Source organism: Capra hircus (genome assembly GCF_001704415.2).
Source record: "Capra hircus breed San Clemente chromosome X unlocalized genomic scaffold, ASM170441v1, whole genome shotgun sequence".
Lineage (NCBI taxonomy): Eukaryota > Metazoa > Chordata > Mammalia > Artiodactyla > Bovidae > Capra > Capra hircus.
The window spans coordinates 26274928-26419106 of NW_017189517.1; the positions used below are offsets into that span (position 1 = coordinate 26274928).

Consider the following 144179-nt stretch of genomic DNA (forward strand, 5'->3'; position numbering starts at 1 on the left):
TTAGAATCAGAGTAATTAATTAGCTAAGGTAAAAGTGTTAGTCACAGAACTGTCCAACTCTGCAACCCCATGGACTGTAGCTCCCCCGGGCTCCTCTGTCCATGGGATTCTCCAGGCAAGAATACTGGAGTGGGCAGCCATTCCCTTCTCCAGGGGATCTTCCCTTACCCAGGGATCAAACCTGGGTCTCCTGCATTGCAGGCAGATTCTTTACCATCTGGGCCACCAGGGAGAGAGCAGACTTAAAAGAGGAGTCCAAACAAGAGATCTCTGCTTTATAGGACCTGTGCAGGGCATGGTCTCAAAGAACAGCAAATCACCTCTACGCTAAGCTGCTTTCGGTTTTTCTTGCCTTCCCTTGATTCCTTGTCAAGTCCTCATCTTGGATTGGGTCCTTAAAACTTGGATTTTGCGTTTCTTTTGATTGACAAGGGTTCCTGATCTAGGTCAGTCCCAGTCCTTCTTTTGCTCTGTAAGTGAAAGGCTTTGGAGACCCACTTACATCCTACCTGCTATCTGACATTAGCCAGTACAGTATTGTTGTCTTCTCTTCACCAGGAAACTGACAGTTGGAAGGGACTCTACCCTGCTAAATAGCTTGAGTTAAGGCAAGGTCACTGGGATGCATCAATGTGTAGCATATTTGCAAAGCCACACTTAAAACTGAATCACATAGAAAGAAGACTATAATCCTCAAAATGTCACTTGGTAAGGTAACTTTAAAAGGACTTTGAACAAACCAAAATACTATGGCAAGTTGTTTTGTACCTGTGAGCCTCTGTTTTTAGTGAGTGAAGGGGATGGTCTATACTGTTCCTTCCAACACAAAAATTCTATGATTTTCATTATCTAGCTATTTTAGTTTGTAAATTTGATACTTCAGGAGACCCTGTATTAGACAAAATTAAAGAAAATGTCAGCCATATGCTATGAGTTTTGTTATTAACACATTTATTTTAGAATATATTTCATTTGTTTAAAACTACCTCCCTCGAACACATATTGATTTATATCACCCAGAATTCAGAGTTCATTAGGTAAGACAAGTTGGGCTATAATAGTGCATTTTCTGGAAAATTTGATAAATTAGGCCTCTGTCTATATCCTGCCTAGAGGGTAAACTGAAAATCTGTTATTTTGTATTTGTAATAACAACTGGTTTGACTAAGCTTTTCACTGAAATTATCCTATATTTTAATATCCCTTAGAATATAGCCTGAAAACATTCTTTGCTTATAGTCTTCATAGTCCTGAAATATCTATGTTACTAATCCTGGACATCATCTAAAATATTATTAAAGAGGAAGACAGAGTTACACTCTTTCTGTTTCCATTGGCATATATTTCTATTTCATGGATCCACTGACTTACTCTTCAAAGTTGACAGTGTCATTTAGTAGAAAGAAAGCACCATGTGTAAAACTATAGAAATAAATACATGCTACTATACACAGCTAACATTAGATTCTGCATAAGTATAATAAACATGCCTTTTTATCAATGAGATTTACCATTAGTGGACTAATCAATTTTCCGTGAAATTGATGATTTTAATCGGTTGAGCTCCTATGCTTTATTTCTTGGGACAAAGTATAGTGAACATTTCCTGTAAGATCTTATGGTTCGATTTACAGGCTGTAAATGTGAATGTATTCACACAGTGTAAGATGGAGTATCTATCTCATCCCCACCCCTACACCTCCCATCTTCTGCGTTACCAGCCAAATGATCTTGGGCAAACATTACTAAATTCCATAAGCCTTAGTTTTCTCATTCTAAAATGGGGATAATAACACTTCCATTCATGGAATAATCATTAGCCTTAGATGAGATAATACATATAAAGTTCTTAGTACAAGTTCTGCCACATAGAAGGAGCTCACTAAGGGATAGTTGTGCATGGGTGCTCAGTTACCCAGTCAAGTCTGACTCTCAGCTAGTTGTCATTTTTTCCCCTTGATGGAATTCTGCCATTGTGATGACATTCAAATTTGAAAGGTGACAAAGAAATGAGAGTAGAATACAGCTATCCATCAACTGCTTGGTATTAAAGATTGTGAACACCTAAGATTGTAATGTGCAAAGGGTGCTAATTTCTGTCTTAATCTATTTCATATCTTCAGTCACGAACCAATTCTAATGTAAATACATACACCCCTTTAAGAATACAACTCCATCTGGAAACCAAGTCCATACTGGGGCAAGCGCAGGAACCCAGACAGTCAGCAAACTAAGTTGTTTCAGGCCCAGCCTTGTTTTTATAAATAAAGCTTTATTGGCATATCACCAAGGCCATTTGTTTTTGGCCATTCTCTATGGCTGCTTCGAGTAGTTAATACAGAGACTATATGGCCTATATTCCAAAAATACTTACTATCTGGCCCTTTATAGAAAATGTTTTTGACTCCTAACCTAGAAAATTCCTAGGAGTCTGATCGCATTTCACATGATATCCTTTCCTGAAGACTCCCAAATATTTTTTTTTTTAATTTAAAGCTTAGTTTAGTTCTAGACCTACTCCATTACAGCACTAGATGAGATGTATCTTATAACAGTGCCAGTGTGTAAAAGGGAACCCTCTCTGAATGGACAGGTTTACACTCTACTTACACCTTTGTTAGGTGACCCTATGACACTGACAAACAAACCAGTGGATATATTCTTGGTCCTGAATTATCAAAAAGATGTTTGTTGGTTCAAATGAAACTTCTTTCTGTGACATTTTATAAGGAAACTCTTGGCTATTTAGACCAAATGTCAAATTATCTTTCTGATGGCAATTAGTTACAAAAACATTTGCATGATTTAATCCCTAAATCAAATATAGTCACAGGATTACTTTAACCTTTCTAAAAGTATCAGAGGAGAAATACATCATTTTTTCTTTTTTGATATCCAGGTTCTGTTTCTGGATTATTTGATTTTTGAAATGTTTCTGCAATGTTTAACTATCTTTTGTAGTAAATTAAAGCACTTTGTCCTTTGTCCTTCTTGCAATGACAGTGGCAGACAAGGGATCATTCTAAATAAGATGTAGATGACTTATCTTTCAAGGTCCTTTTGATTTCTGAGTTTAGTTTTGTCTCTTGCAACATAGATCTTTCCTATACTTGTATATATGTTATATCCTCACTAGTGTGGTTTTCATGTGCTTATTAAGTAGCCTAATTGTGTCAATCTCTTTTTTAATACCAGCTTTATTCAGCTATAACTCACAATACCATACAATTCACCTGCTTAAATGGTACAATTCAATGGTTTTTAGTGTACAGAATTGTGCAACCATCAATTTATTTTAGAACACTTTCAAAGCCCCAAAAGGGAACCCCATTAACAGTAACTCCCCATTTTCCTTCAAATCCGCTGATCCCCACCCCAGCCCCCGGCAACAGCTAATCTACTCTTGGCCTCTATGGATTTTCCCTTTTTGTACATTTCAGATAAATAGAATCATATAACATGTGGTTTTTTATAACTAGCTTCTTTCATTTAGCATCATATTAATATTTTCAAAGTTCACCTATGTTGTAACTCTGTCAATCTCTTTTTAAAGTCACATTTTGCATGTTTAGTAGACATAGACTCAAATATTTATAGCATCTAACCAATAACCTATGTGGTGAAAGCTCTTTTTTCAGTCTCTTCATCCACCCATCTGCCTGCAAATATTTATAGCATTTAAAAATACTATTATATTCTCTGTCTCATACACACACACAGATACACACACTCTAATGCACACAGAAACTTTTAATTTCACCAAAATCTGGCAAACCTATTGGAAAATCAAACAAACAAGAATAATAGGCTAGGGGCTTCCCTAATGGTCCAATAATTAAGATTCCACACTTCCATTGCAGGTGGTGAGGGTTCTAGCAAAGATCCTGCATGCCCTGTGGCATGGCAAAAAAAAAAAAAAAAAAGAATAGGCTAGACATTACTGCCTCTTTAGGAGCCTGATTAGTGTCATGGAAAATTATGGATAATCCCTATGAATTGGGAGATGTACAATTTATTCCAAGGAGTCTCTAGTATACTTTTGCCAGGCCCTTCTCATAGGAACCTCCAATATTTGAAATACACTCTGGCGAAGGTTTAGGTTGGGTATTTCATTCAAAAGAATGCCTTTATAACCCAGACATACAAAATGGTGAAATCAAGATATATACGTGAGCCAGTGCATTCACCTCTCTTGCCCTATAATTTCAGGCATGTTCATTTTCCCTCTAAAATCAAAATGTGATATATTCCAATTAGTTATGTAAACCTCATGGGGGATGAGATTAATATGGCTATGTCTAAAGTAACTGAGAACTGCTGTAACTAAAACCAAGACCTTCTGTAATTTGCAGTTTAATCATTATAAAACATGATTTGGAAGTCTGTTCAACCTCTAAGTATAACAAATATTTTATCTCTTAAATAGTTTAAATAGGTGAAATCTCAAGCAATATTCTTTCCGTTGAGGTTATCACTGGACCCTTAGGATAGGCAAATTTGAAGCTCTTGTGTTGCATATGAGGAAGCAGAAGCCCAATCCCAGAAATGCCCCAGAAGCCATCCCTTTTGTTTCTCTCCAGGAATGGAATGTCTGCCCTTTCCACTTAAACTTACCAAGTCTTATGCATCTTTTAAACACTAACTCAAGTCCTATTATACAAAAGATGCCTTCTCTGATTACTTTAGCCCAATCATTTTGATTCTTTTCAGCATTCCTACAGCATCCTTTATATATATTCTATCTTGAATTATTTTCTCATTATTTCACATGTTGCTTTTGCTATTGAATCATTATTAGGCTATTAATTCCATTTGTGTTGAGACCATACTTTTTCTATGTGGCTTGTAATGTTGGGTGGGCGAAAAGTTCATTTGGTTTTAAGTAAAAATTAAAGATATTTTTCATCTTTACCAAGAACTTTATTGAACAATATATTCCCCACACGAATAAACTTTTTGGTCAACCCAATATTTAATACAATGTTGAGAACATGATAGGCACTTAAAAGAATACTGTTGACTAATTATATATTTAGCAGACAGTCAAAGTTGGGGGGGCATTTTAATTTCGAGGATTTCCAGTGATGATAGTGATCTTCATTGGACCTATATAATAGGTTAATGTTGATCAAATATGTCTTAATCCTAGTAAAGAAGTCATTAGATTTTTGTCTTTTTTGTGTATGAGTTAGTTTCTTTTTAAAATTTATTTTTAACCCTTATGGCAGAAAGTGAAGAACAAAGAGCCTCTTCATGAAAGTGAAGAGGAGAGTGAAAAAGTTGGCTTAAAACTCAACATTTAAAAAACCAAGATCATGGCATCTGGTCCCATCACTTCATGGCAAATAGATGGGCAAGCAATAGGAACAGTGACAAACTGTTTATTTTCTTGGGCTCTAAAATCACTGCAGATGGTGACTGCAGCCACACTTACTCCTTGGAAGAAAAGCTATGACCAACCTAGACAGCATATTACAAAGCAGAGATATTACTTTACCAACAAAGGTCTGTCTAGTCAAAGCTATGGTTTTTCCAGTAGTCATGTATGGATGTGAGAGTTGGATTGTAAAGAAAGCTGAGCACCGAAGAATTGATGCTTTTGAACTGTGGTGTTGGAGAAGACTCTTGAGAGTCCCTTGGACTGCAAGGAGATCCAACCAGTCCATCCTAAAGGAAATCAGTCCTGAATATTCATTGGAAGGACTGATGTTGAAGCTGAAACTCCAATACTATGGCCACCTGATGTGAAGAGTTGACTCATTTGAAAAGACCCTGATGCTGGGAAAGATTGAAGGCAGGAGGAGAAGGGGATGACAGAGGATGAGATGGTTGGATGGCATCACTGCCTCAATGGACATGAGTTTGAGCAAGCTCTGGGAGTTGGTGATGGACAGGCAAGCCTGGCGTGCTGCAGTCCCTGGGGTCACAAAGAGTCAGACATGACTGAGCGACTGAACCAAACTGATAGTTGAATCACAATGTTGTGTTAATTACTGCTGTACAGCAAAATGATTCAGTTACACATATATATATTCATTTTCATATTCTTTTCCATTATGCTTTATCATAAGACATTGAATATGGTTCCCTGTGCTATATATTAGGACCTTGCTGTTTATTCTGATTTTTTTTGTCTTTTTTTTTAAACAAATGGAAATCTGAAAATACCCTTGGACATGTAACAATTATTTATGAAAACCTGCCTGTAATATGATTGGCATGTTTTAGGCGACATTCAGATTCATAGTAACCTTTGAAGTTTGAAAAATATTTGAAAGTACCTATTTAAGGAATTAACATATGCTTATATATGTGTACATTTTGAGTTGGAAACATGAAAACAACCCTCACTTAGTAAACAATGAAGACAACTGCTCAAATTTTTATATTCTATATCAAGAATTTTCCAGGTCTACCAAGATTTCCTCCATGTCTAATATTTTAACGGTAAAAAACCTTTTAAAATGCCACTTAATTTTTAAAAAATTCCATTTCACTCTATGCTGTGGACATGAAACTGCATTTTTAATAAGACATGACATGTTGAATAAAAGGAATAACTGATGATCCATCCAAGAACCTAAATATCATAACACTGTTAGATAGGAAGTTAGGTATGAGCAATGAGGGATGGCTTAGCAGAAAAGGATGTAAGCCAATCTCTAAACCCCATCCCAGACACATCTAGGAATCCTCACAGATATGGTACAAAAATAACCACAGAGAGTTTTCCAACTCCTGCTCATGCTCTAGGCACACAGTAGATACAAACTAACTTCTTAATGTATCAGTGCAATAGGACTGATACATTGATGACATGTGCAATAGAGCCTGTTTTTATGTAACTTGCACTTGTCAATCAACCTTGAGCCTAGCATATTTGCATTCCCTTTCCTGATTGGTGGTGGGTACAAGCCCTATTTTGCACAGGGCAGATCCAAGAGGAAGAGATGGGGAGTATAAAAAGAGAAGCCAAGAGGGATCATGGCCACTCCTTTGGGGTCAGCTCACTCCCATGTCTTGGAGGTGTAATATCTGCTGTCTGTTTAATAAAAGATCTATCTGCTTGAGCTGTAACTGAGCTGTAAGCAGCCTGTTGTTTTGAATCCTTGTTATGACAAGACAGGAGCTGAGAAATCCTGCCTGCTTGAGCGGTAATTAGTCCGTTATTCCAAATCTGTTATGACGAGACAAGAACTGAGGGAGATAAATAAACCAACCTGACAACACGGAAAACAATTATCATATAAACCATAAGATGAAAGAAAAATAGATTGGTTCCTGGAAATGAAATGATACATTAAGAATTAATTAATTAAAAAATAGATTGGTACACAATCATACATTTAGACACTGAGAAAACAGATGAATTCAAAGAAATTATTTAATATTGAATTGAACAAGAACCCTTATTTCTTACTTATACAATGGTTGTATAGTAAGGCCACATTTTAGTAGACCATAAAAGGAGGTTTTTTTATATATAAAAGAAGTGGATAAAAAGGAAAAAAATATAATTTACCCTAGAAAATTTCTGGAAAAAACTCAGACTATGTGCACATAATAAGTTGTTTACTGGGCAGAATGTTCATTGGAGCTATAGGAAAAAGAGCAAAGAAAGGATGTGCTGGTGGAAATGAGGAAAGAAAGGTAGACTGGATAAAGATAAAACCTATGGGGAAACTTGGATCCTCCTATGATATCAAAGGAATACAGGAAGAAGAAATAATTTTTAAAATTTTGTGATGTTGCTTTTAATCTATTACAAAGACATGAGGGGCTGACAATTGGAGATGGAAGCAAAGGGAAAACATTTACGCTATTAATTCAAAGGATCTGTGAGAGATCTAGGTATAGAGCCTTTTGTTTTTGTTTTTACAAGAATAGAAACATAAAGTATCCATTAGTTCAAAACCACTTACTGAACTCCTGTGTGCTAGGTGCTACGCATGGTACTGTTAAGGTGAGTTAGAACTCATAATATTATCTAAAAGATAAGAAACAACAAGTGTTGGAGAGGGTGTGGAAAAAAGGGCACTCCGTGCATTGTTGGTGGGAATGTAAATTGGTACAGCCACTATGGAAAATAATATAGAGGTGCCTCAAAACACTAAAAATAGAACTATCATCCAATCCAGCAATTCCACTTCTGGGTATTTATCCAAAGAAAACAAAAACACTAATTTGAAACACACATGCATTCATATGTTTATTGCAGCATTATTTCCAATAGCCACGATATGGGAAGGAACCCAGTGAAAGTCAAAGTCGTTCAGTCATGTCTGACTCTTTATGACCCCATGGACTGTAGCCTGCCAGGCTCCTCTGTCCATGGAAATCTCCAGGCCAGAGTACTGGTGAGGGAAACCATTCCCTTCTCCAGGGGAATCTTCTCAAACCAGGGATCAAACCCATGTCTCCTACATCTCCTGCACTGCAAGCAGATTCTTTATTGATGAGCCACCAGGGAAGCCCACAATGGAATATTACTCATCCATGAAAAAGAATGAAATCTTACCATTTGTGGCAACATGGATCAACCTGGAGGGTATTATGCTAAGAGAAATAAGACAGATAGAGAAAAACAAATACCATATAATTTCACTTATATGTGAAATCTAAAATAACAGAACAAATAAACAAAACAGAAATAGGCTTAGAAATACAGAGAACTAGTGGTTGCTAGAATGGAGGGGCATGGGGGAATGAGTGAAACAGGTGAAGAGGAATAAGAAGTACAAGCTTCCAGCTATAAAATAAATTTTATGGGGATATTATGTACATGTATGGAATATAGTCACTATTATAACAGCTTTTGATGGTAACTGGACTTGTGATCATCTCGTAATGTATAAAAGTATCAAATCAACATGTTGTACCCCTGAAACTACTATAATTTGTTTGTTAATTATAAATCAATTTTAAAATATGAATTAGAGTCAAAAACCTGCCTTTGAGCTTCTGAAAAAGACCCTGAAGATCATCTGTGCAAGATTCTTTTATATAGATAGAAAAAACTACCAACTGTGGGTTACTTTGTGAATGATTCTCTATGTCTTAAACTGATGGTTTGAAAGATCAGAATGAAATGTAGTTTTATTAGAGCTTTGAGTCCAAGGCCCCTTTCCTAGAGCAAAACACTAACCTCTGAAAAGGACTTTTAGATTTTGGGTAACACAAAAGTAGCTTAGTTACAGCAAAATGGCTATTTTAGGAATTTTCATTAAAATGGAGTTCTACTTGGATTTTATTGTTGAACTTGTTAAACAGGAATCTCAACCACCATCCAAATAGGGCATGTTTTATCTGTTGGAAACTACTGAGGCAGTAAGATGCAGTGCTACTGTCTGGGCACCCCATGGCTTTGAAATTATGGCCACTGGACTTCTATTAAAGTGACATTTCTTGACTACAATCTCTTGTTGAATTCTGACATCCTTAGTATTAGTAAGTAAATTAAAGCTTATGTAAAGCTCCTATGGAAGGAAATGGCAACCCACTCCAGTACTCTTGCCTGGAAAATCCCATGGATGGAGGAGCCCAGTAGGCTACAGTCCATGGGGTCGCAAAGAGTCGGACACGACTGAGCGACTTCACTTCACTTAAAGCTCCTATGTAAGTTTTTTTTTTAACAAAACAAAACAAAATAGGAAAGCCTAAATAGCATATCCTTAGGATTCTTAATATTTTGACTTATTCTAAACTCTAACACTTGAAAAATATACTAAAATAGAATACTAAGGTAAGTGATTGAGACAAATATACCTATTCTTGAAAATTTAGTTTGAGTCCCTTCATAAGATATTCTAAGTCTGTAAATTTAAGTTTTAAAGCTGCTGCTGCTGCTAAGTAGCTTTAGTCGTGTCCGACTCTGTGTGACCCCATAGATGGCAGCCCACCAGGCTCCCCCTTCCCTGGGATTCTCCAGGCAAGAACACTGAAGTGGGTTGCCATTTCCTTCTCCAATGCATGAAAGTGAAAAGTGAAAGTGAAGTCGCTCAGTCGTGTTGAACTCTTAGCTACCCCATGGACTGCAGCCTACCAGGCTTCTCCATCCATGGGATTTTCCAGGCAAGAGTACTGGAGTGGGGTGCCAGTGCCTTCTCCCAAGTTTTAAAACAGGTGGACTGTAAAGCTAGGGAACTCTACTCAGTGCCCTGTGGTGACCTAAATGGGAAGGAAACCCAAAAAAGAGGGGATATACATATACGCATAGCTGATTCACTTTGCTATACAGTAGAAACTAACACAACATTGTAAAGCAACCAAGCTCTAAAAAAAATTAATCGAGACTGGAAGCTCTTCAGGAGTGATTTACAGACAACATAAAATGTAGAAAACTAAAGTACTGTATCAGTGTATCTAGAAATTTTGTGTAAAGAATTCCAGAAACCATACCAAACCTTGGGCTAATTACTGAAAATTAGAAATCTCATTTTGGAGCCTCTTGTAAATGTGTGTGGCGATATAGTGCACAGTTCATACAACGTGAACATGTTAAAATCGGTACTTTTATGCTGACCCTAGCCTGACCCAAAATCTCTCACACCAGAAATTTAATGTTTCTGAAAGCCTGATGATTGCCCTCTCATTTATTTTTCACCTTTCTGTGCCTTTCATATGTTCTTCCAGCTGGTTAATCATTAATTAATATTTAACAAGGCTTTTTCACAATGCCAATTCCTTCTCTGCTAGTAGAGCCTTTAGGCAGTATATGAACTCCCCTTCTCTGCCCATTTAAGAAGCCAGGACACTCACTATAGATTAATTTCTCTCAAGAAATCCAGAACAGCAGATAAAGGGAGGTTTCCTTGACAAGACCATTCAATGTTTCAGGCCACTCTGAATTTAGTAGATTTTCCTAGTGCATATAAAATGAGATTGAGTTGAACCAACTTAAAATTCTTAAAAAAATTTTCCAAGCACACATTGCCTGAACAAAATGGTTGCGACTGAAACGGGAAAGCGTTTAGCCTTTCCGCTTCTTGTGCCACAAGCCAGTCTCTTGATTCCAAAGATTGGAATGCAGATAAGCAGGGAAAACCTCAGCGCATGTTAATGAAAGAGGTCAGCTATGACACAGAGGCCAAGAAGAAGGAAAGGTACTCTAGGAAGCAGGAGTATGTCTCCAAGTTTTCTCTGGTGAAAGGAGATTGATGAGAATTGACATGCGTTTACAGTCAACCAACTGGAACCACGTAACTTTCACGTCCCTCCCCACCTCCACCTCTCACTCCTTTCCGTATGGACAAACAGACCACACAGGTGACTTTGGCTAACAATTTACTTGGCATGAAACCCAAAACATGAGAGCCTCGTCCTGTCCATATATCTGTTCCAGAGAACTAGTTAGAAAGGGAAGATTGCTGAGGTTTTCCCTCTGCGTTGCTCCGCACCTGAGCTTATTGGAGCCGAAGAGACTACTGATGCGTACTACTAACTTCCCTTCCCACGTCCAGATTCTTTTTATGATTCTAGGTTGAAACTGTACTCTCCAGACTTAAATAGGGTCTTGGTAACATTCAAACTCTCGCTCCCACATTCTCATCTTTTCATTTATTCTACACGGTTTTTGAGAAAGTGGTACCCCAGCCAGGCTCTGAGGACTTCTAGTCTCTTCAGAGCTAGGGAAGGGGAGAAAGGGAGCAGAGGACCAATCTACGCTCCCAGCCGCAGTTACAGTCCCCATCCCTCCAGGGCGCCCATCCCTGTGCCTTTTGTCCCAAAACCCCACCCAGATGATGTGACAGGCTCGTGGCCCAATCCCTTTCCTGGTTCCCAGGCCGACTGCTAGCACCACCCGAGCCAATGGCGGCGGCCGAGGGGCGGAGGGCCTGGCAGAAGGGGCGGGAGCGCTGGCTTTAGAACCACAGCCGCAAAGATTCCGAGCGGCAGAAGTTGTCTGAGTGCGTCGGGCGGAGGCAGTTGGGCCAGATTCGGTGCTCTGCGACTTTCTGTAAGTGCTCTGCAGATACAGGAGGGCACGAGGGGGAGCAGGGTCCCTGAGCGTGGGCAGGAGTGGGTCCAGAGGAGAGCATCTCCAGGAACCTCGGCGGGAACATGCCTGGCACGGGGGGCGGGGGCCTGAGAGGGAGGCTGGAGAGATTTCTGTCCCAGCCTTGGGCGCCAAAGCGACCGTTCGCAGCAGGGATGGGTGGGAGTGACCGAGTGTTCCCCATGACCGCTACCCGCTTCAGACACGTTTTCTGACGTTCACTGGGGGAGATGGTGTTTTCTCAATCGTTGCTCTTAACTTGTTGCCAACCTTGGGCTGGAGTCCTTGACGCCAACCCTTGCCCTTCTCCCCTTTACCGGCGGCGGCCCCGAAGTAGAAACCCAGCGTCTAAACTTCCCTCGATCGTCCTTCTCCAGCTACTGCCACCCTCCTCCCCCCGCCTCCGCCGGCTCTGGACTCAGGAAATCCCGGAGCCCGCCGCCTGCTACGCCTCCAGCCCCGGCTCGCCCGCCTCCGGTGACCTCTCAGGCTCACCTCGGCCCCCGGCTCCTCGGGGTGCGGTGGCCCAGGGAGAGAACGAGGCTCTGGTTGCCTGCCTTCCGCCTGCTTCCCTGGCCAGTAGCGATCGCTTAGCGATCGCACCGCGTCTCCCTATGAGTAAGCACTTTTTTCCTTTCAGTAGCAGGACATCCCCATGCCGTTAGGACAGTACCTTTCCGTTCTTCACGCTCCCGATTCCTTGCCGCCCGGTCTGCTGCTTTCTCAGCTCCTCTGGCTCCGCACCCTCGAGCGCACACGGTCCCGGCGGCTTGGGAGACAGAGTCGAAAGGGACGGTGGGAGAGGGGCAACATCCCCCTTCTCCCACACAGCTGCACTTGCCAGTGTTTACTTTTCCGCACCCGCAGTACTTAGCGCCCTAATGAGAGGCGGGGGCGGGGGGGGGCGGGGGGGGGCGGGGAACGCCGACCACCCGCGCCCTGGCTTCTCGCCAGTCCCAAAGTTGCCGCCGCCGCCGTCGCCGCTGCTGCTCCTGGCTTTAATGTGCTGGCGGCTCCGACCGCCAGGCTTCTGGGCAGAAGATCCCAGCCTGGGAGGTGGAGTGGACTTAAGGCTTTATGACTCTTCCCGTACGCGACGCTTCTTGCTCCACACCCGATCTGCACGACATCCCGGTTGGTGCTCAAGGTTGAGTTTAGAATTAATTCGCCGTTTAGGATCAGATAGACAGGATGCTGGGGGTGCCCGACTTGTTACCGGGGATGAGGGTGGGGACTGGGAAGAGAGCCTGGCAGGCCGCACAGTAGGTACCTAGGTGAAGTGAAAAACTACTGAGAAATAAGCAGATAGTCCGCTTTATTAGATGTCACAGTGTATTTGGGCGCCTAAACTTGATCCTGAGGATGCAATTTAGAGCGAATTCCAACATACTGGCGGAAGCCCCACACATGCCAATTGGCATCACGTGCCCCAAGTCTCTGATGCCCCTGGGGTCATGGTCACATGACTTCTTTTGACTTTAAAACTGGAATGTAATGGCTGAAGTCCATTTTCCCAAAAATACTGGACCAAAAAGGGGAGAGGGTGTGAACTAGCCTCTACTCAAGGGAATTCTACTTGGATGTGGATGAGGGGAACAGAAAGGGAATTTGGTGCTCAGATTTTATCCAGAATAAAAACAGAAGCTGTTTTTAAAACAAGGGCTTGAAATATGTTTGTGCTGGGATATATGTCTCCCCTGTGGCTCTTCAATCTAGTTTTGGCTTTTCTAAATTTTAAAAATATCTTACTAATTATTTCCTGGGAAAATTGCCCTTTTATTCATGCCCTGTTTCATTCTGAAATGATTGATTTGAAGCCATATCCCATAAGATAGTGTTTTAAAAAATTAGGCTTTGTCCATGTACCTAGGTCTGGCCTATATTCCAGTTGAACTGTTCTCTATATTAGGCATCTGCTTGAAAGTGGTGGATAATCTTTTGGCTAAAATTAACCATCAGTTACTGTGGTTTGAAATTGGATCAGAAATAAGGCACAAAAACAGTGGACACTAAATTTGAGAAATAGAGCTGATTGGGTTTGTGCCTTTCAATACTTTAGCAGAATAATGAGATGCCACAGAAACAACTTCTGTAATGACCAATACCCACCCAAGTGACCCAAGTTAAGACAACTGTTGGAAAAACTTTACGGTTTTTGTGATTTAGATTATGTATTGCAGAGTACAGAAATGGGCAGCAGAACCTCTGAGGTCAAGAGTTTAAAAGCTTTACTTATTTACAAAAATGGATCCAGTTGACACATATTCAGTCTTGAAAACAACTAGGGCAGCTAAAAATGAAACTGGGAACAGTTAAGAGATTTTGGCTTTGTATGCTTTAGCCAGAAACCCTTTGTCTACGTACTGCAGCAACCTCTGAATGACTTGAGCACTCCATTTTTATGCTGTGCATGGGTTTCTGAGCCTAAAAACTAGAACAACTTTAAAGCACATAGCTCTGACTGCCAGGCTTAACCTGGCAGCGCAGATTAGCTGGAAGTGGACTCAAACTGCACCTGAGTTAATTGGGAGTTAAGGACGCACTGCTATATAGACCCCCCTAGTGGAAGTGAGGTGATAATATAATTTTAGATTGAACTAATAAATATTTAACCTTAAAAAAGGAAGGAGTACAACTATCCAACTAGGTTAAAGTGATAGGGAGTTAAGTTCTTTTTAAAATAATATTAACTCATGTCAAAACAGGATCCTCACTAGGCTCTCTGTCCACAGTCTTTTGTCTCAGAGGTGTCCACTTGTTTAAAACTACTGACTTCATTTTTCAGTGGTATGATCTAATGAACCCAGGCTTTCATCAAAATTAGAGGATTACGAGTCTAATACTTAATTTCTATTGTTAGATCTAGAAAGTGATCAAACTCTTTGTCTGGGGTGGGAGAGCCAAATAAATTATGCTTTGCCTCCATGGGGTCGCAAAAGAGTGAGACACTCACTACTTAGCGACTAAACAACAACTTGATTTTACACAGATAATCAACACTCAGGTCGAAGGAATCCAATCTGATGGCATTATTTAGGGTCAATTGCTAAAAATGTCTAGGCTTAATACATTTTGGGTAAAAGGATTAATTACAACTAGTGAGTAATATTTGGGTTGAGATTAAGTTTCTTCTACAAATGGTTACAAGTACATTAGACTTAACTGTGACTATTTATACTGGCAGAATATCAGTATCCAGGGCACTATCAGGAACTCCATGGACATTTTTGTTGTTCTTAAGTCATGTCCGACTCTTTGCGACCCCATGGACTGTGGCAAGTCAGGCTTCCCTGTCCTTCACTGTCTCCTGGAGTTTGCTCAAATTCATGTCCACTGAGTCGATGTCTCTCCAAGGTAAACAGTGTGACTGATACTGAAAAGAAGTGGGTAGTAGCTTCACCACGGTGTTTGAGGACTAAGGAGATTCTTTTTGGTGAAACTGACAGAGAAAAGGAAGGAAATCCACTTGCAATTTTTCCATATTCTGTTTTAGGTAGGCATTTCTGCTTGCCTATCCAAGAAATATACTGACATAATAATATTCTTGGCACATATGATAAATTTGTGAATTTGGTACTGTGTGACTAATGTTATTTCTTTAAAATATAGACCATTTCTGTCATTCCTTATCAGAATTTATCATAATCTAGGTGGAATGTATATGCCAAACTGTTTGTTTTTGCTGTTTAGTACAGATTCCAGAAGTAGCAGATATAAAATTGAAAACAAACATCTAACATCTATCAATACATGACGACTTGGGTATCTGTTTTTGGAATCACTTTGTAATTGCTCGTGCTGTTTTGGTGAAAAGTAATCTGGGGGGAAAGTTTGACGTGTGAAAATAATAAAACTCAGTTTAGAAGAAAACAGCTAGATCACATTTTGAGTCTGTATAATTATTCTAGGGAATGACATACCATATAATGTATGTTCAATGTGTTGGAGGTTTCAAAAGTTTTTTGGATACATTATACTGTTGGAAGGTCTTTTAGATACCAGTGGTCACGACTCGCTGTTTTTAGTTATGAGAGAGCTTTGGTTAAAATTATGGTCTAGAAATATTAAAAACAGTCTAATCATGAAATGTCAGTCTCAGGAAAAGATCTGATAATACTTGGGCCAACTGGTAGTTATGGAGGTGACAGTTTCCAAAATTTTAATAAGTTTAATAACATTGAATTTGCCTTATTCTTAGCACTTGAAAGACAAATATTGCTGAGTATAAACTGTTTTGGGGCTGAAAAAGCATTGCTGTTAAATGAAAATTACAATGGTAAGGGGGAAGTATGTTGGACTTCCTTCAGAAGAACTAGATTCTAGACATGGTTCTGCCACTGACTCATAATTTGACCTTGAGAAAGTCACTAAAGATTATTACATTATTATATAACATTGAGTACATACATGTGCCAGACACCACACATTTTCTCATTTATAAACAGAGGGCATGGCTCAAGGACTTTGTTGTGTCTTTTATATAGAAATAGTATTGCTTATTTCAATTTTACTTATCGGTTTATTTGTTTACCAATTGTAATGCGACTATATTGCATGCTAAGTCGCTTCAGTCATGTCCAACTCTTTGCTACCCTATGGACTATAGGGTGCCAGGTTCTTCTGTCCATGAGATTGTCCAGGCAAGAATACTGGAGTGGTTGCCATGTACTCCTCCAGGGGATCTTCCCGACCCAGGAATTGAACCCTAGTTTCTTATGTCTCTTGCATTGGCAGGTGGGTTCTTTACCACTAGCACCACCTGAGAAGCAACTGTATTTAAGCTAAATACCTTGTTGGAAAATTGGTGACTATACAGGAAGATGATCACTGGTGGCTTACGCAGTGACTAATGTTATTTCTTTAAAATATAGACCATTTCTGTTATTCCTTATCAGAGATTTTTGGCACATTAAACTTTCTGATTTTATATTATAAGAAAGCTTACTTTTTCTTAGCAGTCTAGAAATTGGTTTGATGATAAGGAGGTAGTATTGTTTACTGGAAAAAAATCCAGGGTCTTTTAATCCTCTACAGTTTGCACAGATAGGCCATCTTAAGTAAATTATGGAAGTTCTCTGTGTTCATATCTGGATTTTACTTCATTTGTAAACCATCTGTTTCTGATCTACGTATTTCACAGGGATGCTGAAAGGATAAATGAGCTATGTAAGCCTTGGCTCTTCAGCAGACAGGTGCTATATAAATTCAAAGCACTGTAGTAGTATATCATAGAAGCACCAAAGTTTTAACAAGAGTTTACAGAAATAGAGTTCTCATCACTTAAGTCTTGCCACATTTTACTTGTCTGTAATAGTCTCCAACCATCCACTTTTACAAGCTAAGGAGAAATAAAGCCAGACATAATATAATGAAAAATAAGAGAAATGGTTGATAACAAGAGCATTAAGCCCTATACATGTAATACTTTGTTATATTTTTTCCCCTCAAATATTGTGCCAAGTAGCCGTTAAAGCCATTAATGTGGTGTGGGTTTTTTTTCTTACTTTTCCCAAGCAACTATCGAGCAGTATTTTGGTGTTCATTGCTAAAGCTTACAAAGTACTTTGGCTTACCATACTTCTTTCTTAGTTTTGTGATTGCCTGTTATAGGAGGTTTTGTGTAAAATTGCGCATGAAAAATCAAATGTTTCTCTGTGTAATTGCACTCTAAATTGCATATGTGAAGTATGGAAAAGTGTATAATGAAGGAGATAATCTGTATGTTTAAGTGTCATGCCATCATTAACACAGAAAAGGTGAGAAGTGAATGTAGATTTTCTTTTGAAAAACAAACCTTGGGCTAGGTAACTTCTGAGGGGTCATTTTCAACCCCCACCCTCAAAATTGTTAACTTGGAATTAATTTTCAGTGTCTGTTGTCATCTTGCCAATTACATAATGGTTCTTTAACTCTGTCATTCTTTGCATTATCATATGTTTTATTTTATTAAAATTATGTTTGATAACATTTGTTAAAATATCATTTGTGAAGTAACAGTACCTAATGAAAATGAAATAAGCAGAAAGCCCTGAGTTAAAGAACTTTTGAAATTACTTGGTATCGTGTGGCTAGTTCTGAAGAAAAGGTTCTTTTTGCTAAAATAAATCGTTTTCTTTTGTAAAATCTGATCTCATTTCTACCATCTCTGGTTTAAAAAATAGCAAATCATTTTTTGTAACCTTGTAACCTAGTCATTGAAAATAAAATTTTGATTCTCTTAAGCTGTTTTTACTTCATATGTGTATATATATTTATATAAAATATAAATACTTTCTATAAAATAGAATTTGTGAGGACAGTAAAATAGCTTGGAATATTCATATTATTGCATTCTACCTTATATGCTATAATTACATAGTGTTGTGCTCAGATTGACATTCTGCTATTGACACTGAATTATAATACTAATACATTGTCCTTTATAGATTAATGTAATTTTTAAGCTTTTTTTCTGTATTTATTTACTTGCTTATATGTCCGTTTTTGCCATTTCTTAATGTCTTTTTGACATTTTGGAGCTTGTATTTCAGTGAGGGAGAATTTCCATTTCAGACTGCTTTCTCAGAGGTAAAAGTGACAAGAGATGATTCCTTCAGTATATCCTATTGCTATAATAGTCAATAGGTATATTTAGCTAATCTGCTGGAAAAGTGTCTTAAGTAGTGTGTACTTCAGATGTTTTTAATCACTTTGTGTTGGATTAAAAAATACAAGGCCATTGTAAAAGTATTAAAAGAAAGCAAAAATTTTTATAAAGAATGAAAGTAAAGATTACTCATAATCATGCCACTTGTTCATATTTTTTTAATCTGTTTCCTGTATAGAAAGTTAAATATTTTTAAAATTGGGATCATGTTGTATATGCAGTTTGTATCTCTTTTTTTTCACTTATTATACTGTGAAAATGTTTTCACATAAGATATTTTTGAAAATATTTAAAATTTCTGCATGAGATTTCATAATTTATTTCACTAATTCCAGGTTGTTGGAAATTTTTTTTCTTTCCATATGTTATAGATAATACTTCAGTGAACATCCTGGGGCAAAAAGCATTTTGTGACTCTGAATATTTCTTTGGGATAGGTATTTAGAAGAAAAATTGCGAAGATTTTTGTTTTTAAAGATGAATTCCTTTGACAATCTTTGAAGTTTAAACACTGGCTTACCCAAAAAGAGCCTTGATTTCAAAGAACAGCACTCAGGAAAACAACAAGCCATTCTTTATATAGTGTTTTGTATGTGACTAAACTGGAGCTGGTTTAGGTAAAGTATATGTCTTAGAAATATTGTGGTTTCCTCTGATCTAGTTAGCAGGTGCAAAGCAGGATGAAGTAGAATCCTGTGGGGTGCACAATCCTAGGAAGTTCTATTTTTTGAAATGGAACTGTTAATGGGGGAAGGGAGACAGGTTTGTATTTAATTAGCCTTTAGATTTCAGATTGCTGTAAAACTCTGTTCAAGTATGGAAACCTTATTTGTGACCAGAAACTTTCAGTATCCTAAAGAAACTTCATCGTGAAGTTGATTAAATGGCTGTGTTTGGAGGTTCTTTTGTTTTATTGATTTATTCTTACTGAAGTATAGTTGATTTACAATGTTGTTAGTTTCTGGTGTGTAGCAAAGTGATACAATTTTATACATATGTATTCTTTTTCAGTTTCTTTTCCACTACCTTATTACAAGATAGTGAGTGTAGTTCCCTGTGCTATATAGTAGTCCTTGTTTTATATTTTATGTATAGCAGTATGCATATGTTAATCTCAGACATATTCCCCCTTCCCCTTTAGTAACCATAAACTACCATATGATCCAGCAATCCCACTCCTAGGCATATATCTGGAAAAGATGAAAACTCTAATTTGGAAATATACACATACTCTGATGTTCATAGTAGCACTGTTTACAATAGCTGCTGCTGCTGCTGCTAAGCCGCTTCAGTCGTGTCCGACTCTGTGTGACCCCATAGACGGCAGCCCACCAGGCTCCGCCATCCCTGGGATTCTCCAGGCAAGAACACTGGAGTGGGTTGCCATTTCCTTCTCCAGTGCATGAAAGTGAAAAGTGAAAGTGAAGTCGCTCAGTCGTGTCCGACCCTCAGCGACCCCAGGGACTGCAGCCTACCAGGCTCCTCTGTCCATGGGATTTTCCAGGCAAGAGTACTGGATTGGGGTGCCATTGCCTTCTCCATTCCAATAGCTAAGAAATGGAAACAACCTAGATGTCCATTGACAGATGAATGAATATGTGCTGTGTATGTGTGTATATATGTGATGGAATATTACTCAACCATAAAAGGAATGAAATAATGTCATTTGCCACAACATGGATGGACCTAGAGACGATCATACTAAGTGAAGTAGTCAGACAGAGAAAGATGAATATCATCAAATATGTGATATCACTTATACGTGGAATCTAAAATATGATATAAATGAGCTTACTTACAAAACAGAAATAGACTCACAGACGTACAAATGGCTCTGTTTGTCAAAAGGCTTTTTTAAATCTCAGGTTGTGCAGTTGCAGCTCAGTGATACATCAGTTACATCCAGACTACCACCATAATGTGAGTCACACCAATTTTTTTGACTTCCTAGCACATATAAAAGTCATGTATACAATAGTGTAGTCTATTAAGTGTGCAATAGCATTACATCTTTAAAAAGTACATAATTAAAAATATTTTATTGTTTAAAAAATACCAGTTAATCATCTGAGGCTTCAGTGTATCCTAGTAACATTGAAGATCACTGATCACCAATCACTATAACAAGTATAATGATAATGACAAATTGTGAAATATGGTGAGAGTTCCCAAAATGTGACACAAAATGAGAAAATGCTATTGGGAAAAAGATGCCAATAGATTCCTCACTTGATGCAGGCTTGCCACAAACCTTCAATTTGTAAAAAGTGAAATATCTGGAAAGTGCAATAAAATGAGGTGTGCCTGTACTTTGACGCTACTCAATAAACTCAGTTATATATTTCATTCAGCTTGCTTAAATAGCTAAACTGAGATCAAATAGTGGTAAAATTTCTGGTGTCATCAGTTAATTTGTGCCTAGATTCCATGTGTAGTGAATCCCCCAATTACAACACTTAACAAATATTTTGTATATTTAAATGTCTCATTGTACACTGCATCTCTTTCTCTAAACTTATCCCATGCTGCTTCATAGACCCTTCCCGGATGTTTGTTTCCTTCCCCCAGTTCATCGGTGGCACTAAGGACCATGTTGTTCTGGACATCATCTGATGACCCAGAAGTGATGTGGAAAATGTCTGACTAGACAACTCGTTCTCATCACCTCTTTTTTTTTGTTCTCAGAGGTATAATGTACATGCTATATTTCATAGTCAGACTGGAGTTTAGTATAAAATGTGGGTTCCCATGGTTTTGCTGTTTTATATCTCTGTGATATTGAGGAAGTTCTGTAACTCCTCCAAACCTCAATTTTACTATCTATAAAATGGGGATGATATGACTTGTTTTAGTGTTGTCCTTAAAATTAAAGGAGAACATTTGTAAAGAAAATAGTGGGGACTTCCCTGGCGGTGCAATGGATAGGAATCCATGCTTTCACTGCTGAGAGCAGGGGTTGGATTCCTGGTCAGGGAATTAAGATCCCACAAGCCATGTGGCATGCCAATTTATAAGTCAATTAATGTTGCCTTAGGTGATCTTTATCAGGTGTCTGTAGCTACCTCTTCATTTTCCTCTGATTTACTCTCTTTTCCCTTAAGATAAATAAGATAGGTGTTTTTTTGTTTGTTTGTTTTATTTAATGGTATTGTGAAAATATGACTTCCTAATGCTTTGCATTACACATGTGGAGGATTTTAACAATGTTCCAGGTTGAAGAAGCCTCTTGACTTAGCTTAGAAACCCTTTTACCATTTACCTTTTTATGAGGATATGCCATCCAGCAGCCTAAATTCACCCTCAAATGAAAATTGGAAATGATACTCTTTTAATATATTACAGACACCACTATAAACTCATTGCTACTAACAAATTTAGCTTAGATCAGGATGGAAGGTAATAGGTAATGTTGATGCTTATTTTGGAGGATAGGAAAAAAAAGCTTCAAGTTCTTAAGTGTTTGTTTCTACAATAGTAGAAATAGTATAAACATGAGTGTTTAAAAGTTTGCTTTTGAAAAATAGGAGAAAAGAGAAATTAAATTAGTCAAAACTTAAAATGCTGGGGAAGGCAGAGAGTTATAAATTAAATCAGAATCTTAGTCATGGGTGAATCCAAAACATATTCATTTTAAATTTACGATGCCTATTATTTCCTCTAGTGGAAGTTTTCAAAAGCTAAAACCAGGAAATGATGAAGGACATTGACACATTCAACAAATATTTTGAGCAGTTTGTGGCTCTCCAGTTTAAAGCTACAGTTGAATAGCTTTTGTAAATGGTTATGAATAATTAAAAATTTATATTTTGTCTTATAATAATTAAAAACCAATATAGCCAAATTAATATTAAGTATAGATAACCAAAAAGTAATACTGATAGAATAACATGTATAAAGATATAAGCCAATCCATACATTTGGTATCTTTTCCTAAATCAAAGTTTTCTGGCATTAGTTGCCCCCCCCTCCTGAAATGAAAACAAACTAGAATATATTTATAGGAGCAAGCAGATCATGGCGAACTTCCCTACCTAGAGAGGGTTTGTGTAAAGATGAAGGGAATATTGCTATGTCAAGTACTTCGAAATGTGTAAGGATTATATAAAAGCAGGCCTATAAGGCATTTACAAAGAGATGTAAAACTCAGGGAAACTTTAAAATATGCCCAGAGTTCTAAGGTATATATTGCTGATGGTACAAACTACAGATGGAGTAAGAGTTAGCCAAATATAGTAACATGGACAATGCCTTAATTAGTCTATTTGTGGAATTCTTTCATCATTCAGCTGAAATAAGTTTAATGAAAGCTGCTAAGTGCTAGGGCTACAAAGATGGTAAGATACTCCTGCAGTCTAGAAGAAAAGACATAATACTGGATTTCATAAAACCTAAAAATATTCTTACATGTAGAAAAGGAACTTAAATATGGCCTTTTTTCTCAACATAAAATAATTTCTAAATTTAAACCTTGTGTGAACAAAGACATTCATGTATAACCCAATATAATCAAATCTAAACTAAGAACAAATCAAGTTTAAACATTGTTATTTCTTTGCAATAATTATTGCATCCTAGAAAAAGTGCCCACCATGAGTTAATTTTACTTAAATAGAACATTGCTCAGCCTATAAATGAAGGTCAGCAGACACCAGTGTCTTGGAATAAAATAGCCCTTTGGCAAGAAAGTGAGCCACTCCCCATTTAGTTTTTACAAAAATAAAATTCTTTCCAGCTTTACTAAATTGTAGATGTTGTGCACAGCATGTACTTCTGCAGTAGTTGGTTCTGCAGCTGTGGAAATATCCATGTATGCAGAAGCCTTAAAAAACATTGATTCACCATTACTTCCACATGTAGCTCTCATACTTTCTATGGTACCGCATTCTGTTAAGTTTTATCTGAGTCAAGGATAATAGCCAGTAATTACAAGTAGAATGGGGCTTCCTTGGTGTCCTAGCCGATAAAGAATCCACCTACAATGCTGGAGACCTGGGTTTGATCCTGGGTCGGGAAAAGGTGTAGCAGATGCTTACTCCCAAAGCAGAGACATTACTTTGCCAACAAAGGTCTGTCTAGTCAAGGCTATGGTTTTTCCAGTAGTCATGTATGCATGTGAGAGTTGGACTATGAAGAAGGCTGAGGGCCGAAGAATTGATGCTTTTGAACTGTGGTGTTGGAGAAGACTCTTGAGAGTCCCTTGGACTGCAAGGAGATCCAACCAGTCCATTCTAAAGGAGATCAGCCCTGGGCGTTCTTTGAAACTCCAGTATTTTGGCCACCTCATGCGAAGAGTTGACTCATTCGGAAAAGACTCTGATGCTGGGAGGGATTGGGGGCAGGAAGAAAAGGGGACGACAGAGGATGAGATGGCTGGATGGCATCACTGACTCAATGGATGTGAGTTTGAGTGAACTCCGGGAGTTGGTGATGGACAGGGAGGCCTGGCGTGCTGCAATTCATGGGGTCACAGTCGGACACGACTGAGCGACTGAACTGAACTGAATGGGCTACAGTGCATGGGGTCGGAAAGAGTCAACGCAACTGAGCAGAGCACATGTGCACAGGTATAAAATTGTTAGTGACTCAGTCATGTCTGACTTTTTGCGACACCATGGACTGTAGCCTGCCAGGCTCCTCGGTCCATGGAATTCTTCAGGCAAGAATACTGGAATGGGTAGCCATTTCCTTCTCTAGGGAATCTTCCCAGCCCAGGGATTGAACCTGGGTCTCCTGCATTTGCAGGCAGATTCTTTATCATCTGAGCCACCATGGAAGCCCTGTACACAGGTATAACTGACACCTTCATTTTCTGCCTTGAACTTCTTGATTGTCCCAGACTTTGAAATGACCCAGGATTCCAAATGTGGTCATTGTTCTGTTTGATGGGAGAGAATCAAATGGATGCAGTATATCTGGATGTACTATGTTCTGTGTATATGGTTTGCTTCAAAGATAGCACTAAATTCCTGCCATATACAATGGAAAACACTGTTCTTCTAGGGAGAAAGGAAAATAAACCCATTTTCCTGATTCTTTCACAGTACACCTGGCACATAGCAGGTCTCCATAAATACATTTGAAAGAGGACTTTGCTAATAAAGATTAAATTGTGAAAACCTAATCAGCAAATTGATAGCTTATGAATCATAATTGAATAAAATACATCATGATGTGAACCTATCAGAAGACTAAGCAAAGGGCTTCTTTGGTTTTCTTCCTCTCACTTGTTTTAATTGGTCAGGAATGAATGTTACAGATAGCGCTTTCATTATGAGAACTGCTTAACTTTAGGATCAAAAAGGAAATTGTGACATATTAATATTTTTCATTTTTAAAGCAGTTTTATTGAGATAGAATTCACATTCTCTACCACTCATGTAAACTGTATAGTTGAGTGGATTTTAGTATATACACAGATGTGTATGACCATCACCAGTTTTTGAATCTTCTCATCACCTCAGAAAGAAACCCCATACTTTTAAGCTATCCCTCTCCCCAGCCACCTATCTCTCCAACCCCAAGCAGTCATTAATCTACTTTCTGTTTCTACAGGTTTCCCAGTTCTGGACTTTCATATATAAATGGAACATGTAGTCTTTTTTGACTGACTTCTTTTACCTAGAATATTGTTTTCAAGGTTCATTGAAGTTGTAGCATATATCAACACTTCATTCCTTTTTATGACTGAATAATAGTCCATTGTATGGATATATGACATCTTGTTTATCTGTTCATCCATTGATAAGACATTTGGGTTGTTTCCACTGTTTGGCTGTTATAATGGGACATATTAATATTAAATGTCTAACTACAGGTCAGCTAATGGATTAGAAGTGGTACTGACAAGATAATATTTCATGTATCACTACTCTGCTGTTAATGCACATCCTTGCTTTCACTCTGAGCAGTACTGATTTCTATATCTAAGTGAAGCTATTTTTTCCTGTTTCCTGAAGCTTAGTAGCTTATTATCAACTTGTTCCCAATACTAACTTTTTCCTTAATATTTTTACTTGAATAATGGAAAATCTGTGAAAGTTGTATAGTCACATTTTAAAAAACTTTTTATATAATAGATTTGTCCAATATGCCTTGTTTAAACACATTTATTAAACACCTAATATAAGGATCAAAAGTAAGCAGTATTAAGTATTGCAGAAGTAAATGAAAAATGCTTTGAAATACAGTGGTTTTCAGTCAGCCTAAAGCATTATTGAGCATATATAATATATTTATTTTAAAAATTATTCTTTAAATATGAAATATAAACACAGAACAAAATTCAAATGCTATAAAGGGACATAAAAAAAATGTGCCTCTGACCTGATCCCCATTTCCCTTCGCAGGTGACCATTAGTACTAGTCTCTTGTGTATCTACCCAGAAATAATACTGAATACATTTGACACTTAACATTTTCAGAAGAGCTTGGTGTTTTACATTTAGAAAGTGCAGCATTACATTCGAAGGAGGCTTTACCTTTTGACTCTTTAGGGATGAACATGAGAATGAGGGATTATCATCCAAGGATGATGGAAAAGAATCACCTTCAGTTACAGAGTTTTTCTTGTAAGAACCCTTCTGGTCAAAATAGCTAATGATGCCTAGAACCAGTCTCAGCCATTATCTTCTATATTCAACCCACAGAGAATTTCCTGGGCCTAGTTTCCTTCTTCTTCTGGGCAGCTAGCACCTTGCAAACCCACTAGGAAAGGATAGGCCTCCCTGAGAGAGAAGGGCTGTAGTTCAGTCAAGAAAAGATATAATTTCCAGGAGACCCATTTAGAACTTCCTGTTGAACTTCCTATTTAATTGCTTGGGGCTTCCCACGTGGCACTAGTGGTAAAGAACCTGCCTGCCAATGCAGGAGATGTGAAGAGATGTGGGTCGCTCCCTGAGTCGGGAAGATCCCCTGGAGAAGGAAAGGGCAACCCATTCCAGTATTCTTGCCTGAATAATCCCATGGACAGAGGAGCCTGGCAGGCTACAGTCCATAGACTCGCAAAGAGTCAGACATGACTGAAGGGACTTAGCATGCACATATGCATTTCATTACTTAATTCATTTGTTTTGTGTTTAGCCACTCAGTTGTGTCTCATTCTTTGCAATCCTGTGGACTGCAGCCCACCAGGCTCCTTCATCCATGGGGGTTCTTCAGACAAGAATACTGGAGTGGGTTGCCATTTCCTACTCCATTACTTAATTCATTTAACAGGGCTTTATTAATGATCAACAGTGTGCTAGGCACTGTTATCACTAAGATAAATAAAATAATGTGCTGTTATTTGAAGAGCTCAGAGTCTAATCCAGCCACTGATTTTTGCAAATGAGGCAACAGAGAAATTGATTTTGACTTGCCACATCATGAAGTGGTAGAGCGGTGGTGGGGGACAGAGTCTCCTGATACCTAATCCGTCACGCTTCTCACCATAAATTTAGACATCACATCCAGAGTCCAACTTTGTTTACTAGGAATGCCTCTTCCTCTTCCTCCATGAATCAATTTATACTAACTGGAGTTTTCTTTCAGATGTTAACAAAATGAGGAATGCTGTGTCATTAAAAGTTGACATAATTCTCCGAAACTCACTTCACCTATGACTTAAGCAGCATTATTTCACTTGACCAACTCTTCCATAGCTAATGAGAATTCATTGGTTATAGCTTTAAAGTGGTAAATTATTTTCTAGGTTATATCTTCAACCAAGGCATTCTTATACTTACAAAGCTGCAGTCCTAATCACTGATCTTAAAGAGTTTCCTACATAGTATTGAATCCAGAGAATTTTGAAAACTCTAATGCAAATATATTGGATATACATTGAAGGATTTATCACTCATATTTCTTCCAAAATAGTTGTAGTTTTGTCTATAGTGTTTTGGAAAACTTTGTGGAAAAAATGTTTAAAATAAGATATGGAACTTTCTTCTTTTATCCCCATCAATTTAATGATACTATATTCTGTGTTTAATTCTGTTAGTTTTTTTAGCTGAACTTTTCACTTAGCAGAAATTGTAGACATGTACTTGTAAGAAATAACAGAGAGATCTGTACCATTTACCCAGTTTCCCCGAATAATAACCTTTTGCAGGACCTTGGTACAGTACTAAAGCCAATGTTGACATTGATATAGACCAGATGCATAACAGTTCTTTCACTGCTAGAAGCCCTTTTGTTACTCTTCTGTAATAGCACACACTTCTTCCTCCCTCCCCTGCACCTGCCCCATTTCTTTCTACCTCTGGAAACCGCTAATCTGTTCCCCTATTCTATAATTTTGTCATTTCAAAAATATATAAACAGAATCAGAATTATATGCAATCTTTTGGCTTTTTTTCATTCAGCATAATTGTCTAGAGTTCAGTCAAGTAGTGTGTAATGATTCTTTCTTTCTTTTTATTGCTGAGTAGTATTCCATGGTATAAATGTACCATAGTTTATTTAATCAATCACACATTGAACAACATATTAGCCATTTCTAGTTTGGACTGCTACAAATATTGATATTTGTGTACAGGTTTTTCTGTGACTGTAAATTTTCATTTCTCTGAGATTAATGCCCAGAGAATACAAATCTCTGGGTCATATAAGAGTACATATTTAAATTTATAAATCCTAAAATGTTTTCCCATAGTAAATGTACCATTTAATCTCTTACCATCAATATATGAATGGTCCAGTTTTTCCACATCCTTGATATCATTTGATTTTGTCACTTTTTTATTTAGTGTAGAGATAACTCAATTTTGTTTCATTTTGCATTTCCCTGTGGTTAATGATGCTGAGCATCTTTTTATGTGTTCATTTCCCATCTGTTTATCCTCCTTGGTGAAGTATCTTTTCATATCTTTTGCCTATTTTCTAATTGGGTTGTTTTTTTAATACTGAGTTTTGAGAGGTCATGAAATTAAAAGACACTAGCTCCTTGGAAGGAAAGTTATGACCAAACTAGATATCATATTGAAAAGCAGAGACATTACTTTACCAACGAAGGTCCATCTAGTGAAGGCTATGGTTTTTCCAGTGGTCATGTAGGATGTGAGAGCTGGATTGTGAAGAAAGCTGAGTGCTGAAGAATTGATGCTTTTGAACTGTGGTGTTGAGAGTCCCTTGGACTGCAAGGAGATCCAACCAGTCCATTCTAAAGATCAGCCCTGGGTGTTCTTTGGAAGGAATGATGCTAAAGCTGAAGCTTCAATACTTTGGCCACCTCATGCGAAGAGTTGACTCATTGGAAAAGACTCTCATGCTGGGAGGGATTGGGAGCAGGAGGAGAAGGGGACAACAGAGGATGAGATGGCTGGATGGCATCACTGACTCGATGGACATGAGCTTGGGTGAACTCTGGGAGTTGGTGATGGACAGGGAGGCCCGGCATGCTGCAGTTTATGGGGTCGCAAAGAGTCGGACACTACTGAGTGACTGAACTGAACTATATATTCTAGATAACAATCCTTTATCAGATAAGTGGTGTACAACTCTTTTCTCCTAGTCTGTAGCTAGTCTTTCTGTTCTCTGAACAAGGTCTTTCACAGAACAGAAGTCTTTATTTTGACAAGGCCCAAATTGATCTATGTTTCCTTTTATAGACTGTCTTTTTGGAGTCACATCTAAGGTCCCTTCACTAAACATGCTTCCTGATGAATTTTTCAATTTTTTTTCTAAAGTTTTATGGCGTTATGTCTCACATTTAAATCTATGGCTCATTTTGAGTTCATTTTTTGTGTAAATCTTTACACAAAATTATAAAAAATTAGGTCTAGGTCAAAGTTCTTATTTTTTTCTCTCTTATGGGTGTCCAGTTCCTGTAGCACCATTCCTCCACTGATGTGCTTTTGTACCCTTGTCAAAAATCAGTTGAGCATTATTTGTGTAGGCCTATTTCTGAGTCCTCTGATCTGTTGCATTGATCTGCATGTGTTACTCTGTAACCACATTATCCCGACTGCTGTAGCTGTAAGAAATGATTTAACACCAGGCAGAGAGAGCCCACCCATTTTAATTTTTAAATATCTTTTACCTGTTCTAAGACCTCTTCCTTTCCACAAAACATTTTTAGAATAAGCTGGACTGTGACCACAAAAAAACTCTGCTGTTGATAGAAATTGCATTGATAATGAATAAATTAGAATTTTGAGATTGCATATGTAATATTAATTTAGTTAAAACTGGTAATGGCATTCTTAAAGAAGACAATTTAATTTCTTTTGTAGCCTCATTCTAGGTCTTATTTTCTAAAGTGATGGCCATGTTTATGATTTTTAAATCACTGAACAAATATTAATTGGTCATTTTTCTTCAGATATAACTTGGACATCTTTTTTTTCATTGCCAAAATTGAAACTTCTTTTCCATAGGAATAACACATTCTTGATTTTGGTGTATAACTTTCAAGTTCTAAATCATTGTTATGGTTTTGAATTTTAAAATTATTTGAAGAGTTCTTTGTAGAATTTTAAAAGACCCTCCCCCATTAGATTTCTCTTTACAAGACTCCTAAACTTACTGCCTTAAGGAAAATATGGTTTACCTCTTCTGTCGTTTTAAACAAATACCTTTCCCCAAAGAGCAAAATAGAACATGCCTCCAAATCTTTGGGGTTTAGGTTATTGGAGCTCAGGATGTGTTTGTTAGTCATAAATAGCAAAGCAAAAGTTTTTAAATGAGAACTTTTGTGCATTCTCATGCTTTGATCTTTGATTCTGAAAACTAAAATCTTAAAAATTACAAAAAGAATCTGGTAAACCTCTTAATTTTAAAAAAAGCACTTGAAAACTTACTATTAGGGATTTTAGAAAAAGAGAAGAGGACTGTTAAACTGATGAGAGGAAGAGAAAATGTCACCTTGTTGCTTTTGGGTGTGGGAAAAGGGAATGAGATCATGCTTTCATTTCTGTCTTGCTTTCTCAAGATAAGCTTTTCCACCCTTCTTTCTGCTTCATGTTTCAGGGTGGAAGCACCAAAAAAAAAAAAAATGCAACCTGGCTCTCTTTCCCATCCTGTTTATATTCTAAATTGGCTTTTATTGTTTTAATAAATATATCACTGGCAGCCTATAAACATAAGTGGTTACACTCAGAAAGCAGGAATTTGAAAATCACAGTCCAGTTATACTACCTTAAACACAATTAACACAATTACTTCTCAATAAGGAAAACTTATCTATATCATAGAAATGTAGCTCATAGTTTTAATATAATTATTGCAGTGAAATTTACTACTACTAAGTATTGTCTTCAGAGTTCTGAAAGGATAAAAGTGTGATCCAAGAGTAGTAAGCCAAGACATCATTTAAAAATAAAGGTATTAGGCAGTTCCTGAAAATATAAAAGAACTAATAGAAAAGAGAAATACTTGAAAGTGAAATTCAGCCAATTGAAAAACAGGGCAATATTAAGATTTTAAGAACTGAGAAGTCTTGGTAAAAGGATGTGTGATGATCATTCAAACTATTTAAATACAGAATTAATACTGAAAAAATTAGTACTACTAATATCAGTGATTTTTTTCTTTCTCGCCTACTCCTTTGTTTAGGTAATAGTCACACTATAGCAAAAACTATTCTCTGATGGAAAGAAAGTGTAATTTAAGGAAAAATGCAGTATAATGGTACTACTCACCATAAACAGATACTCCAACTTCTTTCTTCACATATAGCTTATCAACATTTTTAAAATTTTGTCTAATAAGAGACTGTTTAATGCTCGTTCTCTAAAGCCAAGAACTCTCAGAGCCAGTGAGCCTACTATAGTCTACCCCATCAAAAGAACCCTGCTAATGGCTTTAGCCAATTTCTGAGGTAACAGTACCTAGGAGGGGGATAAACTGGGAGAAGTAAGAAGTTACTTTGTATGGACGACTTTTTGCTAACAATGAGTTTTAACAGGCAAGGACCACAAAAGCCATTTGATTTATGGCAGAATTAATTAGAATGAGACTTTTTAGCTGGACCAGGGTTACCAGACTGCCAAATAAAATACTGAGCAAGCAAGACTGGTCAGTTACAATTCAGTCTCTAGAAATCTGAGCCAGCAGTAGTGTTATGTTTATGGATTCAGCTTCATCTTTGAAATACAGTTGGGGTATCTCAGCAAAAATAAAAGTTACGGGCTATCTCCCAGACATTTGAATAGCAAGGGCATATAACACTGTGTAAGACCGTGGTTATTTTTGCAGCCAATCTTAAGGATAAATCTACATTGTATTCAGGATGCTGTGTTGAGCCAAACTTAACAATGGCTATTATGTGTAGAAAATAGCAACCATTGTTGTTGTCCTAAGCTTTCTCTGGAGATTAAAAAACATTTTTAATTAACCTAATAAAACCCTATGGAACAACAGACTGGTTCCAAATAGGAAAAGGAGTATGTCAAGGCTGTATATTGTCACCCTGCTTATTTAACTTACATGCAGAGTGCATCATGAGAAACGCTGGACTGGAAGAACCACAAGCTGGAATCAAGATTGCCAGGAGAAATATCAATAACCTCAGATATGCAGATGACACCACCCTTATGGCAGAAAGTGAAGAGGAGCTAAAAATCCTCTTGATGAAAGTGAAAGAGGAGAGTGAAAAAGCTAGCTTAAAGCTCAACATTCAGAAAACGAAGATCATGGCATCTGGTCCCATCACTTCATGGGAAATAGATGGGGAAACAGTGGAAACAGTGTCAGACTTTATTTTTTGGGGGCTCCAAAATCACTGCAGATGGTGATTGCAGCCATGAAATTAAAAGACGTTTACTCCTTGGAAGGAAAGTTGTGACCAACCTAGATAGCATATTCAAAAGCAGAGACATTATTTTGCCAACAAAGGTCTGTCCAGTCAAGGCTATGGTTTTCCCAGTGGTCATGTATGGATGTGAGAGTTGGACTGTGAAGAAGGCTGAGCGCCGAAGAATTGATGCTTTTGAACTGTGGAGTTGGAGTAGACTCTTAAGAGTCCCTTGGACTGCAAGGAGATCCAATCAGTCCATCCTAAAGGAGATCAGTCCTGGGTGTTCATTGGAAGGACTGATGCTAAAACTGAAACTCCAATACTTTGGCCACCTCATGCGAAGAGTTGACTCATTGGAAAAGACTCTGATACCGGGAAGGTTGGGGGCAGGAGGAGAAGGGGACGACAGAGGATGAGATGGCTGGATGGCATCACTGACTCGATGGATGTGAATTTGGGTGAACTCCGGGAGTTGGTGATGGACAGGAAGGCCTGGCGTGCTGCATTTCATGGGGTCGCAGGGTCGGACACAACTGAGTGACTGAACTGAACTGAACTGAATAAAACCCTAATAGCAACATAACCAAAGAAATTAACATAACCAGAGAAGAGTGGATAGAAGCAGAAAACCTAATGCAATTGTTGAGTTATCCTGGCAAAGAAACCCTAAAGTATGTGAAGCCAGTGACTGTTTCCTTATCTAAAAAGGCGATTTCAAAACTATAAACACACACACACGTTTGGATTTTTCTGATAGATCTTTAAGGTGGCTGTTTCATGACAAGCTACCAAAGAAATGGAATTTATCTGTGGTGTGTTTTGAAAGTGTATATGTATGTGTTTGCAAGAATTAAGGAAAGAATTAGACTGACAGAGTGCCTAGTGGTCGTTGAAGTGACCATTAGCTACTTTAAAGACTTTTGTTAGACAACAAGGCAACAATTTTCCTCTGGAAACATGTCTCCACAGTAATAGCAGAAGTCAGAAAGTATTCCACATGCAAATATGTCTGAACCTCTTTGTGAATGTATTTAACACTTTGAAGTGATAGCTTCATCGGGTAACAAGTATAAACCAGCATCTTATAAACTCTGGCTTCACATTACCACTTATCTGAATTAGTCATTTAAGGGGGTTTTATAAGTCTTCCTAAGAACTGGCAAGGTTAATCTTGGGCTAGGGCAGGCAGGCAGGAAATGCTGAAGCAGCTCTTCCCTTTGAAGGTTTTGTGATTGCTTGTGAGGTCAAAAAGTAGTTGTTTTAAAGTTAAAGCTAAAGCAAATGAGACTTTTTTTTCTTTGTATGGCAACTTTGAAGAAAAACTTGATAAAATTCAGAGTTCTTTATACATTCTAGTCCACTTTTCTCTGAAATGCCTTTATCTTCTGAAGTGGAGAATTAAAAAATCATTTCAGCTGCCAAATATGATAATGGATTCAGTGCCACTAGAAAGATGTAACGTACCATTTCTTTGGCTGGATTAGCTCTAAAGAATCATTCTATTTTGTAGTTTACCCAATGGGAGGAGATGTCTTTTATGTTTATTTATATGATTTGCATTAAAAGTGCTACACGTTTGTTCTTGATTATGCAAAACCACACAGCCAATGACAGTGAATTTAATTCCTTTAGGATGCAATGTTACTATCACATATAATTTAACATAATTTTCTTTCATTTGAAAGTAAATATTTATTCCTGAATTTTTTCTTCCATTTTGTTGAGACATAATTAACATACAGCATTGTTTAAGTTGAAGGTGTATAGCATAATGATTTGGCTTACATACCTCATGAAATGATGATCACAGTATGTTTAGTGAACATCCATTATCTCATATAGATAAATATAAAAGAGAAGGAAAAAAATTTTTTTGTTGTGAAGAGGACTCTTATGATTTGTTCTCTTAACAACTTTCGTATATAACACACAGCAGTGTTTATTTCTCATATTGTACATTACATCCCTAGTACTTATTTATTTTAGAGCTGGAAGTTTGTACCTTTTGATTACTTTCATCCAATCTTTCCTCCCCCACCCTCCTTAACAGACACTTATTGAGTGCCTACTGTGTGTCAGGCACTGTACTCAATACCAGAGATAGATTGGTGAAAAGACAAATCACTGCCCTCATAGAGCTTAATAAATATTAAACATGAAATAGAGAATTTTTAAATCCTTTAATCTGTCACTCAGATTTTGAAGACATACATTGAATGAGTTTTGAGAACTCTTGCACATTTTGCCTGAAGTTTGAACAGGGAAAATTTGACCATTTGCTGGAATATACGGCAATAAGCTGGAAGATGATAATTAAAGCAAATTATTTTTTTGATTCTTGCTTTTATTTTTTATTTATCAGTGTTACAATTAGACTCCTTGAGTAACTGAGGAATGTTACTGATTTAACTTGTGAATTTCTTCTTTAGGATGGTCTTAATTTATACAAGGGGATGTGAATAAACATAGTAATCTTGAAAATTAAAATACAGCATTTATAAACACCATCTTCACTCATTGGAAGAATTATAGAATACTTAATATATTTAATGTTCACCATGGAAAGTGGATGTATTACTCAGTTATTTTTGCCTATGTGAGTAGTACAAGAGCTGACTCAAAGGAGATGACATGATGGTTCCTGTCCTGAAGTGAAATAAGATGATGGGGTTGTGGTGGAAAAATGATGTGGTCATGCCCATATTTGCTCACATCTCTTGTTCATTTCCTTTTATAGAGGAAAACCAAAGAGAGTCTCATTTCTTATTTTTTTAAGTTTCCTTTTTGTATTTTCTTTTCATGCCATTTCCCTTTTTTTCCCCTTAAAATTGCATTATCATAATTTGCAATTCATTGGGTCAAGTTGTGCTTTGAAATACTGTAAGCACCCCTTAGAATGGTCACAGTAGAGACATTATACCCACTTTAGGCAATCGATTACATATATGGACATAGACATCCTGAGCTCCTTGGGTGTAAAATGCAGGTTTCATAAATCTTTCTATTTCCTGATGCCAAATAGTACAGTGCCTTTTATGGAGTGGATGTTCATTCAGTGTTTGTGCAATGAATGAATATGAGCCAGGAATTTTAGTTTTGTTTTCCAAAATACCAAATACTTTATTAGCTCAAGGAATTTTTAAACTACTTATTATTATGGAAAATTTTAAACATACAAAATAAAATAGCATAAGGAACCCCCTGTTTTAACAGTTTATCAATATCTGATGTCTTATATTTCATCCTTTCTCTCCCCTTCTTTTACTTAGTGATTTTAAAAAATATTTATTTTCTTTATTTGACTGCATCAGGTCTTAGCTGTGGCATGTGGGATCTTAGATCTTCACTGTGGCATGTGGGAACGTTTAGTTGCAGCATGCAGAATCTAGTTGCGGCATTTGGAATCTTTAGTTGAGACATGAGTACACTTAGATGTCACATGAGGGATCTAATTACCTGACCAGGGATCGAGCCCAGGTCCCCTCCTTTGGGAGCCTGGACTCCTAGCCACTGGACCTCCAGGGAAGTCCCTCCCCTTTGTCTTTATTGTTGTTGTGGGATTTGCTTTAAAATAACCTACTTATTACTTCACACATAAATACTATAGTGTTCTTCATTTTTTAATATTTTAAAGTAGTAATAATTTCTGCATTTCATACAGAGTTTAACTTTCAAACCCTTTCTTTTCTAGTGTATGTGCCAGAGAAGGAGACTCCTATTGATTATAAGAAGAAAAATCCATTTGCTACATACAAGCTGGATATTTTTAAGTAGTTTTGTAACAAATATATTGCCTTTCTTAATCTTTTAAAAAACATATTAAAAGTTTGTAAAAACTACATTATTGTGATAAGCCCCTGTCTCAGGGACATGAACCTGGTTCTGCAAAATGTTCAGAATTGATATTAATGAATTAGTTTTTCTTTTAACAATTAAACAGCACAGAACACATGTTAAAACTTATTCTGGCAATTGCATTCTCAGTTTTGAAAAGTCTTGTTAAAAACCTATCGATTTTATGTTTTATTGTTTCTCTAAAATTGGATGACTCCATCATAAATATTAGTAAACAAAGCACTAGTTATCAATAAAGAAGTATGCCACAGAGTCCCTAGGAGATCTAACTTACTTGTTTAGTAACACTAAGATGTTCTTTGCTTTTGCAGTGTACTGACAGAAGCAATAGTGGGTAAAACTGCTGGTGCCTTAGCATTCAAGGCAGTGGCCCCACACTGTATTAGTAGTCTTTGTATTCAACACCATACCCATCCTGTTAGAAAAAGACAGACACCATGTAGTTCATTAATGAATGTTCTTGATTAAGAAGGAAAATTGATTTTATTAAATCTCAACTCTTGGGTATACATCTTTTCAATAGTGTGTTTGATGAAATGGGAATACATAAAAAAATTTCTGCTGCATGTGGATGTACAGTGATTGCCCCGAGGAAAAGCACTTGTGCAGTTGTTTGAATTGCAAGCTAAACTAGCCGCGTTTTTTAAAAAAACAGAAAACGAATTTTACTTAAAAGAGTGGATGACGCATTAACTGATTATTCAGAGCTGAATATTTGGCAGATATATTATAAAAAATGAATCGTGTGCTAGTCACTGAAAGGGAGACGACTGAGAGTATTTGTTGCCAATGATAAACATTTCAAACAAAAATTTAAATTCTTGAAAACTTGCATCAGCCATCATGCATCAATACTTTGACTTTTCTAATGAGGTTGGGGGTATTTTTAATGAAAGTGACTTGTTAGATATTATAAAATGAAGTGTGACAACATTTGGATGATCTGTATTAGTTCCATATGATCCGTGCATGATGTGAAATCAAGCATTTAAAATCAATCAATCAAGTAAAAGGTCCATTTAAACTACAAGACAAACCAATGGGTTTTAGTGTAACAGTACGAAAAAGTCATTGATTTGGTATCAGATTCCACACTGCAACTAACATTTAAGAAACTATAGCTGCCCCAGTTTTGGCGTGATATTAAGAAGGATATCTATAGTTATCCGGAAAGGCTCCTAAAACACTTCTTTTTTCCAAACAATATATCTGTAGGAGGCCACATTTTCTTCCTGTACTTGAATCAAAACAACATTGCAACAGGTGAATGCAGAAGCAGATACGAAAATCCAGCCTAAATTAAACAAAAATGTAAACAATATCCTCTTCTCACTTTTTTTTTTCTGCAAAATCTTTATTTCTTTTTGGTTCAGGGCTTGGGTGAGGTCCCCAGGGTGGTTAAAAAAAACTGCCTAGTGGCTGCAGGGAGTGGTTCAGGCAGCAGCCCTGACTTCAGGGCTCTAGAGACTCCAGTTGTATTTGAGGGTGCGTCCTTGGAAGAACTACTGGTTCAGCTTCACATCCCCCCAACCCCGCCCCAGTCTATGGGGGTTGGGGATGGGGCTGATCAGGTGGTTGTAATCTACTTGATGAGTTTCGTTTACTCCTCCAGGAAACAGCTCTCTAGGAAGTCACAGGGATTGTGGTCTGTGCAGCCAGAACCCAGAGCATGCAGGTCCACAGGGTCTGGCTCAGGTTCTTCTCCAGGGCCGTGGCAGTTTCCTTATTGTCCAGAGTTTTATTCCACTCATCTTGAGGACTGCTTCTGCACGTCCTAGAAGAGAGCATGGGATACTGTGCTGGTTTTGCATTTTCAAGAGACGCTGTGCACCCTTGCCCTTTGCACAGTGGACTCATGGAAGAAGTGGTCCACGCCCTCCAGAGCCACATCTTCATGGTGGAAACAGAAGCCCAGAGGGAGGTAGGTATAGGGGGACCCAGATGCAGGATGACCTAGTGGTTGACCGCAGCTTTCATCTCAGTGAAATAATTCTGACCAAACTGGGAGCTCATGGTTGATGAGAAGTAAGGAGCAAAACCTCAAAAAAAAAAAAAAAAAAAAAGGTGTTGATTGATTCCAGAGGCCAAGGATGGCAGAGTGGTTGGTTCCTAAGATTATGACTGGGAAAGAGGTTGAGGGTGACCAGAGTCTGGGAAAGGGGGCGTCCCTGGATCTGTTGCATCCAAACACTGTTGAAGCAAGAAACACCTATAGGAGTGCCGCATGCACTGCCTCCCCCCACTGATTTTTTAAGGTAGTTTTCATTTTTAAATGTTATTTATATTCAGATGCAGCAGGTCTATCGTTGTTTCTAAATAAATATCTTTAAAATTTCCTAGTTGTAATTTCTAATATGATAATAAACACTGATTTAACCCACATATTCAAAAGCTCTTTGAGATCCTCAGGTCCTGAGGCCAAAAAGTTTAGGAGATGGTGAGTTAATTGGTTTTTTTTGGTTTGTTCCCTGTCCTTTCCTGTTTCCTTTCCTTCCCTACCCTTTTTTTGAATGAGAGACCCTCAGAATAGGAAGATCTGGAGCACCTGACTTATTTCTTTATATGATTGTAATAGCTATGAACAGAACACAGATGTCTTTCCCCCATTTCATTGAGATATAATTGACATATAAAATTGTATTAGTTTAAGGTGTACAGTGAGATGATTTAATGTATGTATGTATTATGAAATGTTTCCTACAGGTCTAGTTAACATCCACCACCCCACAGTTTCACTTTTTTTCCCCTGTGATGAGAACTTTTAAGATCTACTTGCTTAGCAACTTTGAAATACACAATTCAGTATTGTTAACTGGGTATAGTCACCACAGATGTCTTCCAAATCAGTTCCTTATCCCATGTGTAGTTCAGTTGATAATCTGGAGGACCCGTGCTTTAAATCCTTTTATTTATTTCAAACTTTTGTTTTAGGACATTAAGATAAGGTTTATAATTTAATATGTAGTAAGACATCCTGTTTTTAAATGCTGATTACTTTGTTAAGCAAATACAGAGCCAACAAATATTTTCTGTTGGAGAGATACCGCTTGGAATATTGAAATTAAGATGTTCTTGTGGCTTATTTCTCCCTCAAATCATCACGTAAACCAGATCTACTTGACTGCTAAAACTGATACATCCACTCAACAGGAAGTTTGTGTACCTAAGACTGTTCTTAGTATAAATTTCGTAAACATTCTGATATAGCCCAAAATTACAGTAGCAATATCCTGCATCTTAATTTGATACCTGTTTTATGTTAGATCCCTTTGCATTATTTGTTTGTTTGTTTTATAACTCATGAAGATGGGTACAGTCCTATTCCATTAAAGAACAATAGATGAGTGTTATTGAGGTGTGGCATTAAGTACAGTGGGAGAGGCCTCCATTGTATGTGTCAGACATGGAAAGAATATACCCAGGACTGGGTGTGGTGGAGAGAGGATGACGTTTGAATGAAAGTAGGAAGGGACTTTAAAAATACTACATCTAGGTCTTGTGTCCTAACTGTGGATTACACCAACCCAACTATGAAACTCATGAAAATTTGGGTGTGCCTCTTTCCTTCCTTTCCACCCAGGAGGGTGTGTAGGTCCACAGGTGCATGTGTGTGAACTTTTAACTTTATGGATTTGTTGGTAACATCTGAGAGAGAGCGTGAGCTTTATGTGTACAGATAAAACACGGGTTGGTTTCCATTGGCTTTCCCCAGCATTCATCATAATGGATTTGGAATGAAGTATAAAAGTTGTTTCATTCTGTGGCCTGCCTATAAAAATGTGAAATGTATTACACAACGCTTGCCACCATCGTCTATTTCCAAACCAGTTATCATTACCCATAGTAAAAATAAATGCTGTTCACACGTATAGTCACACACATGCACAAACACAAACACTAATACCATCCCTCCATCAGCCCTGCACACCTGTGCATAACTCTTATGATGAGACATTTAGAAAATTACTGAAACTGGCTGAACTACTGATGGGATACAACAGTCTTAGGAAATGTCCTGGTATTTTACCAAGAAGTGCGTACTCAGTTTTGCTCAGTTGTGTCCGACTCTTCCTACTCCAGGGGATCTTCCTGACCCAGGGATCAAACCCACTTCTCCTGCATTGACAGGCAGATTCTTTACTGCTGCGCTATCTGGGAAGCCCCTAGGTAGAAGACAATCGTTTTTTAAAAGGAGTATCCATTCCTAGAACTTTTGTCGCAATATTTTGCTGTCGAAATGAATTCTATTATGTTATGATACTGCTGCTGCTGCTAAGTCACTTCAGTCGTGTCCGACTCTGTGCGACCCCATAGACAGCAGCCCTCCAGGCTCCCCCGTCCCTGGGATTCTCCAGGCAAGAACACCGGAGTGGGGTGCCATTTCCTTCTCCAGTGCATGAAAGTGAAAAGTGAAAGTGAAGTCGTTCAGTTGTGTCCAACTCTTTGAGACCCCATGGATTGCAGCCTACCAGGCTTCTCCATCCATGGGATTTTCCAGGCAAAAGTACTGGAGTGGGGTGCCATTGCCTTCTCCGATGAATAGACTTTAAAATCAGTGCTTGAGTGTTGACAGATTTCACTGTGATCAAAGATTAGCCTTAGAGTTCAGAAAGCTAGAAAGCATATACATTTCAGATGACCGTGAAAGCAAAAGGCAAGGGATCTGTTTCTGGGTAGCATGATCACTGAAGTTCATAGTACTTGGGACAGTGTTGTAAAGTGATAAGTGTAGCCAAAGAAAAGGTAAGGCAGGGAAAACCCAACATTTCTGGCCTGACACTGATACCGTTTTTTTAGTGGAGGCAATTACCTGTGCCCCAGTTTTCCCTGGAAAAGCCTGATTATATACACGTATGCCCTTTATTCTAGTTAGCTCAAGGCGCTTGAGCGTAGCTTACTACCCCACATAATCCCTGACTGGCCATAGGCAGCTAGAGCTATCCTTGTTTCACAGACGGTGAGACTGAGACCGGGAAAGCTGGAGAGGCTTCCTTTAGTGAGTCAGCAATGAAAACAGATGGAAAAACACGTCCTCTGGCTCTGACGCTCTATGCCTTCTGTTTTGGATTGTGTTGTCTTTTGATATTTCATGCAGTTTTTGTGATTGGTGAAATAAAGTGCTTGCATTAAGGAGACAGAGTATAATCCAATATCTACTAATGGTGGTTAATGATGAGAATAGGAGTACACTCTTGCCTCCTAATGTGGTGTGTCCCTATCCTTTTTATAAGCGAGTGTAACACGAATTGTCTCCTTATTCTGAGAATTCAATATGTTATCTTAAAATGCTTCACTTTGTTTTATATTATTTACAAAGGACTGGCGGATCTATTATCTCAATTTCATACTTGTTAAGTAGTTAGAGCAGATGGTATTATGCATATAATATACCAGATAGATGATAACAGTGGCTGCCACTTGCTGAGCACCTTGCTGGAACCAGCCCCTGTTATGTACTTATCTCATTTAATCATCATCAACACCCTTTGAAGTACGTGGAATTAGCTCCACTTTTATAAATATGAACCTGGGGCTTGGAGAGGCTAAGTTGTGTGATCAAGGTCACACAGATTTCAAGTCTGTCTGATTCCTAAGACCCAGATGCTCCCATTGCACTCCATTTCCTTTCAAGTGACTGACTTGCTCTATGTCCATCTTAGACATGGTCTCCGGAACCTAGGTCAGTACTCGTATTGATTTATTGTTGTCTCCCATAAAGGGCAAGAACTCACAACTCACCAGTTTCTTCATTGAGCAAGTAACTGATTAGAATTGCTAGACCAGTTAAAAAATTTTCAATAATAAGCATATAGCAGTCACCACATATCTAATGCTTACCATGTGCCAGGCTATGATCTAAAATTTAAACACAGATTAAATCATTTAAGCATCACAACAATGTACAAAAGTTATTATTAAGTGACATAGTTACTATTATCATCCCTGGATGAGAAAACAGGCACAAGAGCTTAAGCAGTTTGCCCAAAGACAATGTAGAAAATTGTGGAGACAAGATTTGAACCAGTCTGGCTCAAAAACGCTGAGCTACTCAACAGTACTGCCTCTCAATAGAAAATTCAGTTCAGCAAGTGCTAGCTTAGTTCCTATATGCTGTGCTGTGCTTAGTCACTCAGTCAGATGTGATTCTTTGTGACCCCATGGACTGTAGCCCACCAGGCTCCTCTGTCCATGGATTCTCCGGGCAAGAATACTGGAGTGGGTTGCCATGCCCTTCTCCAGGGGATCTTTCAGACCCAAGGATTGAACCGATGTCTCCTGCATTGCAGGTGTATTCTTTACCCTCTGAGCCACCAGGGAAATCACTTCCTATATGCTGGTGCTGCTAAGTCGCTTCAGTTGTGTCCAACTCTGTGTGACCCCATAGACGGCAGCCCACCAGGCTCCCCCGTCCCTGGGATTCTCCAGGCAAGAACACTGGAGTGGGTTGCCATTTCCTTCTTCAATGCATGAAAGTGAAAAGTGAAAGTGAAGTCGCTCAGTCATGTCTGACTCTTTGCGACCCTATGGACTGCAGCCCACCAGGCTCCTCTGTCCATGGGATTTTCCAGGCAAGAATACTGGAGTGGGGTGCCATTGCCTTCTCCGTTCCTATATGCTAGGCTGGTAGAAAATACAATTCTTATGCAGCAGCAAACAAGATGTAGATAATCACAGTAAATGCTCTGACATGTAGCATGTGGCATGTAAGCCTTGTATGAAGACACGAATAAGTATGGCTCGAGATGAATAATGGAACGTTAAATGGTCTGGGACAGTGAATTTGCCTTTCTAATGTACTTTCCTAAGGACGACTGACTTGGCCTCTGGGGGAGAAGTTGGTTCCTTGTGTTCTAAAATAAGCAGGTTACTTGGCTAATGTTTAAACTTTAAATAGGTATGTGGGTTGCAGCTATTTGACCTGAACCAACTTAAAATTCCTTTGTGTTTTTTGCATGATTTCAGCAGAGCTGAAAAAATTCACTTTTCTCTAAATGTTGTGAAGTGCAAATTTATTAATACTTGGCAAAATACTGTAAGGCTGACAGGAAGGGGATTCATAAGTATTGTATCATTCCTTTGTCAGGGTATTCTTTCTCTAGCAGGAAGTGTTATGACTTGCTCTGTAAAGTTGCAGTTGTAAGAAGAATGTTGGGTTTCCAGATTGGCAGTTCTGGGCGTGGGAGGTTCCTTCTATTAGTACTGTGAGAAACAGGCTTGCTCTCGTCCCAGAAGGGGAACTATTTTAATATTTCATTAGGCTGTAACTTTTATAGTATGGAATATTTAAGCAGAAATTGAACAATCTCAAAATCCATATTATGTGTTTGGGTAGTTATACATTTGGAGACACTTTCTAAATCTTACGTATTCAAATAGAAGCAAATTTGTTCTAAAAGAAAATTTTGAAGTTTAGAATCTGACATTTTCTAAATATATATGTATATTCTGTATTTTCTTTATTTGGGGAATATTTTAGGGACTTTTACTTTTTAAAAGTTGATTTTGTAGGCACTTCACTAGCAATCCAGTAGTTAGGACTTTGTCTTCTAATGCCGGGGGGGGGGGGTACTGGTTCGATCCTTTTCTGGGGAGCTAAAGTCCCACGTGTCTCATGGCCAAAAAACCAAAACATAAAACAGAGGCAATATTGTAACAAATTCAATACATGCTTTAAAAATGTTTTTAAAAGTTGGTTTTGTAACCCTAATTATATAGCTGTATCTCTCTAGTCAGATGCTCAAAGGTTTAAATGACAGATCCTTACTTTATATCTTGGAGGTGGGGCAACAGGGAATGGAATTACAAATGCCTTTGAGCCCTGTTCAATGGTTTTTCAAAAATCTGTGACCTAGAAGTTGAGGGCAGCTATCATGACAGAATATGACAGCAGTTGATCTAGTGTTTATTCATACTTTCCAAAATACATTGAAAATCATTGGTGATAAGATTTTGGTGGTGTTACATAACATGGTAATGATACTGATTTCTGATGCTCACAGACTCCACCAGGGTTTCCTATCACATAGTGGTCATATAAGCTTTATTTCTCTTATTTCAGAATAGTTGGTTCTATAAATCTTGACTCTGAATCAAGGGTAACCTCTTAGTTGTTCTTACTACAACTCAAATGAAGTAAAAAGTGAAGAAACAAAAGAATCTAGCTTTCTTGATTAATAGGTACCTTATTTGAGAACATATAAGCGAAGTATGTTATACTACAGGAGGCAATTTCAATGACTAATAGAATAAACTTTCAGCTTAGCTCAAAGTCTAAGCTGAAATTTTATCTCTAGTGATTCTGAGCTGTACATCACAATATTTTGTTTTGAATTAACTAGTCTGATCTTGCCTTGTGAGAGATATATATCTAAAGGTTGCCCTTGGCTGCAGTGTTAATTTTCATAGGAGAATGGAAATACTCCTCAGGTATGCAGGTTAGTTAATTTCATTAGAAGCAGATATGATTTTTTCATAAATCATTCAGATATTTTTGGAAAGTGTCAAAGTTTGCTTAGGCACTGAGGAAGGGATTGGACCTTTTTAAAAAAGAATATGCTATTTCAATCCAAGGATTTAATAATTCTTAGCTTTGTAAAAATGGAGGGAGAGGTATAACTTTGTTGTATCTTTGGGTTTGATACAGTATTCTTCATAACAAGAAATGGGGGCTTTTTTTTAAATTTTGCATAGATATTTTATTTTTGTTATGAAGAGCTAGGAAATAAAACACATTTAGAATATGAAATGGGAGAAAGATTCATTGTAAATGGAATAAATATGATGTGAGTTTATGTTTAAGATGTACATTAAATGAGTACAACACTCTTGTCTGGCAAGAATTTAAAGTATGTCTTCAATATGACTATTGATTTGACTGTTTCTGTTGGGAAAATTATTAACTTATTTTTAAATAGTCATTGCTTAAACATCTTAGAAAGGAAACTTTTACTTAAAATGGAAGTATTTGATATTCCTCCAGGAAATGACACAGGATTGGGCACTCTTTGGGGTTTAAGTGACTCATAGATATCGGTACTTGAAAAAAAAAAAAAAGATCAATTAGAATCTAGCTTATGCTAGATTCTAGAATAGAAGAAAGTTTATTTCCAGAAAGTGAACTCATTTAATAGCTATGTAGGGTGAAATCATTCACTAGATGTCTGGCGTTTGCTTTAAAATAATTCAGGGAAAAGAGAGGGGGTGAGAGAGAGGGAGAGGGAGAGCACACAGCTGAAGAGAGGACAGGTAAAGAGAATCAATGGGAAAATCCTGATAAATGTAGAATGTCGATAATAGGATTGTGGGTGATGTTCAATTTTCTCTTCTGTATATCATAATAAAAAATCTAAGTATAGCTTTAGTTTGCAGCAATTTCCATCTATTTCTAAATGATACTTTTATCTGTAAATTGCAGGTTTGTCAAAACATGATGTGTATTATTGTAAAGGTGAAATGTGCTGCTTGATTGTCAAAATTGTTGCCAAGCAAAAACTGTTTCTGAAAGAAAAAAAAAACTTTCTGTTTGACTTTCAGTTAAATTCAAAGGACAGGTTGCAAACATCTTGAAGAGTTTTGTAGTATCCTGAAGTATTAAATAGGAGTAGACAGTTAAACCATGCTAATAGGCCAAGTGCATGTGAAGAATGTGGGCGCACTATTATGTCTGAAGTGTTTTGTTCCCGGCCTTCTTTACAGAGTGTGCATTTTTGAAACCACGCGAGACAGCTATTTAGCCTGCATTATGTTTGTTCCCTTTCCCTACTTGCCAACATCAATTTATTCAACAAACATTTTGTAAGGGCTTATTGTGAGCCAAGATACAAAGTCAAATAAGATACCAGCCCTGCTTTCAAGGAACTCACAGCCTAGCAGAGGAGATCGAGAAGCAGATGGTTATCACACACTGAGGAGGGTACCAGAATGGGGGAAGGGGAGTCAGTGGTCAGCAACCAGAACCCTATGCTGTGTCTCCTTTAAAATAACACAGACACAACAGTTGAGGTGGTTTAATTGATTGTAGGTATTGGAGAAATAGGGAGAAGACTAAGATGGCTCAGTTTAAGTCTATGTGCCCCTGCCCCCATGTGTCACTGTGCAAATAACAGCCTCCTTGGCTCCCCTCTTAATAAACCTTCACCCTTCTCTCCTGCATCCCCGGGCCTTGGTGGAGCAGCATACATGCAGAAGATAGCAATCTCTTCTTCACATCAACTAGTAAGCTAATGTTTAAGTGTCCTTGATGTTTTGGGATCCAACCAAGACAAAATTGCAACTATATGCAGGCAGTTACTTGGCGCTGGATACAAGGGAGAGTTAGCCTTCAGTCTCTGATAGAACCTTCCAAAGTTCATTGCTCAATTGATTTGGAATTTGAAATGTATTTGTCATGTAAATAGTAGGTAAGATTTGTTTTAAGGTCACTTTACAAATGTCCCTGAAATGGTATGCTATGTCACCAAAATGAGGTTTTCAGGTTTGTGTTATTAGGATCTAAAGGAATTGTAGAAACATCGTTGCTAAATGTATCCAAATCAGCCAGCTGCTTTATTCTCTAGTTCCGACTCTTGTACAGCCTAACAGCATATAAGTGTATGTGTGCGTGTGTGTGCACGCTCAGTTGCTTATTCATGTCTGACGCTTTGGGACACAATGGACTGTAGCCCACCTGGTTCCTCTCACCATGGAATTTCCCAGGCAAGAATACTGAAGTGGGTTGTCATTTCCTTCTCCAAGGGAACTTCCTGACCCAGGGATTGAACCTGTATCTCCTGCATTGGCAGGCAGATTCTTTAGCACTGTGTTACTAGGAAAGTCCATATATAACAGTGCTTCATGGGAAAATACTATCTGTCTTATTGGGAGTTATCTAGCAATGTTCTCTTGTGTACTTTTACCAATTTGTGGCTGAAATGTCAAGTAGAATTACCAGAGGATGTAGGCAAAAAAGCAACCTAGCTAGGCAAAATATGCTCTACTTGTTGAATTTTGCTTTCATCCTAGAAGCTTGTTCTCTACTTGACTGTAGTGAGCAATTTTTAATAATTCTGGAATAAATGCTGGAATAATAAACAGTAACATATTTCACCACTTATTCTGTCTGCTTTCACCTTTCCTAAACATTCAGGGCTAGGAACCTGTGACTCAAAACAGGGAACCTGTGACACAGGTGAGACCATTTAGAGAGTAACTCATTTGTGACTTTCAGAGCAACAGATGATTGAGAAAGATCATATTAAAGCAACAGATGATTGAGAAAGATCATATTAACTCTGAAACTGCTATAGCTATTCCTTTACCAAGATTCCACTAAAGTTTTCTGAAAGGAAGCAAACAAAACTCCAAGCTGCAGTCACCTGGAGAAAATAAGCTATAAGGTTAAAACTAATCACTAAAAAAAAAAAAAAGAAAGAAAGAAAGAAAGAAACTATGGGTACCCACAGTGATGGCTCTTGTGTGTTTAAAAAAAAATCATATACTCAAATCACACTGATACTTGAGTGTGTGCTTATATTTATACTAAATTATTAGCGCTGATACAATGAGAATAGTTGTTTATAATAGTTAGCATATAAGAGGCTGAAATTAAGCGATATTAAATATAGGGTAATCCAAGTCTATGCCCCAACCAGTAATGCTGAAGAAGCTGAAGTTGAACAGTTCTATGAAGACCTACAAGACCTTGTAGAACTAACACCCCCAAAAGATGTCCTTTTCATTATAGGGGACTGGAATGCAAAAGTAGGAAGTCAAGAAACACCAGGAGTAACAGGCAAATTTGGCCTTGGAATGCTGAATGAAGCAGGGCAAAGACTAATAGAGTTTTGCCAAGAAAATGCACTGGTCAGAGCAAACACCCTCTTCCAACAACACAAGAGAAGACACTACACATGGACATCACCAGATGGTCAACACTGAAATCAGACTGATTATATTCTTTGCAGTCAAAGATGGAGAAGCTCTATACAGTCAACAAAAACAAGACCAGGAGCTGACTGTGGCTCAGATCATGAACTCCATATTACCAAATTCAGACTTAAGTTGAAGAAAGTAGGGAAAACCGCTAGACCATTCAGGTATGACCTAAATCAAATCCCTTATGATTATACAGTGGAAGTGAGAAATAGATTTAAGGGCCTAGATCTGATAGATAGAGTGCCTGATGAACTATGGACGGAGGTTCATGACACTGTACAGGAGACAGGGATCAAGACCATCCCCATGGAAAAGAAATGCAAAAAAGCACAATGTCTGTCTGGGGAGGCCTTACAAATAGCTGTGAAAAGAAGAGAAGCGAAAAGCAAAGGAGAAAAGGAAAGATATAAGCATCTGAATGCAGAGTTCCAAAGAATAGCAAGAAGAGATAAGAAAGCCTTCAGCGATCAATGCAAAGAATTAGAGGAAAAGAACAGAATGGGAAAGACTAGAGAGCTCTTCAAGAAAATTAGAGATACCAAGGGAACATTTCATGCAAAGATGGGCTTGATAAAGGACAGAAATGGTATGAACCTAACAGAAGCAGAAGATATTAAGAAGAGGTGGCAAGAATACACAGAACTATACAAAAAAGATCTTCATGACCAGGATAATCACGATGGTGTGATCACTCATCTAGAGCTAGACATCTTGGAATGTGAAGTCAAGTGGGCCTTAGAAAGCATCGCTACGAGCAAAGCTAGTGGAGGTGATGGAATTCCAGTTGAGCTATTTCAAATCCTGAAAGATGATGCTGTGAAAGTGCTGCACTCAATATGCCAGCAAATTTGGAAAACTCAGCAGTGGCCACAGGACTGGAAACGGTCAGTTTTCATTCCAATCCCAAAGAAAGGCAATGCAAAAGAATGCTCAAACTACCTCACAATTGCACTCATCTCACATACTAGTAAGGTAATGCTCAAAATTCTACAACCCAGGCTTCAGCAATATGTGAACTATGAACTTCCAGATGTTCAAGCTGGTTTTAGAAAAGGCAGAGGAACCAGAGATCAAATTGCCAACATCCGCTGGATCATTGAAAAAGCAAGAGAGTTCAAGAAAAACATCTATTTCTGCTTTACTGACTATGCCAAAGCCTTTGACTGTGTGGATCACAGTAAACTGTGGAAAATTCTGAAAGAGATGGGAATACCAGACCACCTGACCTGCCTCTTGAGAAATCTGTATGCAGGTCAGGAAGCAACAGTTAGAACTGGACATGGAACAACAGACTGGTTCCAAATAGGAAAAGGAGTGTGTCAAGGCTGTATATTGTCACCCTGCTTATTTAACTTCTATGCAGAGTACATCATGAGAAACGCTGGACTGGAAGAAACACAAGCTGGAATCAAGACTGCCAGGAGAAATATCAATAACCTCAAATATGCAGATGACACCACCCTTATGGCAGAAAGTGAAGAGGAACTAAAAAGCTTCTTGATGAAAGTAAAAGAGGAGAGTGAAAAAGTTGGCTTACCGCTCAACATTCAGAAAACGAAGATCATGGCATCTGGTCCCATCACTTCATGGGAAATAGATGGGGAAACAGTGGAAACAGTGTCAGGCTTTATTTTTTTGGGCTCCAAAATCACTGCAGATGGTGACTGCAGCCATGAAATTAAAATATGTTTACTCCTTGCAAGAAAAGTTATGACCAACCTAGACAGCATATTGAAAAGCAGAGACATTTGCCAACAAAGGTCCATCTAGTCAAGGCTACACTTTTTCCAGTAGTCATGTATGGATGTGAGAGTTGGACTGTGAAGAAGGCTGAGTGCCGAAGAATTGATGCTTATGAACTGTGGTGTTGGAGAAGACTCTTGAGAGTCCCTTGGACTGCAAGGAGATCCAAGCAGTCCATTCTGAAGGAGATCAGACCTTGGTGTTCTTTGGAAGGAATGATGCTAAAGCTGAAACTCCAGTACTTTGGCCACCTCATGAGAAGAGTTGACTCATTGGAAAAGACTCTGATGCTGGGAGGGATTGGGAGCAGGAGGAGAAGGGGAAGACAGAGGATGAGATGGCTGGATGGCATCACGGACTCGATGGAGGTGAATCTGAGTGAACTCCGGGAGATGGTGATGGACAGGGAGGCCTGGCGTGCTGCGATTCATGGGGTCGCAAAGAGTCGGATACGACTGAGCGACGGAACTGAACTGAAATACAGGGAAGCAGAAACGTGTCATATATAGGAATGAAAGTGCCACAAGAGAAGATCAGCATTCTTGTCCTTATTTTTAAAAAGTCTGACCTGTTTTTTGGTCAGTACCCACTTAACACCAATGTTTGGGAAAAAGAACATTTAGAACGCTTTCATATATAGTCCTTACTGTACCTGTTGCTGATAATCTGTATTTTACACAGTTACAGTTTTGGTGATATAAGTTAAAGGATTAATTGAATCCCTTCTTTAAATAATGAAAATCAGTTAGCATTAGCTAGAAGGGTCCCTATGTTCATTTTCTGGCAACTTTTTATATTTTTCAATATCATGGTCACATTTGTTAAAAGTTGTGTTTTTTGGCTGCACCTGGCAGGCTGTGGGATCTTAGTTCCCTAACCATGAATCAATCCCATGCCCCCTGCAGTGGAAGCACTGGGTCCCAACCACTGGACAGCCAGTGAATTCCTGGTTAGTAATTTTAAAATTATATTCTATAGGATATAATAGGCATGTGCCTTCTTTCCATAAAGCACTGTGTAGCCTCTACGTTTTCATTTTTATGGTAAGAGTAGTTAATTACCTTCTCTCTCACATGCTCTTTACTTTATTTATTTATTTTTTTTTACATTTACTGCATAGCTCTGTTTTGGGCAAAGTCACTTAACTACCCTAAGTTTTTGTTTCTTCCCTAATTTCAGTAATCATTGGATATTGGGAATACTGGGAATTAACACCACACTCAAAACATTGCAGTCGGTTGGAATATGTTTTGAGACATACTTCTGTACCCAGCGTCCAGCAAAATATTATCATTGTGGGAATATCCGAGAGGAAGATGAAGTTTAGATTCTGCTCTTGAGAAACAATCTTGAAATAAGACATCAGAACAAGTAATTAGACAAGTATTTGTGTGCTGATGGTGAAAGAATGGTTGTCTTTGATGGGGGAAGATTATTCTCTCTGACCAAGTTTGAGGATCTGTGTGGAGGAGGCAGATGAACTGAATCTAGTAGGATAATGGATGTCCCAGCCAGACTGTCCTCACCCACTTATATAACTATAGGAGGATGTCTGTGATTGAATTGCCAAATTTTGTGGTGACATTCTAAATCCTGTGGGAGTTGAAGAGAAAGATCAGCAGGGGTGTGTAGTCATTGGAAAACATGGTTTGAGAGAGGATGAGGCTTCTGCTGAAACTTGAAGGATGAGTAGAATTTGGATAAGGAGATAAGAGGAATAAAGCAGAGGGCATTTTAAGTCTGAAAGACAGAAACAGAGAGAGGGAGTTCTTACTAGGAGGGAGAGACAGAGGTAGTGGGGTCAGGATGAAACAGAAGGTGCTGATGTAGGAGTTAGTAGGACATGTTCAGGAGGATAGTGCATGCTTGTGTGTGCTTAGTCGCTTCAGTCGTGTCCAACCCTCTGCGACCCTATGGACCATAGCCTGCCAGGCTCCTCTGTCCATGGGATTCTCCAGGTAAGAATACTGCAGTGGGTTGACATTTCCTTCTCCACAGGAGGGTGGTACTGATCAAAAAGCTAATTTTGAGTGTTGTTGAAAGGTTAAACTGGTTAGATGTGACTAGTAGGAATGCCAGAAGACCCAGAATACCCGGCAAAGTTTGGGCAAGCCATTTCAACATAATAATTATAGCTTCCTGAAATGAGACTGACATGATCAAAATGGTTGTGAATCCTAGATGTGGACCTTTTTACTGAGAGGGTCCTACTGTATATAGCAAAAGGAACTCTGCTCAGTGTTTCATGGCAGCCTGGGTGGGAGAAGAGTTTGGGGGAGAATGGATACATGTAAATGTATGTCTGGGTCCCTTTGCTGTCCACCTGAAACTATCACACTAGTTAAACTGGCTATGAATGAGTGAAGTCGCTCAGTTGTGTCCGACTCTTTGTGACCCCATGGACTGTAGCCTAACCAGGTTCCTCCGTCCATGGGATTTTCCAGGTAAGAATATTGGAGTGGGTTGCCATTTCCGTCTCCAGGAAATCTTCCCAACCCAGGGATTGAACTCAGGTCTCCTGCATTTTAGGCAGACGCTTTACCGTCAGAGCCACCAGGGAAGATACATCAATACAAAATAAAAAGTTTAAAAAGAAAATAAAAGATTTATTGAGAATACACTTGTGTCCCTGTGTTGTGCTAAGTGCTGTGGTGAATACAGAGATGAGTAAGGTGTGTTACTATTTAAATAAGTTTATAGTCTTGTTGGGGAAATAAATTCATTCACTAAACTGTGATTGAGAAAGCTATAATATAGTATAACAATTGAGAATGCTGACTTTGGTGTTAGGTGGAGTTGGGTTGAGACCTAGGTCTCCCTCTCTTGAGCCATGTGACTGGGCAAGTTATTCAACTTCTGTAAGCCTGTTTGCTTTACTGTAAAATGGAAATAACAGTATTACGTGGTTCACAGAGTTTTTCTGAGAAGTAACTTTACATAATGTATAGCACAGTTCATTTATATAATAAATCCTCCATTAATGTAAACTGTTATAAGCTTACAATGATATATTATTATATTATCTTAATTATGATTATTACCTACTCTGTAGCCACTGTGAGAGGGGCTGGAAATATGAGGATGAAGGAGAAGCAGTCCCTTCCATCAAAAAGCTTTTGTATAATAGTATTATATATTATCCTTTTGTGACTGTATTTTCCCTTTCAAAAATTGGTACATATGATCTGACAGATATTTAAAATTAGAGCTACCTGAAAGGATTCATGCTGGCTGTAATAGAAGAAAACATACAGTTCTGTGAGAGTCCTGGGAAAAGAGAATTTTTCCCTCAGGTGGGGACCATCCAAAGAGGCTTTCTCAAAGATTCTTCTGAAGAGTAGATGGGAGAGTAGATGCCCTGATTGGGGCAGAGGTTATCTTTATAGAGTGTGATTCCAGGGTGTGCAGTGCATGTAATGGGAAGAAACATTGGAAAGATAGGTATCAATACATAAAAGTGTGTAGGGTTCTTGGATGTTGTGCCGAAAAGTTAGGACTTGCTTTCATAGGGAGTATACCTTAGATCTGCTCTTCAGGAAGTTAGCAGCATAAAGATTACTTAAGAGGGAGATAGGACTGTAGATAGACTAAAAGGTCTTTAGAAAAAGCTAGACATGAAGTGATAAAGGGCTATGATAATCCAAAGGGCTTAGTGATTTACCTCAATCTCCCTTTGTTTCTTGTGACCAAACTTCTTGAATTTATAAACCTGGAGATTGAGGAAAGTTGAAAAAGAGACTGAATTTGACAGCAGGGGTGTTCGAAAAGGGGAGAAATAACATGGAAAGTTCAAATGTAGACACTTAGACTTTCCTGACTGGGGTTTTCTTCTCTGACCTTCCTTCTCCCTTGGCCGGAAGGTCAAGTCCAGATTTTGAGTCTCAGCCTTCTAAATTAGACCCTGACTTTCTGCTCCAACTGTGTTTGTCACAAACCCTAGGCACAGTGCTCCAACCACATTATCTTTCTCTAGCGCCAGAATATCATCTTCTCTGTGCCTAGAGTGCTTTTACCAGTGATATCTGTCTGAGGATGTCCTCCTTATGTTTTAAGATGAAGTTCAAAAGTCACCTTCTCTGGAAAGCTTCCTGAAGCCCATCACTGTCACCCTACCACTCAGTGACTAGCATGATGGCATTAATACTATGTCTTTGTTTTCCATCTTTGTCCCCTCTGGACAGTAAAGTCTTTGAGAGGATACTTTGGATCCTAAATCTCTATATATGCAGTACCCAACACGGTGCCTGGTACATACTAAACATTCACTTCAGGTTGAATATAAATGAATAAGTTGGGTGAGTATGATAGACATTCAAGCTGAAATCTTCTCAGGTCGTTTGGAAACATGTCACTAGAGCTTGAGTAATCAGAGTGAGAGTGGGTGAGCTTTAACTCATAGGGTTGCATGCCCATCTGACCTGGAGACTAATGCTGTTGACTTACCAGTTAGGGAGGAGGCAGGGTGGCAGTTTCTGTTGGTACAGTTAGGTATGTGAAGTGTGGGTGTTCTGAAGCATTGCCTGTTTTGGACAGAGGAAGGTGACAAATACACAAATACAAATAATGTATTCTTCCATGTTTTATCCACCTTCTCTTCATGATTTGAACTTATCAGCTTAACTGTGTGTGTGTGACCAAATCACTGATTTTAAGTCATCAGCCTCACTTGCCCAATTCTGTTTACCTGCTAGTGGCTGATGAATAGCTCCTGCTTTTATCTTTAGTTCCTTTCAATGTCAAGAAAAAAATACAAAATTCATAATCAAGTCTTGATTATCCATGGTTGATTTTCCCACTGTGTGTGCCCTGCTGCCTGAGCCACGGTTGGTTGTGATTGACACAGATTAGTAAATTTAGTCTTCTGCATTCCTAAAGTGAATCGCTTTAGGGGATAAAAACAGGCACTGTCTCCCACCCCCAACCCCTGCCGCCTCCACCCCACCCATCAAATGCTTTTCAGAATTTGAGTAATTGTTTCAGGTAGTTAGTTGTAGGTACACCTTTCTCAGCAAAGATTTGTATTCAGGGTTTAAGTATAGTTAAATGAGGCAGTGGAGTGGTTTCGTAATTGCTGTATTGTTAGTCAAACGCTGTAATTAGGGATGACTTCATAGGCATAAGATTCTTCTATGGGTGACGCCCTGAATTCAGATTCAGTTGTATACCATATCCTTTTATGAAAAAACAAACAAACAAAGTTTTGTTTGCTTTTGTTTCATTCCCTTATTTAAAAATCTGTTTTCCTGTCTCTTGATGTTTAAGGAGAGAGAAGGTTTGCTTTTTTTTCCTGCTGTTTTCCCTTTATAGAAAAGGTCAGCACTGGAGCTAGGGAGGAAAACAGAATTTGGGACAAAGTGCTCTGCCGATGACGGAATTCAGCAAAATGGAGAGACCCTGGAAGCTTTTATTTTTGTTTGGTATTTCATTTGGTTAAATTGAAATGGAGGGAAAATATATAAATATATTTCTTTATTTTTTTTTAATATCAGTGCCTGCTCTCTCTCCATATAAATAAAGTTCTTTTTTTTGTGTGTGTGTGGGAAGATAGACTGGGGAAAAGGACACATTTCAACGTATTTCAACAGTCAGACTTTCTTTTTGCCTACCCGTCACATACTGTGAAATTTTATTCAGCGATAATATTTACCTTTTACCTCTTCACATTTCATTTTTCATTGCTCACAGGAAAAAAAAACTGCGAAGTAGGAAGAATGTGACAGTATTGACAAGCTGTTAACTATTTTTTAAGTGGTCCTAACATAAAGTAAAAATTGGATTAAAAAAAAAAAAAACTCTCCTGGCCATTCTTCAAGCTGTGTTTAGAAACTGGCCTTACGCAGGAGCCAAATTGACTCATGGGTAAAAAGTGGCTGACAAATTTTCATTAGTCCCAGCCTTCTTAAATTACTTTGACTTAAAGGCTTATAGTTTTTATATATGAAGGAGATCTATCATACTCTGCAGTTGAGAATTATAGGGCAAAAGACATAACTTTTCATATATTTTATTTAAAAGGTTCTTAGTAGACCTCATGCCTTATATTTATATATAGCCTCTTAATTACTTAGGAATTGATTTGTTTCTCTTTTTCTTTCATTAAGGATTTGAAGTTGCTGTATAATGCTTAATGGTTTATAGTGTGCCTTCACATGCCATCTTTAATCTTCATCAGGACCCTAGGGAAGTAGTTATTATGGCTGTTTTCAAAGGAGGAAACTGAGGCTTAGAAAGATTAAATAAACTCACTCATAGACACACTGCTAGGAGGTCGTGGAACCGGGACACTGATTGATGTCTTCTGATTCCACATCTCTCAGTCTTCCTGTGTTAACATACTACATCCTTGGGTGTGGAACAACAGTTTGCTGCAAGTATTCAGGATTCAGTCAAGGTATTTATGGGGAAATAATCATCTGTTTTGCTTCCTAAACCCCAATCTGGGATGTTTTACTTATTTTGAGAGAAAGAGTACAATGAATGTCCTATAAAGAGGGTAGAGCTTTCAGTAATTTTAATTTGTACAGTTTCTAAAAATCTGATGTTCCTGGCAGTCTTCCCTAAATTACTTAAATGTGGTATTTTCTTCTAGGATAGTACTTAATTGCTGGATCAATTACCCAAGTACCCATAAGTAATCTTAAGGACAAATCTTTTTTAATTCATAGTGGGAAAGAATCTGCATTAAATAGTTAATTTAAATATTATGATTTTTGTCAACTGAGGTGTATATTGTGAGGCTTTTAAACTTTACATTGATTTCTTAGTTTTAGTTCAGGTGCTTTAGGGTAGCATTTATTTATTTACTTTTAAATAATCATAAATAAACAATATGGAGTTTAAGTGGGAGACTCCTAAATTAAACTATGTTGTTATCCTGAACTAAACAAATATTCTTTGGGTAATATATACATGTTACAGTTCTTTTAATTCTTAGTTGTGCCTCTTCTTGTCTCCTGTAGCTGAAAAATCTGAGCTATCAGTGTAAAAGGGGTCACTTTAGGCTTTCATGATGGTATTTAGACAAGAATAAGAAATTAGGAAACTTGAAAGTGTATTTTGGGGTTTTTTTAATGATGTGTTTTATTAATTTTTTTAAGTAAGCATGTGCCTTGAAATCATTTCTATGAGATGTATGTATATCCTAATTTTGCAGGATGAACAAAAGTGCTACTTTCTTGGCCTGCTTGAGATGAATTTAATAATCCTTAAAGTCTTCAGAGTCTTTCCCCCATTTCTACCTTTTACTGCAACCACTAATTCATTTTGTGTCAAATTATAATTATCTACATATTTGTCTTCCCCAGATTATAAATACTTTGAGGGCAGGGACTAGACATATAACAGAGACCTGGGTAAAATTGTGTGAGGATAGAAGTGCATTTGTGTTAAGGGAGGGGTATAAAGAAGAGGGAAGAGATTTCTACCCTGTTAGCCCTGCTGCCTGCAAAGGGGAGAACTGGGAGAGAAGGACTGATTCAGAACCCACTGGTTAGCCAGAATGAAAGGTGCTGCAGGTTGGGGTTGGGGGTGGATATGGGGTGGGTGGGAGGTATATATGTCCAGAACCACTTTTGCCTAATTTTCTCTTTTATAGAAGTGATATAACAGTATAAGAATAATATATTCTTTTTTTTTTATTCTTTGGAACTCTGCATTTAGATGGGTATATCTTTCCATTTCTCCTTTGCCTTTTGCTTCTCTTCTTTTTTTTTATTTAATTTTTTTTAATTGGAGGCTAATTACTTTACAATATTGTACTGGTTCTGCCACACATCAACATGAATCCACCACGGGTGTACATGTGTTCCCCATCCTGAACCCCCTTCTCACCTCCCTCCCCGTACCATCCCTCTGGGTCATCCCAGTGCACCAGCCCCAAGCATCCTGTATCGAACCTGGACTGGCGATTCGTTCCTTATATGATATTATGCATGTTTCCATGACATTCCCCCAAATCATCCCACCCTCTCCCTCTCCCACAGAGTCCAAAAGACTGTTCTACACATCTGTGTCTCTTTCACTGTCTCGCATGCAGGGTTATTGTTACCATCTTTCTAAATTCCATATATATGCGTTAGGATACTGTATTTGGTGTTTTTCTTTCTGGCTAACTTCACTCTGTATAATAGGCTCCAATTTCATCCACCTCATTAGAACTGATTCAAATGTGTTCTTTTTAATGGCTGAGTAATACTCCATTGTGTACATGTACCACAGCTTTCTTATCCATTCGTCTGCTGATGGACATCTAGGTTGCTTCCATGTCCTGGCTATTAGAAACAGTGCTGCGATGAACATTGGGGTACATGTGTCTCTTTCAATTCTGGTTTCCTTGGTGTGTATGCCCAGCAGTGGGACTGCTGGGTCATAAGGCAGTTCTATTTCCAGTTTTTTAAGGAATCTCCACACTGTTCCATAGTGGCTGTACTAGTTTGCATTCCCAGCAACAGTGTAAGAGGGTTCCCTTTTCTCCACACCCTCTCCAGCATTTATTGCTTGTAGACTTTTGGATTGCAGCCATTCTGACTGGCTTGAAATGTAGTTTTGTGGCTTTGATTTGCATTTCTCTGATAATGAGTGATGTTGAACACTTTTCATGTGTTTGTTAGCCATCTGTGTGTCTTCTTTGGAGAAAATGCCTGTTTAGTTCTTTGGCCCATTTTTTGATTGGATCATTTATTTTTCTGGAATTGAGCTGCAGGAGTTGCTTGTATATTTTTGAGATTAGTTGTTTGTCAGTTGCTTCATTTGCTATTATTTTCTCCCATTCTGAAGGCTGTCTTTTCACCTTGCTTATAGTTTCCTCTACATCAGTTCCATTCAGTTCAGTCACTCAGTCATGTCTGACTCTTTGCTCTACATAGAAAACCCTAAAATCTCCACCAGAAAATTACTAAAGCTAATCAATGAATACAGTAAAGTTGCAGGATATAAAATCAACAGACAGAAATCCCTTGCATTCTTATACACTAATAATGAGAAAATAGAAAGAGAAATTAAGAAACAATTCCATTCACCATTGCAACGAAAAGAATAAAATACTTAGGAATATATCTACCTAAAGAAACTAAAGACCTATATATAGAAAACTGTAAGACACTGGTGAAAGAAATCAAAGAGGACACTAATAGATGAAGAAATATACCATGTTCATGGATCGGAAGAATCAATATAGTGGAAATGAGTGTACTACCCAAAGCAATCTATAGATTCAGTGCAATCCCTATCAAGCTACCAATGGTATTTTTCACAGAGCTAGAACAAATAATCTCACAATTTGTATGGAAATACAAAAAACCTCAAATAGCCAAAGCAGTCTTGAGAAAGAAGAATGGAACTGGAGGAATCAACCTGCCTGACTTCAGGTTATACTACAAAGCCACAGTCATCAAGACAGTATGGTACTGGCACAAAGACAGAAATATAGATCAATGGAACAAAATAGAAAGCCCAGAGATAAATCCACACACCTATGGATCCCTTATCTTTGACAAAGGAGGCAAGAATATACAATGGATTAAAGACAATCTTTATCAAGTGGTGCTGGGAAAACTGGTCAACCACTTGTAAAAGTGAAACTAGAACACTTTCTAACACCATACACAAAAATAAACTCTAAATGGATTAAAGATCTAAATGTAAGAACAGAAACTATAAAACTCTTAGAGGAGAACATAGGCAAAACACTCTCCAGCATAAATCACAGCAGTATCCTCTATGACCCACCTCCCAGAATATTGGAAATGAAAGCAAAAATATGCAAATGGGACCTAATTAAAAGTAAAAGCTTCTGCACAACAAAGAATAATATGTTCTTAAGAAAACATATATTTTAGATTATTATTGACTCACAAATTGCCCAAACTAGATAGAAAATTTAGAAATGAAGGAGAGGCCACGTGTTTTCAATTTTCTGAGACAGCTCACTTTCAAACTTTCTGTGCCATTGTTCTGTGTGATGTCATTACTAAAGAGGGGCAATTATTTCACATTGAAAACGTGATTACTTAAAATATGTGTAAAGAAAATTAGAGTGAAACCTATAGAATATTTTGGTAATCAGAAATGTTGAACATCATATTAGTAAAGTATAGAATATTTTTAAAAGTACCATCAGCAGGTTGCAGGCTAACTTAGGCAAAATCATTTTTTACTCTCCAAATCTTGAAAATGACTGCCTTTGTATACAACTGAAGATCTTTCTTTACCCTATAGATCCTGAGACTGCTCTGAAAGGTGTTTTTTACACAGCTTATCTACTGAGAAGTTGTCCATCTTTAGTGACATTTTAACACTAGAGGTAAGAAAAGTTTTATGAACAGACAAGTTTTTGAAAAGTCTGCTTTTATTTAATTTTTAAAAATATGAGTCATTATAAATGTGTGTTGTATTAGGGTGGAAACATAGCGAATAGTATCATATGATCATTTTAAATCTTTGCAGGGATTTGAGAAACCTGAGTTTGAATTCTAAAAGGAGTAAGAATATTTACCTCAAAAGGCTGTTATGAGGGTTCAGAGAATTAGTAGGAATATGAATTTATCTGATGTAGGGCTTGGTACAAAGTTGTTGAATGGATGGATTTATGAAAGTACTATTTTGTTGAGTCCCTTACTACATGACTGGGACTGTGGTTAGTTCTAGAAGTGACAATGATGGGTGTGCAAAAGATAGATGTGGTTCACTCTCTTTTGAGCTCTTCTGTATTAAATATTAGGCATCATGGCAGACAGAAGAGTTGGCAAGTAATTTTTAAACTTTTAATAAAAATGTTTAAAAGAGATAAATATAAGATCTCAAATTTGCTTTTCATATAGTTTTTGAACTTTAACAAGCAACACATTTAGGGTAGTGAAACTATCCTGTATGGTACTATAATGGTATCCATTTTGTATATACAAAATGCATAGTATGTACAACACAAAGAGTGAGCCTAATGTAAACTGTTGACTTAGATGACAATGATGTGTCAAAGAAGGTTCATCAGTTGTAACAGATGTATCACTGATGAAGGATGTTCATAATGAGGGAGGCTGTGAGAGTATTAGGGCAGGGGGTATATGGAAACTAAATTATCTGCTTTTTGCTCAGTTCTGCTAAAAAGTAAATTTCTTTGAAAAGATTGTGTATGTGAAAGTCGCTCAGTCATGTCCAACTCTTTGCGACCTCATAGACTGTAGCTTGCCAGGCTCCTCTGTCCATGGAATTCTCTGGGCAAGAATACTGGAGTGGGTTGCCATTTCCTTCTCCAGGAGTTAAAAAGATTAAATGAGAAAAAAAAAAAAAGACAAGAAATAATCATGTGCATTTCTTTCTGTCTAAAAGTTGTTAATAGGTTTGTATGTGGGGATTTTCCATTGTAGTACAGACCTCCTTTCTCTACTGCAGGAATCAATCAAGATTTTCTGTAAAGGCCCACTCATAAATATTGTATGCCAAGAGGCAAATATGAATATTATATTATTAATGTGAAGGATTTAAATATTGTTTCCACAATTTTTTACTGACAAAATTCAAAATATAATAACTATTTGAGTACTTTTTTTGGTATTACAACTGTACTGATGAGAAAAAATGGAATTCTTTTTTTTTTCTGGGATAACATTTCATTTTATTGAAGTTCAAACATTTGACAGCAGATGTTTATCTGAAAAAACCATACAGATGGTTGGGGCCATACAGAAATAAGCAGTGGTCCAGACTGGGCCCACAGAGCATAGTTTGCCAAGCCCTGTTAGTTGGTTAAATAGGTAAAATAGGGCCAAAGCAGGAAGAGTATAAACTCAAATAATATTAATAACTTGTGTACACAAAGATGTGTTGATAAGCATGCTCTTATGTGTGTTTCTGTATCAAACCCAAAAATAATTTGTTTTAGTTGATTCATTCTTTAATGGGGATGATTGGTAGCTGTTAGTATGCTCCTATTTGAACATAAGGTTTTCCACAGTGAATGACTCTTAAATGACTTAAGGGGAAAAAATAGTTTACTATGTGAGGTGATAGATGTGTTAACTCACCTTATTGTGGTTAAGTAACTATATATTTCACAATATATCTATATATCAAGTTGTTATGGTGTACAGCTTAAACTTACACAATATTATGTCACATATCTCAGTAAAGATGGAAAAAATGGAACTAGCCAGTAAGATAGATAGATGTTAATTGAAAAAGTTATTTTTTAAACATTTATTTATTTGTTGGCCATGCCATGTGGCATACAGGATCTTAGTTCCCCCTCAAGGGATTGAACCTGTGCCCTTTGCAGTGGAAGCACAGAGACCTAACCACTGGACCACCAGGGAAGTCCTAAAAAAGTTATATTTTACTTGAATCTTTAGTCACATAATTTTGACTTCATTTTGGCTCATATAACCAAGAATCTATCATTGCTTGCTACCTTGCCCCCCTTTGCATTCTTTGAATGCAGCATAAGACTTTGTCCTTGAAAGGAAAATTGAGAAGTATTTTTGTCTGAGAAGCTTTTGACCAATGATAATTTCTCATTTGTTTTCTTCATTATGACTGTAGCTAGAAATATGGGAACCTATTCAGATAGTTCTAGTAGTTTGCATTTCTGTCTAAGTTATCCCTAAAATGAGAGTTTACAGAATTTCTTATAATATATTCATCACAAATTTTTTGTCTTAAAATTTTTTTCTTCCAGTTTTATAGATACAATTGACATACAGCATTGTAGAAGTTTAAGGTGAACAGCAAAATGATTTATATACATCATGGAAGGATTATCACAATAAGTTTATTAAACATGCATTATCTCATATAGATACAAAATAAAAGAAAAACTTGTTTTTCCTTTTGATGAGAACTCTTAGGATTTGCTCTCTTAACAACTTTCACATTATAGTTATCATGTTGTACATTACATCCCTATTACTTACTTATAACTGGGAGTTTATACCTTTTAACTGCCTTCATCCAATTCCCTATCCTCTGGTAACCCCCTGTGTCTTGTAACCATCAATCTCATCTCTTTTTCTGTCAGTTTGTTTTTGAAGTATAATTGACCCACAACACTGTTAGTTCTTGTTACTTAACATAGTGATTTGATATTTCTGTACATTCCAAACTGATCACCAGGATAAGTCTAGTTTTAATTATGTCACCACACAGAGATATTAGTTATTTCATACCTGTGACTCAGTTATTTCTCAATTTATAATTGGAAGTTTGTACCTCTTCACCTTCCTCACTTCTTACCTCCCCCTCTCCCCTCCCGTCCTGCATCTACCTGTTTGTTCTCCTTATCTGTGACTGTTTTCAAGTCTTAACCCTTTTTGATTTCTCTTTAGATCTTTAAATGGATGAGATGGCTACCACTCAGATTTCCAAAGATGAGCTTGATGAACTCAAAGAGGCCTTTGCAAAAGTTGGTGAGTTGTTTTTTTGTAGGGTAACTATGGTAAAACAGTGCTTATTTGGCACTAATGAAAGTTATTTCTCTGAAAAATTATGTGAATGGTTAATCAGGAAACTAGTTAAAATCTATGGAATAAAGTTCTAGAAGCCACACTTTAAACTGTGTCATTGCTAATTATAGCTAGTATCTAATATGGTGAAAGGTTTTTAGTCCAAGGTCCCAGTCTGACTGGGGGCTGCTGTGGCTCCTGAAATTTGTAGACAAATTTTGCTTTACCATATTTTTCTGAGGAGAGGATTTGAAGCTTTCACTATATTCTCAAAGAGCCAACTGACCCCCAAAATGTTAAGAACCATTAGATGATGTTGTGTGTGTGTGTATGCGTGCACACATGTGTGCGTGTGCATGCTCAGTCATGCAGTCATGTGTGACTCTTTGCAACCCCATGGACTATGGCCCACCAGGCTCCTCTGCCCATGTAATTTTCCAGGCAATAATACTGGTGTGGATTGTCATTTCCTACTCCAAGTGATCTTCCTGACCCACCTGGGAAGCCGGGATGATAGTTTACTTGTAATTAATATGGCTTTGCTGCCTTTTTCATGGATGTATTGTGCTTTTGGATAATGCACACTGTTCTACCTTCTTGAATTAGCATATGTATAAGATGGAAAGGATTAGCATACCATTTGGCTTATCCTTTAACATCATATAACATGTCTTCAAATTTAGCAGCTATGGAAGTGATTTATAGTATTTACCTTCCATTATTTCAGTGCTCAGGTCAAGTCAGTAAAGATAATGAGAAAACAGGGTAAGACCTGACTATTGATGTGTGTACTCAACAGGAGCTTTCAGAGGGAGAGTATTACTGTTTGATATCTTCTTGATATGAAGTTAAATCATAATAATTTGTTTTTAAACCAGAATCTACTCTTTGACCTGTGTTGGAAACCCCATTAGTGAAAAGTGAGGAAATACACATCTCTTGTTGTTCAGTCATGTCTGACTCTTTGTTGACCCCATGAACTGCATCATGCCAGGCTTCCTTGTCCTTCACTATCTCTTGGAATGTGCTCAAACTCATGTCCATTGAATCGGTGATGCCATCCAACCATCTCGTCCTCTGTCACCCCCTTCTCCTCTTGCCTTCAATCTTTCCCAGCATCATGGCCTTTTCCAATGAGTCAGCTCTTTGCATCAGGTGGCCAAAGTATTGGAGCTTCAACTTCAGCATCAGTCCTTCCAATGACTATTCAGGGTTGATTTCCTTTAGGACTGACTGGTTTGATCTCCTTGCTATATTCCAATATATTTGTGAGTATGTTTATGAAGGCATTTGGTAATAACAACATGCCTTGGGAAAGGTGATGACAGCCCCCCACTCCAACAGCCAGAGTGACTAGTCATAATCCCATCAGAATTCTAACTAGGAAAAAATAGTCCTGAATTGTTAACATGACTATGTGTCTGTATGAAAAAAAAGACAGTTAACTTGCCATAGATACCACTTACTGGGCTACTCAATGTACTACTCAGTTTAATATTAGATTGATTATGGAAAACAGCAGGTGGATTCTTGGCTGCAAGACTGTTTAAATCACATTATTCTGTAGAAATTGTTTTTTTTTTTTTAATCATTGTTTCCTTTGAACTTTCTGTTTTATTTTTATTCATCTTAGTGTTGGGGACAGCCTAATTTTTTTTTTTGGTTATCCATTTTATTTTTTGAATTTATTTTTAATTGGAGGATAATTGCTTTACAATGTTGTATTGGTTTCTGCCTAATTTGCTTTTTTATTGTTAGAATTTTGGTGTGGATACCTTATTATTGCTATTACTTAATCTTCAAGGCCTCACCTCCTCAAATCTATGTTTACTGTTGAATACAGGTTTTGTTCTTACGTGCAGCATCTTAGAAATATTTGTGTGAAATATTTTAAAAAATTAAAGTTAATTCATATATTATTTACCTGATGGAACTGGAATAGTTTTGTCAGTAAAAGAGCTTAATTGCTCTTTTAAAGCTTAATGATATAAAAAAGGGTTGACCAATTATCTCCAAGGAAGAAATGAGGCTAAATTGGGCTAATGAGAAATCAACTAGAACTTGGACTGCAAGAAAGGGTCATTGTGGAACTACTGTCTTACTTTAAATCATATATTTTGGAGGGTTTAGGGTAGGCAAAGACCTTCTCAAAGCTGAAAGACTGGACCATGTGTGTTACTGAAGCCCTACCAGGCATATATTCCTGTGATATGTAGACTCTTATCACTCTGTATGCTATAAACAGGAATTCTGGAGTCCAAAATTTCTACCTGATCCACATAGTATTCTTTGTATTTCCCCTCAGTATCTAGCTCACTGTTGTACATGTTTAGTTTTCAGTACATAAATAATTGCATTCTAAGGAATTATACATAGTCTTTTCATGTCCTAGGACTTTATCACAAAGGGTCTTTGTTATGAAGATTTTCATCATGGTAGAATTTATTGCCGAAGGATTTGGCCATTACAGTGTAAAACATAAAATTTGTATTTTTCAGCATATTAGAAGCTGTGTATAGTCTTTCAGAAAAGTGTTTAAAGACCCAACTGAATCTAGATTTTCTTTTAAAATCTTTGTAGTTTTTAGTTATTCTTATTTACAGAGCCCTTAGGCAATTATCAAAGGTATTATGGAAATCCCTTTTTTTTCTTCCTTCAGGGAAACTTGTTTTTAAAAACAAGCTCCATAACTTATTTTCCTGACAAGGACAATTCTTTTTTATGGGGAAGGAAGGGAAGACTACTTTATCTCCGTTCAATTGTGACAAAATATGGAAATCGTTATATGATTTTTCCCATCTATTAACAATAATAGCCTTGATTATCTCTTTAGAAATTCAGCAAAATCATAGTGTATGGAGAAAATCTCTGTAATTACCACTAATCATGGGTTTTGTTCAATCAATTAATAGTGCTTTAAAATTCCCTTTATTAGCAATAAAAATCGAGTACTAAGACTTAAAGTTCTCCTTTCACTCACTTTCTGCACCTGCTTAATGTTAAGTTCCAAGCAGTATATTTTCATCTAATTATTTTCATTTTCTCAATATTTGTTTCCAGTATTTCTCAATGGGATAACAGAAGCCTTGGCTCTCATTTTTGTCTTACATCATGATGTTTCTGTTTTAATTTAAATGCTGTAAGGCTACATAAATTCATTCTAAAGAAGAATATATCAAGATTTTCAGAACACTTAGGAAGTAAATATTTTACCAAGTATAAAATGTCTTTTACATTATGAAACTTTAATTTTGTTAGGGAAGCTAGAGGTCATTTGAAAGATTACTTGTCATAAAGGTAAATTCATGTAATGTAGAAATTCTCGGATTGGCTTTAGTCCTGCAAACACTTACATCTGACTCTTCTCTCCTAAGCAGTAGCCACTCTGCTTTACAAAACAAAACAAAATAGGAATTCTACACTTTTGAAGTTAAAGAATAATGGGGCTTCATAAGTGACTAGGAATACTGTGGGTATATTCCTTTGAGGCTGCCCACCAAACTAAGCCAAAATTTTTTGTTTATGGTGATTGTAGCTGTACCAGATTTTCTCATCTAAGCAAGTTAAGTGATTTCAAATTACTTGATATTCTCTAGTATATAAAAATCACATCCAGATGATGTGACAAAAACAACAGTGGTTTCATTTACTTTTAGTATTCAATAAAATGACACCAGTGCATATTTGTTTAATTACGGCTTCAAACATAAAAACTGGCCAGAAGGGAATGGCAGGACATACTTAAAGTGATGAAAGAGAAAAGCCTACAACTCAGATTACTGTACCCAGCAAGGATCACATTCAAATATGAAGGAGAAATCAAAAGCTTTACAGACAAGCAAAAGCTGAGAGATTTCAGCACCACCAAACCAGCTCTTCAACAAATTCTAAAGGATCTTCTCTCGACAGGAAACACAGAAAGGGAGTATAAACTTGAACCCAAAACAACAAACTAAATGGAAACGGGATCATACTTATCAATAATTGCCTTAAATGTAAATGGGTTGAATGTCCCAACCGAAAGACAAAGACTGGCTGAATGGATACAAAACCAAGACCCCCTATATATGTTGTCTACAAGAGACCCACCTCAAAATAAGGGACACATATAGACTAAAAGTGAAGGGCTGGAAAAAAGATATTCAACACAAATAGAGACCAAAAGAAAGCAGGAATAACAATACTCATATTACATAAAATAGACTTTAAAACAAAGGCTGTGAAAAGAGACAAAGAGGGACACTACATAATAATCAAAGAATCAATCCAAGAAGAAGATATAACAGTTATAAATATATATATGCACTCAACATAGGAGCACCGTAATATGTAAGGCAAATGATAACAAGTATGAAAGGGGAATTTAACAATAACACAGTAATAGTGGGAGACCTTAATACTGCACTCACACCTATGGATAGATCAACTAAACAGAAAATTAACTAGGAAACACAAACTTTAAATGATACAACAGACCAGTTAGACCTAATTGATATCTATAGGACATTTCACCCTAAAACAAGGAATTTCACCTTTTACTCAAGTGCACATGGAACCTTCTCCAGGATAGATCACATTCTGGGCCATAAATCTAGCCTTGGCAAATTCAAAAAAATTGAAATCACTCCAACCATCTTTTCTGACCACAATACAGTAAGATTAGATGTCAATTACATGAGAAAAAATATTAAAAATTCCACAGTATGGAGGCTGAATAACATGCTGCTTAATAACCAAAAAATCACAGAATGAATCAAAAAAGAAATCAAAATCTGCATAGAAATGAATGAAAATGAAAACACAACAACCCCAAACCTATGGGACACTGTAAAAGCAGTGCTAAGGGGAAGGTTCATAGCAATATAGGCTTACCTCAAGAAACAAGAAAAAAGTCAACCAAATAACCTAACTCTACACGTAAAGCAACTAGAAGGAAGAAATGAAGAACACCAGGGTGAGTAGAAGGAAAGAAATCTTAAAAATTAGGATAGAAATAAATGCAAAAGAAACAAAAGAGACCATAGCAAAAATCAAGAAACCTAAAAGCTGTTCTTTGAGAAAATAAAAAAGAAATTGAAAAGCCATTAGCCAGACTCATCAAGAAACAAAGGGAGAAGAATCATATCAACAAAATTAGAAAGGAAAATGGAGAAATCACAACAGACAACAGAGAAATACAAAGGATCATAAGAGACTACTATCAGCAACTATATGCCAATAAAATGGACAACTTGGAAGAAATGAACAAATTCTTATAAAACTACAACTTTCCGAAACTAAGCCAGGAAGAAACAGAAAATCTTTTTTTTTTTTTTTGCATGTTATTTGTTTGATCTTTATTTTTTTTTATTTTTTTACTTTACAATACTGTATTGGTTTTCCCATACATAAACATGAATCTGCCACGGGTGTACATAAATTCCCACTCCTGAACCCCCCTCCCACCTCCCTCCCCATAACAACCCTCTGGGTTATCCCAGTGCACCAACCCCAAGCATCCTGTATCCTACATCGAACCTAGACTGGTGATTCGTTTCTTATATGATATTATACATGTTTCAATGCCATTCTCCCAAATCATCCCACCCTCTCTCTCTCCCACAGAGTCAAAAAGTGTGTTCTGTACATCTGCGTCTCTTTTGCTGTCTCGCATACAGGGTTATCGTTACCATCTTTCTAAATTCCATATATATGTGTTAGTATATTGTATTGGTGTTTTTCTTTCTGGCTTACTTCATTCTGTGTAATAGGCTCCAGTTTCATCCACCTCATTAGAACTGATTCAAATGTATTCTTTTTGATGGCTGAGTAATACTCCATTGTGTATATGTACCACAGCTTTCTTATCCATTCATCTGCTGATAGACATCTGGACGGACCCCATCACAAGCATGGAAATTGAAACTGTAATCAGAAATCTTACAGCAAACAAAAGTCCTGTACCAGATGGCTTCACAGTTGAATTCTACCAAAAATTTAGAGAAGAGCTATGAAATTAAAAGACACTTAGGCTGTCTTTTTTTTTTTTTACTTTATTTTACTTTACAATACTGTATTGGTTTTAATAAAAGACACTCAAGGCTGTCTTTTCCCCTTGCTTAGAGTGTCCTTTGTTGTGCAAAAGCTTTTAAGTTTAATTAGGCCCCATTTGTTTATTTTTGCCTTTATTTCCATTACTCTGGAGGTGGGTCATAGAGGATACTGCTGTGATTTATGTCAGAGAGGGTTTTGCCTATGTTTTCCTCTAGGAGTTTTATAGTTTCTGGTCTTACATTTAGATCTTTAATCTACTTTGAGTTTATTTTTTGTATGGTGTTAGAAAGCGTTCTAGTTTTATTCTTTTACAAGTGATTGACCAGTTTTCCCAGCACCACTTGTTAAAGAGATTGTCTTTTCTCCATTGTATATTCTTGCCTCTTTTGTTGAGGATAAGGTGTCCATAGATGCATGGATTTATCTCTGGGCTTTCTATTTTGTTTCATTGATCTATATTTCTGTCTTTATGCCAGTACCATACTGTCTTGATGACTGTAGCTTTGTAGTAGAGCCTGAAGTTAGGCAGGTTGATTCCTCCAGTTCCATTCTTCTTTCTCAAGATTTCTTTGGCTATTCAAGGTTTTTTGTATTTCCCATACAAATTCTGAAATTATTTGTTCTAGTTCTGTGGAAAATACCGTTGGTAGCTTGATAGGGATTGCATTGAATCTATAGATTGCTTTGGGTAGTATATTCATTTTCACTACATTGATTCTTTCAATCCATTAACATGGTATATTTCTCCATCTATTTGTGTCCTCTTTGATTTCTTTCACCAGTGTTTTATAGTTTTTTGTATATAGGTCTTTAGTTTCTTTAGGTAGATATATTCCTAAGATATATTCCTTTATTCTTTCTGTTGCAATGGTGAATGGAATTGTTTCCTTAATTTCTCTTTCTGTTTCCTCAATTTCTCTTTCTGTTTCCTCATTGTTAGTATATAGGAATGCAAGGGATTTCTGTGTGTTAATTTTATATCCTGCAAATTTACTATATTCATTGATTAGCTCTAGTAATTTTCTGGTGGAGTCTTTAGGGTTTTCTATGTAGAGAATCATGTCATCTGCAAACAGTGAGAGTTTTACTTCTTCTTTTCCACTCTGGATTCCTATTATTTCTTTTTCTGCTCTGATCACTGTGGCCCAAACTTCCAAAACTGTGTTGAATAGTAGTGGTGAGAGGGGGCACCCTTGTCTTGTTCCTGACTGTAGGGGAAATGCTTTCAATTTCTCCCCATTGAGGATAATGTTTGCTGTGGGTTTGTCATATATAGCTTTTATTATGTTGAGGTATGTTCCTTCTATTCCTGCTCTCTAGAAGGTTTTTTATCATCAATGGATATTGAATTTTGTCAAAGGCTTTCTCTGCATCTATTGAGATAATCATATTGTTTTTATCTGTCAATTTGTTAATGTGGTGTATTGCATTGATTGATTTGGGGATATTAAGGAATCCTTGCATCCCTGGGATAAAGCCCACTTGGTCATGATGTATGATCTTTTTAATATGTTGTTGGATTCTGGTTGCTAAAATTTTGTTAAGGATTTTTGCATCTATGTTCATCAGTGATACTGGCTTATAGTTTTGTTTTGTTTTGTTTTGTTTTGGCATATTTGCCTGCTTTTGGTATTAGGGTGATGGTGGCCTCATAAAATGAGTTTGGAAGTTTACCTTCCTCTGCAATTTTCTGGAAGAGTTTGAGTAGGATAGGTGTTCAGTTCAGTCACTCAGTCATGTCTGAAGCAACTGACAAAGAATTAATGTCAAAGATATTCAAGCAACTCTTGCAGCTCAATTCCAGAAAAATAAACAACCCAATCAAAAAATGGGCCAAAGACCTAAACAGACTTTTCTCCAAAGAACACATACAGATGGCTAATAAATACATGAAAAGATGTTCAACATCACTCTTTATCAGAGAAATGCAAATCAAAACCACAATGAGGTACCATTTCACACCAGTCAGAATGGCTGCTATCTAAAAGTTTACAAGCAATAAATGCTGGAGAGGGTTTGGAGCAAGGGGAACCCTCTTATACTGTTGGTGGGAATGCAAACTAGTACAGCCACTATGGAGAACAGTGTGGAGATTCCTTAACAAACTGGAAATAGAACTGCCATATGACCCAGGAATCCCACTGCTGGTCATAGACACCGAGGAAACCAGAATTGAAAGAGACACGTGTACCCCAATGTACATCACAGCACTGTTTATAATAGCCAGGATGTCCATTGGCAGAGGAATGGATAAGAAAGCAGTGGTACATATACACAATGGAGTATTACTCAGCCACTAGAAAGAATACATTTGAATCAGTTCTAATGAGGTGGATGAAACTGGAGCCTATTATAGAGTGAAGTAAGCCAGAAAGAAAAACACCAATACAGTATACTAATACGTTTATATGGAATCTAGAAAGATGGTAATGATAACCCTATACGTGTAACAGCTAAGACACACAGATGTATAGAACAGTCTTTTGGACTCTGGTGGAGAGGGCTAGGGTGGGATGATTTGGGAAAATGGCATTGAAACATGTATATTATCATATGTGAAATGGATCACCAGTCCAGGTTCGATGAATGAGACAAGGCGCTCGGGGCTGGTGCACTGGGATGATCTAGAGGAATGGGATGAGGAGGGAGGTGGGAGGGGTGTTCAGGATGGGGAACACATGTACACCTGTGATGGATCCATGTCAATGTATGGCAAAACCACTACAATATTGTAAAGTAATTAGCCTCCATTAAAATAAATAAATTTATATTGAAAAATTAAAAAATACAGCCCAACAAAATAAATACATAAATAAATAAATAAACAGACCAGTGCTCTTTCACTGTGCTGTCTGGTTAATTATCCAAAATCACTGCAGATGGTGACTGCAGCCATGAAATTAAAAGACGCTTACTCCTTGGAAGGAAAGTTATGACCAACCTCGATAGCATATTTAAAAGCAGAGACATTATTTTGCCAACAACGGTCCATCTAGTCAAGGCTATGGTTTTTCCAGTGGTCATGTATGGATGTGAGAGTTGGACTGTGAAGGAAGCTGAGTGCCAAAGAATTGATGCTTTTGAAGTGTGGTGTTGGAGAAGACTCTTGAGAGTCCCTTGGACTGCAAGGAGATCCAACCAGTCCATTCTGAAGGAGATCAGCCCTGGGATTTCTTTGGAGGGAATGATGCTGAAGCTGAAACTCCAGTCCTTTGGCCACCTCATGTGAAGAGTTGACTCATTGGAAAAGACTCCTGCTGGGAGGGATTGGGGGCAGGAGGAGAAGGGGACAACAGAGGATGAGATGGCTGGATGGCATCACTGATTCGATGGACGTGAGTCTGAGTCAACTCCAGGAGTTGGTGATGGACAGGGGGGCCTGGTGTGCTGCAATTCATGGGGTCGCAAAGAGTCAGACATGACTGAGTGACTGAAGTAAACTGAACTGATTGGAAATTAAGTTCTCAGGATAGTCTGATAGCCATGTTTTGACTGTGTAGAAGATAGGTGTACAGATTATAGGTGTGTTGGGTAAGAGCAGGAGCATACATATGTGTGTGTGTGTTCTTGTGTGTGTGTGTGTGTGTATATATATTTTAAGTGTTCCCACTTAAACGTGTTAAAAGTGTTCCCAGTGGCAGCAGGTGGGAAATCATGGCCAATTTTGAGTTGGGAAACAGTTGATAGACAACATTCTTGATTGCCTGGTCTCTAGCCCTCTAATCTTGTCCAGCCTTCAGCTGTACTTGACCTCCACCTTTGGGGATCCACTATTAGGATGAAATCTTTGGTAGCAACCTCTATTCTACTGTTAGCTGGGACTCATTAAACGGCCTCTTTTATGTATTTGCTGGAATGAGCTACCTCAAAAGGTATAAGTTGGGAAAGACAAAACCCGTGTTTATCTAAGCATCTGGAGATGTTTAGCATCTCCCTTTTCTAAAGTTTTAATGGCAAATGAAAGCTCAACTTTATTGCTTAGATCTGAGGATGGAATATAATCTAAATTCTTCTGCACAAATTTCTTGGCTGAGTCTTAAATTAATATTTTGTGTGCTTTCACAGGCGGTCAGGATCGTGTGTGTGTGTGTAAATCCATTATTGCTAGATACATCGATTCCTTTTGTCATTTTTTAGTGCAAAAAAATTGTGGAGTTTATTGGTTAAACTAAATGGAACTTTTAAACACAGCATTTTGTAAAGGATGTGCATCTGCACTTGATTGGTTTTCTTCTTTAAGTCCTAATGAGCACTGTCCACAGTGGGTTAGTAAAGAAGTTGCATATGTATCGCAGATGAGGACACAGACATGTGACCTGTTTATAAAGAAAGACACTACATTTAGACAGAATCAAGGCTGGATAAAGCAACACACAGACACACACACACACACACACACAAAACCTAAGAGTCAAGGGAAATCCCGGTTTTTCTCACTGTCAGATTTATAAGACAAAGTAGCACCCCAAAAGATGCATTTGAAGTGATAGATTGCACCACATTCCACCTGGACATGGGCAGTGTAAAACAGCAGCTAAAATCAAAACCACTTGAATTCTGGCTCAGCTTTCTCCAGACAAGTACTTAAAATAGCTTAAATAACAGGATGCAAGGGGAGGGAAAACATTTCCTTTTAAGGATATGCATTCTTGGTGTGATTCAAACTTCTGCAGGAACATGGCTGTATAATAAGTTTATTTACTTTAAGGTTACTTGGGGGGAGGGTTTGGGGCGAGTTAACTGACATCTAAAATAATACTTCTTAAGAGCATAGTAAGGTTTTGTGTTTTTTTTTGTTTGTTTTTTTAAGTGCAGATGTGAATCTACATGTGTCATCATAGACAGACAGACAGACAGAATCTGTTGATAAAAACATTTGATTCCTTTCTGATGAATTTAGCAGCCAGTATAAAAGACAGAGGCCTCTCTGGTACACCCTTGGGAGCATCTTTGTGTGTGTGTGTGTGTGTGTGTGTGTGTGTGTTTTTAAGTATAGCAATTTTTCTTTAAAAATAGAACACTGGATTCATTTCTTGAAATTTAGCTCTGGACTCTATGTGGGAACTTTGTTCAGTAGGTAGGTGGAGTTTCTTCTCCCCTCCTCTCTCTAGCCTGTCAGTGTCTACCCACACTGACCATATTTTCTGAACCAAAAAGTTGAGACCCATGCTTACAGAAACATTGAAAATGCTCTAGATAATATAGGCTGTATGATAATGTCTATGTTATCAGGTGGTCAAAAATACAATGCTGGAACAGAAGAGTGTTCGAAATGCAAAACTTGTTCCACCCCATGCCAATGAGTAGTTAGTGAAGAAGGGGCAAATGAGCCAGAAAGGGCCTCCAGAATATTGACAGCTTTAATGAGAAAATAAAGGACTACCATTATGCCAGGAGGTTGTGATTTCCAGTTGTTAAAACTGTTTTGTGTGTGTTTTGGCTGGAGATTGGGAATAAAATTAGCCTAAAACTCTTTTAAAGTAATTGCACCCTATTTTGTCTTTCAAGTACTTTAGCAGCTGGGAGATTTTCTAAAATTAATCTCGAGCTGCCTTTTAAGGCTCCCTCTGCCTTCTTATTGAAATTAAAATTGTTTTCTTCAAAAGGTATGATTTAGAGACAGAAAGCCTTGCAGTAATTTACTGGTACTAACACTAAAATGCCTTTGATCTCAGGAGGTAGTACACGCTTGCTCTGCTTTTAAAATATGGAGAAACAGAGTAGGTAAAAGGTAAAACTTTACAAATATGTAGAAGAAGATGACACATGGTCAACTATTCTTTTGCCATACCAGGAAAGATACAGGAGAGAGATTCCAAGTAACTCCAGACTTTATAAGGATTTTCAAGCCACAGTTTCAAGTAAGAACCAGACGTTCTGTCTGGTTAATTCTGTATCTGTGGTGTCTAGCCCTGTGCCTGCCACAGAATAGGTACTTGATTTGCTCTGGAGGTTGATTCATGCTATGCAAGTGCACAGTTTTTCTTAATAAAGTCAAAGCACGTTTCTACATTTAGAATGAGAGAGAGGTCCTGGCCTGCCAGCCATCACTGGTAGTCTACTTGGATACTCCTTGGTGGGTGTGTTCACTTAGAAAACCAAATTACAGATCTGAAGGCTGCTGGGTGGGGACAGAATTAGAACAAAGGGAATGAGATTGAATGTTATTTAAGGGATATTTTTGTCCTCAGGGTTTCCTGATGGAGTGCCATTCAGTCTATCAGTGCTATTTCTTCATTTTTTGCTCATTGTTGTTTGCTTGTTTATGTTTTTAAAATGCTCATTAGATTAGAGCATTATTTTCCTGGTTTAATACTTGAGGATCCTAATAAGAACCTGCTGTATAGCACAGAGAACGCTCAATATTCTGTAATGACTTACATGGGAATAGAATCTAAAAAAGAGTAGGTATATGTATATGTATAACTGATTGATTCACTTTGCTGTACAGCAGAAACCAACAACATTGTAAATCAAGTATACTCCAATAAAAATTAATTTAAAAATACTTCAGGATCACTGGTTCAACAAAAATAATTTTCCCCTCTGCTTATTCTGTGCAAGAAACTGTGCTACATACTGGGGTTGGAGAAAGATTTAGGAGAATCTTTATCAAGAGATTTTTACAATCTCATAAGATTGTCAGGTAATGACAAATTCATATTCTTCCAGACCCCCTTTAAAACATTTCTGTCCATTGCTGAAAGCATCTGTTATTACTTCTCTTACTTCAAAATGGTATTTCCACATGTGGTTATTTTATGCTAGTTATATTTTAGGGTGGCTATTTCCTGGCATCTTTTAATCACATCAGTGAGCTTCTAATTAATGCTCAAGAGAGGTTATTTCAGAGAGGGTGCACACAAGTGGTAGTTCCCCCATTGCCTGCACCTCTCTTCTACCTAAAGCAAAGAAACTGCCGGACAGACTAGACTCAGTGCCTCTGTCAGTTTCATGTAGTTTTAAATTCATTATAGTTCTCCAGCATAATAGATAAAAAAATAAACATCTCTGCCTTCCACTTCTATTATATCACTGAGAATACAAAAAGAACAACATGCTAGGTCCAAGGTGGAGTAAGTAACACAATTAAATTATGTTCTGATATGTCATTTCAGAAGTCAGAGGAAAATAGAGTATGTTTTAAAATATCTTTCTATCAGAAACTGCTTGTGTGGACAAAGTTTCAATAGTCAAAAGGAATATGCCGTCTCCTTCTCTATAGATATAATAAAATGAAGGGGTATGGTGGTTGGATACTGAGGTTTAATAATGATCAGAATGTTATTACTCTATATTTGTTTTTCATATGTATGATGGTTTTTTATCTCCAGTTTTTTAGAGCTAAAAGGGGATCTTCTCTAAGACCAAATGAAGCCCCCCTTTTACAGAGGAGAAAACTATGATCTGGAGAGATGACTTAGGCAAATTCAATGTAGTTAGAGCTTGTGTCACATTACTCCCTCTTGTGTATGCTGTGTATCTTTCGCTTTGTCACACTCCCTAGAACTGAGTGGTCTTTTTGCTTTTTAAAGAAAATGGGAGAAACAGATTGGTATGTGCATGGGGAAAGGTGTATTTAAACCCAAGAATTTCATTCATCAGAAGTTGCTAAAATCCTACCACAGTGCCATGTGGATTACTTTGTTCTTTTTAGCAAATGCAGATGCCGTTGCTGGATTGATTTCTGCATATAAACACTTACTAATAAAGTGTTTGATGTATGGCCTTTTATACGTTCAAAGCAAAAACAGTGAAGATGTGCCCTAAGAGGAATCAAGTACTTTACCTTGAAGGAACTATTAGTGAACTATTTTCAGAAGTGTTGGGTACTTTGGTGATGATGCTTTAAAAGTATAAATATTTTAATTGATAGATTTAAAATATGGTAATCTATGCTTAAGAATATTTGACTCTAGAATCATATACTTCATTAAAACTAAACATAACAATTTCATCAGCTTTCAGTTTATTAGGGAAATGGTTTCACACAGGGGATTTAATATTTTAATATTTGGCCTACATTGGCTAATATCAATTTTGCTTCACAATCACACTTAGAAGAAAATCCAGAGTGTGTACCATGCCCTATAGGAGCTTCCATGATCAGTTCCCTGACCTCATCTCTCATTTTGTCCTTTGCTCACTCTGCTCAAGTCATACTGGATCTTTGCTGTCCCCAAAACACGTCAGACACATTTCCACATCACAGACTGCATTTGCTCTTTCCTTTACCTAAAATCTGCCCCCCACAAATAGCCACATGATTCACTTTCTTACCTCAGGTTAAGTCTTCATTCAAATATTACCTCGTCAAAGTGGCCATCCTTGATGATTCTCTCTAAATAGCACTCCCACCATCACCCATATCCCCACCTGTCACTATAACCCAGGGTTCTTCAACTTCAGCGTTACTGAAATGTTGAGCTGCACAATTCTGTGTTGCAGGATAGGAGTGAGAGTGGGGGTCATATGCACTGGAGGATTTTTAGTAGCATTCTTGGCCTTTATGCACTGAATGTTCCCTGGAGAGCAAAATAGCCCCCATTCTAACCCCTTACCCCTCTTTATTTTTCTTCATAGCATTTATGCTATATGTTACTTGCTTATTAGTTGTCATGAGAAGGTGAGCTTTTGTCTAGCAAGACTTTATTTCATTGGTTGCAGTATCTCCAATCTTAGGAACAGTATTTGGTGCAATTTTGTTTTATTTTTTGTTTTGGTACAGTTTTTAAGTAATATATCAAATAGATTAACTTCGTAGTATATCTTCTTAAATGGTGTTGGCATCATCTTGAGTCATTTCTCTATTCAGATTGTTTCCTTCTATTATAATTAAATTTATATATGAAAATCAGTGTAGGAGCTAAGGAATCAAAAGCATTTCTGAACATTTAAGTTTATGAAATAGCTGGTCAAAGTCCAACAGTCTTTACTAAAAAATTACACCTTAGGACATTAGCCCTCTTTTCCAATAAATTAACTTTTAGTCATTGATCATTTTTTTTCCATTTTTAATTGTTTCAGAATAAGCATTATCAGCACTTAGATTCCCTGTTAAAATTATGAAAGCACAAAAATTTTAAAATTATTTGTAGACTTCATTTAAACATTTGCATTACTTATGACTGCATTTATTTTTATGAACTCTGTATTTATTTTGGATTAAGATTTATTTACATTAACTCTTGAAAAAATTGGCACTCAAGAGGATAGCATATTTCAGGTGTTCTATATAATATAATTAGCATTAATCACAAACTGTCATCTTTGACAAAGGGGAGAGTAAGGGGCATAAAACTCCTAAATAGCTACAGTAAGAATTGTTTTATAGCATGGCAGTGTTTTATTGGTGTATAATCTATTCTGAAGTCCTGTCAGCTTTATGATTTAATGATAATTTTATTAGATAACTGTGCTTTCCTAATATGAGGGATGCTATTTTTAAGCAAAGCTACTTATACAGTTCAAAATACAAGAAACATGATACAAGCCATGCCCTTTCAGTTAAAATTTGCATTTCCCTTTCAGACCTCTTTAGGTAGCAAACAGTAAGAAAGGATAATATTGTATTTAGGCGAGCTAATAAACTTTAAGCTTTAAGAACTGAGTCTAAAATGAAGAAAAGTATTCTATAGGTTAATTTATTTCCTTTTTTGCTTGTTTTCCCTAATCAAAAAGACCTCAACAGCAATGGATTCATTTGTGACTATGAACTTCATGAGCTTTTCAAGGAAGCTAATATGCCATTACCTGGATATAAAGTGAGAGAAATTATTCAAAAACTCATGCTGGATGGTGACAGGAATAAAGATGGGAAGATAAGTTTTGACGAATTTGTTTATGTAAGTATGTGAAAACCTACCATTTATTAGAAGTAGTGATTGCTTCTTTGTCTTGTGGGGTCTTTTAGTAATAAGTCCTATTAAGTTCCTAAATATATCATAATAGTATTGTTATAACTAATAAAATTTCTCTCATCTCACCCACTATATTTAGCTCATTCTTTTAGCCATTAGAATATCTTAACAAAATAACTGAGAAAAAAACACTGACAGAATAAAAGATATAACACTCTGCTTGCTGTGTAAGGTGAACAGTCTCCTTAGGGGGAGGCGTAATTAAAGAACATTTTTCAAGGTGTGAAATCACATCCTTTAAGTGCTCTTTCTATAGGTGAACAGCGTGGTCCCAAACGTTAATGATACACCCTGACTCACAGTCTTGGAAGCTTCCTGAGTTCAACTTTCTGATTAAAAACATGTTTGCTAATCTTGTGGCAGTAGTAGTTAACTGTACCATTTTCCCTAGGATGATGATTTTGATAATTAAAAGTTAGAAACATATCTTTTTAATCCATTGGAAGAAGCAGTTAAAATTCTTGTTTTCTTCTCTAGTATCATCAAATACTCTGCAAGGTTAGGGGCTGATTTCTTAATTCTACTCCCAAGCATCTAGTGTTCCATACTCAGCGCTTAGCAGAGTGTGTGTGTGGTACTCATTATTGAAATTTAATGCTTTTAGCTGCTAGCTAGTGGGGTCAAAATTTTCTGGACATAGGACATTTTCCATCCATATTCATTGACAAAGTATTTGAAATAGATATTAAAGAATAGCTGTTTCCTCAAATAAGAACACTCTTAAGATTTCATCATTTTATTATTGATTTAAGACTGAGTTTGACTAGATCTTATTTGGCATTCCTTATGTGTATTACAGATAGTAATTAGTGCCTAATATTATCACAAACTTCCTAGAACTCCTATCTTTTCTAAGGTTTGTTTTTGCCCCAAGACACCTGAAATGATAACATATACTCCCATCAGTAACCACAGCTCAATATAGCAAGTGAAATTCTGATATATTTTCTCCTATTAGAATTAGCCCCTTTAGAACACCTGGAGAGTTCCAGAAGCAAATTTAACTAAGTAATGATGTCTGCTCTTCTGATAGATAGCATTTGCCTGGGGGTGGGGCAGGGAGGAAGGGAGCATTACTGTTTTAAAATGCACAAGGGTCAGAATTATAATGTTATTATAGTTCTTGCTATCTTCTTTTGCAATACTGATTTCCTCCCCACCATTTTTTTGCCTCCAGTTATTGCCAAAGCCTTTTGTTTTAAATCCTGTGTTCAATAGTAAGTTGCAATTGATTTGCAATGTGAGCACTTGCATGTCCTCTGATGTATAACTTGCCCCTCTTGTAACTGCATGTTTAATTGTGAATTTAAAGCAGCTTAGAGTGGTGGTGAACTACGATTGCTTACTTTTGATATAGATTGCTGCTCAGAATTTTTTAATCTACTAGGAAGAACAGACTTAAATAATCAAGATGTGCAGTGTGCCAGTATTTTTAAGGAGACGGTTATGAAACTGTCTTTGAGAAAAATCATCTTAGGGAAATATTTAATTTTGTATATTTTGAAATGTTGCTGATTCCACACAGCTGTTTGTGGCTGTGACTAACCTCATATTTTCTTTAAAAGTGAATAATAAGGTTCCTAATTTTGGCATCACCCGGGCCTTTTTAAAAAATAAAATACTAATGAGAACCTTGTTGGTTAAAATATATATGTTTGAGAATTGGAAGAAATCAATATGTTTATACTCCTTCATTTCTCAAATTTTTAAAAAAAAGCCTGAGTTTCTCAAAAAGGAAGTGACTTGCCCAACATTACACAGGGAACTAATGGCTTTGTCAGTTACCCCTCTTTGTTCAAAAATTTGGAAAGGAAGACAGTAAAATAACTCACCTGAAGTTTCAGAATGACACCACCATGACTGTACTGAAAGAAAGATGGGTGTATGATTAACCAAGCAGACATCTGTCCATTCCCATCTGCCTTGTCATCAATGAAACCTCTTAGAAATCATTAGGCAAAATATGGTAGATCCTAGTTATCTGAGAAAAAGGAAGTGTTGCAGGAAGGGGGACCCCTTCCAGGGCCCGAAACTGGGCTCTTGTCTAATACTCAGAAATGAATTGTCCGAGGAGACACATGTGCTGACAAAGCGAGAGATTTTATTGGGAAAGGGCACCTGGGTGGAGAGCAGTAGGGTAAGGGAACCCAGGAGGACAGCTCTGCCACCTGGCTCGAAGTCTTGGGTTTTATGGTGATGGGATTAGTTTCCAGGTTGTCTTTAGCCAATCATTCTGACTCAGAGTCCCTCCTGGTGGTGCACACCTTGTTCAGCCAAGATGGATGCCAGAGAGAAGGATTCTGCGAGGTGGTCGGACATGTGGTGTCTCCTTTTGACCTTTTCTGAACTCTTCCGGTTGGTGGTGGCTTATTAGTTCCCTGTTCCTTACCAGGACCTCCTATCATAAAACAACTCATGCAAATGGTTATTATGGTGCCTGGCCAGGGTGGGCGGTTTCAGTCAGTGTGCTTCCCCTAACAGAAGCACATTATTCCTGTCAGGGATTAACATAAGGAAATAGAAATAAACATGTTCTTGCATGTTAGATTTTTGGTTTTTATTTAAATTGCTGCTTAAAAGGTACTAATTGCAAACCAGGCTACCAACAAAATGTCTATATTAATTTTGGAGAAGGATATATATATATATATATATATATATGGCAGAAAAGAGTCCCCAAATTATATGTAAACTTCACACATTAAAATTAAATATATATTAGCTGATCTTGTTTCTCTTGAGTATTTCAAAACCAAGTTACTAGATTTTTATACTTCTTAGATTGTAGTAAGGTATTTTCCTACATCTAGAAAAAGACCAGTATATCATAGAGGTAATAACTTCATATAAGCAAAATGCTTAGAACTGTGCCTGGTATATAGCAAATACTATAGAAGTATTAGTTGTTGGTAGTTATTTCTATTTATTAAACAAGCAATGTCCTCTTCCTATTATTACTAAGTTTAGGCCTACAACAGATTTCCAAAAAGTAAAAATTCAAACCTACTATATTGGAAACAAACCTCAAACACTGGAAGCCAGTCATATTTTTTTGCAATTCTTTCTGAAATCTTTCTTTCTTAAACTCTTATGTCTCTGCATTGCTTTGATTTGACCACTAGTGTTCATCTAGGAAGGTGATGACACTTTCAAAAGGAGTATAGGACATATATGTTTCATAAAAGAGACTGGAAAAGATGTATAGAACCAGAGAGAGCAGTGTACACCAGGAGTTTGTTCATACATGATAAAGCAAGTCCCTCCTCCTGGAGGGAAAACAGCGTGAAACAGTGAGCTCATTAGTATCACAACAGGCAGCTTTGAATAGATTCATTGACAACTCTCCAGCACAGTAGCTGGCATGGTGTTTTCTCTGATTTCAGAGATTTTTGTTAAGCCAAGGCTTATACTGAAATTGTCTTATCATCCACTGGAGAGATTTCTTTACTAAAGTAGAAAATAAAGTGTTCATTCTCACTTGGTGAATCCATTGAACAAATACGTAAATCTTCAGTCATCTCCTATCTTTCAACATTTTTTTAAAATACAAAGAACAGATGAAAATACTATGAAACTGCAAATTTGCACTTGGCTGGAAGAATTTATTTAAAGATATTTAGAAAAGCAAGGTCATGTAAATTTTGTAAGACAATTGAAAATGTAACTAATTTAATTGCATCTTTGCATTCAACATGTCATTCTCAAGCATCAAGGGTTTAAGTAGAGCTATGTAATTGTATTAGAACATTGTAGAGATTCTTTTTTAAAATGATTATTATTTGTGTTACTCCTCTTTTGCATGATATATGCAAATTTGGATTTTTTCAGCTGAAATTGTGATCACGGAAGCAACCTAATTTTAGAAGGTAATGATCCTTAAGATAAAAATAATTGTAATAAGAAAATTAACTTTTCATATGTTATTCTGAGGCAGTAACTCCAAGGCAGTCACATTGGGAGCTTTTTTTTTTGTCATTCGAGTGATTTATAGTATCTCAGTCTTGAGGAAAAGACTTAGATTTTGGATTTTAATTTACTAGACACTGTTCTACTAAATGAAGTAGAGTTCAGAATGAGGTGGGATAGTGAATATTGCTTTTTCACTGAGCAGATGGATAGTTACCAAAAAGAGACCTGTTTGAACAAAATGTATCACAATGAAAACTGCTATATTCCCAAGCAACCATTTTGTTGTATAACCTTGGCTTGGATGGTACAGGGAAATAAATGAAATTCCAGTTGAAATCAGAGTGTGAGTAAAAATGATTTTAATAATTTGAAAATTACCCAGAGTACATGAATCAGCTCCACACTATTGATACTTAATAGGAGTCAGTATAATGGCCAGAGAGAAGGAAGAGTGATTTCATTGGTAGTCAGTTTATGTGTGTCTATATATTATACATAATAGATGGAGGCGTGCACACACACAAACACACACACCCATTCTTAAAGTCCACCTCTGAAATTATAGGCATAGCATAAAATCACAGCTATAGAAAGTAAATAAGCTTGATTTTGTAAAACTTCGTGCTTACCATTTTCCTAAATAAAATAATTGTGTTTATAAGCCCAAGGAAGACCAGGATTTAAGGATGGTAACAGGAAAAGATGACTTTGTGACAGGGTTACAGCAACTTTCCTACTGGTTACAAAAGTCACTCTCTTCGTCAATTAATTACAAAAAGGTGTCCTCCTGGAAAGACTAAATGTGAAAAGGCACTCGTGTTTCTGCCTGCCACAGTCTTGCACAAGACCCCAGGCCTGCTTAGGGAAGTGTGGGCTGTATTTCATGCCTGCTCATGCCTGCTGTCACAGACACAGCCTGAACCACGACTCTTGTTTTGTGACCTTCACATATAGGCTACCCCTCCTGAGGTGTGTGTATGAGTATGTACTTGTCAATAATGCTAAAGGCCTTTGAGTTATCTTCTCTTTGCTTAGTGACTTTTCCATTAGGGTTCTAAGTTTCCTTCAATAAGCCTGGTGTGTTCCAAACAACTTTTAAAAGAGTTTTTATCAAAATACTACATCTTGCTCTTGTTTTTCTGGTGGTGGCTAATTTAGCCACGCACATTGATAGCTCAGGAACACACTGGAGGTTAGGTAATTCCAATATTTCAGACTTACATAGGCAGACCTTTGAAATGTCCAGTCATTCAGTCAATCGGTTAGAGTAGGGTGTGAAATTTGCTTTGTTCCATCCTGGTATTGTGCCTTCTTGTGAAGAGAAAACCACTGAAAAGCCTCTTTTCTGGGTTTATTCATCTCCTGCTGCCAACTAAGCATATTTTCCCCCTTATTATTCTGTTCTAGCTGTTACCAAGCTACTCCAGGATAAGAAATAGTTTTTTTTTGGTTGAACTATAAAATTTCCATATTTCTTTGCACTGTGTATCGTGCTTAAAGAAGGGGGAAATCCTTCAGTCTTTTCTTTGCAGGAAAAGAACAGAGTCTTTCTTGTTCTAGGAAATTTATAGATTTACCTATGCCTTTGAACTACACTAGTTTTTGGCTTAAAGCAGATTTCAATGCATGTGGCATTTAATGTTTTTGACAAGTGTGTACAGTTGATTTCTGGTGCTTCATTTTTGGTAGCAGTATTGAAGTACTTGTTTAGCATTTTAAAAACTCAAGCTTAGTTTTGCCTTATCTTTTAACACTCATCACCTGTGGGGGGAATGTAGGTTACCAGCATATAAAAGAAGATCAATATGCTTATGGTTGTGCCAGATTGAAAATTGTGAATCAGCAACATGTTTTCATTAATAGATTTTCCAAGAGGTAAAAAGCAGTGATATAGCCAAAACCTTCCGCAAAGCCATCAACAGGAAAGAAGGGATTTGTGCTCTGGGAGGAACTTCAGAGCTGTCCAGTGAAGGAACGCAGCATTCTTACTCAGGTAATGGTTAACACAGTGAACTACATAAGGTGCCTGCTACAATGTCAAGGAGAGGCTCTAGAAAAACCCTGCCTCCTAGGTAAGAATACAGTTGAAGTTGTTGTGGTCTGTATTTGGACTGGGGCTAATACTTGCCATAAAAGCATTACAGGTATTTATTATATAGCTTTGTTAGCTTGTAAGAGCCATGATACAATATGTGCACAATACTGATATGATACAACACATGATACAATAATAGGCTTTATTATAGCAGTGTGTGCTAAGTCGCTTTAGTCATGTCCGACTCTTTTACGACCATATAGACTGTAGCTCCCCTAGCCATGGGATTCTCCAGGCAAGAATGCTGGAGTGGGTTGCCATGCCCTCCTCCAGGGGATCTTCCTGACCCAGGGATGGAACCCATGTCTCTTTTGTCTCCTGCATCAGCAGGTGGGTTCTTTACCACTAGCACCACCTATGGTAATATAAATAGAATTTTAAAGAATTTTGTAACTAACTTCTAAGAATTTTGTAATTTCTGTAAAGATCAGTTAACCTTGCTCTATTTCTTTGTTAATTTTATAGCTCCTAAGAGCTGTTGTGTTGCATTCACTTGTTTGGGTTTCCAAAGAGGATAACACAGGCTTATGACACACTAACTGCTGTGCTCATGAACAGCTATTTCAGGCTTTAGAAGTCAAATATTTAACCTAAAGTATAAACTAATGTCTTCTTATTCCACATAATTTTAGAGGAAGAAAAATATGCTTTTGTTAACTGGATAAACAAAGCTTTGGAAAATGATCCAGATTGCCGGCATGTCATACCAATGAACCCAAATACCGATGACCTGTTCAAAGCTGTTGGTGATGGAATTGTGCTTTGGTAAGATTTCCAAGAGTAGTCTTCCATGTAATTGATACAGTCGTTTCTGGATGCCTGACAGATTCTTCTTGGGGAAAAACTAGAATTGAAAGTTGTCTAGGTTCTGTCCATTTCATCTTCAGGTCTGTCTGTGAAAGTGCCACCAAAGGTGAATCTAAAACTCAGTCATTCAGACTGGACACCTCTTTCTAGAGGAGCTTTCAGCTTCCAGTTTCTTCTCATCACTGAGCAAGCTAAGCATTTCAACTTTGTTAAGCCTTTTATGTCAGTATCTCTTTATTCTCAAGTACCATAAATTCCAAAAGAGAAAAACAGGCCACTTGTCACTTTTCAATCTCCAATTACTTATTTCTGAAAAATATGTTTGTCACTGCTGCCGCCTTAGACCCAACAGTGTCTCAGCCAAAAAGGTAAAAGATTATCAACAGCTTGTCAGTAGATTTACCTCTTTTTTGAGGTGGTGGAGCACAGTGGTTAACAGCATGCTCTACAGTCAGTCTGCCTGGTTCCTTTTCAGGCTCTGCCTCTCAGTATCTGTATAACTGTAATCAAGACACTGACCCCTTTGAACTCTCCTACACTATTGGTGGGAATGTAAATTGGTGCAGCCACTATAGGAAAAAGTATGGAGGTTCCTTAAAAAACTACAAATAGAGTTACCATATGATCCAGCAATCCCACTCTCGGGCATATGTCTGGAGAAAACTAAAAGAGATACATGCACCCCAGTGTTCATAGCAGCACTGTTTTACAATAGCCAAGACACAGAAATGACCTAAATGTCAGTCTACGGGGAATGGATAAAGAGGATGAATGGAACACTACTCAGCCATAAAAAGAATGAAATTATGCCATTTGCAGCAACATGAATGGACCTAGAGATTATCATACTAAGTGAAGTCAGAGAAAGTCAAGTACTACATGATATCATTTATATGTGAAATTTTAAGAAATGAACTTATTCATAAAACAGACTCAAGGACATAGAAAACAAGCTTATGATTACCAAAGGGGAAAAGGGGGATGGTAAATTAGGAGTTTTGCATTAGCAGACACACACTATATATAAAGTATACTATACACTATATGTAAAACACTATAGTGTTTTATAGTGTATATAGACATACACTATATATAAAATAAACAAGGTCCTAGTGTATATCATCAGTTCAGTTTAGTTCAGTCGCTTAGTCGTGTCCGACTCTTTGCGACCCCATGAATCACAGCACACCAGGCCTCCCTGTCCATCACCATCTCCCGGAGTTCACTCAGACTCACGTTCATCAAGTCCGTGATGCCATCCAGCCATCTCATCCTCGGTCATCCCCTTCTCCTCCTGCCCCCAATCCCTCCCAGCATCAGAGTCTTTTCCAGTGAGTCAACTCTTCGCATGAGGTGGCCAAAGTACTGGAGTTTCAGCTTTAGCATCATTCCTTCCAAAGAAATCCCAGGGTTGATCTCCTTCAGAATGGACTGGTTGGATCTCCTTGCAGTCCAAGGGACTCCCAAGAGTCTTCTCCAACACCACAGTTCAAAAGCATCAATTATTCGGCGCTCAGCCTTCTTCACAGTCCAACTCTCACATCCATACATCACTACTGGAAAAACCATAGCCTTGACTAGATGGACCTTAGTTGGCAAAGTAATGTCTCTGCTTTTGAATATACTATCTAGGTTGTATATTATAGGGAACCATATTTAATATCCTGTAATAAACCATGTGTGTGTGTTCATTTGCATCTGACTCTGTGACCCCATGGACTGTAGCCTACCAGGTTCCTCTGTCCATGAAATTCTCCAGGCAAGAATACTGGAGTGGGTTGCCATTTCCTTCTCTAGTAATAAACCATAGCAGGGAAGAATTATTAAAAAAAAAAAAAGGTACTTGACTGCTTTGCATTTCAGGATCCATCCATTATGATCCCCATATTATTGTGCTTGCTCAGAAAGTTGTTGTGAGCATTAAGTAAGTACATGTTGGAACACTTAGAACAGTGCAGTGGGTATATTTCTGATGACAGTGTACAATATATAAAATTCATTTTTTTTCCAATACGGTCATTTTGGTTGTTTAAAAAGATGATTTCTAAAAATGTGAGATAGGCTTTTACTTGCCACTTATAGGCTGTAAAGAAATAATTGCCCACATATTTTAATAGAGAGACTCATATGATACTATTTATTTAATATTTAAATTTTGCATGGAAATAAGTATGGTTTTCTCTAAAAATAACTTGTTTTAGGGCAGTAGTATAAACATCTAAAATGTTAGAGTCTAACTCCAAATTTAATCAAATGAGGTTGTTCTTAGTCAGATCCTGCCCTAATTAATACTTTTCTTTCTATTGATATTATCACTGTATTTCTAGCACCAAATATAGTACCTGTGTGTCATCTAGTTACTCAATAAATATTTGGTGAATGAAAGAATCTCATGCTTAACTAATTTTCACTCTTTGTAGATGAAATCATTTTAATTATACATTATATAATCTAACAGAGATATTCAGCTTCAATGAGGGATGTTATCAGTTTTTAACACTTACTCAACAAAGTTTTTAATATCTAAGTAATTTGTTCTTGTAAAAGAATGTGAAAAGTACAAAACATTAAATAAGAAAACATGCCCTAATCCCCAACTCAGAAATATTCAACTACTATAAACACTTTGGTCTTTCCTTTATTTGCATTTTTATATGCATGTGTTTTTTTGATCAACCTGACCAAAGTCATACATTGCTTTTTTTTTTCAGATTACATGAGATATGTGTTATAATAAGCCTTAAAATATTTGTGAATATTTATGGATTATTTAAAAAATAAGTCAATATTTTAAAATTTCTGTTTCAGTAAAATGATCAACCTTTCAGTTCCTGATACAATTGATGAGAGAGCAATCAACAAGAAGAAACTTACACCATTCATCATTCAGGTATGCACTCTTCTCCTCTCCTTCCATGAAACTATTATTTGAGGACCTGTTTTACAGACTGAAGGCTCTGCAGTTTGCATCTTCTCATTTAATTCTTACAACAGCTCTGAGTAGAGGATTATTTTCCAGATTTCATAGAAGCTTAGATGCAGAAAGATTTCAGAGCTATACCAAGGTTAATAATGCTGGAACTAAAGTCTAAATCCAGGTCTAACTGCAAAGCCCTATATTCTTTTCATTACATTTTGCGTTCAAACATACAGAAATAAGCAAGCACGTTTAAGCTCTTAAGTTAATTATCATGCTTAAAGAATAGAAAGCTTTTATTTTCCATCTAGTATTAGGGTGTTATATAGCAGCATTTCCTTATGCAAGACCATCTCTTGGGATGAGGAGATTCAGAACTGATAGAACTCTCATGTGTATTCAGTAGACCTCTCATTTAGGCATTTTAAGAAATTTAACACATAACCCACATGGATATACTTACTCTAGTAACTCAGCCTTTTCCTTTAGGGTCGGTATCTTTCAATAGGGACTAACTAAAAATGCTTTTAACTTGCCTTGGAAATCTGAAAAAGACTATAAAAATGAGGCTAGATTTGTTTTAGCTATGCTTTTAACACCAAAGCTTGGATATTGCTTTCTGTGGATCATGTATGGGTAAACTTAATACATAATTTCATTACTGTTATTTCAGTGAAGGGAGAAAAAGACTAAAAAAACAGAAAGGTCAAGAAGCAAGCATTATAAATTGGCTGTCTTGCAGGAAAACTTAAACTTGGCACTGAACTCAGCTTCTGCCATTGGATGTCATGTTGTGAACATTGGTGCAGAGGATTTGAGGGCTGGGAAACCTCACCTGGTTTTGGGACTGCTGTGGCAGATCATTAAGATCGGTTTGTTTGCTGACATTGAATTAAGCAGGAATGAAGGTAATGAAACACAGTCATGATCTTGAAAATTGTTTATTGGTTATTTTTTTCTAGTCATGCAGACTGTCATGCTTTCACCTAATTGAGGTGATTAGATGATAACTAGAATTAACAGAAGGTAATGTTATGGTGTTATTCAGGAAAACAGCCTAATCATAACTTTCTTCTTTAGTAGTAATTAACATTTGTCTGACTCTTTAGAATTCACTTCACAATAAAGACACGAAAACCCAGAGAGTTTAAGGAATTTGTGCAACGTTCTTTTCTGCTCTACTCACATAGTCCCCACCCCATTACCACCCTCAGGCACACCATCTCCTATTAATTTTAATACCTTTTCTATTCTATTATAGATTTAGGGCTCTTCAAAAATATTCTAACCTGCCCTTGATGGTCTCATATTTCCTGAATTAGCAGAAGCACCATTTTTATAGCATAGGTTTTGATATCACATCATAGACTTGTAGAATGTATAAGCATATGTGATACAATTGTCCTAAGGTCCTAGGAAGTGCTACATTGTCCTCTCCTTTTGAAGTTTAAAATATTAAGCATCACTCCAAATATTCACATTTTCTCCCAGAAATCGCCATATCAATCTTCAGTTACTTTGGGGGAAGAATATAAATTGGGAGTTCTCGGTATTTCTGGGTCTCACAATACCTGTCAGCAGTTCTATTCTGCACATTTATCCAAGACTTTATGACACTTACAATTTTAAGTCCACTCAAAGTGGCCTGTATTTGAACAAATAAAAATTTTCTAGTTGCTGGTCTCTTCAGAGCAGTATTTATCTTGTTAGAGTTAAAGTCCATTGAACAAGGAAAGGAAGACAACAAAATTAAACTACATTGGCTTATATAATAAGTCAAATGATTTATCTCTGACAAGGTCTCAGGTGCAGAGAGGTCAGGCTGTTTAATCCTTTCCAGCCTTTTGACTTGGAGATGGAGAGCATGTGAAGGTTTCTGTACAAGTGACAATGTTGCCTCTGCCCTAACTTAAATCCCTCAGTACCAGCATGACATGGTGTGAAGTGGAGTCTATGAAAGATGAAACTTGCCCATTAGAGATATTACTTAGACCTCTTTGGAAGTCAGGCAGTTTTAGTCTTCTTGTTCAGTGTAAATCTCCTTTTATCTTATGGGAGGTAATTATTGCATAAGGACTATACAACTTCTCCATGAAAACAGTGCCTAAATTTATATAGTTCTCTGTGCAGATGCTCAAGCTTCTACCTCTTACCTCTGGAGGTATTTACCCAAAAACCCTTGGATTCTTCTGCATATTCAGTTCAACAACAAAAAATTGTAAAAGAGCCTTTACATGTTAGGTGCCATAGAAAATGTAATGTTGAATTATTTTTCTTTAAAAACAGGTATGGCAAAAACCACTACAATATTGTAAAGTAATTAGCCTCCAATTAAAATAAATTAATTAATTTAAAAAAAACAGGTTTAACACTTCAAGAGTTAGTTATGCTTAAATATAAATAAATACCAGAGGGTTTGAATACCCTTTTAATCAAAAGGCTCCAAAGTGTTAAACATACTCCCCCAAGCCTCTGATTTTAATATTATTTAAGAACAGTTTATGTAAATATATGACATAATGTGACAATGTTCAACTTAAAAGCTAGAACTTACTTGGTATTTGGAATGTGAAGAATACTCAGGATGTTAAAATATGTAATGCTGTGTATTCTCGTAATTAAGTGTTTCTATCAGTATAATCTTATAACTAACTATATACTTTTATTTATCTTTATTATTAGACTGTGAGTACCTGAAAACCAAGAGCTAGGTCACAGTACTTTTTGTACCTCTGTTACTTACTTAACAGAGTGTCAAAAGACTCAATAAACATGTAATGACTGTTACCATGTAATATATCGGTTGGGTTTTTCTTTTTTACCTTTATAGCCTTGGCTGCTTTACTTCGAGATGGTGAGACTTTGGAGGAGCTTATGAAATTATCTCCAGAGGAGCTTCTGCTTAGATGGGCAAACTTTCATTTGGAAAACTCAGGCTGGCAGAAAATCAACAATTTTAGTGCTGACATCAAGGTAACTGTTTAGTTAAATACTTCAGTTCAATTCAGTTCAGTTCAGTTCAGTCACTCAGTCGTGTCCGACTCTTTGCGACCCCATGAATCGCAGCACGCCAGGCCTCCCTGTCTATCACCAACTCCCGGAGTCTACCCAAACCCATGTCCATTGAGTCGGTGATGCCATCCAACCATCTCATCCTCTGTCGTCCCCTTCTCCTCCTGCCCTCAATCTTTCCCAGCATCAGGGTCTTTTGAACTGAGTCAGCTCTTCGCATCAGGTAGCCCAAAGTATTGGAGTTTCAGCTTCAACATCAGCCCTTCCAAAGATAACCGAGGACTGATTTCCTTTAGGATGGGCTAGTTGGATCTCCTTGCAGTCCAAGGGACTCTTAAGAGTCTTCTTCAACACCACAGTTCAAAAGCATCAATTCCTCAGTGCTCAGCTTTCTTTATAGTTCAACACTCACATCCATACATGACCACTGGAAAAACCATAGCCTTGACTAGACGGACCTTTGTTGACAAAGTAATGTCTCTGCTTTTCAATATGCTATCTAGGTTGGTCATAACTTTCCTTCCAAGGAGTAAGTGTCTTTTAATTTCATGGCTGCAATCACCATCTGCGGTGATTTTGGAGCCCCCCAAAATAAAGTCAATTATTGTTTCCACTGTTTCCCCATCTATTTGCCATGAAGTGATGGGACCAGATGCCATGATCTTAGTTTTCTGAAAGTTGAGTTTTAAGCCAACATTTTCACTCTCCACTTTCACTCTCATCAAGAGGCTTTTTAGTTCCTCTTCACTTTCTGCCATAAGTGTCATGTAATATACATATCTGAGATTCTTGATATTTCTCCCCACAATCTTGATTCCAGCTTGTGCTTCCTCCAGCCCAGTGTTTCTCATTGTGTACTCTGCATAGAAGTTAAATAAGCAGGGTGACAATATACAGCCTTACTTCAGGGGGACATAATAACATGGAGACTTCAGGCCAGCTTAAAGGAAGGAATATCCTAAGAGTTTATCACCCAGCCTTGTTGCCTCTAGCCCCTGATGGAAGATTTCAGTAGAGAGACTGAGCCAAGTAAGAGCACCAGCACTAAGTCCAGCTTTCATTTTGTGGAAAGGGGTTTAAGTATTATAGTGCTATCATTTTCTATTCTGCCTACCATTCAACATACTGTACAAAAAGATAGGCAGTCATGACTTCTGTTCCTAATGCCTTTCCCAGGCCTCAGTGTACCTGTGTTAGTAAAGGCCTAGAAGAGAAAGGGCCTCAGGATTCCCCATCCCCTTTCTTATTTGGCAACGCTTCTTTCATGTGCTGCCTCCTTCAGGCATTCAGTTCTTGGAGGTGGTTATATACTCTTACGTATGTCTGTATCTCCCACCTCAGCCCTGCCCCTATTTTAAAAATTTAAATATATTTAAAATAATTTTATAATGTTGTATTTGTTTCTGCCATACTACAACACAAATCAGCCATGCATTCCCCTCCCTCTCTAGCCTCCTACCCCTCTCCCCATCCCATCCCTCCAGATCATCACAGAGCACCAGACTGGGCTCCCTGTGCTATACTGCACCTTCTCACCAGCTATCCATCTTACACTTGATAGTGTATATATGTAGATGCTACTCTCTCCATTCGTCCCACTCTTTCCCTCCCCCACTGTGTCCATAAGTCCATTCTTTACATCTGTGTCTCCATTCCTTCCCTGTAAATAGGTTCATCAGTGTCATTTTTCTAGATTCCATATATATGTATTAATCTACTATATTTGTTTCTCTCTGACTGACTTCAGTCTGTATAACAGGCTCTAGGATCATCCACCTCACTAGAACTGACTCAAATTCATTCTTTTTAATGGCTGAGTAATATTCCATGGTGTATATGTATCACATCTTCTTTTTCCATTCATCTGTTGATGAACATGTAGGTTACTCCCATGTCATGGCTGTTGTAAACATTGCTGCTATGAATATTCAGCTTCCCATGTAGCTCAGTCAGTAGAGTCTGACTGCAGTACAGGAAACTTGGGTTCAATCCCTGGGTTGGGAAGATCCCCTGGAGAAGGAAATGGCAACCCACTCCAATATTCTTGTCTGGAGAATCCCATGGACAGAGGAGCCTGGCTGGCTACATTCTATGGGGTCGCAAGAGTCAGACACGGCTGAGTGACTAAACACATGTGAATATTGGGGTACATGGGTCTTTTTCAGTTATTATTTTCTCAGGGTATATGCCCAGTAGTGAAGTTGCTGGGTCATATGGTAGATTTATTCCTGGTTTTTTAAGCAATCTCCATACTGTTTTCCATAATGGCTGTATCAGTTTACATTCCCACCAACAGTATAGGAGGGTTTGCTTTTCTTTACATTCTTTCCAGCATTTATTGTTTGTAGAATTTTTGATGATGGCTATTCTGAATGGTATGAGGTGATAGCTCATTGTAGTTTTGATTTGCATTTCTCTAAGGATTAATGATGTTGATGATCTTTTCATGTGTTGCTTGGCCATCTGTATGTCTTCTTTGGAGAAATGTCTGTTTAGGTCTTTGCCCATTTTTTGATTGGGCTGTTTGTTTTCCTAATATTGAGCTATATGAGCTACTTACATAATCTGGAGATTAATCCTTTGTCAGTTGTTTCATTTGCAATTATTTTCTCCCTTTCTGAGGGTTATCTTTTAATCTTTTTATTGTTTCCTTTGCTGTGCAAAAGCTTTTAAGTTTAATTAGGTCTCATTTGTTTATTTTCATTTTTATTTCCATTACTTTAGGAGGTGGGTCACAGAGGATCTTGCTGTGATTTATGTCAAGGAGCAGGCTACCTATATTTTCCTCTAAGCTTTATAGTTTCTGACCTGATATTTAAGTCTGTAATCCATTTTGAGTTTATTTTTGTCTATGGTGTTAGGAAGTGTTCTAGTTTCATTCTTTTGTGGCTGTCCTGTTTTCCCAGCACCACCTCTTGAAGAGGCTGTCTTTTCTCCATTGTATATTGTTGCTGCTTTTGTCAAAGATAAGGTCCCTGTAGGTGTGTGTAAGTTTATCTCTGGACTTTCTATCTTGTTCCATTGGTCTGTATTTCTGTTTTTGTGCCAGTGCCATACTGTCTTGATGACTGTAAATTTGTAGTATAGTCTGAAGTCAGGAATGTTGATTCCTTCAGCTCTGATTTTCTTTGTCAAGATCGCTTTGGCTTTTCAGGGTATTTTGTGTTTCCATAAAAGTTGTAACTTTTTTTGGTTCTATTTCTGTGAAAAATATCATTGGTAGTTTGATAGGGATTACATTGAATCTGTAGATTGCTTTGAGTAGTATAGTCATTTTCACAATATTTCTCCCAATCCAAGAACATGGTATATCTCTCCATCTGTGTCATCTTTGATTTGTTTCATCAGTGTCTTATAATTTTCTTCATACAGGTCTTTTGTCCCTTTAGGTAAGTTTATTCCTAGGTATTTTATTCTCTTTTTTTGCAATGGTGAATGGAATTGTTTCCTTAACTTCTCTTTCTGATTTTTCATTGTTAGTGTATAGGAATGCAAGGGATTTCTGTGTATTAGTTTTGTATCCTACAACTATACCATATTCATTGATTAATTCTAGTAATTTTCTGGTGGAATCTTTAGGATTTTCTATGTTATCATGTCATCTGCAAATAGAGTTTTACTTCTTCTTTTCCAATCTGGATTCCTTTTATTTCTTTTTCTTTCTTCTCTGATTGCCATGGCTAGGACTTCCAAATCTAGATTGAATAATGGTGGCAAGAGTGGGCACCCTTGTCTTGTTCCTAATTTTAGAAGAAATGCTTTCAGTTTTTCACTATTTAGAATAATGTTTGTTGTGGGTTTGTCGTATATGGCCTTTATTATGTTGAGGTAGGTTCCTTCTGTGCCTACTTTTTGGAGCTTTTTTTTTTATCATGAATGGGTGTTGTATTTTGTCAAAAGCTTTCTCTGCATCTATTTATACGATCGTATGACTTTTATCTTTCAGTTTATTGATATGGTTAATCACACTGATTGATCTGCATATGTTGAAAAATCTTTGCATCCCTGGGATAAATCACACTTGTTTATGATGTATGATCCTTTAATGTGTTGTTGGATTCTGTTTGCTAAAATTTTGTTGAGGATTTTTGCATCTATATTCATCGATGATATTAGCCTGTAATTTTCTTTTTTGGTGGTATCTTTGTTTGGTTTTGCTCTCAAGGTGATGGTGGCCTTGTAGAACGAGTTTGGGAGTTCTCCTTCCTCTGAAATTTTCTGGAAGAATTTGAGCACAATAGGTGTTAGCTCTTCTCTAAACTTTTGGTAGAATTCACCTGTGAAGCCCTCTGGCCATGGGCGTTTGTTTGCTGAAAGATTTTTAAATCACAGTTTCAATGTTGGTGCTTGTGATTGGTCCATTTGTGATTTCTAATTCTTCCTGGTTCAGTTTTGGAAGGTTGTACTTTTCTAAGAACTTATCCATTTCTTTCAGGTTGTTCATTTTATTGGCATATGGTTGCTCACAGTAGTCTTCTATGATCCTTTGTATTTCTGTATTCTGTAGTAACTTCTCCTTTTTTGTTTCTAATTTTATTGATTTGAGTCTTCTCCCTTTTCTTCTTGATGAGTCTGGTTAGTGGGTTGTCAATTTTATCTTCTCAAAGAACGAGCTTTTAGTTTTATTGATCTTTGCTATTGTTTCCTTCATGTATTTTTCATTTATATCTTTACTATTTTTGTCCTACTAACTTTGTGGGGTTTTTTGTTTTTGTTTGTTGTTTTGTTCTTCTTTTTCTATTTGCTTTAGGTGTAAAGTCTGATTGTTTATGATGTTTTTCTCATTTCTTGACGTAGGCTTGTATTGCTATAAACTTCCCTCTTTTGCTGTGTTCCATAGGTTTTGGGTCGTCATGTTTTCATTGTCATTTGTTAATTTCCTTTTTGATGCCTTCAGTGACCTGTTGGTTATTTAGAAGCAGGTCATTTAGCCTCCATGTGTTTTTCTTTTTTAGTTTTTTTTTTCCTGTCATTCATATCTAGTCTCATAGCATTGTAGTTCAGAAAAAATGCTTGATACAATTTCAATTTTCTTAAATTTCCTGATGATTATGACCGAAGATGTGATCTATCCTGGAGAGTGTTCCATGTGCACTTGAGAAAAAAGTGTATTCTGCTGTTTTGGAAAGGGAATCTTATTTTTAAATGAATATTTTAAAAATTCTCCTTTGATATTTTTTTTAAAAACATATTCTGCTTTTAATATTTTTAAAAAGCAGAGGATTGATGGGTAATGTGAAAAGGAACTTCCAATTTATGTTCGAGTTCAAATTTTCACCTAAAGCCCCTTTTCAGGGTAGTAAGTTACAGGCTCTTTGGGGTCTACTCTTTACCTGTCTTTCTCAAGTGCATAGGGAGAAGGCACATACAAATTCTTTCTGTACCTTTAGTAGGTAGTTGTAAGTGAAAGCACTTTCACAACTGTAATGCACTACTCCTTAGGAGATAACCCCTGTGCCACTAATGGTAAGATCTGGGTTTGCATTCCATGAATTGCTCTGCAGTGGCTTTCACTCTCACCTGATTCTCCCCATTCTTAGAATAATTTCTGGCAAGTGTATCAAATGTACATAGTTGGCTCATTGAAGATACAGCTTTCTAGGCTTCTCCCAGAGATCTGTACTTGGCAGGTCAGAGCTTACATCTGGCCATCTCCATATTAAGCAACTTCCCTGGGGGATTAGGATATACACAATCCATAGGAGTTATCATGAGAAACATTCCTTTATAATCTGTTTGGACTGTTAAGGCCCAGTAATAGAAAACTTCCAAAGCTGGGAAGGTGATCTTTGGATATAACATTGATCTCAGGTGGCCTTGGCCTATAGCAGCTTGAAGCAGGGATTCTGTTCCCAGCCAGAGATTGAGGTCAGGCTACAGCAGTGAGAGAACTGGATCCTAGCCACTAGGCCACCAGGGACGAGTGGGACCAAGGCCCTGGCCCATCAGCTGTGTAGAAGTGAATTTCCACATAGAGATTGAGATGAGTAAAACAAGTGTTTATTAGCAGGAAAATGTATATGTGAATAGACTCACATGGGTGGGCTCAGAGAGACAGTTGCACCCTCATGGTGGTTTAAATCACTTTCATGGAGCATTTCTTCTGGGTTTCCTTTGGCCAGTCATCTTGCTTTGTCTGGTTCTGAGTCCGTATTTGGTTTATCTCAGGATCCTCCTATGTGTGCATGTATATCTCTTAGCCAGGATGGATTCTAGTGAAGAGGCCTATGGGTAGGTCAACATCACTTACTATGAGCTTGAGACAGGAGATACATGGGTCCAGGCTGAAGAGTTTCTCCCCTGTGGACAGAAATTCTATAATAGCAGAAGCTCCATAAAAGCTGGATGATGGAGGAGGCTGGGCCTTGCCCAGATAAGAGATAAAAGAACATGTATTCCGCATTCTTGAGGTCAAGGAGACGTTCCCGACTACACAGGCACAGAAAGGCTCAATGGAGGTCAAAAGGGAGGTTGCCTCAATTTCTGGCTGGAAACCAAAGCCCTGCTTCAAGGCACTGTGGACTGAGGCTACCCCAAATCACCGTGATGCTACCTCTTCTATCTCTTATCTGGGCAGGGCCCAGCCTGCTCTATCATCCAGCTTTTATGGAGTTTCTGCTATTAATATTATGGAGTTTCTGTCCACAGGGGAGAAACTGTTCAGCCTGGGGCCCATGTATGTCCTGCCTCAACATGATAAAGAAACTTCACTCCAGTTCCTGTCCTCTGGTATTCCAGAGAGGCAGAATTGTACTTGACATGTGTGTTGAAGACCCTCATTAAATGTTTACAGTAATACAGTGGTTTTCAGGTTTTGTTCTGTGTAGCATCCACATAGCCTGAATTCACCCAGCCCACATCTCATATGAGCAATGCCATATTTGTTTTAGGTATTGGGATTCCAAGTAAAAGTGTTCAAGTGTTGAAAGAGGTCAAGGGCTTAAAGAGAAGCTCATTTGGGTAAATATATTCAGATGATTAAGGGTTTACTGTTATTTTACCACCTCAAGTAGAACTCATTTCAAAATTTTTGTCATTTCAATTTATAATTTAATGCATTGTTAACTAATCTCTTCTCCATAGGTTATGGTATATACATATTATGCTTTGTCATGATATAACCTGTTTATTTTCTCTTTCCCTATGCTTCCTGGATTTCTCCTATCCTACTTGTTTCTCGTGCTTGTTTTATCTGTCAAGCTTATTGACTTCAGTAACTCAGTGAAGGTACAGAACTAGTTATATGTTTTCTAGCATTATTGTATTGATGATTTCAATAAATTGTAAAGTCTTGACAAAATCCAGTTCATCCATATTCAAGGCAGACATAAGGCCAGATAGGTGGACTTTTCTGGGAAAAGGAACTGTTAATTAGAAGATAGAGGTTTGTGTCACATTCTTACAAAATCCAATTCAAATATCCTTCCACACATGGGACAATAGGATACATTCATTCTTTGTAAATGTGATCTCACTGACATTTGCAATTCATTTTTAGGATTCCAAAGCCTATTTTCATCTTCTCAATCAAATTGCACCAAAAGGACAAAAGGAAGGTGAACCACGGATAGATATTAACATGTCAGGTTTCAATGTAAGTATAGATGTTCTTGTGAATTCTACAAGCTTACAAAATTGTCAATTTCTTATAAATAACAAGAATGCTTATAATTGCATGTTATGATGTTGGCAGTTTTAAGTATTATCTTAAATTTTATTACTGTAGATATAATTTGTAGACAGAAAGACTAGCTTTGATTTATGTTAATAGTTTATTAGTGAGTTCTGTAGTTATGGTGGTGTTGGTTTTTATGGATGGCATAAAATATTCAGATAAAATGTGGGGAAATAAGCACTAGAAAGGCTAACCTTTTCTGAGTTTTTGGATTATAATCACAATGATAAATTTAATGAAAACATATTCATATATGCATCTGTAATATTCTTATATTGAGAGTAATGTGAATGTGTTTACAAACTCCTGATCCCTGAAATCCAGTTTGGTGAATTACTGTCACGGACCATGTTCCCTTGTTATGTCACTTATTTGCTCGATGACCTTGGACAAATTCCTTTGTTCATACATGAAGTAACAAGTTGGCCTAGACTACTGAGTCTCAACTTTCTAGGATCCTGTTGTTCTTTGTACTCATTAGATATGGAACAGATTCTACTGATATTTAAAAAATGCACATTTCTAGCATATTTCATATCCACTTCAGATTGAGTGGATTACACTTGCTAAACCTTTTATGCTGCCCTTACCAGAAATGAATTTGTCACTGACTTGTAGTACTTATATTTCTGTCTGTTTTTAAATGTGAAATTCTTCAGTTCAGGTCACTCTTGGCACAAATGAGGGACCCTCCTGTGCATGAAGGAAGGTCTCTGGGATGGCTAGTCGGGTGATCTTATGCCTAGGTAGATAACACCAGTGTACTGATTCTGATTATGATACACCTCTTCTCCAGTCACTTCTCCCTGGTTGATCTTAAAGCACTCCCTTCATTGTCTCTATCCTCCTCAGAATCCTTTAAGGATTCCCCATTGACTCAAGAGTTCAGTCTGAAATGTTCTGCTGAGCATGTGAAGGCCTGCTACACCATCTTGCTCCATCTCTTCTAGCCAGGGCAATTTCCTACTGCTCTGTCCACACACTCATTTTACTGTTGAGTCTTTCATCATGCTTTTCCCCTGTTTTTCAGTGTCCTTTATCTTTGTCAGTCTTATACCTTATTTAGGGATATATATCTCCATCATAACATCCAGTTTCCTCATGATCCTTTGTGATCCCTCTCTGCCCCCATACTCCTCCATCCTAGGCAACCACTGATTTGCTTTCTTTCAATTTAGTTTGAATTTTTGAGAATTTTATGGAATCATATAACAGATGCTCTTTTTTTTAATCAAGCTTCTTTCAGCATTATTATTTTGAGACTCATCTGTGTTGTTACATAAATCAGAAATTCATTCCTTTTTTATTGCTGAATAAAAGTCCAGTGGATGGATATGCTATAATTTGTTATCCATTCACTACGATGAACATTTGGATTGTTTCCAGTTTGGGGCTATTACAAATATAGCTGCTCTGAACATTCATATACAAGTTTTTGTGTGAGTTTAGGCATTCATTTATCTTTGGTAAATACCTAAGAGTGGAATGGCTGGGTAATGGTATCTGTGCATTCAACTTTTCTAAGCAGCTGCCAAGTTGTTTTCCAAAATGGCTATACCATTGCACATTGCTACCAGTAGCACATGAAGGTTCCAGTTCATCCACATGTTCACTGACACTTTAATGTGGTTAGTTTAAACATTAAGAATTTTAACAGTGGTAGAGGTGTCTCATTGTGATTTTAATTTGCATTTCCCTAATGACAAATGATGTTGAACATCTTTTCATGTAGTTATTTGCTGTCTATACATCTTTGTTTAAACACTTTACCCATTTTAATTGCATTGTTTGCTTTCTTATCAAGTTTTGAGTGTTTTATATATTTTGGATATAAGTCCTTGATTAGATATATGATTTGCAGACATTTAGTCCCAGTGTTTTTCCCAGAACAGACATTGTTTAATTTGGACAAAGTCAGATTTAGTCTTTTTTTTTCTTTGGCAAATCATGCTTTTGATGTTGTATCTAAGAAGTTTTAGCCTAACACAAGGTCACAGACATTTCTTCTTATGTCTCCTCTTAGAGGTTTTATAGTTGGGGTTTTATATTTAGCTTTATATTTATAGTTTTGAGTTCATACATTTACATGTGTATGTGTATTGAAGGTTAATTTTGAATATGATGTGAGGTATGGGCTGAAGTTGTTTTGGGCATATATATATTTTCATTTGGTTATTTTTTGTTTCATTATTCTGTATCTTAATTTTTAAAAATTGTTGCGATTTCAGTGTTTCCTTCTACTCCAATATTATCAGTGCTTTTTGTTTAAGAATGCTAAGATGATTTAAAAAATACAGGATTTAAAAATAAAGATAATAAAAAGCACGAACCAGAAGCATTAAAGTAACAAGTGACAGATTGAAAGAAATAGAATAGGCTCTATGAGATGAACTCACTAGGCTCATGGAGAATCCCAAAGGCTGAATCCCAGTCAATTGCCTAATCTGCTGGTGGTTACTGATTGCTCTGCAATGGTAACAGTGAAGGGTAACACAGTAAATACCCATTCTTCTGGAGACCTAGATGATTGAGGCACCTCACTGGAGATGAAGAAAGTAAAGATAGACAGAGTTAAGACTCTCAAATTATAGAATCCGAACTGTGTTGGTTTATAAGTAACATTTCCCAAATTTCCTTTATCTGTTATTTCCCCCTGATTATAAAAATCCCTTCTTACCTGACACTGTTTTCCAGAAGAGCTACATTTACCCTGGGGCATACTGGGGTGGCCCTGTCTATAGTAGCTGCCGAGAGAAGTCTGGAGGGGGCAGGTCACTAGAAACGAATAATCCAAAAGCAATTGTTCCTCCTGCAGCTTCAGGTTTTTGACTTTTATTGTTGGGAGGTGGGAATGGTGAGCACTTGAGAAACTATTTTTAATTTTGTCTGAAATTATAAGATCTATAATTTATAATCCTCACCAAACTGTATGTTAGTCAAGAAATCAGCATGCATCTTTCCAAAAGGAAAGAAGTTGGGGTGGGGAGAAGACAAAACGAAGAAGTTAGGAGTCCTAGGAATTAGCTGAAAGTAAGTATTTTACACTGAAATAGACAACTTTGCTTCCTGGATGGAAAAGTAAAAACAAAAAATAGTTTAAGAGAAAGATGATAATTTGAAATATGCAATTTAAACCTCAAAATTATTGGAGCCTGGTATCCTTGATTATTATTTTTTTAAAAAATTTCCCCATAATTCCTTCATCTTTTTCAGCCTTACTCCCTCTTTAGGGCTTAAACTTAAAATCTGAACAGATTTCACTTTTTTCTTAATGAATTTTGGCATGAGAGAAGTAATCTCAGTTGAGTGAAAGCTATTCTGTCCTTAGATACATGATCTGGTGCCATCTAGGGTATTCTCAAGGTACTGCATATTAAGCACAGCCAACTTTTTTTTTTTTTTTTTTGTATTCAAAACAGTAACATAAATGCCATGTGTTGGCTAAGAGAAAATAGAATTGTATACCCAGCCTATCATTGTAGGGCAAAGTTTCTATATTTTTAGTATGACCTTTAAAAAAAAGTCTTATTTTACTTCAACAGGAAACAGATGATTTGAAGAGAGCTGAGAGTATGCTTCAGCAAGCAGACAAATTAGGTTGCAGACAGTTTGTTACCCCAGCTGATGTCGTCAGTGGGAACCCTAAACTGAACTTAGCCTTTGTGGCTAACCTGTTTAATAAATACCCAGCACTCACTAAGCCAGAGAACCAAGATATTGATTGGACCCTATTAGAAGGTAACTGAAGGTTTCTTAAATTATGTTTGGGGCTACACAGTGGAAATACATAGGCCACGATGATTTAATAATCTTGATTTAATAACTTTCCTTATCCATTTAGCAACTGTCTACTAGAAGTAGTCCCAAGGGCTGAGAAATAAGTGACACCTGATGGAAAGGGATGATAACAAGGGAACTTTTATTTTAATTTACTTATTTTTGGCTGCTCTGGGTCTTTGTTGCTGCATGCCAGCTTTCTCTAGTTGCTGCACCCAAGGGCTGCTCTTTGTTGTGGTGCTCAGCCTTCTCATTGGGGTGGCTTCTCTTGTTGAGGAGTTGGGCTTCATTGCCCCATGGCATATGGGATCTTCCCAGACCAGGAATCGAACCTGTGTCCCCTGCTTTGGCAGGAGGACTTTTATCCATTGTACCACCAAGGAAGTGTGGGAACTTTTAAAGTAAGCTAGCCTAGGATCACTTAGTATAAGCCCACTTAGTAAACCAATGTTTTATTTTAATATTTTATATTTAGGTCACTTATTTTTAAACCTCCCTCCAAAAAAATGCACATGTGCATAAAATTTGACTTATATAAATCTGCAGTATTTGTTTCATTCTTCCATAGTCAGACTAACTGAAACTGCTCTCAGTTCCTTTCACCTTTAACCTACTCAAAAAAAAATAATAATGCATGTAAATATTCATTTAAATTGGGAAAAGCAGAGTATACCTTTGCCAGATTATATATTTATGAAGTATAGTACTTAAAAATTAACAAATGTAACTAGTAGCTTATTACATATCCACTACCATTATTATGAAATCAGATGGTAAAGAATCTGCCTGCAGTGCAGGAGACCTGGGTTCAATCCCTGGGTTGGGAAGATCCCCTGGAGAAGGAAATGACTACCCACTCCAGTATTCTTGCCTGAGAAATCCATGGACAGAGGAGTCTGGCAGGCTACAGTCCATGGGGTCGCAAAGAGCAGGACACAACTTAGCAACTAATACTTTGAACTCCCAATTAGCAGCTCATTGTATATATACTAGGATTACTATAAAATCTTTAAATTTTATGCTTTTGAAGTTTCAAATAATTTGTTGCTTTAATATAGGCATGTAAAAAAAGTAGATATATGTAACTTAGAATCAATATTTTTAAATGGGTAGAGAGAAGATGTAAATTAATGTGAGTATAGAGGTTTGTATGTCCATGGCAGATTTTTCTAATAAAAACTAAACTGATAATATCAGTTACTTTAGAAGTATGGGGATTTGGGGAGATACTGGAGAAGGGTGAGATGGAGAAGAAATTATAAAAAGTTCATATACCTCTTAGCTGATTATAATAAGGTTATATTTTTACTTTTAAAATAAAGTCATCCAATTTAAAAAACAAGAGAGAGTATTCAGAGAGACTGCTTGAAGATTCATATTTGAGAAAGCCTCTAGATCTGAAAAAAAATAAACTAATCTAATTGTGGGTTGATGTTATATGCACATATGCAAGATGTTTAATGATTATATAAACACTGTGAATATTTTTAATAGGAGAAACTCGTGAAGAAAGAACCTTCCGTAACTGGATGAACTCTCTTGGTGTTAATCCCCATGTAAACCATCTCTATGCGTAAGCCTTCCAATGCTATTGTAAAGTTTTGAACATCATGAATGGATGCTGCATAAATAATTATAGCTCTAAACCTTTTCTAAATGTTAGTTTGTAGTCATTACTTTATTGGAAAATGTGGTGACTTCCATTATCATTTCCCAAATACACAAAAGCCCAGATTATTTCTTTACATGGTCATTAAGTGAAAGAATGTGTAAATATCTTTCTAACACCCTAGGGAACAGAGACTTTCTATTTTGAAATGGAGACCGGAAAGTACATTAAGTAGACCATCCATAATTCCTTGAGGTCTTTGTGCTCACTGTTCTCTCAGCCTGGAATGTTCTTTTCCACATCAAATGCGTTATTCCCTTGCTACATTCAAGCCGCTGATTCAGATTCTAACCGCCGCCACTTACCACTCCCTAACTCCTAACCTTGTTCTTTTTATTTTTCATAGCAATTAAATACATTCCCCTAACCCATTTATGGAGAAGGCAATGGCACCACACTCCAGTACTCTTGCCTGGAAAATCCCATGGACGGAGGAGCCTGGAAGGCTGCAGTCCATGGGGTCGCTGAGGGTCGGACATGACTGAGTGACTTCACTTCCACTTTTCACTTTCATGCATTGGAGAAGGAAATGGCAACCCACTCCAGTGTTCTTGCCTGGAGAATCCCAGGGATGGCGGAGCCTGGTGGACTGCTGTCTATGGGGTCGCACGGAGTCAGACACGACTGAAGTGACTTAGCAGCAGCAGCAGCAGCAACCCGTTTATCCATATACTTGTTTATTCTCTTTCTTTCTCTGACTCTAAAGGACTGGGATTTTTTTTCCTATGAGCCCAGCCTTTAGAACAGTTCTTTGCAAACAATAAGCTCTCAATAACTACTTTTAAGTGAGTTGGATGGTGTTAGCTCTATTTTTAGCACAGATTAATAAAATGCATGCATCTTTTGACAGTGTAGTGTCCTTGTTTTTAAGGAAACAGGTCCTGCTCTCAGAAAACACTGATCAAACTCTTTTTAAATCATCAGTGACCTGCAAGATGCCCTGGTAATCTTACAGCTATATGAACGAATTAAAGTTCCTGTTGACTGGAGTAAGGTGAATAAACCTCCATACCCGAAACTTGGAGCCAACATGAAAAAGGTAGCAAATTAAGTTGCTGCGCATATTTGTTACAGACTGTTTTTATTTTCAATTTGTTTTTGTTTAGGAAACTCTGACTCTGAGCTTCTTGAGGACAGAAACTGTGTCTTACTTTGTGCGCACCTGCATGTACAGATTAAACAAGTGAAAATCTTTAAACATTTGCTTTTGTTTGTTTGCAGCTAGAAAACTGCAACTATGCTGTTGAATTAGGGAAGCATCCTGCCAAATTCTCCCTGGTCGGCATTGGAGGGCAAGACCTGAATGATGGAAATCAAACCCTGACTTTAGCTTTGGTCTGGCAGCTGATGAGAAGGTATGGTACACAATTTTAACTGCTTAAACTTCACTATCATACACATCTGTGATCTAGTCTTTACTATTTCTAAGGAAACGTATCAATGACTACCTTTGAAACTTTTGTGTTCAGACTATGAAGTGAGCTTAAGTAATGAATATATGTTGGATGGTCAATGGGAAACGCCTTCTTGAAAGTGAGGCAGCAGAACTGTGAATATTTCCCTTTTTTCATAATATGCCTGACATAGACTTAGTGTTCGTGACAGATTTAGTGTTCATGAATAAAAACAGCAAAAATTATGAACATGTATACATTTGAGAAAGAAGATCTCTTAACTGTATTGCTGAAAAGCAATTCATTATAACTGGGTACCAGCCAAAGCACAGCTTACTTTAAGTTGTTACCATTGGTTGGCCTAGTACACAGTGAGCCTGCAGTAGACTGGTGGACTTACTCTTTAGAGCACTGAAAATCTTCCTGCCACTACTACTTGAAATTTTTTTTCCATATAGTGTGAATGTCTTATTGTGAAATCTTTTCTTTAATCTCTCAAACCTAAGGAAAAGAAATGAAAGATAAAGCATCTTTCTAATATTTGTATTTTTCCTAATAAACTAGAACAGAAACTGTTCTTTTTTTTTTAATTAATTTTTATTGGTGTTTAGTTGCTTTACAATGTTATGTTAGTTTCTGCAATACAGCAAAGTGAATCAGCTATATGTTTAAATATATCCCGTCTTTTTCAGATTTCCTTCCGATTTAGATCACCACAGAGCATTGAGTAGAGTTCCCTATGCTATACAGTAGCTTCTCATTAGTTACCAGTTTCTTCTGCTGATTCATTTAGATACACCCTCAATGTCCTGGAAGATCTTGGTGATGGTCAGAAAGCTAATGATGACATCATTGTAAGCTGGGTGAACCGAACATTGAATGAAGCTGGAAAGTCAACCTCCATTCAGAGTTTTAAGGTAAGAATTTCATTTTTGACTATTAAATGTTATGTTTGCCATAGAAAGTATCTATAGTTTAGAAGGCTAGCCTTTGGTTTCTTTGTGAGTGAGATTGTTGTGGGGTTAATGACATGATTCTTTTTTAATTCCCTAGACTTTGTTTTTGACAGCTTTATATAAGTGATCATGCATTAATTTGTACACATGGAAATTCTCAAATGTATTGTCCTTTTACTCTAGGATAAGACAATCAGCTCCAGTTTGGCAGTTGTGGATTTGATTGATGCCATCCAGCCAGGCTGCATAAACTACGACCTTGTTAAGAGTGGCACTCTGACAGAAGATGACAAACACAATAATGCCAAGTAAGGGATGCTGCCTAATATCCTGATAAGGGCATAGGCATTGTAGGCAGGCAGATCTGCATTATCATTCAGGTTCTGCCACTTAAGAATGGTGTCAGCGGGGGGAAACGTCTTCTAGCCTCAGATTCCTCATCCACAAAATGGGAGCAATAATACTTACCTTGGGAGATTTTGAAATGAGTAAAATACGTAAGAGCCTAGCATTGTTGCACCTGACCTAGTAGGTAGGTGCTCAGTCAGCCATTGGTTTGTAGGTTGTAGAAATAATGTATGTGTTAAAGCAACTTAGCTGCAAACTTAAAACAACGGGAAAATGGGTAAAAGATAAGCATGCCTTTGATAGGGTTTTCTTTTGTTGCACTCTTTTTAAACATTTTTAAAACTTACTGTGCATAGCCCACCTTACTATGTATGTTGAGTTTATTATATTGGTCCCTTAAGTGGGCAGGATGCTAAACCCTCAGCTGAAACCATGCCTTGAAAGTTTCCTGCATTTTGACAATATTGAGAAGATCTTTTCCACCTGCCTCTTCCCTTCTTCTCCAAAGACCTAGGCTGTGATCTGGTTTCATGGGCAACTCATGAAAGCTATCCTAGTATACACTGAAAATCAGCTCCCAACAGGGCTTCAGAAGATAGATAAGAAGCATTACTGCAAAACTTCATTTTGGCATCATACACGTGTCAAATCATTTCTTCCCTCCTTAAAAAAATATTTGCAGCATAATATGTGAGGTCAGGTGGTCCTTAGAAAGCATCACTATGAACAAAGCTAGTGGAGGTGATGGAATTACAGTTAAGCTCTTTCAAGTCCTGAAAGATGATGCTGTGAAAGTGCTACACTCAATATGCCAGCAATTTTGCAAAACTCAGCAGTGGCTACAGGACTGGAAAAGGTCAGTTTTCATTCCAATCCCTAAGAAAGGCAATGCCAAAGAATGCTCAAACTACCGTACAATTGCACTCATCTCACACACTAGTAAAGTAATGCTCAAAATTCTCCAAGCCAGGCTTCAGCAGTTCATGAACCGTGAACTTCCAGATGTTCTGGTTTTAGGAAAGGCAGAGGAACCAGAGATCAAATTGGCAACATCCGCTGGATCATGGAAAAAGCAACAGAGTTCCAGAAAAACATCTATTTCTGCTTTACTGACTATGCCAAAGCCTTTGACTATGTGGATCACAATAAACTGTGGAAAATTCTGAAAGAGATGGGAATACCAGACCACCTGACCTGCCTCTTGAGAAACCTGTATGCAGGTCAGGAAGCAACAGTTAGAACTGGACATGGAACAACAGACTGGTTCCAAATAGGAAAAGAAGTGCATCAAGGCTGTATATTGTCACCCTGCTTATTTAACTTTTATGTAGAGTACATCATGAGAAACGCTGGGCTGGAAGAAGCACAAGCTGGAATCAAGATTGCCGGGAGAAATATCAATAACCTCAGATATGCAGATGACACCACCCTTATGGCAGAAAGTGAAGAGGAACTAAAACGCCTCTTGATGAGAGTGAAAGTGGAGAGTGAAAAATGTTGGCTTAAAGCTCAACTTTCAGAAAACTAAGATCATGGCATCTGGTCCCATCACTTCATGGGAAATGGACAGGGAAACAGTGGAAACAGTATCAGACTTTATTTTTGGGGGCTCCAAAATCACTGCAGATGGTGACTGCAGCCATGAAATTAAAAGATGCTTACTCCTTGGAAGAAAAGTTATGACCAACCTAGATAGCATATTCAAAAGCAGAGACATTACTTTGCCAACAAAGGTCCATCTAGTCAAGGCTATAGTTTTTCCAGTGGTCATGTATGGATGTGAGAGTTGGACTATGAAGAAAGCTGAGTTCCAAAGAATTGATGCTTTTGAACTGTGGTGTTGGAGAAGACTCTTGAGAGTCCCTTGGACTGCAAGGAGATCCAACCAGTCCATTCTAAAGGAGATCAGCCCTGGGTGTTCTTTGGAAGGAATGATGCTGAAGCTGAAACTCCAGTACTTTGGCCACCTCATGAGAAGAGTTGACTCATTGGAAAAGACTCTGATGCTGGGAGGGATTGGGGGCAGGAGGAGAAGGGGATGACAGAGGATGAGATGGCTGGATGGCATCGCTGACTCGATGGACGTGAGTTTGAGTGAACTCCAGGAGCTGGTGATGGACAGGGAGGCCTGGCGTGCTGTGATTCATGGGGTCACAAAGAGTCGGACACGACTGAGCGACTGATCTGATCTGATGATAAAGATTTATAGAGAACTCTTTAAACTTATTTTTCCAGAAACTTGATCATATTTAAAGACTCCTATTACAGAACACCTAGAAATACCTTGCATATTAATTGAAGAGTGCTCCTACAAATTTCCTCAGCTGGAAATGTCAGTTCTTAACTCCTTTCCTTTCTCTACCCTTTTCCTTCCTTGCTTCAGCCACTCTGGCATGTACCAGATAGACTCTGTCTCTTCCCTTGAATATTTGGAAGTATTCACTGTATCTATGAAATTGTATTTTGCGTATGCAGTTTTCCACTGTGTCTCTAAGATCTCGTGATAGCCAATGTTATCTTATTACATGCTCAATGAGAATATCAACATCTGAGTATATATACATATTTTCAACATCTGGGTGTATATATATATATATATATATATATATATATATACACACACACACATATATTCTGGAAAAATGTTTTTTCATATCAGTGCTCCTAAATTGTTCTCATTTTACATTATAGAAAAGGAGTGAATAAATATTATCAGCCCCAAATAGTAGAGCTTGAAAATCTGGTATCACTTATGAGTGACCTCACAAAATAAAAGAGAAAACAATGAAAAATGAAGTCATTCTGATTTGAACTCTTGCTGTAGAAGTTTTGTATCCCAGACAATTGAGTATATGAGAGGAAATAGATGCCTCATGTTGTGCCCTTGACTAACGGGAATTGAACCTCAATTTTTGTTTCCTCCAAAAAATAGGTACGCAGTGTCGATGGCTAGAAGAATTGGAGCCAGGGTGTACGCTCTACCAGAAGACCTTGTGGAAGTAAAGCCCAAGATGGTCATGACTGTGTTTGCATGCTTGATGGGCAGGGGTATGAAGAGAGTGTAAAATAACCAATTTGAATAAAAAACAACCTTGCTCCCAGGTGCATGATTAGCAGTACAGCAATTTCTGGCTGAAGTGCTCATGGCTTAAGAAACTTTTGGTTATTGAAAGGACTTTTTAGTTTTAACAAGACTAAGCTCATCATGGGAGCCCTCAGGTGAAAGAGTTTTAGTAACAACAACTCCTCTTTCCCATAGTCAAGGTGGATTTGTCAGGCCCACCTGAAATGTGCCCATAGTCAAATCATTTACTCGCTCCTAGATCGCTGCCCTTGACGTTTCCCATTGCTGTACCTATTTCTATGTATCTGTTTTTTTCTTAGAATGTCCACCTCCTGGGACTTGCTTAGATGATTGAATATGAATATTATTGGTATTAGACAATAATTTGCTTTCCATCCAGTATGCTAGTTCTTATTCAAGAACTGTGGTCAGAGGGTATTTGTATATGAGTATCCTTTGCTTATCTTTCTAGTACTGAAACTTGACAGAAGTAACTGGCTGTGCAGAATGTAATAGAAGCTTTTCATATTCTTTTATTCTTAAAATCAGTATCTTTTTACAGTATTCTTTCTACATGATCCTTTTTTGTACATTTAAGAATATTTTGATTACATTAAATAAGACTGCTGATTTTGCTACTTTTTTTAAGGGGTCTTCAAGTAAGTAAAAAACATACATTATAGGTAGAGGGAAATGTACCTTGAATTTCCATCTTCCCTCCCACACTAAAGCTGTAAACACTTGACATATTTTGTCCTGAAACACTTGGTTCAATATATGCTTCTTTGTTTTAAAACATGTACCATCAAACTCTCTCTTTAGATTTAAAATGCTGTTGAATATGACACTTTTGAGGAGAGAGTGGGCTCAGAATTTAGGAAGGATATGGTAGGCCAAGTATGCTAAGTGTATATTAAATTTTCTAATTTTACACCTAAGATAAGGAGATGCGGTCACTAAAAAATAAACATGTATGTAGGACTTAATGTACTCTAATGTACTCTGCTTTGTCAAGCTGTTTGCTATAGTTTTTAAGATCATAATGTTACTCTAACTCTGAAAAGTGATGTAATCTGGTAGCAATGTATTAGTTCAAATAAAGGCATTTACATAATTAGTCTCTTCACGCCTCTGTCCCTTCATAGTATGCCTATAATGTTTGCCAGGTTTTTTCCTCCAATATTCTAACTCATTTTCTGATGTACTTTATAAAATGATGTTTGTTAAATTTATGCTTTTGGAGCTGAATTACACGGATGGACAGATTAAGGTTATAATCATCAATGAGGTAAGATGGTTTTCTCCAACTTACTAAAATTTCCTTATCCAGTTTCTCCCTTTTTCTTTCTTTTTCATGTCACTCAATCTTTTCAGTGTTCAGTAATGACATGATATGTGTTTGTGTGTGTGCTAAGTCACTTCAGCCTTGTCCAACTCTTTGCGATCCTATAGACTGTAGCCTGCCAGGCTCCTCTGACCATGGGATTCTCCAGGCAAGAATACTGGAGTAGGTTGCCATTCCCTTCTCCAGGGGATCTTTCTGACACAGGTATAGAACCTGCATCCCCTGCAACTCCTGCATTGCAGGTGATTCTTTACTGCTGAGCCACCAGGGAAGCCTGTTCTATGATACACAGAAGGTCAAAACAATGGGGATCCAAACAACCAAGGAGGAGAGGTGGTTTATGACAGGTTTTCCTAGCCTCATCACTATTGACATTTTGGGCTAGATAATTCTTTGTTGCAGGTGGGAGGGAGCTGTCCTGTGTATTATTGCAGGGCATTTAGCTGTGTCCCTGGCCTCTATCCACTAGATTTCAGTAGCATACCCCCAGTGTGTAGACCAAATATGTCTCCAGAACTAGCCAAATGTTCCAAGATGGGGGCAAAATCATCTCTAGTTGACAAACTGTTGTTTATGGTAACATTTTAGTGTTTTGTGTGAATGAGTAATATGAAATGCAGTCCTTTAAGGAACTACATGATGATAACTATAAAATACTTTTTATTTATAGCCTAAGAATAAGAAAAACCTTTATTAATATGATATGAACCCCAGAGACATAAAAGAAAGATAAATGTGACAATTCTGCTTTTGCAATAAATGAGTAAGCAAAGTCAGAATATAGATGACTAAGAAAAAAAGTTTGGTCCCATTGTCTTAGTCCATTCAGGCCACTGTAACATGGTATCATAGACTGGGTGATTTATAAATACCAAATTTATTTATTTTAGGCAGTCTGGAAGTCCAAGATCAAGGCACTTGCAGATTTGCTGTGTGGTGAGAGCACACTTCCTAGTTCATAGATGGCTTTCTTTTAGCTGTAACCTCACATTGTGATAGGGGCAAGGAAGCTCTGGAGTCTCTTTAATAAGGGCACTAACCCCACTCACGACTTCACCTTTATAACTTAATGTCCCACCTCCTAATACCATCACACTGGGAGATTATGTTTCAACATACAAATTTTGGAGGAGCCTGAAACATTTAGTCTATAGTACCCGTATGATGGATTTTCTTAACATAAGGCTAAAAGATGAGTATCTGCAAATATATACCAGGGTAACTGAAAAGACAGGACAGTTGTATCTTATGACCTGTCTCCTACTTTGTATTTCCTATGCTTATCTACATTTGTTTCCTTCCAGGTACAAAAATTCACTGTAAGTAATGCCTTGAAGTGCTTTGAAGCAAGATAGTAATAAAAAGACTTATTCCATCTTGCCCTTTATTCAAAACAGGAGCTAGTTTCTTGGGTAGTTCACTGTACAGAGCCCACCATCTGTAGGAATGCACCTTTGCTTACTTAAGTGTTCACATGAAACAGTTGGCCTGAACACACCATTTCTTCTTTCCTCCAAATAAAGGGCTAAAATCACTAACATATTAAGAAATCTAACAAATCTATAAAAGAGAAAGTTCCATTAGAAAAATGAGCAAAGGAGATCAATATCCAATTCAAAGCCTATAATTAAACAAAGGACATTAAAAGGGAATGCTGATTCTCAAAAAGTAACAAGGATTATGTAGTTTCAACCAACAAAGAGCTGCCTTTTTTAGTAGACTTTATTTTTAGATCAATTTTAGGTTCACAGTGAAATTGAGTAAAATGTACAAAGATTTTCCATATACCTCCAGCCCACACACATGCATGAGCCTCCCTCACCAACAACATCCCCCACCAGAGTGGTACATTTGTTATAGCTGATGAACCTACATAGACACATCCATAATCACCTAAAGTCCATAGCTTACCTTTTATATTCTATGGATTTTTACAAATGTGTAATGGCATAAATCTACCTTTATAGTATAATATATAGGATTTTCACTACCCTAGAATCTTCTATTCTCTGCCTTGCCATCCCTCCCTATTCCCTAACCCTTGGAAACCACTGATCTTTTTATGATCTCCATAGTTTTGCCTTTTCCAGAATGTCAGAATCATACACTGTAGCCTTTTGAGATTGTTTTCTGCCGGGGTCCAGCCCCGGTGGATCCAGGGAATTCGAAGGGTGGACGGCATTGGCGTGGAAAGACTTGTTTATTTATTAATATAAGATTAGATTAAGAAACTGTAGCGTAGTAGGAAGATTAAGTGGAGGAAGAGGGCTGAATAGCTTGGTTTACGCGGAAGGCCAATAAAATTCCAGACAAGGAATTTGCACCATCTACGTTGGGCCACCGGCGCCCGCTTGAATATCTAAGGGTGCCTCGCCTTAAGCTCCCTTTCGTGCGGGTCTTAACAGCCAGGGCAAGTAAGTAGACCTGGCGAGCCTCCGCGCCCCAGGTGGAGATTCAGCCTGAAGTTAAAGTAAAGAGCAGAGAGAGGGAAAGGGAGAGAAGAAAGAGAGAAAGACACGGGGGGAGCCAGAGTCCCAAGAAACCAGGCCGAGAGACTAGTTCGAGAAGCTGGCCCGAGAAACTGGCCCCTGGCCCCCTCCTTTATTGTTCAGAAGGTCTTTTATACTTTTGATAAAACATGGAGATCAATGGATAACACAAAATTATGTAGCGTTCGCAGCCCAGACTCTTTCTATACATCATTTTGTATACAAAAGTTCTCAGGTGATTTACATTATCTTCTGGCCAAGAGGCTTGTTAACACTTTTTGGCTCTCTTCCTTAATGAATGTTAATTTTGTTTCCCCTGAAGTGTTTTTCTTTAATCTGCATCTCTTTAAAGCATTAAAGTTACATCTCTATAGAACAAAGGTGCAGTGGGTTATAACAAAGAAGGTACTTAACTCAAAGATCTAATGTTGCTAATACCAGGTCTACTACTTGTTTTTCTATATACCAACTATATCTAAAAATAAAGGATATGAAAATTTGGCAGCAAGCATTGACCCAAAAAATGAAACTTTTAATCAGTCTTATTCTAAAGATTTTGACTCCTCGGAAGCCCCTACATTCCTAGGATGTTTTAAGCTTCCTGTGCCTCCTGCGGTCAGGAGGCCTCAAACAATCACACTCGCAGAGTCCTGCAGACAGGCTAGAAAGCCATCGGAGGGGTTTTTGGATTGAAACACTCTTTCAAATGCAGAAGACTAAAGCCCTGAATTGACTTTTTCCAGAAAATGTCAGAAGAGTGGAAAAGCAGAGCACAAAAGCCGGCAGATTTTTGTTGGGGTACATGCTTAGGAATTTCCAGAGGGGTCCCTGAAGTCTGAGCACGCCTTGCGTATGTCAGCTTCCTTCCTCATGACCTTGTCACGGGCGGGATTCCTCACACTGGCTCCCGGCAGTTTTCTTTCACTGAGTAATAGGCATTTAATAGAACTGCCTGTTTTATGAACTGCCTGCCATTGATTTTTTTGAAATGTAATTGATAAATTATTTGATGCTGATGAAGGTATGAGCATACAAGCATCCTCTGACACCACAGATGGAAGAGTGATCAGTTTATAGATTGTTGAAGGCAATTTGGTAATTATAGAGAAACCAAATCTAACATATCCTTCAACTCTGCAGCCATCAGTACAGCAGTGTGCCATGATACATCTTGTAATACAATAAAGGGTTGGTGAGATGAATGTGGTCCATCTACACAGGGTAATATTTATATAGTTATTAAAAAGATGGCTGTGGCTCAGAGAACCGGCTTTGAGTGTCCTGCTTCATGCACAGAACTTGCACTGGTATCTATTTTACATATGGTAATATACATTCAATGCTATTCTCTCAAATCATTCCACCCTCACCTTCTCCCACTTAGTCCAAAAGTCTGTTCTTTATGTGGAATCTGAAAAAAAAGGCGGGGTACAAATATTTACAAACCAGAAGTAGAGTCATGAATATAGAAAACACATTTTTGGTTACTGCAAGGAAGTTCAGTTCAGTTCAGTTCAGTTGCTCAGTCGTGTCCGACTCTTTGTGACCCCATGAATCGCAGCACGCCAGGCCTCCCTGTCCATCACCAACTCCCGGAGGAAAGGAGGGGATTGACATATACATACTACTATATATAAAATTGGCATTTACACACTGCTATATATATAAAATAAATAACTAATGACAACCTACGGTGTAGCACAGGGAGCTCTCCTCAATACTCTGTGCTGACTTGTATGGGCAAAGAATCTAAAAAAGAACGGATATATGTATAACTGATACGCTTTGCTGTACAGCAGAAACTAACACAATATTGTAAGTCAACTATTCTCCCATAAAAAGTTTAAAAAATAAAAAAAGATGGCTGTGGCTCTATAATGACAAGGAAAGATGCCCTGTGTTAATCCCATTTTAGAAAAATAAATGATAGTGTATATATATACATAGATAGATAAAAGTGTTAGAAATTCCATAAATATATTTATATACTTGGAGAGATGGAGTGTGATACCAAGGGGTTTTTACTTTTTATATTACATATTTCTATAATATCAGAAGGTTAAGATTAAAATACACTATTACCATAATCAGTCAAATAACAGAACTTTTTAAACTTACAATGAAGTTAAGAGTGTTACAGTGAACATGTATATATTCTTTACCTATATTCCTCAGTTGTTAGCATTTTGACATAGTTGTTTTATATCTGTGTTTTTTTGCTGAACCATTTGAAAGTAAGTTGTAGATATTGTGACATATTACTCTCAAATACTTCATCATAAATCTGAGAATAAGGACATTTTCCCACATGCTACAACAACATTGTCATGATATCTCCAAAATATAACATAGATATGTCTAATACTAAGTCTAAATTAAAACTTCCCAGATGATTCCAAAAGTATCTTTTAAAAAGTTTTTCTTGGTGGATAGTCAATTTTCAATGTTGTATTTGTTTCAGGTGTACAGCAAAGTGATTCAGTTATACATATATTCATTCTTTTTCTATTCTTTGCTCATATAGGTTGTCACAGAATATTGAAGAATAGAGTTCCCTTTGCTATCAAGTATGTCCTTCTTGGTTATCTATCTTATATATAGTAGTGTGTATGTGTTCATCCCAAGCTTCTGATTTATCCCTCCCTGCCACGATTCTGTTTTGGTAACCGTAAGTTTGTTTTCAATATCTGTAAGTCTGTTTCTATTTTGTAAACAAGTTCATTTGTATCTTTTAAAAAATTAGATTCCACATATGAGTGATATCATATGATATTTGTTTTTCTCTGTCTGGCTTGTATGATAATCTAGGTCCGTCCATGTTGCTACAAATGGCATTAAGTCATTGTTTTTTATGGCTGAGTAGTATTCCATTGTATATGTATACCATATCTTCTTTATCCATTCCTCTGTCCCTGGACATTTAGTATAGCTTATCTCTTCACTTAGTTAGGTCTTCTTTATTTAATTAGCATTTAAAATTTTTTAGTATACAGATTCTGTACATTTTTTAAAGTTTATACTTAAGTATTTCATTTTATTTGGAGTTTTTGGCTAAGTTCTTTGGGATTTTCTACATAGAAAAATCATGTCATCATCAAAAATTTGTTAAGATGGTAGATCTCGTGTTAAGTGTTACTAAAGATAAAAACAAATCCTTGCTAAATTAATGGGAAGTGGTCCTCTGTCCTTCATATACTTTCCCAGAAACACTGCATGGGAAGGTTTATTTCAAGGATCAGCAAGATGGGGATGACAATCACTTACTGGAAAGCAAATAATATTGGTAAAAGGTTTTTAAGTAAAACCATTAAACACTAGGTAAAGGAACTTGCAGCAACTCATGAGAAATTTATCAGATTTTGTCCACTTTGTGAAATGTCCCTCAGGGAAGAACTTAGGACTTCAGTCTTCCTCTTCTGTCACCTTTTATTCAACATACTTCCTATGCCTAGAGAAGTTCTCCAAGTTACATTTTACTTTGAGTCTTCTGTTAAAATATTTTTCATAAACGGTCAGTTAAACAATACTGAGCAACTGCTTAATTTCAGGCTTTTGTCTAAGGCCTGAATAAGATGAATGAGACCCGTTCTTTTCCTTGAGCTTAACAGTTGCAGATCTGGGATATGAACACTTACCACTAAGTTAAAGTGTGACTGTGGAAGTTTGTATCCAGAGCACAAAGTCAAAAAGGGTAAATTTGGACAGGGGTAAACAATGTGTGTGGCTTGGGGTCATGGTACTTGGCAAAATCCCCAAAGCAAAGTGCTGATTTAGCTGCTGATTTATTTCTTGCAAATTTGATGGGAGATAAAGGGTCCCAGATAGGTTTTTCGAAATCCTACAGGCTTCTTGAGGTTCAGATTTGACCTATATTTAACTCCTGGGTTTCAAAATCTTAATTTCAAAACTGCTACAACTCGCTGGATTTTATGGAAGGAGCTCCTTGTAAGGCTTGACAGCCGAGACTTAAAATACAGATAAGACAGTCCTCTCAGAGTCTGTGTCACCGATGAGAAAGCGGAAAATAGCCCCTGCCCTATGGGAGCTGGCCTAGCATTCACGGCTCAGTCTGTTCTCTCGTGAGCATGGAGAAACTCATGTGCCAACATCCGACAAGGCCCCTCTGCGGTGGTGACAAAGTGAGACCAAGATAAGACCACTGGGTAATCTTGTCTGAACACAGACAAAACATGAATGTCCTCTAAGTCTCAGTAATGAACAAACATCCTCTCCTCGCTGATAGGAGGTACTGATGCTATCTTTTCTCTAATACAGCTTTAGCCTTGGTAAAATCTAGTGTGGTTTTATGGTGTTGATTATAAATCTTTCTTGTCTTTAGATACTTAGGACTTACACCTTGTCTTCTCTGACAACTAGCCTTGATTTTGCCTTTCTCAAGTCCAGGCTCCAAATTCAGAATCATAAAATTATTAACACATCTTTTATGCCTAAAAAATCTTTGGGTGTCCTGAAGTGGCCACTAGAGAATATGAAGATTTGAGTCTCAATTCTATATAAGAATAAATTTTTCTACCATTTAATCAAGTCCAAACCATAAAAAAAATAATAGTGATGATAAACTTGACAAATTAAGAGTTTATATTCCTATATTAATTTTGTATAAAGTATGGTAGTTATGTCTTTCAATGATTGAATATATTTCAAGTTAAAAGAAACATACATTTAAGTACAAGAATGATGCACTGACTCTGCCAATTATTTTTGCAGCATTCTGGATTCACTGATTATTTTTCTTTTTTTGTTCAAAATATTTGTGGGTAGGCACTGGGGGTACTGACTCAGTTACATAGGATTTGTAAAAAGTCTATTTTTTAGATTCAATAACCAAGATATACCCACTTTGCAAGGTGTAACAGCAACAACAAAATATGTGAAAACTTCAATAACTTAGTTCTAAAGTCTTCACTAAATGTAATGGCTCTAGTGCTGTATACACTCTTCCATGAAAGAAAAGCGTTCACCACCTTTCAGCTAGTCACCTAAGAAATATTGCAATATTTCAGAGCTAGTCACATGCCTTCCTTCACCTGAAACGGAAAACCCCTATGGTTGCTTATAGCTTTTAGGAGATTGTCTATGTGCCCTGGACAGACCTCACAGAGACTCAAAGAACTGTATGCAGTTGTATTTGTTAATGGGTCAACAGAAAAAGTAAAACCAAAAAATTGCTACATAAGATATGCTATTCAGTTCAGTTCAGTCACTCAGTTGTGTCCGACTCTTTGTGACCCCATGAACTGCAGCATGTCAGGCCTCCCTGTCCATCACCAACTCCCGGAGTCCACCCAAACCCATATCCATTGACTTGGTGATGCCATCCAACCATCTCATCCTCTGTCGTCCCCTCCTCCTCCTGCCCTCAATCCTTCCCAGCATCAGGGTCTTTTCCAGTGAATCAGCTCTTCACATTAAGTGGCCAAAGTATTGGAGTTCCAGCTTTAGCATCAGTCCTTCCAATGAACACCCAGGACTGATCTCCTTTAGAATGGACTGGTTGGATCTCCTTGCAGTCCAAGGGACTCTCAACACCACAGTTCAAAAGCATCAATTCTTCGGCGCTCAGCTTTCTTCACAAGTCCAACTCTCACATCCATACATGTCCACTGGAAAAACCATAGCCTTGACTAGACAGACCTTTGTTGGCAAAGTAATGTCTCTGCTTTTTAATATGTTATCTAGGTTGATCGTAATTTTCCTTCCAAGGAGTAAGCGTCTTTTAATTTCATGGCTGTAATCACCATCTGCAGTGATTTTGGAGCCCAGAAAAATAAAGTCAGCCACTGTTTCCACTGTTTCCCTAATCTATTTCCCATGAAGTGATAGGACCAGATGCCATGATCTTAGTTTTCTGAATGTTGAGCTTTAAGCCAACTTTTTCGCTCTCCTCTTTCACTTTCATCAAGAGGCTCTTTAGTTCTTCTTCACTTTCTGCCATAAGGGTGGTGTCATCTGCATATCTGAGGTTATTGATATTTCTCCCGGCAATTTTGATTCCAGCTTGTGAAGCCCAGCATTTCTCATGATGTACTCTATATATAAGTTAAATAAGTAGGGTGACAATATACAGCCTTGACATACTCCTTTTCCTATTTGCTATTACAGATTTAAATATCCTCTTGAAATGTTGAAAACTTCTCATAGAAATTAAATTAGTTCTTATGGCTCAATTAATTGCCTGTGCTCAGATTAACCAACAAAATGTTTAAGAGGATATTTTATATTGATAGTAAACAGGTGATTTTAGGTTAATTACATGATGTCTACATGGTGTAGAAACAAAGATTTCCTGACCTCTCCAGGAACCCTTATAAAATTAACAATGACTTAACAGACCTTGAGATACTTGGCCATTATCTAAGAAGATAACCTTGATAAAAACAGATTTTAGCAAAAATACTTCACGGTATCACATTGAGTAGCAGAGCTAGTTTGACCACAGCATTGAACTAACAGTCAGGGAAATGGTCAGAAGTATTGCTGAGGGTGTTTTCAGGGCATGTCCTACCTGCAATTTCACAAATCCTGAAAGTCTGTAAATGTAGGAAATAGGAACCAAAGCTTCAAGGTCCCTTTTAAACATCTCCAAGTGGGCAATGACTGGGTTCTGGTTACTGTATATTCTTGGGGTGGGTTGAAGCCTCTCTGCTGGAGAGCCAAGTGAAATGATTTCCCACTCCTGATGTCAGAAATCCCAAGGTGTCTCTAGTAACAGGGACACACATTTTACTAATATCGTTATTTTTAAATCCTTTAAAGTATTAACACTTTACTCAGAAACTCCTCTCTACATACCGTATTCAATCTCAAAAAATAAAGTTTAGAGAATTCTAGAATTTTAGTTATTAAAACTCTCAAAAACCCTCGGACTTCCCAGGCCTAAATTATTGCCATTAGCCCTATGATGATAAACTCAGGCCACTCAAGGTTCCACAATTTTCATCCTTGTATGTTCATAAAAAGCTGCCTCGTGCATCTGGGAATTTCACTTCCAATTCCAGATTCTACTTTATTTACAGACTAATGTGACTGGGTACTCCAGGAGACTTATAGAATATCTCCAACTTTATGACTAATGGATATAAGGCACATCTTCAAAATACTTACCTAAATATCCCCTGTGAGATCTGCCACCTGGAAGTTTGGTCTTCTGAAATAGGCAACAGAGATAAAACTTCATTGAGCCTTAGTGAAAAGTATCTAGTTGGTGCTGTTAACAACTGATATATCAGTAAAACTCCATGACACTTTTACACCCTCCAGAACACTATTGTGGTCTCCCTTCTATTGTTGTTCAAGAGGCCAGTACAATTCTTTGCAACCCCATGGACTGCAGCACACCAGGCTTCCCCATCCTCTGCTATCTCCTGGAGATTGCTCAAACTGCTCAAACTCATGTCCATTGAGTCGGTGATGCCATCCAACCATCTCATCCTCTGTCACTCTCTTCTCCTGCCCTCAATCTTTCCCAGCATCAGGGTCTTTTCCAATGAGTCAGCTCTTCGCATCAAGTAGCCAGAGTATTGGAGCTTCAGCTTCAGCATCAGTCCTTCCAATGAGTATTCAGGGTTGATTTCCTTTAGGTTTGACTGGTTTGATCTCCTTGCTCTCAAAAGGACTCTCAAGAGTCTTCTCCAGCATCACAATTTAAAAACATCAATTCTTCAGCACTCAGTCTTCTTTAAAGCTTATCTTCATCCAATTATTTTTATCCTTTAAAAATTTTTTTAATCTTTTTTTAAATTTCATCCTATTATATTTTATCTCCTGTTAGATACTCTATCACCATCCAGTCAGTTTTAAACCCCTTATTGCCCTTTTCTGCTACTTTAGGGAAAACAAAACTCTCCTATATATTTTTCCCAGTCATAGCTGCTGCTCTGAATTTATCTGATTGCTAGATCTAATATCCTCCACCAGACCCTGGGGACACTAATTTAATATAAATTCCTTTAAACATCTTGGAAGGAAGATGCTCTTATAAGCCCCTTTTGGCACTTAAGCTTCCCTCATATCATTAATCCCACTCTTCAGCCTTATAAAATTGTACCTTGACCTTACATTATCAGAACACTTCTGCTAAGGTTTTTATAATACCATCAGCAAGACCAGTAGTAGAGGCCTCTTGACCATGACAGTCAGTTCACCCTCTTCAGAAAACACCCTGCTTTGCTGACCTATTTAATTCCACTCAAAAGATATGTCTTCCGTACTTAATACCATTGCACTATACACTTAAAAATTGTTAAGATGGTAAATTTTGTTAGGCATATTCTACCACAACTACAAATAAAAAATGCACTCCGGAAAGAAAAAAAAGGATACCAAGCTGGCCTCCCCTTGTGATAAATGATACTTACACTCCCAGTATAGTTTACTTCCAACTAGGGTACTCCATTTTGCATGGATAGGCTTCCACCAATCTGCCACGCACTGATTTATTCTGTGTACGCAGGATAATTATGAGACACTTCTATGTATTTAAAGGTACCATTGCTCCTGTGGTTCATGTGGAAAAAAATACTACCTAGAAACCTGCAAAATGCAGTGCACCAAGGCTCATTAAAAAACAACCCCTCCAGAAGTTCTGTTTAAATGCATACTTTATAAGTGGCAATTTCCTCTTAGGGGTAATATCACTGACAAGCATGGCCCAAAACTTGCCTTAGACCCTAATAAATCATAAGTAATCCCATTTCAACTTTGAAAGACAAACTAGTCTAAACCCATCAGGATTGCTATGGACAATCATTCAGGCCTTGATAATGTCTTAACCAGCCAAAGTGGAATTTATGCTATGGCAAACACTCCTTGCTATACCTATTGATAAAGGTGAGTTATATATCAGGACCCACAAAGTGAAGCCTACCCCAGTGGCCAGGCCCACATCACAAACCTAAACCTAAATCAGCAGGCACTTATAGGAAACACCTGTCAAGGAATCCTCACACACTGATAACTATGCACCAACTCTGCTTTAGTGATTTACATTAGAAAACAGGGCTTACTAGCCTTAGAAGGAAATCCCCGACCTCCTAGCAAATCATGCCTTCTTTTGGCACTGCCTCGTCTAACTCTATAAAACTTGCTCTTCGCAAAATCCCTCAGGAAGAGTGCTTCATTGTTTGTGAGGCATTGTACTTCCCCATCCAGGGACGGTTTTCCCCTACATAATGGACATCGAACTCGTAACCAAGTAGTTTTATTTCATCAACTGACAGTTTTGGCAATGAGTTGAGTCCTGAAAAGAGCTACTGAAGATTTCATGAACCGCTCCAAAATACGGGTGAAGATACTCAGAAAACCCTGTTGATTTGCTGCCTCTTCAGCCATTCTCTGGGATCTCTGGTAAGCTTGTCTCAGGTTTATCCCTGCTTATTTTGTGTTCTGAGTTTTTGGAGTTTGTCCTAATCCTTCTGAGTGGAAAATTGGGGTGTGAAAGACTCCAGACTTTTCTAGGTGAGACTTACTGGGCCACAACATTTGAGTTTGTGGCCAACTTCACCTACCACGTAAGCCAGCTTCAGGAGGTTTTGATAGGTCTCATGAGCAGGCAGGTTTTGATAGGTCTCACAGGCAGCTAGAACAATAAGTCTCATTGAACTAGGGAGGATTATTTCGACAAAGGAAAATAATGGATACTCTTCAATCTAAGAAAGCAACAGAGACACTGTTAGGGGCTTTGCAAATCTTCAAGGTAAGTCCACAGCATAAACCACAGGAGGACTTGGGGAAACAAATTAAGATAAGAAATTCTAACTGCTTTGACCAGTGGTACATTGGAATCTAAGCAGGCACATGTTGGACTATTTAAAACCATTAGGATGTCTGCCACAGCAAAGAAATCTTGTGAAAGGAAAAATAGATCTATTGCTAATGCGAATCTTGGAAACCATAGCCACAAAATTGGTGACTACAGGTGAAGCACTTACAAAGGTGTTAAGAGTGCTTGCTACCTAACTCTAACCTTACCTGCCAACCTCAAGAAGCGTGTGCATGCTCAGTTGCTTCAGTCATGTCCAACTTTTGCTACCAATGGACTGTAGCCCACCAGGCTCCCCTCTCCATGGGATTCTCCAGGCAAGAATACTGTAGTGAGTTGCCATGCCCGCCTCCAGGGGATCTTGCCAACCCAGGGATCGAACCTACATCTCTTATGTCTCCTGCATTAGCAGGCAGGTGAAGGTCTATACAAAGATGTATGCTGTAAAACACCACAAAATCCCCAACCCAGTAGCACATTCCTCTTAGATATTAATTGGGCTCTGAGAGACCTAAGACTTAGCTAAAGAAATGGCATCCTCAAGTTTCAAAGAATTAAGCACACCACCTTCTGGCACACCTACTAATTCTGTGTCTAAGTAAAGTGCTCCCTTCGGAAGCTATCACTATCTACAAAAATGGCAGAATCTTACTAAGACCACCTAGAATCACAGTGGTCATTGTGGGGTACACTTCAATTAGACAAGGTCATTCATTTAAGAAGTGTACTTGAAAGTAAGAGTTCCCAAGTCAAACATACACAATGGGATACCTATTTTAACTGGCATGTAGAAGCCTCCAAAAGGCCTCAGAATTCCAAAATGGCTTTTGGATGATTCATTGCAGAAGACCAGGAAACATTAAAGACACAAGAAGTATCTAAAACAAGACTGTTAAGACTGACATGACTCCTACTACTCTATTCTCCTTTACCTGAGTATCCAGTCTACTAATCCTCTATCAATTCATTCAACTCTGAAGGGACTCAAGTCTGCCAGGTTAATGGCCTTACAGATACCCTCATATCTACCCTTGAAGGAGGGCCTCTTTTTCCTCCAGTACTGTGGGGCTCCTGCAATTAAGCTCCATTTGCCTTCAAAACCAAACACTCTGTGGGCTCCTCTTTCCAGTGCTCTACCCACAGGCTGGGGAGCCTGATGCGGAACTCAGAATTCTCACTCCTGTGAGAGAAATTCTACAATATTCTGCAATTCCCCAGTGTGTGGGTCCCCCACCCAGGGGGTTTGGGATTTGATTATATCACAAGTCCATCCCTCCTATCCCCCCTATCTTATTGTGATTCCTTCTTTATGTCTTTAGTTGTAGCAGATCTTTTCCAGTAGGTTCCTGTCTTTTTCACTGATGATTGTTCTGAAGATAGTTGTGATTCTAGTGTGCTTGTGAGAGGAGGTGAGCTCAAGGTCTTCACTTCACCATCTTGGCCACTCTACAGAAGTCTGTACTTAGTTGGGAACTTAGGAAATTCTGCCCCTCAATGGCCAAGATGGGGCTCTTTTTGACATTCCAAAACTGGTTTTTGTCTATGCAACTAGAAAAAGCCAGCTTGATAAAAACCTCTTTTCAAAATTCTGATGCTACAGGAACAAAGGACTTCTAGGAGGAACTCAAACAAAACCCTGTGCCTTTGAGAGGTAAATGTTCTACCAAGGCTCTCAGGAACTTTTACCTTACTTTTGCCTAGACCATCTCTACGTTCTGAGACTGAGGGTAGAAAAAGGGGAAACTTTAAGATTTATTTACGTATTTTACTTGAGGATAATTACTTTACAATATTGTGATGGTTTTCGTCATACATCAATATGTATACATGTGTCCCCTCCCTCCTGAATCTCCCTCGTACCTTCCTCCCCACCCCATCCCTCCAGGTTGTCACCAAGCACTGGCTTTGGGTTCCCTGTATCATACATCAAACTCCCACTGGCCATCTGTTTTACATATCATAATGTATACATTTCATTTTTTTAAATTTTTATTTATTTTTTTTATTTTTTAAATTTTAAAATCTTTAATTCTTTCTCTCAAATCATCCCAGCCTCTCCTTCTCTCACTGACTCCAAAAATCTGTTCTTTGTCTGTGTCTCTTTAGTTGCCCTGCAGATAGGATCATACATAGGATCATCGGTACCATCTTTCTAGATTCCATATATATGCATTAATATATGATATTTGTCTTTTTCTGACTTAGGCTCTAGGTTCATCCACCTCATTGGAACTGACTCAAATGTGTTTCTTTTTATAGCTGAGTAATATCTCATTGTGTATATGTACGACAACTTCCTTGTCCATTCATCTGCTGATGAACATCTAGGTTGATTTCTTGTCCAGCTATTGTAAATAGTGCTGTAGTGAACTTTGGGGTACATGTGTCTTTTTCAATCCTGGTTCCCTCAGGGTATATGCCCAGTAGTAGGATTGCTGGGTCGTATGGTAGTTTTATTCCTAGTTTTCTAAGGAATCTCTATACTGTTCTGCATAGTAGGGGGAAACTTTCTAAAGTCAGGCAAGTTATTTATAAACTAGTGAGTTTATGTTCTAATATCTGATTCATGACTCAGTTTCAGAACAAAGCTATGAGATCTCTAGTGTGAGTCTGTATGTACATTATAGATATGATATGCCTCTATCTCCAAATGGTATTGCCAAAATTAATTTGTAAATGAGCTCTATTTAATTTGTTTAAAGTAAGTTTTCAGAAATATAGAGAAACTAATGCAAATGAATTTCAGGGTCACATGATCCTGGAAACATTCAGATTAAAGTAATATTTGGTATTAAATTTAGTTTGATTTTAATTAATATGGACATGTCTTTAAAGTTATAAGCATTAAATATATAATACCTTTATTATACCTAGGTTTAATAGAAGTCAAATAACATCTTATCACATTTATTATATAATTTGTTAGCAAGAAAAATAACTTGGTATGCTATTTTCATAAGTAAATTAAATGTAAATGAAATAAGAGTTTTTAGGTGAACTCTAAGGATAAATATGTTTTATATTCTATCTATTTAAAAATATTTCTCCAGATATTTAGTAACTTGAAACCTTAGAGTTTTGCTATATTAAGTTAAATGTGGAAGTTTATTGAATATCTGTATTATTCTAAAATAAGTTACTGAAACAGTTAATGAACATAGGCTTCCTTTTACAGAGAAACTAAAGATATTTAGGACTCTTAATAAATATGTTTGGTGCCATACTGATATATTTTCTATACGAAAGTACATGCATTTTAGAAATTGTAAATAGTGCTTATCAGTTTGCTAGCCTAGAGAATGCTAATGTAAAAAACTGCCCTTAATTCAGACACCAGTCACAAGTCTCAGATTACTCCTTGTACATTTGAGCAATTGGTTATAAATCAAAGGTTCCCATGACCCCTCCTCAGGTTTGTTAAGTTACTAGAACAGCTCACAGAACTCAGTAAAATGCATATACCTACTGCTTTATTATAAAGAATACAACTCAGGAATAGCCAAATGGAAGACACGTATGTGGGGGCAGGGAGATGCAGAGCTTTCATGATCTCTTTCAGGCATGCCACCTTCCAAGCACCCTGATGTGTTCACCAACTCAGAAGCTCTCTGAACTCTATGGATGAGGGGTTTTATGAAGATTTTATTATGTAGGCACAATTCATTAAATCATTGGCCATTGGTGATTATACTATTCAAGCAAGGTTCTCTAGAGAAACAGAACCAATGAGAATTGGCATTGCTCATGTGGTTATGGAAACCAAGAAACCCCACTAATTAGCATCTGCTAGCTGGAGACCCAGGAAAGCCAGTGGTGGCATAATTCAAAGTCTGAAGACCTGAAGAACAGGGGAGGCAATAGTATAACTCTCAGTCCAAAGGCCTAAGAACCCAGGGTAGGGGTTGATACCGAAAATCACCCTCTGTTTACCAGTACCAAATTGAATCTTGGAGATAGAGTTTTGGGTGAAATGTAAAAGAATATCATTATTGCTTTGCCAAGCAAAGGGGACAAGAGTGGGCTAATGCCTTCAAAACTGTGTGTCCCAACCTGGGGTGGGAAGGAGTTGTGAGGAGTCTTATAGTCAAGGAGTGGAGTTGATGATAAGGATAAGGGTACATGCAGGGCTCGCATTTTTTCAATACAGAGATCATCTGGTATCAGATGGTCTCATGATGGGCTTTTGTGATTCTTTATGTTATTGAACTTTGACTGTCTCTCTGGAATGAAGAATGTGTCTTTGAGTAGTTAACATCTTCCTTTTGGTGGGGATTTTTAATTCTCCATGATATCTTTGAGCATATCATTATGTTGTTGTTCAGTTGCTCAGTCATGTCAGACTCTGCAACCCCATGGAATGCAGCACGCCAGGCTTCCCTGTCCTTCACCATCTCACAGAGTTTGCTCAAACTCATGTCCATTGAATCAGTAATGTCATCCAACCATCTTGTCTTCTGTCGACCACTTCTCCTCCTGCAATCTTTCCTAGCATCAGGATCTTTTCTAATGAGTCTGCTCTTCACATCAGGTGGCCGAAGTATTGGAGCTTCAGCAACAGTCCTTCCAATGAATATTCAAGATTGATTTCCTTTAGGATGGACTGGTTTCATCTTCTTGCAGTCCAACGGATTCTCAAGAGTCTTCTCCAACACCACACTTCAAAAGTATCAATTCTTCTGGCTGGCGCTCAGCCTTCTTTATGGTCCAACTCTCACATCTGTACATGACTACTTAAAAAAAACACATAGCTTTGACTATATGGAACTTTGTTGGCAAAGTAATGTCTCTACTATTTAATAAGCTGTCTAGGTTTGTCATAGCTTTTCTTATAATGAATAAGCATCTTTTAATTTCTATTGTTTCCCATTCTATTGTTTTCCTCTATTTCTTTGCATTGATCACTGAGGAAGGCTATCTTATCTCTCCTTGCTATTCTTTGGAACTCTACATTCAAATGGATATATCTTTCCTTTTCTCCTTTGCCTTTAGCTTCTCTTCTTTCCTCAGCTATTTGTAAGGCCTTCCCAGATAACCATTTTGCCTTTTTGTATTTCTTTTACTTGGGGATGGTCTTGATCACTGCCTCCTGTACAATGTCATGAACCTCCATCCATAGTTCATCAGGCACTCTATCAGATCGAATCCCTTGAAACTATTTGTCACTTCCACCATATAATCATAAGGGATTTGATTTAGGCAGACATGAATGGCCTAGCGGTTTTCCCTACTTTCTTCAACTTAAGTCTGAATTTTGTCATTAAGGAGTTCATTATCTGAGCCACAGTCAGCTCCCAGTCTTGTTTCTTGCTGACTGTATAGAGCTTCTCTATCTTTGGCTGCAAAGAACATAATCAATCTGATTTCAGTACTGACCGCCTGGTAATGTTCATGTGTAGAGTCGTCTCTTGTGTTGTTGGAAGCGAGTGTCTGCTCTGACCAATGCGTTCTATTGGCAAAACACTGTTAGCCTTTGCCCTGATTCATTTTGTACTCCAAGGCCAAATTTGCCTGTTACTCCAGGTATCTCTTGACTTCCTACTTTTGCATTCCAGTCCCCTAGAATGAAAACCACATCTTTTTTTGGTGTTAGATCTAGAAGGTCATATAGGTCTTCACAGAACTGTTCAATTTCAGCTTCTTTGGCATTACTGGTTGGGACATAGACTTGGATTACTGTGATATTGAGTGGTTTGCCTTGGAAATGAACAGAGATCATTCTGTCATTTTTAAGATTGAACGCAATACTGCATTGGACTCTATTGTTGACTATGAGGGCTACTTCATTTCTTCTAAGGGATTCTTGCCCACGGTTGTAGGTAAAATGGTCATCTGAATTAAATCTGCCCATTCCAGTTCATTTTAGTTCACTGATTCCTAAAATGTCAATGTTCACTCTTGCCATTTCCTGTTTGACCACTTCCAATTTACCTTGATTCATGGACGTAACATTCCAGATTCCTATGCAATATTGTTCTTTATGGCACTGGACTTTATTTTCACCACCAGACACATCCACACCTAGGCATTGTTTCCACTTGACTCAGCCTCTTCATTCTTTCTGGAGCTATTTCTCCACTCTTCTCCAGTAGCATTTTGGGCACCTACCAACCTAGGGAGCTCCTCTTTCAGTGTCATGTCTTTTTAACTTCTCATATTGTTTATGGAGTTTCAAGGCCAGAATGCTGAAGTGGTTTGCCATTGTCTTCTCCAGTGGACCACGTTTTGTCAGAACTCTCCACCATGACTGTCCATCTTGGGTGGCTCTATATGCCATGGCTCATAGTTTCATTGAGTTGGACAAGGCCTGATCCATGTGATTAGTTTGGTTAGTGTTCTGTGTGATACAAAAAGATCTTCACGACTAAGATAATCACGATGGTGTGATCACTCACCTAGAGCCAGACATCCTGGAATGTGAAGTCAAGTGGGCCTTAGGAAGCATCACTACGAACAAAGCTAGTGGAGGTGATGGAATTCCAGTGGAGCTATTTCAAATCCTGACAGGTGATGCTGTGAAAGTGCTGCACTCAATATGCCAGCAAATTTGGAAAACTCAGCAGTGGCCACAGGACTGGAAAAGGTCAGTTTTCATTCCAATCCCAAAGAAAGGCAATGCCAAAGAATGCTCAAACTACCACACAATTGCACTCATCTCACATGCTAGTAAAGTAATACTCAAAATTCTCCAAGCCAGGCTTCAGCAATACGTGAACCACGAACTCCCTGATGTTCAAGCTGGTTTTAGAAAAGGCAGAGGAACCAGAGATCAAATTGCCAACATCCGCTGGATCATTGAAAAAGCAAGAGAGTTCAAGAAAAACATCTATTTCTGCTTTACTGACTATGCCAAAGCCTTTGACTGTGTGGATCACAGTAAACTGTGGAAAATTCTGAAAGAGATGGGAATACCAGACCACCTGACCTGCCTCTTGAGAAATCTGTATGCAGGTCAGGAAGCAACAGTTAGAACTGGACATGGAACAACAGACTGGTTCCAAATAGGAAAAGGAGTGTGTCAAGGCTGTATATTGTCACCCTGCTTATTTAACTTCTATGCAGAGTACATCATGAGAAATGCTGGGCTGGAAGAAACACAAGCTGGAATCAAGACTGCCAGGAGAAATATCAATAACCTCAGATATGCAGATGACACCACCCTTACGGCACAAAGTGAAGAGGAACTAAAAAGCCTCTTGATGAGAGTGAAAGAGGAGAGTGAAAAAGTTGGCTTAAAGCTCAACATTCAAAAAATGAAGATCATGGCATCCAGTCCCATCACTTCATGGGAAATAGATGGGGAAACAGTGGAAACAGCGTCAGATTTTATTTTGGGGGGCTGCAAAATCACTGCAGATGGTGACTGCAGCCATGAAATTAAAATATGTTTAATCCTTGGAAGAAAAGTTATAATCAACCTAGATAGCATATTGAAAAGCAGAGACATTACTTTGCCAACAAAGGTCCGTCTAGTCAAGGCTATGGTTTTTCCAGTGGTCATGTATGGATGTGAGAGTTGGACTGTGAAGAAAGCTGAGGGCTGAAGAATTGATGCTTTTGAACTGTGGTGTTGGAGAAGACTCTTGAGAGTCCCTTGGACTGCAAGGAGATCCAACCAGTCCATTCTGAAGGAGATCAGCCCTGGGATTTCTTTGGAGGGAATGATGGTGAAGCTGAAACTCCAGTACTTTGGCCAGCTCATGCAAAGAGTTGACTCATTGGAAAAGACTCTGATGCTGGGAGGGATTGGGGGCAGGAGGAGAAGGGGACGACGAGGATGAAAAGGCTGGATCGCATCACTGACTCGATGAACGTGAGTCTGAGTGAACTCTGGGAGTTGGTGATGGACAGGGAGGCCTGGCGTGCTGCGATTCATGGGATCGCAAAGAGTCGGACACGACTGAGCGACTGAACTGAACTAAACTGAGGGGGGAGGGTATGAGGTTTGATGCTAAATGCGATCATTATGTACATCCTAATATATCCCTTGAAAGGGAATCAGAGCTCTGCCTCAAGGTTTCACTGTTGTTTCTTGATTGTTCTTCTCTTGTCTTTGAATCTTCTCTGTTCCCTGATAAACAACTGTTTGAAACTGCCCTAGTGGTTCCCTAGTGGCTTCCCCAGTCAAGAATCTGCCTGTAAGGCAGAAGACCTGGGTTCGATCCCTGGGTCAGGAAGATCCCTTGGAGTCCAAAGGAATGGCAACCCAATCCAGTATTCTTGCCTAGAGAATTCCATGGACAGCAGAGTCTGATGGGCTACAGTCCATGGGATTACAAAGAGTCAGACCTGACTGAGAGACTTTCACTTTGGAACTCAAGGAGGGTCATGGAGATTGAATGAAGCCTATTTCCTACAAACAAGGAATAGGGGGAGGGGGAACACAGAAAGCTTTTTGTGCCTAGGCCCACAGGTCTTGCTTGGTTTCAGATTGAGAGATGATTTACTGCTGTTAGTCCTGGTCCCAGGGCCCAAGAACCAGGAGCTGTAATGTCTGAGGGCATGATTAGCTGGATGTCCTGCCTCGAGAAAGAGAGAGATAGACAAGAGAATTCCCCATTTCTCTGCCTTTTTGTTCTATTTGGGCCCTCAACAGTTTAGATGGTGCCAGTTTACACTGGTGAGGGTGATTGAACTCAATCACCAGTCCATTTCCCCTCCCTGGATGTCAGAGGATGGGATTGAAAGTTTTATCCTCTAATCATGCCTTCATCCTTCTGAGACCAGCCCCCAGACACCAATCATCTCATTAGCATAAAAAACACATTCTTATTCCCCACCCAGCAGTGAAAGTACAGAGTCCCAGTTGCTGGACTACCAGGGAATTCCCTCCAAGAGTTTTACAATCTGTGTGCCAACTATCACAGCATACAATCTAGAACAAAACACAGATTCTTTATATCCTCTGTAAACCATCTAATACACATTAAAACCCCATATTAAGTCATTTCTTACAACCATTTATGGAGGTCATCCATGGTTTCTTCAATGAATAAGAAATCTCACTTTTATTCACTACAATGATGGATGGTCCTAGTGTTCGTTAATGTAGGAAACAACAGCCTCCATCTTCAGGTTGTTTGCAAGGAGAGTGAGAAAGTGCATTTAAGTTTTGCTTCTACTCACATACCCAGAACTGGTCTCCTTGTCTCCAGTTTTCCTTCAGTGTACTGCCTTATTTCCTCTGGCTTTATTTTCAAAAAAGAGGAAAATAATTTTGCAACACACCTAATTCACCCCTAGAAAGAGCTCAAAGTACTTAACATGAAACTACTTTTAAAGATCTCTGAATAACTGAATGAAATTTGGATTAGTTTTTCTGTGTTTGAAAGGACCTCTGCTCAGCAAGCTTCCTGTGGATTCCTACAGACTTCCTTTTAAATACATTTTCAACAAAACTGGAGCCTCTGTGTTTGTCCTGTATTTCCATTAAAAGTTTCAGATACTCTTTCCTGATTAAAGCGGTTTTCTTTAAAAAAAGTTCTTAAATGTGGAGAGAGCATGTAAAGAGGACAGATTTACCAATGTGGAAATAAGGTTAATAATAAAAATTACACTTGCTAACATTATCAAGATATGCTTAGGAAAAGCTTCTTTCACCCAAACTTGGTCAGTTCTTTTTGCTTTGTCTGGGGCGCCCCCCTGTGACCACCTGAAGTTGTTCTGAGCAGTTAATGTTATACTCAGTTTGAACAGCTCCTGCCATCTAGTCGTTAAATTGCATAATGCAACTTGCTTATTTAAAAATTGAACTAAAGGCAAGGAAAGCTGTAAACTTTGGGGAAATAGTACGTCTTCAGAAGGAAAATAAGGGAAGGATTTTGACTTGACCTTGAAGCTGAGGTTCCCTTTCATCCTAGCTACATATGACCATGTGTGCAGGTATTTGTGGTGGCGCTAGTGGTAAAGAGGACTTCCCTGGTGGCTCAGACGGTAAAGCGTCTGCCTACAATGCGGGAGACCTATGTTCGATCCCTGGGTCAGGAAGAATCCCCTGGAGAAGGAAATGGCAACCCACTCCAGTATTCTTGCCTGAAAAATCCCATGGATGGAGGAGCCTGGTAGGCTACAGTCCATAGGGTCACAAAGAGTTGAATATGACTGAGCGACTTCACTTTCACTTTCTTTAGTGGTAAAGAATATGCCTGCCAATGCAGGAGAAGTAATAGACGTGGGTTCTATCCCTAGGTTGGAAAATCCCTTGGGGGAGGAAATGGCTCCCCACTCTAGCATTTTTGCCTGGAGAATCCCATGGAAAGAGGAGCCTGGGGGGCTACAGTCCATGGGGTCAGAAAGAGTCTGACACCACTGAAGCAACTTAGCACATGGGTATTTATCTTGAAATCATGATGGGATATATTTCAGGCAGGAAGATTCTGAGAGCAAAATAGGTAATTATGTAGATTTCAGGAAAAATATTTGCCAGCCTAGGCCTCTCATGCCCACTACAAGGGTGCAGAAAGCATGAAGAGGCCACAGTTTCTATCCCAGTGATTTCGGGGAGATAGCAGTGAGCAGCAGCTTAGAGTGAGACCTTAGTTCCTTGAGCAGATATTGAACCCTGGTCACAGTGGTGACAGTACCAAATCCTAACTGAGGCAGAAGATAGATGGGCCCAGGCTGAACAGTTTCTCCCCTATTGACAGAAACTTCATAAAAGTTGGATGATGGGGGAGGCTGGGCCCTGCCCAGATAAGAGATAAAAGACCATATATTCCTCATTCTTGAAGAAGACCTTCCTGACTACATAGGCACAGAAAGGCTTTTTGGAGGTCAAAAGGGAGGGGGCGCTGTCACCTCATAGTCAGTGATGTTAACCTCCCCATGGGCCTCTTCACTAGAATTCACCTTGGCTATGTTGGAGAAGACTCTTGAGAGTCCCTTGGACTGCAAGGTGTTCCAACCAGTCCATTCTAAAGGAGATCAGTCCTGGGTGTTCATTAGAAGGACTGACGCTGAAGCTGAAACTCCAATACTTTGGCCACCTCATGTGAAGAGTTGACTCATTGGAAAAGACTCTGATGCTGGGAGGGATTGGGGGCAGGAGGAGAAGGGGATGACAGAGGATGAGATGGCTGGATGGCATCACGGACTCGATGGACGTGAGTCTGAGTGAACTCCGGGAGTTGGTGATGGACAAGGAGGCCTGGCGTGCTGCGATTCATGGGGTCGCAGAGTCAGACACGACTGAGCGACTGAACTGAACTGAACTGAAGAGATACACATGCACACATGAGAAGATCCTGAGATAAACCAAATACAGGCTCAGAACCAGAGATATGAAAATGATTGGCCAAAGGGAACCCAGAAGAAATGCTCCATAAAAGTAATTTAAACCACCACAAGGGCGCATCTCTCTCTCACTCTGAGCCTGCCTGTGTGTCTATCCACATGTACTCTTTTTCTTCTTAATGAACTACTTCTTTCACTACTTTCCATCTCCATGGAAATTCATTTCTACACAGCTGAGGGGCCAAGGAAGGCCTTGTCACTGGCTAGCATTTGGTGCTCTTACTGCTGCAGCCTGACCTCAGTCTCTGGCTGGGAAGAAAAACCCCGCTACAAGCTGCCGCAGGGTGAGGCTTCCCGAGATCATAGCCACTAGACCATGAGTGCCAGAGACTAGAGTCTGCAATCCAGTTCTTGTCTGCCTTGAAAAAAAATTGACAAAAATACAGAAGGTAGACAGGAAAAGGCATTTATTAAGAAAACAGAATACATGCTGACAGACACACAGGTGAACTCAGAGAAGTCGTGACTTTGGGACATTTAAATCATTTATAAGGGAGCCGTCTTCTGGGTCTCCATTTTCCTCTGGCCAATCATTTTGTTTGGACCAAATAGCTGATTTGTCTCAGGGCCTTCCCTATGTGCACACACATCCTTTAGCCAAGATGAATTTCAGCCTAGGGACCTTTGGGTAGTTAGCAAGACTTACCATTGTCTGGTGTCCGCTTCCTTCATCACCTCCAAGGATCCTTTCTCTGCATGTGCAGTTGAGGTCTCCCTGACTCCAAGGATTAGAAATATGTGACCTCTTGATCTTTTATCCAAGCAGGGCTTAACACCTCTCTGCCCCTGCCATTACTGTTATCTTACAATGTCCACAGGAGACAAAGTCTATCTGTTTACCTGGTTCCTATTATTATTCCTGTCTCAAAGTATAAACAGGAGGCTGGTGGGAAATGTCTAACCTGGAGCCCATCCATCTCCTGTCTTACCAGAAGGCCAGAGAGAATTGTGGAGTTCCAGGGAATGCAGGGACTAGGGGAGTGAGCTTGATGCACTGAGTATTGAACTTGTAAATAAATATCCTTCCACAGGCAGGAGCAGAAACCCTGAGGGGAAGTAATATTCAAGAACCCGAGCCGAGGCAAAACTGGAGAGAACAGGAGCAAGCCAGAAATCAGGTCAGGATGGTCCTGGCCTGTGGCTGAGAAAGGAACTAAGCTCATTTCCGTTGGTGTTGAAACTGGGTGGACCCAGAGAAGGGAAATTGGAGCTGGAGCTGAGGCTGGGGGTCTATTAATAGAAGCATCAAGTGTTACAAAGTTTGCAGGTCAAGTTGGTCTCCACTCTGTAGGGGAACAAAATTTGCCACCCCAAATGTCTCTTTGGCCTGCAGATTATTTTGAGCTGAAAAAAATGAAGACCTCAAAGACTCAGGAAATTTTGACTTTCCTCTAAAGAATGTGGATAGAAGATCTGTTCCAGGAAGGGGAATGACCATAGAAAATTATATAATGGACTAGACAGGGAGGAACCTAGCAAAGTCTGTTTGGTAAAATTCCTCTCAGTGTCTAGTTGTCTCTGCCTGACCCAGCATACATTTGTTTACCAAACATTTGCTTTTTGTGTGAATTGCTCCATGTGAATTGCCATCCCCCCTTTGAAGTCCCAAACATTCTCTTTTGTTTTTAGCTGAAGATGATATTAAATCTGAGGGTTTCAGCAATTTTAGTGAAGTTTTCAGTTTTTCTGGGTCTTTCCAATGAATACATTATGAATCTTTGATTTTCTCCTATTAATCTGTCTCATGCCAATTTAATTTGTAAAACAGCCAGAAGAGCCTAGAAACGTAGAAGAAATGAAATTAAAAGTCCATTTATAGCATGGAGAGAGCAATTAATTTGAAGCATGAGTACCCCACATGTGTGAATTTATCATGTGAAAACCTGGTTCACAACGACAAAAGCAGTTAGCTTCTTTGGACCTTGGTTTCCTGGCATACTTGTTTATCTCACCTTTCATACCGTCCACTGCTGTCCCTTTTATTACAGAACTCTTTCTTCTGATGCAGGTCAACCCCTTGTTCATTGTTGTATCTCTCTGTTTGTTTCTGGTATCAATGGGCCACATTCCTTGCCCCCTCTCTTTTTTGACATGTACACTGACCACCATGTACAGGCCAATGGATACATGAAGTTCCAAAGGGATACTTTTTGCTGTTTTGGCATTCCTATATTTGAGCATTTCCTTATCACCAAGCCTATATACTTTGGTAGGCTCTCCAAACAAATGCAGCTGTCTTTTGTTGGTACAACATTTGATCTTGAACGTGGTCTTTCCATTGTCTATTTAGAACCTTATTGACCATACTCTGGCTCCACATCCAAATATTTACTTGTGTTCTGGTTTCATTTTATGGATTTCTACTTTAGAAAAATCAATGTGGCTCTTTGGTTAATTGCATCCTCTAGAAGTTGACTCTCAGGTTGCTGTGTTAGTGTGATGGCTCAGAGACAAATGATGTCTAATCCTCATGACCTAGCCCTGGGCTTGAATAAGTATGTATGCTAAGTGAAATAAGCTGGACAAAAAGGTTCAGTTCAGTTTAATCGTTCAGTCGTGTCTGACTCTTTGTGACCCCATGGACTGCAGTATGCCAGGCTTCCCTGTCCATCACCAATTCCCAGAGCTTACTCAGACTTATGTCCATTGAGTTGGTGATGCCATCCAACCATCTTATCCTCTGTCGTCCCCTTCTCCCCCCACCTTCAATCTTTCCCAGCATCAGGGTTAGTCAGTTCTTCGCATCAGGTGGCCAAAGTATTGGAGCTTCAGCTTTAGCATCAGCCCTTCAGTGAATATTCAGGACTGATTTCCTTTAGGATGGACTGGTTTTATCTCCTTGCAGTCCAAGGGACTCTCAAGAGTCATCTCCAATACCACAGTTCAAAAGTATCAATTTTTTGGTGCTCAGCTTTCTTTATGGTCCAATTCTCACATCCATACATGACTACTGGAAAAACAATAGCTTTGACTAGACAGACTTTTGTCGGCAAAGTAATGTCTCTGCTTTTTAATATGCTGTCTAGGTTGGTCATAACTATTCTTCCAAGGAGCAAGTGTCTTAATTTTATAGATGCAGTCACCATCTGGAGTGATGTTGGAGCCCCCCAAAATAAAGTCTCTCACTGTTTCCATTGTTTCCCCATCTGTTTGCTATCAAGTGATGGGACCAGATGCCATGATCTTAGTTTTCTGAATGTTGAGTTTTAAGCCAGCTTTTTCACTCTTCTCTTTCACTTTCATCAAGAGGCTCTTTAGTTCTTCTTCGCTTTCTGCCATAAGGGTGGTGTCATTTGCGTATCTGAGGTTATTGATATTTCTCCCGGCAATCCTGATTCCGGGAGCTTGTGCTTCATCCATCTGGCATTTTGCATGAGATACTCTGCATCTAAGTTAAATAAGCAGGGTGACAATATACAAAGGCTACAAATATTTTTAAATATTATATGATTCCACTTATATGAAGTACTTATTGCTCTTGTTCAGTCACCCAGTCATGTCCAACTCTTTCTGACCCCATGGACTGCAGCATGCCAGGCCTTCCTGTCCCTCAAAATCTCCCGGAGTTTGCCCAAGTTCATGTTTATTGCATCAGTGATGTCATCCAGCCATCTCATCCTCTGATGCCCTCTTCTCCTTCTGCCCTCAATCTTTCCCAGCATCAGGGACTTTACCAATGAGTCAGCTGTTCACATCAGATGACCAAAATGCTGGAGTTTCAACGTCAGCATCATTCCTTCCAATGAATATTCAGGACTGATTTCCTTTAGGATTGACTGGTTTGATCTCCTTGCTGTCCAAGGGACTTTCAGGAGTCTTTTCCAGCACCACAGTTCAAGGCATCAATTCTTTGGCACTCTGCCTTCTTTACGGTCCAGCTCTCACATCCGTACATGACCACTGGGAAAACTATAGCGTTGACTATATGGACCTTTGTCAGCAAAGTTATGTCTCTGCTTTTCAACATACTAAGTTTGTCATAGCTTTCCTACCAAAAAGTAATCGTCTTCTGATTTCCTAGTCACCAACTGCAGTCATCCTAAATTTTCTAAAATTGAATTTTTTAATCACCTTTTTAATTTGTTTTGCATTATGACAGTGTTTTAGCATATTGAATATTTCCCAAATTCTTGGTATATACACAATACCTTAAGCTGTGGCCCCCTTCATCTGTCTTCTGCCATCTAGGCCTGCCCTAGCCCTTATTTTGAACTCAGAGTATATATGAACACAGAGACCATATTCTAGACACTGTGGGGGCTTCCCTCATGGCTAAGATTGTAAAGAATCTGCCTGCAATGTGGGAGACCTGGGTTTGATCCCTCGGTTGGGAAGATCCCCTGGAGGAGGGCACAGCAATCCACTCCAGTATTCTTGCCTGGAGAATTCCCATGGACAGAGGAGCCTGGAGGGCTCCATAGGGTCACAAAGAGTTGCACTTGACTGAGTGACTAAGCAGAGACACTGTGATAGTCCCCAAAATAGCTATCCAGCCTGAGACAGTCATTTACTTGAAGGGGAGAGAAGTGACATTTATTAAGTGATTACTGTGAGTCACTGTCTATGCTTGGTGCTTTATATAACACTATTTCAATAGTCTTTCAATCCTCACCAAAATCTGAGAGGTATACAAGGTGCCCATGTATAAATGAGGAAAAAGTTAGTTTAAGTAATACATTCAAAGTGTTAAAACTAGAATGGGAACTCATTGTTATTTTCATGCTCAGAACAGTCCTAGGTTCATTCACTCTAAAAATAAGTTATTTGGAAAAGCACTTCTAGAATCGTGGCATGAGAAGCTCCATGGATCCCCTCTATCAGCAAAACAGCAATAACTGGCAATTAAGAAAATATTTAATATATCTAGAAATTACTCTAAAGCCTATAGCAAATGAAGAAACATTTTTTAAAAAGAAATTATTTATTTTTACTTTATTTATTTATTTTGGCTAGGCTGTGTCCTCATTGTGTGCCAGGGCTTTCTTTAGTCACAGCGAGCAGGGACTACTCTTTGTCGTGGTGCTTGGACTTCTCATTATGGTGGCTAATCTTGTTGTGGCATGCAGGCTTCAGTAGCTGCAGTACGTGGGCTCTGGAGCAGGGGCTCCATGGTTGTGGTGCACAGGCTTTGTTGCTCTATGACATGTGGAATCTTCCTAGACCAGAACCAGGTATCAAATCCATGTCCTCTGCATTGGCAGGCAGATTCCTATCCACAGCACCACCAGGGAAGGCCCTGGGGAAACATTTATTCAGTAAAATCTAGTAAATCTTGGTAAGATGAGCTAGAGTCTATGACATTTGAACTATGACCTATTCCCCACCTCCCACCTCGCCCAGCTCTGTGCAACAGAAACTCTATTCCACGTGGTTATAGCTAATTACACAGGACTTGCTCTTTTTCCGGACTTTCTCCCCATAAGGGGTTGGCTCCAGCATTCTCTATCCTTCTCAGCTTTATTGCAGAAGCTCTTTCCAGGCAAGAGAGATCCAAGACTCCCTTCCTCTACCCAGCTTACTTCCATAACACAGAAACTCTGTCCTAGGCACAGTAAGCTGAGAGTACTAGGCTTCAATAATCTTCACACCAGGTTCCCTGTAGAGCAGAGATTCCGTACTGGGGGAGACAAACCAAGAAGACCAGCAATGACCCATCCCCTCCTGCCCCCACCACCCAGCCTAGAGTCTTACTTGTATGGGAATAACACTGCAAGAATAAAAGTTCCTGTTCCATCTCTGGAGCAGTAGCACAGAGACTCTGCAGAGGGTGAGAGTCAGGCCATAAAAACAGAGCGGCGTAGCTCTCCTGAAGAGACTAACATTATTTAGAGTAGAGACTGAAGATGTTCAAGTTTAAGAGTGCTGTAAGAAGTGCAGGTTTTGCTGCTGAGCAAACAATACCAGAAAGTGAAGAGGAACTAAAAAGCCTCTTGATGAAAGTGAAAATGGAGAGTGAAAAAGTTGACTTAAAGCTCAACATTCAGAAAATGAAGATCATGGCATCTGGTCCTATCACTTCATGGGAAATAGATGGGGAAACAGTGGAAACAGTGTCAGATTTTATTTTTTGGGGTTCCAAAATCACTGCAGATGGTGACTGCAGCCATGAAATTAAAAGATGCTTACTCCTTGGAAGAAAAGTTATGACCAACCTAGATAGTATATTCAAAAGCAGAGACATTACTTTGCCAACTAAGGTCCGTTTGGTCAAGGCTATGATTTTTCCAGTGGTCATGTATGGATGTGAGAGTTGGACTGTGAAGAAAGCTGAGGGCTGAAGAATTGATGGTTTTGAACTGTGGTGTTGGAGAAGACTCTTGAGAGTCCCTTGGACTGCAAGGAGATCCAACCAATCCATTCTGACGGAGATCAACCCTGGGATTTCTTTGGAAGGAATGATGCTGTGGCTGAAACTCCAGTACTTTAGCCAGCTCATGCAAAGAGTTGACTCATTGGAAAAGACTCTGATGCTAGGAGGGATTGGGGGCAGGAGGAGAAGGGGACGACAGAGGATGAGAAGGCTGGATGGCATCACGGATTCGATGGATATGAGTCTGAGTGAACTCCGGGAGTTGGTGATGGACAGGGAGGCCTGGCGTGCTGCGATTCATGGGGTCGCAAAGAGTCGGACACGACTGAGCGACTAAAGTGAACTGAACTGAAACAACAAAAATGCAGAAGAGATGGAGCTGTATAGAAGTAACATTTCTATATCTCACTGTCATTGTTGTTGTTGAGTCACCCAGTGGTGTCTGACACTTTGCAACCCCATGGACTACAGCATGCCAGGACTCCCTGTCCCTCACCATCTCCCAGTGCTTGCCAAGTTCATGTCCACTGCATTGGTGATACCATCCAGCTGTCTTATCCTCTGATGCCCTCTTTCCTTCTGCCCTCAATCTTTCCCAGCATCAGGGACTTTACCAGTGAATCGATTCGTCACATCAGATGACCAAAAGACTGGAGCTTCAGCTTCTGCATCAGTCCTTCCAATGAGTATCCAGAGTTGATTTCCCTTATGATTGACTGATTTGATCTCCTTGCTGTCCAAGGGGCTTTCAGGAGTCTTCTCCAGCACCACAGTTCGAAGGCATCAATTCTTTGGCGTTCTGCCTTCTTTACAGTCCAGCTCTCACAGTCATATGTGACCACTGGAAAGACCATAGCCTTGACTATACGGACCTTTGTAGACAGAGTATTGTCTCTACTTTTCAACACACTGTCTAGGTTTGTCATAGCTTCCCTACCAAGAAGCAGTTGCCCTCTGATTTCATAGCTGCAGTCACCATTTGCAGTGATCTTAGAGCCCAAGAAGAGGAAATCTGTCACTACTTCCACCGTTTCCCCCTCTATTTGCCCTGAAGTAATGGGGCTGGATGCTATGAACTTAGTTTTTTTAATATTTAGTTTTAAGCCAGCTCTTTCACTCTCCTCCTTCACCCTCATCAAGTGCCTCTTCACTTTCTACCATTAGAGTGCTATAATCTGTATATCTGAGGTTGTTGATGTTTCTCCTGCCTATCTTGATTCCAGCTTGTAACTCATCCAGCCTGGCAGTTCTCATGCTGTGCTCAGTGTATAGGTTAAACAGGGTGACTGCAGACAACCCTATTGTACTCCTTTCTCAATTTTCTTTTTTTTTTTTTAGCAGTAGCTATTTGCATTTACTTTATTATAGTTATTCTAAAAGTATCCTACAAGTCAGGCTTTGTTATTGTTGTCCAGTTGGTAAGTCATTTCTAACTCTTTGCAACCCCATGACCTGTAGCACACAGTGTTCACTGTCCTTCACTATCTCCCCGAGGTTGCTCAAATTCATATTCATTGAATCAATGATGCTATCTAACCATATCATCTAATTCAACTCTCTTCTTTTGGTGCAGGCTTCTCACTGTGGTAGTTTTTCTTGTTGTGGAGCATGGGCTCTAGGGCATGCAGGCTTCAGTAGTTGTGGCACATGGTGTCTGTAGTTGTGGTTCTTGGACTCCAGAGAACAAGCTTAGTTGCTTTATAGCATGTGGGATCTTCCCAGACAGGGATCAAACTCATGGCTCTGGCATTTGCAGGCAGATTCTTTACTCCGGATACACCAGGGAAGCCCTAAATCAGTATAGTTTTTCTTTTTTTGCTAAGTTTATTTATTTTTTAGTTGAAGGATAATTGCTTTACAGAATTTTGTTGTTTTCTGTCAAAACTAAAGGTGAATCAGCCATAATTATACATATTTCCCTTCCCTCTTGCACCTCCCTCCCATCTCCTTCCCCATTCCACCCCTCTAGGTTGATATAGAGCCCGTGTTAGAGTTCCCTGAGACAAAGCAAATTCCCATTCGTTATCTATTTTATATATGCCAATGTAAGTTTCCATGTTACTCTCTTCATACATCTCAGTCTCTCC

At 38.1% G+C, this 144179-nt stretch overlaps 1 protein-coding gene across 2 annotated transcripts; it reads left to right on the plus strand.

The window, feature by feature from the left end:
* Positions 1-11554: 11554 nt before the first annotated feature.
* PLS3 (plastin 3) lies at positions 11555-111995 on the plus strand. 2 transcript variants are annotated; one of them, XM_005700565.3, is made up of 17 exons: positions 11833-11956; positions 60085-60169; positions 63186-63266; positions 79017-79180; positions 85028-85157; positions 85892-86024; positions 88875-88956; positions 89726-89891; positions 91814-91956; positions 99494-99589; positions 103213-103408; positions 104942-105020; positions 106041-106155; positions 106338-106471; positions 107304-107427; positions 107650-107774; positions 110747-111995. In XM_005700565.3, the coding sequence occupies exons 3-17, from the start codon at positions 63194-63196 to the stop codon at positions 110877-110879; spliced, it is 1893 nt and encodes a 630-aa protein (XP_005700622.1). In that variant the 5' UTR covers positions 11833-11956; positions 60085-60169; positions 63186-63193; the 3' UTR covers positions 110880-111995. The 2 variants fall into 2 exon arrangements, with proteins under 2 accessions (XP_005700623.1, XP_005700622.1); XM_005700566.3 differs by lacking the exon at positions 60085-60169 and having other exon boundaries at positions 11555-11956.
* Positions 111996-144179: the final 32184 nt, after the last annotated feature.

Bases quoted from the DNA above. Each gene is read 5' to 3' on its own strand.
- PLS3 (XM_005700566.3), top strand. From the start codon at position 63,194: ATGGATGAGATGGCTACCACTCAGATTTCCAAAGATGAGCTTGATGAA. The intron at 91,957-99,493 runs GTAACTGTTTAG...ATTCATTTTTAG, and splicing joins ATTTTAGTGCTGACATCAAG to GATTCCAAAGCCTATTTTCA. The intron at 107,775-110,746 runs GTAAGGGATGCT...TCCAAAAAATAG, and splicing joins GACAAACACAATAATGCCAA to GTACGCAGTGTCGATGGCTA.